General features: G+C 41.1%; 1 protein-coding gene across 4 annotated transcripts; it reads right to left on the bottom strand.

Moving 5' to 3' along the window:
* Window positions 1-23,084: 23,084 nt before the first annotated feature.
* BCAS1 (brain enriched myelin associated protein 1) lies at window positions 23,085-103,938 on the bottom strand. 4 transcript variants are annotated; one of them, XM_073309333.2, is made up of 11 exons: window positions 103,861-103,938; window positions 103,204-103,288; window positions 89,672-90,261; window positions 75,914-76,057; window positions 75,034-75,078; window positions 68,368-68,508; window positions 64,130-64,165; window positions 63,555-63,758; window positions 47,189-47,356; window positions 30,971-31,222; window positions 23,085-24,070 (listed from the first exon to the last, which is right to left on the bottom strand). In XM_073309333.2, the coding sequence occupies exons 1-11, from the start codon at window positions 103,930-103,932 to the stop codon at window positions 23,996-23,998; spliced, it is 1,812 nt and encodes a 603-aa protein (XP_073165434.2). In that variant the 5' UTR covers window positions 103,933-103,938; the 3' UTR covers window positions 23,085-23,995. The 4 variants fall into 4 exon arrangements, with proteins under 4 accessions (XP_073165434.2, XP_073165437.2, XP_073165436.2 ...); XM_073309336.2 differs by lacking the exon at window positions 30,971-31,222; XM_073309335.2 differs by lacking the exon at window positions 47,189-47,356.
* Between the last annotated feature and the right edge of the window lie 40,241 nt (window positions 103,939-144,179).

The raw sequence follows: 144,179 nt of genomic DNA, 5'->3' as shown, positions 1-144,179 counted from the left end.
AATAGCAATAAGATCTTCTAGACTGGAATATTTTGTTAACAGGGGTGAGAGACGGGGGGGGGCTTGAGTCATTTTAAAACCAGACTAGATGAGGAACTGGAGAATATACTATAAGGAGCAAGACCCAGCTACATCAAAGGCTGAATTTCAAGCTATGAACCACTGACAGCTGTGCTGCTCTGGGGAATGTAGATTGCTAAACCCAGGATGAAGTATGTGAGAGCTGGGGACAAAGTGTTCTCGATTTCAGGGATCCAGCTACAAAACAATTTTCCAGAGCAGATCAGACACATTCAGAACTTTCCCGTCTTTAGGAAATGCTGTAAAATTTTCTTCCTCATCGAGAAAGCCTTTCTGCTATAACAGTGGTTCTCAGCTGTGGACCATTGCTTGTTCAGGGAAAGCCCCTGGCAGGCTGGGCCGGTTTGTTTACCTGCCGCGTCCGCAGGTTCGGCCGATCGCTGCTCCCACTAGCCGCGGTTTGCTGCTCCAGGCCAATGGGGGCTGCAGGAAGTGACGCGGGCTGAGGGATGTGCTGGCCGTCTTTCCCGCAGCCCCCATTGGCCTGGAGCGGTGAACCACAGCCAGTGGGAGCCGCGATTGACCGAACCTGCAGATCTGGCAGGTAAACAAACTGACCCGGCGCTCCAGGGGCTTTCCCTGAACAAGTGGTGGACCGCAGTTGAGAACCACTGTACTATAAGAATGACACTCACAATGTTCACAACCCCATCAACCAGAGAAATCCCGCCAATTGAAAACCCTACCCCAAGCAGAGTTTCGATCCCAAAAAAAGAAAGTACCAGAGACTCGCTCAGTGAAGCCCACTTGGGACTTCACTATTGCTACTGATTTTACATGGAAGGTACTCAAATACTATGGTGAAGGGTGACGGTTTAAAACCCTAGAATAGAGGAGGTTAAGCTAAAGCAGAAAAAAAGGCACTCATTTTAAAATAAGAGTGTCCATCTGGGGAGCTATTCCGCAATAGCTGTCTGGTCAATGTACCCTTGTAGACAAGCCCAGATACAATATATGGAACAATCCTACAATAGTAGGGAAATAAGCAATAGCTGATGATCTAATTGATGTTTTCTCTAATTTCTGATTTTTATAAACTCACATTTTAATTGTTAGTTCTAGGGACTTGTCTGTTAGAAAATTTAGTGTAAATTTAATTTACCTGAATTAAGCTAAACTGATTTAAGTGAAGCTTTAACAGGTTTAAGTTGATCGAAATTAGGAGGTTGCACTAGCTTTACCAGATTGATTTAAAAATCAATTTAGTTACCCTAGTGCAACTTTTCTAATGATCTTATTAGTTAAAATTAAGAATGGTTTAGTCATCAGAACGCTTTAAACATGGTCAATACATTTTACATTACCTACCCTGTTTGTTTTAGTGCTTTGGGATGTTTTAAAAACTATACTTTACAGAGTTTTTCTCTGTTTAAATGATGAACTGAATAGAAATAATTACTCAGACCTGAATTCATAAAAACTAAAACTGATTTTGCAACAATGGAAGTCCCCCTTTTTTGCCTAATTTAGCAACATCTGGAACATACCAATTGGTGATTTCACAGGGGTAGAAAGGATATCCTCCCAAAATGAACAACAACTTGGAAATATGTAATATGAATATAAAGTGATCATTCTCATTGTCTTATTAAGTCAAAATCAGATTTTAAGTTTCTCCATGGAAGTCAATGAAGTTACATGAGGGATTAATTTGACCCTTTTAAAAAATATGTACACACATGTATAAAAGCAATTTTTGTACACAATTAAGTTAATTTATGTTGCTTTAGGAATACCTATTTAATCCATTGTGCTTTTCAATAGGTGTTCTTTTGTGGTATTTATTTGAATTGAGCTTCATTAGAAATTTAAAATTAGAAAATATTTCTATTTAAGCAGTGTAGAGGATAGGAATTCTATTTTGCAAAGAATTTTGAGATTAAAAATTTGGCTTTGTTCCAAATCTGAAAATTTTGAAATATCTCCAAAATGTCTCTTATTAGGAGACATATAGCTTGGCGTAGGATAAATGTTTGCTTTTTTTCATCTGATCTTGCGGTATGTCTTTTTCTTTACTGTACATTATTGACACAACTAATATTGAACCATGAAGATGGGACTATAGAAAATTAATCATGCTATAGAAATTAATCCAACAGGATTAAAAACTTTTGTTTTCTTGTTTCACCTCTATGCCACTACAGCTTGAGATGTTTGTTGATTCCTACCAATATTCTCATTTCAGCTGAAAGGTCTGATTTTCATAGCTTAAGCATGCAACTGTATGTGGCACCTACATACCTAATTGCACCTCTAATTTATGTATGCACACAGATATGTCTTAATAGACATTTGGCGTGTAGTTACCCCAGCTGTGCAGGCAATCCTAGGAGCAGAGTCACAGAGAGAAATGAAGAAAGATTAACAACTCACCAGACCTCCAAAAGTGCCCCAATGTTTCCAGAATTTAAAGTTTTGGTTAGGTTCTAAAATGGGCAAAAATTCATACATTAGTGCTGGCCAACACAGTAAAATAGTGTTTTTAACTATACTTGTACAGAGAACACACTGATATTTAACTAGTTTGATATTGACCCCTTTATTTGCTTGTTTGCAACTGAGCCTGTTTTTATACACAACTAGGTTCAGTGAACGCAAAAGTTACATGAATCCTAGTGTAAATAAATATTTTGGTAGAGCATTCACTACCAAAAGTGTTCTTGTGGCCATTCTGAAAATCCATTTTCATTATTTGCCTAATAGCTAATTTGCAGATGGACCCCTCCCCCCAATATCTCATTTGAGTATTCCAATCAGGAAACAGAAATAATATTATATGACCAATCACATGACAAGAAAAATGAATGACAATGAATTCTCTTTTTGGCTAGTTCATGAACAAACCACAGGCTAAAATTTGCTTGCATAAACCATTTGCTGAATTAGTTTTGAATAACGAAACAAGAAACAAAAACAGACTTTAAGAACAGAAGAAAAGGCTAAATTGGATAAATCATTTACTGTGAATCAGTGAAATCTGAAAGTGGTTTAGAATTATTTTATTCTATCAAGTTTTTATTTATCCAACAGATCCACCTATCCCAAATTTTTCCATTTATACAAATGACAGCCTCAGGCACACCCCAGATGTGATGAAGGGAGCAACAATGAATAATTATTTGAATGAGAAAGGGGGTGGGGGAAATCTCAGAACTTTTCAAACCTCTTAGTTCAGATTCAGGTTAGTTCTGATTTTATGCAAACTAGTTTGCCTAAATTTGATTTTCACTTACATTATCTCTGCTGCCCACCTTCCTCCAAAAGATTATAAAACCTTACATGCTAGATTCCGAGTCTTTATTTCCTAGAAGTGAGAACATCAACTTCCCTTTTGTGTAACCATATGTGCTGTTACATACAAATGGTTCATGGCTTTTGGCTGTTTTATCTGTAGCGATGGGCCTAATCCCACAGAAACTGGATCCAGATCCAAACTTCCCTAGCTTTAGCGGCTTCCAGAACAGATTTAATTTGGTTCCATTTCTATTTATCAAGCTTTGCAAAAAGGACTGTTGGACTTGGTGCTTCTTGTTAAAAGGGCTTGACGCTGCGAAGTACTAACAACTCTCAAATTGGATTTACTTCATTTAGAGTTGAGAGTATTTCCTGCAAGGAATCGTTCAGCACTATGCAGGCTGTATCCTTAGTTGTACTCTAGAATAACATGTTTTCCTCTAGCAGAATTGTGTTGACAAATCTAAAATGAGTGCAGAGTTCTCAGAGTCAGGACAGTCTTTTTCTAAGAACACAGGTATCGCTTAAAAAAAAATCTGTACCAACAGGTTCAGAAGCATGGTACATGTGGGAAGTGGTATTTTGCACTCTTCTCAGAATGTTGCATCCATTGTGTGCAATAATAAAACCAGCATTCAGGCCCTGAGAATACACACACTTATTCGGTCTTTAGGCTTTGATACTCTGTTAACAGCTGAGAAATCTTTATTAAAAGCAGAGTAGCACAGTGCATTTTGTTAGGCAGAGGCAGATCTGCAGTGGTGTGTGTGTGTTCCCAGTCTGAGTGAGTTGGACTAGGCAAGCAGACAAGTTTGTCCATATATATTGTGTATCTGAATACAATATAATTATTTACACTCTGCTTCAAGTTTTCATTCATTAAAGCAGGGCTATAGTCAGAGGAGCGATTATTTAAAATGTGCTTAACATTTCTACTCCCTTCTGTACCTCTGACTGATTTTAGGGGCAAAAAGTGGCATCAGGTTTGCCTTCTGATATTACTGGCAGCAGTAGATACATGGGATCTTTGGGGTGACATAAAATAGACTAGAGCTGGTCAGCCAAATTCATCCCTAGGATAGTGCATTCTGTTATGGCAGGGATGAATTTGGCCCTGTCTGAATAAAAAGTGGCCTTACCCTGGCTGTGACTAAAGTATAGACATACTCTGTGAGTCATTGAAACCTCCCGTCACTTTGTCAGCAGGCATGCGTGCAAACACAATCCAGAGGGTCAGTGTCTGCTTGGAAAGTGGATGCTTGAGTTAGTCCCTGACTGTCCTCTACACTCTCTAATTGATCAAGGCGAGGGCTCTCCTTTTTTAGATTGTCTGATGTGGGGGCGGGGGGGAAGGTGTTTAATTCCTGCTTGCAGAGGCTATGTCCACCGTACAGCTTATGTCAACATAATTTATGTCCCTCAGGCGGATGAATAAATCGCCCATCTTAGTGACACTCCTGCTGATGTAGCTACTGCCGCTCACAGGGGCTCGAGTAGTTAAGCCGATGGGAGACTCTCTCCCATCAGCTTAGAGCAGCTACGTTAGAGAGCTGTGCCCTTAGACTTGGTTCAACGCTCCCCATTCTTTGCCACCTCCTCCTTGCGGCGACCATGACCTATGTACACGAACTGCACTGGCAGAAGTGCTCTCGAGTGGAAATGTGACAGGATTGCCCGAGCTGTTTACACTTTATTATCGATTATGAGATGTGATTCCGTTAGGCAGGTAGCTCTGGATACAGCTTTGGAGACCAACCAAACTTCCCAAAGCTTAAAAATGAAATTATAACCACAAAGGCCCAGCATCAGGTTTGCCTTCTTTTTCTATTTCACATAATTACCTGTTCACACCCTGATTACTCCACCCACCCCTACCAGCCGTGTGAGTAAAGATCAAGGGAGTGCTCTCATTGCTCTGGACAACAGGCCTGTATTGATACATCTATCAGTATCACCCTAGAAACCCCAGCATACTGTCTCCTACCAGGTCAGTGCCAGCATCCTGAAATACTCACCAAACCAACAAAACTTTGAACTTGAACAGTGGATCCCACCTGTGGCATTCAGAAATCATTCTGAGCCCAAAACACTCAGAAAAGATCCTTTATTTATTTAGTGGTAACTGCCTCTGCATAATGGAACATGGGCTTCTGCAACATCTGTCTCTGAAGCTAAAGTATGGTTCCCAATCCCACACTGCTCACCCAAGCTTTGGAACTGGATCCAGGACTCTGTTTCTCTCTGTAGTGGCCTAACCAGAAGACTGAATCTGCATACCTGGAATTTTGGAGGGTGACATAAATAGGGGTCCAAACTCTCACAGATAGCTCTAAGACCCATCTTTATTTAAAAGTATAATCACTCAAGTGCTTGGGCTTTTGCTTTTCATGAGTAAGGGTTGACTGAGAAATGTTTGGGTTTATTAAACATAGATAAGCCCCCCCCTTCTCAATTAAGTATTTGCGTTACCACAGTGCCTAGGAGTCTGTCACAGGTTCGTACCCCATGTGCCTAGGTGCTGTCCAAACACAGAATAAAAAGACAGTCCCCATCCCGAACAGCTTACAGTTGAAGTATGAAGATAAATATTTCTTTGACAAAGGGATTGCACTGATAAAAACATTTTCTACACTGGTTGTCCCAGCTGTGTTTTTTAAACCCAAATGTATTTGCAGAATAATACAGAAAACATTGGCATATGGGGCACATTTGGCACTTCTTGCTCGAGCAGGGGCTGAGTATGCTCTGCGAAAGTATGCATGTTAGAGGGGTTAAAACACCTCCTTTTCTGTCAAGATTATTGCTTTCCCTGTTGCTACAACCCAGGGAGCTACATGGATGGTAAATTATGGGTCGTTAGCTTTCCTGGTGTAGACAAGGCCTTCTTTTTACTAGTAATTTTACTAGTAATTGAAGTACTGGCTAAGGTCGATTGTTGTGACATGCAGGCAAACGTACAATTGTATTCCTAATTTACACATGCAATTGCTACAATTGCACCTGGAAATGGGTTAGCCATGCAATGCAAATAGCTAGTTATATCTCACTAGCCATCTACACACTTACCTGATTTACACATGCAATCACAAATAACTGCAAACACAAACTGGTCATGCAGTTGTGTGTACCGTGGACATGTAGTTCTGAAAAATCACACGGTGTAGGTCTTTGCTTAACTGCTTACAATCTTCACAGTCACCGACCCTCTTCCTTTTGCACCCATCATGTATTAATAGCGTCAATTAGTTATAGCTAATAGAATTGCTTTCTCCTTTAGAAGCCATTGGTGGGTAGAAAAGTTTTTTCAGTAACAGATATTTCTCAGGTCTTATACAGAAGAATATGAGTTGTTTTCCAGGAAGGATATGATAAGTGTGTGTCGCAATTTTTCAAAGCAATGTGGTGAAGCACACAGGTAAGTAAGTGAGCTCACTGCAGCTGAGTTTCCTGCTCACTGCAAACAGCAGTCGATCTCTCACCCCATCTCTTGTTTTGAGTGCAACCTTTTCATATTTATTATTATTACAATTTTGTTTATTTAAACGTTACACATACACAAATGGGTCAGCAAGACAAGGGGGGGGAATGTTAAACACAAACCTGTTCCCATGCAGCATAATATAATATCACTAGTTCTTTAGACCCACTTTTTTTGGGGGGGTGGGAGTCTATGTGAGTGCGTAATGCAACAGGAGGAATCTGGGGGTTGAAAAAGCTTAACTGGCTTTTTTGAAGGGGGGGGGAGGGGAGACATTTTCCTTGTTTCATATAGTTCCAGTCATTTCTGTTGTGCTCACTTTAGCTGAAGTCCCTTTTATGCATACACAAACTTTGAAATTAATATTGTAGTAATTTTTGAACGATTTCACAACTACAGATTGTGGAAGTGACGTTTAGAGAATGGGAGGGACAACTGCAGTACTCTTTTGTCCCCTCTGTCGTGTCTTTCCCCTGCCCCTCGTTGTCAATGTCACCATTTACCTGTCCATTCCTCTCCACATTTGTAGGCCCTGATTCAGAAAAGCATTCCGATTCAGGAGAGCACTTGCTTAACTTTAAGTCAATGGGATTTAAGCACATGTTCAGAATTAAGCATGTGCTTAAGGGCTCACCTGAATATGCACGTACTCAAGTGCTTTGCTGAATAGGTATCATTCTGAGGAGAATATATACATATTTATCTAATATAAATACTATCCCCCTTCACCCGAGGGAAGTGGGAACAGGTATCAACAAGTACATGGTGCAGTGATTACCAGAGACGAGAGAGGTTGAACTGTACCTTCTACCAAAGGAAAGCAAATGACAAAGAGAAGGATAAATAGGAGTGGAGCTATGCTACTGCTCCACATCATCCACAGTTCTTAGGGTGTGCCACCATTTTGTTGTGGCTGTGAACGTGTTCTTGTACAGAACCTGTGTGAAATAATACAGGGGATAGTCCTGCTCGTCATGGAAATGTGTGAGGGTCTGAATGGATTTGTGCAGCAGCCCCTCATCCGCCTCTTTCTGTGAGCAGAAGATTTGTATAGAGAAACTAGAAAGCATAGAGTTTACCAAAATGGTGTCTTCCATTGTCTTCTCATGCAGTGATATCACAGACACAGCTGATGCTGAGGGACCTGAAGCCACCTTCTCTCTCTCCTGCTGATCTAGATTTAAATCTTTTATTTATTCACCCACTTTCTGAGCTTGTTTCTACAAGAAAGAACCACCAGGAAAAAGACTGCAGTGCAACTGTCTGAATAGTTTTATTCAGCTCCTAAGAAACTAAATCCAACTGCCCTCTACTGGCCACTGGGGGAAGACATTTGGAATGATAGCGTGGGTGGGGGAAAGGCAGTAAGAACAAGAGGGAAGTGAAATTAAGCAACAGTAGAAGGAAACTGTGTTAATAAAATGGGCATGGCCCAAAGACTGCTCAGATAGCAGGACTAACAACAAAGCCTGCCAACAATGAATAATGTAATGTACGTACATGCTGAGTACTGTATTGCTGGTATGAACCCAATAACAAGCCAGGATGTTGAAACTTCTGTCTAGGGAAAAATAGAATTGAAACCTGTTTTAATAGGTTTCAGAGTAGCAGCCGTGTTAGTCTGTATTCGCAAAAAAAAAACAAAAAAAAAACCCAAACCCTGTTTTAAGTCATTATTTTTCCTGAATCAGAAGAATTTAACACAGGAGCTTTGTGATTTTGTTTTAATTACTTCATTTTGGAAGAGAGAAAGAATTGGGATTGGGATTATTCAGTATTTAATGTCAGTATTTACAGCTAAGAAAAGCAGTTGTGCACAACAGTACCACAGGAAGATAGGCCTGGAAACAATGATATGTGTGCTTTAGAGCAGTGCTTCTCAACCTATCTGATGTGGGGGACAGGCAATTTTTTTCTCCACTGTGCACGCAGATCGGCAGCCGATGGTGCCGGTCCACGGACCACCACTTTGAGTAGCCCTGCTTTAGAGAACTTAATCCATGAGACCCTAGGAACTGTGGGATTGTGTGGATGAGAGTATGCTTACACACATGCACTGACAAAAGCAGTTCATGGAAAATCTTGTTTCAAAAAGACAGGCCTCTCTGGATAGTACAGTTTGCCCTAGCCCTGTTAGAACAGCAAATACCTTTGTGAGGTTTTATTTCTTAAAGTGGTGTCACTGTGCTGATTGTAAATTCCTAACATGGTTTACTAAACTTGGGAGATCATATATAATACTCCGTGATATAAAGGTATAAGAACACACAGAATTTATAGAGTGTAATACCCTGCAGGGTCTTCACAACCTCAGTAAAAGTTAGAAACAAACTGAACTAATACTGCAGAACAACTCCAATAATCTACCGGGGCAAAAAGTAGAAAAAGCGAGACATATCAATGGTGAAAATAATAATTTTTTAAAAACCTTGTTAAAGTTCTATAATAGATGATGTTTTTTCTTCTGCTTCAGTTTCGAGACCATGACTAAGACTTAAGGCATTTATAGGGAGACAAAGATATTGGGAAGTTAGCAGTGAAGTGGGAGAACTGGGCTGCGACTTCAAATCATCATCTAATAATAACTAAGAATGGAGTTCAACTGCAGTATGAGGAAGTTACTCAGGAAAGCTGTAGTCTTGCCTTTGGGGAGGGGGGAGGATACTATGATCTGGTACAACCTTTATGAAGCTGGATGGTATTGCAATTATTCACTTGAAAATAAGCAGACAGACTGTACATCTCTGCAGTCCTCATTTCATCTTTCTGCTTTACCGCTTGTAGTGACTCAGGCACAGAACTGCATTTCTGATACCGGGTTTGGATAATTACTATGTTGTGATTTTGTAGGAGCTGTACGTGAGGCCTGATTCCAATTTCACTTATACCTGTTTTATGCAGCTGTAATGCCATTAATGTCAATTTAACTGAGATCCGAATCAATCCATACTTTCTAAATAACTTTAACATGTGTTTGAAAGAATAGCATCAAAACCTTGTGCAGAGTCAAAGATTCTTGAATTGTATTTTGGCTTGTACTTATTATATTTATTTAGTCATTTATATTGCAGGAGCACTCTAAGGCCTGGATCAAGAAACATGGCCCCACTGTGCCAGGCACCTATACAAAGATGTAGTTAAGAGACCATTCTTGCCCTAAGGAGCTTAAAATTTTGATCTGATTTTTGACTGAAGTGTCTTCACTTATACCCGAAAGAGACTGGCTCTATCTGAATAAAATGTATGTTTCTATCTAGCATCTCCCACTGTCCATTCATAAAAAGGATTGTGGTCTTAATATAAACACACACAATAACATTATTTTCAGTATCAGTGATGCTTTTATCAGCTCCATCTTTAATAATTTACTGTTGGGAGTAGTCAGCCCATATGGCTATGCAGTGGTTTGTTTGCAGTCCATCTCTCTCCATCAGCACCTCCCTTTAACCACACTACCAGCCTTGCCTGAGTTATGAAAGCTCACTTACTGCTGAAATCATTTATACAGAACACAACAGTCCTAGACTTCAAATCATGTTCATTATTTGGCTCATGCATAAGCCTCTCACACGGCGGATATTAAACCATAAACATCTCAAGATTAGTTTTAATATTGAAAAGCTGAATTTCTATAAAATGCAATAGGGGAAAAATTAAGATTGGAAAAAAGCTATTTTGACTCATCTGTGGCTAGCTGGATGCATGTTACCAGAACACCCACTTCATCTGAATAATAACTTGGATGAACCTGAAATATTGTTCCTGGGAGTCCGTTGTTATCGGAACTGTCCTTTGGAAATAGGGCTGGATTACGATATACGCCGAGAGAGTCTGCTTATACATACACAGATGAAACATGTATAGAAATCATTTCATATGTTCCTGGCAGGTCATTCCAAACAGCACCAAAGACTTGATTTGACATGGAACAGTGTTTCACTAAACTAAATGGAGTTGAGAGATCATAGGATTAGGGTGCAAATTATGGACAAGGTCCTCATATCTGCTCTGGCCCCTTTGTGACAGCTAAAGGCCAGTGGAGTAACACAAGAAGTCCTTAAAAACCTAGCACTGGAGAGAGGAAGGATTTCCTGGTGCAGGTACTGTGGAAGACCCCATCACAAGCCGGGGTGTAACGTTTATCAGGGCCATGGCTGCAGCCCATAGGGCAGGCCTGGAAAGCTGTTGTAATTTAGATAGAATCCCAGGACTGCCTAAATTATGCCAGGGACCTCCTGAGCAGCCCAGGGTTAGGAGGGCACAAGGATATCTTAAAGCTGCGTTAGCTGCCCCCTCTAGCTTGGCTGGGGTTTTTGCACTAAGAAGTGCATTATGAAATCTCACCCCATGAATATAAACATGCTACGATCTGACTGGACCACAAATTCCCCTCTTCCAGTGGGTTCCAGAGTGTTTTTTTATAAACCAACCAGCCAACCAACCGACTCCCAAACCCCAGTGTTTTGGCTTCAGTGAAAAGAAACTGAACTACTTCTATCACTTGCTTCAGTTATTTGCACTGAATGGAATAGCATCATATTATCTAAATGGGGAAATCATTTTTGGAAGCAGATATTACCCTACTTTGCCAAATCTGATCTTTCATTGTAGCTCAGTAGAGAATTTTCTTGCTGGCTACACAGTAATACCTGAAGAACTAATTTAGAAGATCTGTAGTGGCCTGGTGTGTATGTTAATAATGAATTAATGCCATTGGTTACAAGAATTAATTTAAGGCTGTACAGTGAGACTTTCAGAATTGTTTAAGAATTGTTTACGTGCCCAATTCCCACTGACTTTTAATGAGAGTTTGGATGCTTAACTTCCTAAGGCACTCGTGAAAAATCCCACTCATTAATATTATGTGCTTATTTCTTCCCCCAAACAAGTGAGCATGATGAGTGTAATGGGAGGAGCAAAACAACTACAATTTTTGGGGTGGAAGGAAGCATTAGGATCAATACACCAGCTCTGATAATATACGGCTAGACTTATTTACACCTGTATACATCTGGAATAACTCCATCAGAGCTATACTAGATTAAAACTTCACTGTAATTACTGCAGTGTAATTAAGATACATATTGGGTCCATAGTGTATTTTTCCAAAACCTATAGGGCCCAATCCTGCATTCTGCTAATCTGGCAAAATGAGTGCTGAGCTGGGATTGGGTCCACAGTGAGTAAAATAGTTGCAAGTGACTATTGCTTTTGGATATCCCAGTTCTTGGATGCTCACTTTAAGGAACTTTAAAGGTGCCTGATTTTCAAAGGGTGGATGCTCAAGATTTTCTGAAAACTGGCTCCCTTTTAAGGTTCCTCAAATTAGGCACACCAAAATTGAGGCACCCAAAATGAGAGTCAGCTCGGAAAATCTTGGTAGATGTGTGCACATAAAGAGACATTGATGAACAAAAAAGCTTAAGGAATATTGTATGCAAAACCTTTAGAACTATTTCTATCCTAGAATAAAAACATTTACAGGTAGTTCTGTCAGTGGTCAGTTGTAATTGTAGTGATGTTCATTTCCAAGCAGTTAAAAGCACTACCCTATGTAATTGACTAGGAATGGTAAATGCCATTGCTTGTCCTGCCTACAATGGTTAAGATTTTTTTTTTTCTAAAGATAGAAAAACAAAGCAGAAATTTGATGGAAATGGAGTAAAATATACACTTCTTCCATTGGTAGCTGAAACAGATCCATAGTCTCTCTAAGATAAAACACCACCCATTGCAGGAGACATGAGGATGAACACTTAATTCAGGCTAAAGTAAAATAAACTCTCTTACCATATGGCACCTTGACAAAAGCATATGCTTTAAATGCTTCAGTGTCCATTTTATATCACATCACTTTGAGTCAGCCATAATGATTGTCACGTCAGTGTCGATAAAAGAATGAAGACTTTTGAATCCATTGAGACTTTCCTTAACCCCTTCTACACCACTCCAAATGACATGCTTCAAACAGATAGGCCCAGCATCTCTTTCTCTGGCCCCTTTTGTCACTCCCTTTAAAGCCATTCGCATTAGAAATGTATGTATCTGATGAAGTGAGCTGTAGCTCACGAAAGCTTATGCTCAAATAAATTTGTAAGTCTCTAAGGTGCCACAAGTACTCCTTTTCTTTATACATTTAAAAGGAAGTGTGCAGCATCTAATGTGTTCATTAAAGGCGAACTGCAGTGCTAATATAAACAATGAGACAAGGCTGGAAATCTGTGCTAAAAGGCACCACTTTAAAAAAAAAAAAGATTGAAGAAAACATTCACCATCGAAAGCTCAACTTCCTCTTTTTAAAAAAAAAAAAAAAAGTTACTCCTTTGGAAATTCTCTGCCACTTGCTGACAAAGACACTCCAGAATTAATCGCTCTAACTTCAAAGATGTCAATATGTCCAGTGCAACCCTGTGTGTTAATGCCGTCAGTGTGATGCCACAGAGTGGTTCTGGAATGTCTTTTGAGCATCAAACACAGGAATTTACAGGGAGGAGCGATATGTGTTTTATGCTCTCGTGTATTTCTGAGTCAAATTACATTTTGGCATTGTTGTTTACCTTTAAATAAATATTGACCGAGATAAAAGTTATTCCAACATAAGAGCCTAAAATTAGGCTCCTAAATCCATATTGGGGCACCTAAATAAAAGTGGCCTGCTTTTCAGAGGCAATGAGAACCTGCCACTTCTTTTGGCTCTAAAGGGACCTGCAGGTGCTCAGCTCTTCCGAAAAATCAGGCCCCCCTTTTTTTAGTGCCTAAATACAGATTTAGGAGAGGCTGAGGCCCGGTGTATAATTGAAAGTTTTACTGGTAACTGTTTCAGTGAGGGATGTGGTTTTTAGTTTAAAAGCTTCTGTGTGTATGTCATTATTACAGCATGAAAGTGCCTTACACTGCTATAGTTATTTCCTATTCCCCTACAAGAATAGTTTACTAATATGAAGCACCTCAATACTGATGTAACTGCATCCACATTAGCTGACGATACAGTTAAAGTGCTATATCTTTCTAGTTTAGATAAGGCCTAATTTTAGGCACCCAACTTTGAGCTATGGATATTGAGCTCAATTTCAAATCAGTCTGTAGAGAAACAGGCATAGTTCTATCTTCATAATGGTGAACCATCTCAGTGAAAGCTGCCATTGTACTGATATTTCACAGCGGGAGATTCTGATGATTTTAAAGCAGGACTTGGAGATTTCAGGTACAATTAAATATAAAAGAAAGAAGGGACTTTCAAAATAGTCCCTGGGTTCTGTTATTTCTGTAAAGTGCTAACATATGAGCACTTGGTTATCTGGTTTTGTTGCATCCTATCCCTCAGCCTTAGATTATATGCTAGGATGTCTGCAAAGAACCTTGCATACCTTTGATATTCAATGTCTTATGTTCCTTCTATGCCTACACAATGCCAATTTAAATTGAAAACTCTTTTAAGTCAGGGACCTTGTATTTTCTGTGTCTATTCAATCTCTAGCATATTTAGGTCAATAAATAAATACATAAAAAGAGTGAGTACATTTCTTCAAAGGCCTAAATTACTCAATTAAGTCACTTTAAATCTTGCTCAGATAGATTTATCTTAGGTGTCTACCCTAGGGATTTGCACTGGTTTGCCTAGATCAGTGTTTCCCAAACTTGGGACACCGCTTATGCAGGGAAAGCCGATGGCGGACCTGGCCGCCATGTTTGTTTGTTTACCTGCTACGTCCGCAGGTTCGGCCCATCGCGGCTCCCACTGGCTGCGGTTTGCTGTGCCCGGCCAATGGGGGCTGTGGGAAGTGGCCCGGGCCGAGGGACATACTGGCCACCGCTTCCCGCAGCCCCCCATTGGCCAGACACAGCAAACTATGGCCAGTGGGAGCCGTGATCGGCCAAATCTGCGGACTCGGAAGGTAAACAAACCGACCTGGCCCGCCAGGGGCTTTCCCTCAACAAGCGGCGACCCAAGTTTGGGAAACACTGGCCTAGATCAATTTAAAACCTAGGTTAGTTAAACCGATGCAACTACCTAGTGTAGACAAGGTCTTTGTTCTGTTGTTTGTACGTGTGTAGTTAAATGTAGCTTAAGTATAGCTAGGTTAGCTGGTGTATCCTGTTAGCTGGTGTATCCTGAGGAAATCATTTTGTTTGACAAGTTGTATTTAATCTAAGCTATCTATTCATTTACTTAGATATTTGCATCTCAGCATAGCATCTGAGCGCCTCATATATTCATAGTTGATTTGGTATCACTTGCTGGGTGGTGGAAGCAGGTGCCTCTCTGCTTATAATCCAATATTCAGAAGCAATATGGTAGAATATACAGAACTCTATGTGCTCACAGGGAAGTGATAGTCTCCTGCAGAAAGCCTGAGTGAAAGGGCTTTGGGAAGGGGAGCAATGTAGGGATAGAGATAGGTTGCAGGACACCTGCACCAATGGGCTGCAGCTGCTAATATGGCTGCTGCACCATAGTAATGATTATAGTCTGCTGCATGCCACGCACTACCTCCCACCCCCATAAACATATCCAGGTGTATGCTGAGGCCAGCAGTCATGCAAACCATTGAGCTGCTGGCAAAATCCCCACCACTCCTCCAGATTGCTCTCAGTACCACTCCTCATGCTCTTGGAGAGAACTCCTGCAATGTCCCACCTACATGGCCACCCCACCACATGGGGTGCAGTAGAACCAGGGCAGGTCTGGTTTGAACTGGGCCTTTCAGAGCCTAGGTGAAATGGGAGGATTTCACCTTCAGTGTGCAGACATGTGTGTTTCTAGCTATCTTCCACACAGAGTTATGTAACTACAGCAGGTGGAGGCAGGTGATGTGTTAACCACACATTTTTCTCAACAACGCAAACAGAAAAATTTGTTTCTGAGACAGGTTTCATTTTACATGCAAATTTTCCTGTTAGCAATTCCTCTTTTCTTCCTTATTAGCCCAAACAAAGTTAACTAGCCAAAACTGCAGAGAGAGAGAGAGAGGGGTTCCTATGAATTCCATGTCCGAACACAGCAGGACAGATGCTGATCCCTTTACTGTGGTGTAAATCTGAAGTAACACAGGTGAAGTCTATGGGGTTTCTCTAGACTTACAGTGGTGTAATAAAGCAGAATTGGGTCCAGTGTGTCAACATTCAGAGAAGACACCGCAGATTTTACTCACTGCTATCTTAAATTCTTACTCACTGTGTAAACTTCTGTAAGGTCAAATGGATACAGCATTATTGATGTGTCCATTGATCTAATCAACTATTTGTAGGAGTCAGGATCATAGGATTTGGCCCCAGAGATATTGCCTGATAGTTAAAAGACTGTCTAGTCCAAACAAGGTTGCAGCATAAGCCTATGGGAAACTATGATTTCTAGTCAGCACAGGTATCCTTATTTTAATTCTTTCTGTTCAGTATGCATTTCCAAAAGGAAGCCTCTGTATACTATTGGTGTGTCCTAGGGACTGTCTGTTGGGGTTTCTTCAGCCAATGGTGTATCCCCACTTGGTTCAGCAGGGTGTTAGGACAAGCCTGCCTCAGTTTCCCCTTTGTTTGCTCAATCTCCATTTAGAACCACGTCTAGTAGTACCTCACTATGACTCCAGCCAGATGTTTAATAGTGTCCCCCCTCCCCCCCCCCGCCTCAGGGCAGTAAAGAGTCTTGTGGGTCAGGAGAACAGTAGTGGAGGGTCAATAGTGTCTGGAATTTTGGGGTTCAGATCCCTTTGTTCATCAGGCTTTACTGCCCTGAGAGGGGAGAGACTAGGGCTGGTACAGGAACCTAGGGTTCCAGGCCAGAGATCCTGTGTGAAGCAGTTGGAATCAGTTTCCTCCATCCATTATTGCTTCCTACTATGTGTCTCTTGTAGGCTGTTTCCCATACTCACATTCAGTGATCCTCTTCTTCTGGAGGTCCAACTATCTGGTGGGTCTTGCACTTATTGGCGGATTTGCTCACCTTGGAGCTTCTCGGCAGCCCTCAGCTTGGCCGTTTTTCTGAACACACAGTCCAGGTTGACAATTTGGGGGGAGCCCAGGGCTGCCCTCTACCCCGGGTTCCAGCCCAGGGCCCCGTGGAATGCAACTGTCTAGAATGCCTCCTGGAACAGCTGTGCGACAGTTACAACTCCCTGGGCTACTTCCCCATGGCCTCCTCCCAACACCTTCTTTATCCTCACCAGACCTTCCTCCCGGTGTCTGATAATGCTTGTACACCTCAGTCCTCCAGCAGGTGTCACACTGGGCAGCTTCCCACTTGTCCAGTGATGAAGACCCCTGCTCTCAGTGGGTTCCTCAGCCTCTTCGGTAGCCATCTGTCCCTTCTGCCCTGCAGTCTATCTCCCCAGCTTTTGCAGGGCTACCAATCAGCCCCAGCTGAGGAGCTGTTAATCCTTTCATGTCTGTGACAGCATGGGCTCTGTGCACCCCATAACACAGATCCAAAGAAGGGCCAATTCATGCAGTAACTTTGCATTGTAAGCAGAACCCATCATGTTAAGTAGCCAGCAGAGCTTTCCTTCTGGCAATCTCAAGGCATAATTGCTCTTTTTTATATCTGTCAGTTGTTTAGATTGGAAATACTATATCATGGATATAGAAAGCATCATTCCATTACACACAGGGATCATCCACAGTTAATATCACTTTAATTATGATTTTCTGTTTGTTCTTCATCCCAAGTTTGGTTCCTGAAGACTGAGACCTATAACTAGAAGGGGCCAGATCATCAGCTGGTATAAACTGATGTGCTTCTGTTGAAGTCAGTGATGTTAACTTACACCAACTGAGGATCTGGCCCTATAGCTGGTTGGAAAAAATTGACAAAAATAAACTTTCTGTGAGGAAAAAATTAAATTAAATTTTGTGAGAATTTTGTAAATTCATCCGCCCACCCTCATTTGTATTCAAGAATTTATTAGGGTTAAAATTCATTTAAAAATTCTCTAGGTGCTTTAACTGGGGTGGATCTACAATGTTCAAATCTAGATCTGAACTTGTCAAAGGTTTGGGGGTTGTTTATGTCAGAGTTCTGCTTCCTGCCCTGCTCTACTAAAGACACATACAGTAAACAGACTGCAATAATCAGAAAGTGCTTTTCTCTCCTTTCAGGAAATTCTGCATGTTAAAAAAAAAAAAAATCCATAGATAAGAGTGAGTAATCTCAAATACCTGCAGTGCTGCATTACTTGTGCACAGTGAGGTGAGAGAAGGAAGAAGTTTGGACTCTGTTCTTTACTGGTTTAAACATAAATGGTTAATGTTTCCTTTCAAGTAGCTTGGATTCTTTTTAATGGTTTACTAGGCAACAAATTTAATAGGAAATGATTATGTAAAACTGAGGAGTCTTGATAAAGGACTTATTCTCCAAGGCTTCTCATTGGTGTGGCTTTTTTAATTTTTTTTTTTAAACAAATAATGCATGCTTTATGCTGAGGGATTTACACACATCATCAGCCTTAGTCAGGGCTGGTGCAGAATTTCCTGTTTTTGTGCTGTCAGAACTGCTAAACTGCTCAAACTGCCAGTAAAGACCTAGGGTGTTTGTCCAGAAGAGGTGGAGTCTGCAGCCATTCCAGGCTCTTCACTGATATTCTCAAGGGCACATACGGAAGTCAGAGCAGTTCCACATGTAACCCCCCAAATGGGGCCAAATCCTTCTGCAGATGCTAGTAGCACTTTCTGCTTATCACTTCACAAAGGAAGGACTGTTTTTGTTGTATTAAACAATGAATTTTGGTGCGTAAGTCAGCTGAAAGGAATCTTGTGAACTCCTATAGGCACAACAGACAGCAGCTTAGCCATAAAAACTGGTGCTCTTACCCACATTGCAATTTGAAATTCATCTGCACACGCTGGCTGGTGCTTTGTTACCCACTTGCAGAACTAGACTGGGATCTCAGATCTGAATCTGGCTCCTAATCTCTCAAAGCAAAGAAGCAATGGCACACAATGGGTAAGATTCTGATCTGATAGGATTCGGATCTGACTCACATAAGGATGCTTTTGATTAAGTGCAATGTAAGGCTATGTCTACACTAGCACTTTTGTTGGTAAAACTTTGGTCAGGCTATGTCTACACTATAGCCGGGATCAACGCTCTGAGATCGATCCACCGGCGGTCGATTTAGCAGGTCTAGTGAAGACCCGCCAAATCGACTGCAGATTGTTCTCCAGTTGACCCCTGTACCCTACCCTGATGAGAAGGGTAAGGTAAGTCAATGGGAGAGTTTCTCCCATCGACCCTCCGCGGTGTAGACCCCGTGGTAACTAGACCTAAGGTAGGTCAACTAGGGTGACCTGATTTCCTGATTTTATAGGGACAGTCCCACTTTTTGGGTCTTTTTCTTGTATAGGCTTCTATTACCCCCACCCCATCCCAATTTTTCACACTTGCTGTCTGGTCACCCTAATGTCGACTCCAGCTACGTTAGTCACGTAGCTGGAGTTGCGTAGCTTAGGTCGACTTACCACGGTAGTGTAGACATAAGGGCTGACCGACATAAGTTTCATTGACAGAAGCGCCATGTGGACAGCGTCATAGCTACCACTGCTCATTGTGGGTGGTTTAATTATGCTGACGGGAGAGCTCTCTCCTGCCGGCAGAGTGGCTACATGGTAGTTCTTACAGCTGTAAGGTCTGTAGTGTAGACATAGCCTAAATGAGACCAGAACCAGGCCCTCTGTGGGCTTGTCTACACTGGCACTTTACAGCGCTGCAACTTTCTCGCTCAGGGGTGTGTTAAAACACCCCCCGAGCTCTGCAAGTTTCAGCGCTGTAAAGTGCCAGGGTAGACCGTGCACCAGCCCTGGGAGCCGTGCTCCCAGCATTGGTAGCTATTCCCCTCGCAGAGGTGGGTTTTTTTATAGCCCTGGGAGAGCTCTGTCCCAGTGCTACACAGCCCTGTTAAAGTGCTGCTGTGGCAATGCTTTAATGTTGCTAGTGAAGACACGGCCTAATATGAAAATGTTAAATCTACAGTGAGGTGTAAATCTTCAGCAGAGCCACCACCTGGATGGGCTCACTTTGCAGCTGCAAACACCAGGAGCAATTCTACTTCTGGATACAGTTCAGTTAGGGGGAAAAAAAGCTTTAATTAACAACCGATAAGATAAGAATGTTTTAGGAATAATATTGATGCCACAATGCTTCCATAATTAATCTACTTTATTCAATCTACGGAATAGTTTTGATTTCTTTTTGATTTCACTTCGGTAGCATCCTGGACAATATGCATTTTTAAAAAAATGTAAGCATCTACAGAACTTTATCTTGATCTCTAGTCACAGATAAGTCTTCCTCTTCTTGACCCACATGTAAGGAAAGCCAGAGGAAAAAAATGTAATACCAGTAGCATTAATAAATCAATCAGAGAAGGATCTTGCGGGAACAGCACTGAACTAGGACCCATTTAAACCAAGTTCAGTTCCCAGCTGCAGATTCCCTGAGTGACCCTAAGCAAGTCACTTAGGGCCAGATTTTCAAAAGGCCTTAGTCTGAATTTTGTTGTGCCTCAGTTTCCCATCCAGAAAAGGGGGATAATCCTTTCCCCCACCCTTTGCCTGTTTAGATTGTATGGCCCAGATCTACAGAAGTATTGATTTTAACGGAAGTTAAGAGCCATTTGTGGATCTGGGCCTAAGCCCTTTGTCAAGGAGCTCTTCTGTGTCCGTACAGTGCTTAGCACAATTGTTGATTTGTATTCCTGTAGCACCTAGGAGCTCCAGTCATGGAACAGGACCCCATTGTGCTAGGTGCTGAACAAACAGAGAGAAAAAAGATGCTTTCTGCTCCAAAGATTTATAGTCGAAGTATAAGGCAAAAGACAACCGTCAGATGCAGCCAGAGAGACGGGGGAAAGAATGGGGCTCTGTTTTTGTACAGGTCTCTAGGCAATACTTAGTACAGAAATAAAACACTAAAATCAAATTCCATATTTTGGCTGTTTTTAAAATTCAGCTTCTATTTCTGCATAAAATCCGCATCAGACTGTTTGACACTGGAAATTACATTGTGTTCCTCAATTTGTGTGTGTATATCTGCTACTGAGTCTGCTCAGGACAGTTCCAGTCTTGAAAATGTCAACTATTGGCCTCTTCTAGTTTAACAAAGTTGGGCACCCGGCCAGTTTCCAAAGAGAGAATTTGTTTGCAGGTTGAAAAACCTGCAGCATGAAACTTCACAAGAATCTAATTGTTTTTTTGCATTTCCAGTGCATAGCCTGGCTGAAAGAAAACTAATCCTGTAACGAGCAGAACACATGGCCATGGAGCGCAAAACAACTTAACTGTTGAATGAGCTCTTTTATGGAGGGCAGTCCATAAATCACTGTCAGTTGGAGGGAGGCATTTCTTATGCGAATGGCAGCTATTTATTTAAACTCATTTCCTAGGACGTTTACTTATTCCTGAGACAGCATTTTTGGTTTTAAAATTTGATTTATTTAAAAATTCTAATTTAAGATCACTGGATATTTTGCAATATTTCTGATGTAATGTGGTTTGCTATTTAAAAGCTTAGGGATAAAGATAGAGCCACTCTGTAAAGTTCTTCATGTGATTTCTTGACAACTGGGGCTCAGTGCAGTATTTTGGTCTGGGAACCAGAAACATTAGCAACCTTTCCCTTTGTCTTTGGCTGTGGCTTTAACAAAGCCCTTCCTCCCGAATAAGCTCTCAATCTTTACTTTATGTGAACACCTACGATCTAAAAAATATCTAAATTTAGTAACATGGCACTGGGATCGAGGAATCTCAACTGAATTCGTCCCCTACAACCTTTTTTTCCTCTTAGGGCTGCATGTCATGCTGCTTTATGAGAAGGCTGACTCTGCTTCTTCAAAGCTTGTAATCTTCCTGTTATCAGAGAGGAATCAAATGAAAGGGGTAGTTCCTGTGTAACTGGGCCCTGCCAACGCTAACCACTATTTCATCAGTATTAGCCGCTCGGTGGCATGAAGTCATCCGCAATCACTCTTGACTTTTTTGACCTGAAAAATTGTTTCAATGTGACTTGTTTCAAAATTTCCTTGAATTTGACTTTAAAAAGGGTGAGATGGAAATAAAATGTTTAGATTTTGTTAAAACAAAAAAGTTCAATTTTTTTTTACATTTTTGGTTTGTTCCCCTCCGTTCCCCCCCCCAAAAGACCTGAAACGATTCCCCCCCCCCCTAAAAAAGCGAGTGAACCAAAAAAATCCATTATTCATACTGCTCTGTGTGGCAGTCACTTCCCTGATTCCATTGTAGAGATAAATTTCTCTTCTAAGGAAGTTCTGGCCTTCACACAGACTTTTTAGCATTATAACAAGTCAGCTTAGGGGAGTGACCTTTTTGTTTTGTTTTTTTGTAACTGACAGAGTTATTCTGGTACAACCTCTACTGTGGATGCAGCTATACTGGTATCAAGATGCCTTACACCAGTATAACTATCGGTATAACTATATAACCAGTATAGCTGGTTTTGTGCCACATTAAACTTTCCTAAGTGGAACAGTGAGAAAATGGGACCTTAACTTCAATCTGATAAAGCTGGATATAATAGGACTGATTCTCCTGTCATTTACACCAGTGTAATGAGAATTAACTCGTTGCAGTCAATGGAATAACATAGGTGTAAAACCAGTGAGCTCTGGATCAGGCCTAAGATGCATATAATGGTTTTGTACAATTACTCTTGATTTATATCACTATATATGACATCAGATTTAAGGCCCATTATGGTTGGGAGAAGAACAGAAAGTGCTGTAATTATTAAAAGACCAATGTAGTTTTCTGACACTGGCACTAGTTTTGGTCATCAGTTGCAAGACTATGGGTTTGAGAGGCCCACTGCAGCATTATTTCCTAGCTACAAAGGGTCCTAATGAGAAGGACAGATCTTTTCACCTCTTCCTTCATAATACTCATCAGGAATGTAGTTCTGCAGATGCTATAGAATCCATCTGCTACAGTGATGATATTTGGAAAGGACTGAAGTTTGAAATCTGATTTTCAGTTTTAATCTATTCTTGCATTGAGGAAGTATGACAGATACTTATTCCACAGCCAAGCATGGTATGGATGTGTAATTTATCCTTGCTTACATATCAATGATCAAAGAACAAGGACAACCTGAGTCCCTGTATAAGGATCTTCAGTTAAGGATTAAAGATGTGAATGATTTATTTTTTTAAAAGGAAATGCATTTGGTTGTATATTGATTTATGTATGATTTAATAATCTATAATTCAGATGCTTCTATCATTAAAATGTCAGTCCCACCGTTCCCTGTTTGAGTTAGTATAAGTGTTTAATAAACCAAAGAAATCTGAAATCATTTGTAAAATTTATTAACCCTGATTATTACAAGAGTTTTTAAAGCAGGTAGAATCCTGACCAGTCTTAGGGTTGCTTTTTATTAGGATTAATTACAGATATGAATGGAGATGAGTAACTGACAAAACAACTAAGTTTTTTTTTTCTTTTCCTAAATCTGAAAAACATTAACAACATAAGATTGTAGATATATCCTCTGAATTAGTAGTATAGTGGAGATGCTAGCGCCCTCTTGTGCTGTATGAATAGTTTAAGTATTTGTATTTGTTATTCTACCTCACCAAGTCAAGGAAGAAACTGTGCTTTAAATCACTTTGAGCCTTTGCATTTTAGCCTTTTAATTTACATTAATAATGTACAGACCAATCTGAAGCATAATCTTAAAACCACTGATTCTATTATACCACAGACCTTGCTAATTACAACATAATGACAAACCACATAAGGTTCGGTTGGTTGGTTGGTATTGACCTTTAAATATAAATTTTATCAAAATATGATTTTTTTTATGACTGCTTTAAAGCTCTGTAGCTGAGAATTCTTTGTCCACTGCTTTGCCACAAAAACTGCAATCCTTTCATCATATTCATTTACTCTGCTATTCATCTTTTTCACTGTCACTTTCTGACCTCACCTATACTTCCTCTCACCCCTATAGACTTAAAAATCATTCCCATGACCTCCCTTTAATTATATTACACATTGTTTCTTAATGACCTTTACAGTTACTTACTAACATCTAATGAACAAATTCTGTAAATGATACACCTCAAATGTACACAAACGTTTGCTTTAGTCTTCAGTGTGGCCCTCTTTTGATGACAGCCATAAAAAGGAAAATAATGAGACATCTTTACTGCAAGGGAGCTCATAAAGAGTGGCTGATTCTTCAGCAGCCAAGCATCTTCATTACTTGGATTTTCCAGCAGGTAGAATAGACACTGGATCTGTTTGAACTTCAGCATCAGATGTCCGTTTCGGCCCCTGAGGAAGAATATACAGAAACATGTAAAAATAGTTGAACCATGTTGAAGAACAATTACATCTGCAATTATGTTTTGGTCCTTTGCAAACAGACATTTCCATTGATGTTACCTCTCTTCTCTCCTCAATTCTTCTCCTTTAATCAGTTTTTAACACTACCGAGAGCTGGAGCCACATCTGCACACTCCCCACAATGGGATTAAAATGGTGCAAGCCACAACTATACCTGAACATGGCTGTTGCTCATTCTCTCTGGTTATTGTTTTGAGAGAACTGCACTAACCAACCATGCTATATTATTGTGGTTCTAGAATAGTTCTCAATAAAATATCATTGTCCAAACTGGTTACTGCACACATACTAGAGCCCTTCAAATGGGTTTAGGAGTTCTGCTCCCAGTATAAAGGAACATTAAATGCCTTTACGTATTTAGGTATTTGAAAATGTCATAATGATATTGCATTTGTAATGCCCTGTCTATACTACAAACCCAACTCTTTTGGCAACAGTTCATGACACTCCTCTGTCCTGATTATAACAAACATGGTTGAGTTGCATCAGCTCTATTCACAACACAGACATGGCTCTGTCTTACGTTGGGTGAAATTTTCCAAGTAGTTAAAGCCATACTGTAAACCCAGTTTTAGGAGATATGGGGTGCCCTGCCCCATTTGTAGTGGTCTTGAAATCAGCACAATAAATAGAAATATGCAAAAATCAGTTGAATAATTCTGAAGGACAGGCTTCTTAAACAGTCTAAATCTAAACCCATGTCTAAACTATACACTAATCCGTTTTAAAATTTAGTTTAGCTGAACCAGATCTAAAACCATTAAAAGATTGCCTGCAGTAGACCAGTACCATGTGTTAGCTATGTTTACGCAGCCATACCTACCATTCTGTCTTACTGTTTATTTAAAAAAAGAACAGGAGTACTTGTGGCACCTTAGAGACTAACAAATTTATTACAGCATGAGCTTTCGTGAGCTACAGCTCAGTTCATCGGATCCGATGAAGTGAGCTGTAGCTCACAAAAGCTTATGCTTTAAAAAATTTGTTAGTCTCTAAGGTGCCACAAGTACTCCTGTTCTTTTTGTGGATACAGACTAACATGGCTGCTACTCTGAAACCTGTGTTTATTTAGTGCATTACTGGGAAATCTGGACAGCTATCATTCATGACTTCAGCAGTGGCTCTATTGCCTGGAGAGGACATGCACACAGGGTGACACCAATAATGCATGGAGCATTGCACTCTGGGACATACAGTTTCACAGAGAAGTGGGAGAAAGGAGGATTAGCTAAACTAGTCTCACAAGCATGGTTAGGGAATCCTCCCCATTGTTTGTGAAGCAACAGCAGATACTTTGACATTAATCCACGTGGCCATGTTAATGACCTGCTGCCTGCTGGCCATTTTATTTTTCTTGTTCTAAAAAATTGCAGCATAACACCTCTCCACCCTTAAAAACCACCACCACCACAGTTGGCCAAAGAGGGCACTGTTTTATCCTGTACAATCTGTGTTGACCCAGATGCAGACTGGTGCGACTCCAGTGATTGTGAGTTGCACCCGCTTACCCCAAAGTTGAATTTGAACCACTGTCTAGAACTAGATTGTTTCTAACTGGTTATGCCCTGCAGACAGCACAAGCTGGCTTTCTAAATGCATCGACATTGGTAGTTGACCATAATTATAAATCAACAACACAAAACAAGCTAGTCATTCCAAATTTAGCCAGTAAAGAGAGTCTGAACATCAATTAAAAGATTTCCCAATGTTAGATAAACTTGAAGTCTGTCAACTGTAACTGTGTCTGTGCAATGCATGAGTACGTTAACTTGAGAAATAAGATACTATTATTTGCTCTATTTCCTGTAAATACTGCAGGCTGGAAGTGAACTCATTTTGACTGACTTAGCACATTTGCCAAATAACATCATTTATTTATGTTCACCTATAGTGCATCCTGATCACTGAGCCCATTTTCAAAGTGGCTTGTTAAATAAAACTGGAAGCTGGAAAGGATGCTGGCCTGTGATTCTTATTACCTAGAATTTTCAAGGCTCTTGAAAGAGTTGATACCTCTGTTTTAACAAGCAAGCTCCAGATCTGCCCTCAGATACATGGGCGGGCATGGTTCCCATTGGTCCAAACTCTGCTCTCAGTTATTCCTGTACAACCCCTTTGAGGGCTAACCTGGAGCACATTTAATTTGGATTGTATCTGTTCTAAGAGCGGGATCAGGAAAGTAGCGATAGAACGGCAGTTCTGATTCAGAGCGCGCTCAACAAAAGCATTGCCTCTCTGCACACTGTACTGAAGATCCCAATTCAGATAGTTCCCAAGAGTGTTTTCATGTGTGGAATACCCACAGTTTTCGTTTATTTCATTTTGCGTCGTCCTACTTCTGAAAATCAAGCCATTACTCCCTAGCTTTAGTAAATGTACATTTTCCTGATTCCCACTCTACCCTAAATTCCTTTGCATTTTATTATGTTGTGAATTCCTCTTCTGCTTATGTAACGGACACAGAATTGTGTAGCTTCTTTCAATGAAATTCAGATAGTCAATGACCCTTGTTCTCTGACAGACCTATGCTATTGGTGCTGTAATTTTGCCTAATAGCATAATCTGCTCCACTAGTAGTTAGGAACAGATGCCTGATCTCGACTTTCTAATCTAGTGCGTCCCTCTACATTCCGCTTCCTTTATACTATGTCCTTTTGCAAAAGAATCAATGGTTTCAGGGCAGAGTGTTTTTTAAAACAGCTGGCCAGAATTCAGGGGACAATCCAGTGGACTTTGCCCATGAAAATGCACAATGGAGTATGGAGACAAGTAAGGTCTAGAGAACCTCCACTTCTGCTAAAATATCTTCTATCCCCATTTTATCAGTCCAGAGCTCAGCACTCTATCAGAGAAGCTCTTACCAGATTTCTGGACTTATACTTTAAATGGAGGATACTATGATTGGTTTATGTATAGTCTAATACTCTAAGAGTTTAACTATTACAACTTGTGGTGTGGACTTTGCCACTTATTTTGGTTTGAACTATTATTGTTTTATTGGAAAGTGTTGGTTTTTGGAAGGATTGGGGATTGACTTCCTTAGACATGGGTAAAAAGTTGAGTCATAAATGTATGAAGGAGTGGTAGTATGCTGTCAAATATTTCAATCTGGGGAACACTTCTGTTTTAAATGCTGAATATTCTTCCTCATTGGAGAGGTGAAAACATCCATCTGCTCTGTGCAGCAAGATCTGGTAGTGGGTTGTCTTTCCCAGTTGAAGAGCTAGCCAACTGGCCAGATAAGCTATAAATCTAAAACCTTTACACTGTATACATAAATAAAAAAAGAGTTATTCTGTTCACGAAAGAGGAAAGATACCTGAGTATTTTAGGGCTCTGTTAATGCAAGAAAAAATGATGCACTGCATGGCCAAATTAATATCAGGCATGAGAAATGCAAAATAGCAAAGAAAAATATCTCAGAGAATCTCTTTCTATTCTCTCTTCACTTTACTTGCTTGTAGCAGTATCCACCTCTCTGTCTCTGCACGCAATCTCACCTCTCTTGGTGCAAGAGCCTTCTCTGCTCTGGCTCTGAGACATCCTTCTGCCTCACTGACTCTCGTACAAAAACATATTCTCTTGTTTGCCTCCTAATCTCTTTGCAATTATTCTAATGCTGTTTCTATTTAAGGCCAGGTCTACGTACACAAGCTTACAGCGGCACAGCAGTACTGATACAGCTATGCTGCTGTTAGAGTGCTCATATAGCCACGTTATGACGATTGGAGAGAGCTCTCCTGTCGACATAATAAAACCATCTCAACGAGCTCCCACCGACATAATACTCTGCATATGAGTGCTTATGCCAGCAAAGTTTACGTCGCTCAGGGAGGTGGGTTTTTTTACATGCATGAGCGACAAAAGTTTTGCTGACATATGCACTAGTGTAGACATGGCCTAACTGTATGAAAAGTTTCTGGATGCAGCTTGTTTGAATGACAGAATACAAAATAAAGAACTATTGTCTATAAATACAGAAGCCCTTTCTCACTCATTGACTTCAGTGAGAATTTTGACTGAGAAAGGACATTGGTATTTGGCCCACACTATTTGATTTCTGCAGAATTCAAACCAAGAAAGCAATTCTCCATTATTTCTAGAAACAATAGAGGTAGTAAATATTTGCCTGGTCAATTTGTAACCCATGTGAGGACTACCTCTACCCAGTTCCCATAAGAGGTTAACAAATCTACTACAGCTGCTAGCTAAATCCTTTGGCTCAAGCAATAGAAGCTCATGGTTTTATACCAGGAGGTCCCAGGTTGAAACCCTCCTGTTGGCCAATCATAGAATATCAGGGTTGGAAGGGACCTCAGGAGGTCATCTAACCCCCTGCTCAAAGCAGGACCAATCCCCAATTTTTGCCCCAGATCCCTAAATGGCCCCCTCAAGGATTGAACTCACAACCCTGGGTTTAGCAGGCCAATGCTCAAACCACTGAGCTATCCCTCCCCCCAAGTGGGATTGTGGGATTGGTTACAAATATACATAATATGAGCCGAGTTTTCCAGACACGTGAGCACACTGTATGCTTGTGAGTCATGTGGTACATACACACACATTTATATACTTGTGCATATTGGGGACTTGCACACACATTGAGTGGGAAAGTAAACACGCACTCAGGAGCACATGTCTAATAACTGTGACCAGTTTGTACAAAATACAAAGAGCGGGTATAAACAAGGTTCTGCTTCTTCCAGAGGATGCTGAGGAACAGGATCTACCTGTGACTTCAGTGGGTACTGCAGACAGTGCTTAATTTGTAATGAAAGGTGCTGGGGCTCAAGCAATTTTTTACTTTCATAACTGATGTGGCAAGCACAGTGGTACTGGGGCTATGAACTGCCAAGCCTAGAGGTGTTGGGGCTCAACCCTTACAAGCCCCAGCACAAATTAAGCACTGGCTGCAGATGAATGGAAGTCAATGGAAATTATTAGTACTTAGCATCTGGGGTGAAATCCTGATTTCAATGGCAAAGTACCCCCAGATTTTAGGGAGGCCAGGATTTCACTCAAGGCCCCTAAATGATACAATTTTTTTTCCTGTTTAACATATATGTAAGTGGCTTCATTATTATTATTAAGAGATCATGCAGAAAGAGTTAAGTTTCCTTCCTTCTCCTTCCCCGGACAATATACAAATTTTTTGTAGTGCAAATAGCACAGTGTAGGATAGATCACAATTCTGTGAAATGAATGTTAATCAAACACTCCTTATGATGTGGAAAAACATCTGCCACAAAATGAGTCATATTGTTCTGAACAACAGCTTAACTTTCTAACGCAATGTTCTAAAACGGCTAGTTTTCAAATCAGTGTCAATTTAAATTCTGTTCTACTTGCTTTTTCCTCTTCTGGGCAGTGGTAGTTGGCTAAGTTTTATTTTATTTTCTAGCCACCCTCTGAGCAGAGCCAGGGGAAAAAAAGTTGTAAATAACCTATCACAACCAGATTCATTACAACTAAGGTGACCTCCTCGTTTTGTATTCTTCCCAGCCCTGGAAGATGTCCACTGGTGATGTCCATTTAGGATGTAAAAAGATGTGGCTAGCCTTGGATGAGGGTCTGAAGTCAGGAGTGATCGCATAACACTTTGTACTCAGTCTGTCTGTTGTGGTAGGGAGAGTGGAACAAGTTGCTTCCTGCCAATTGATTTTATGAATAACTACTAGAAAATCCTTAACTTCTCTGTTCCTGGCACTGTTCCCCCCATCCTTCCCACAGCCCCCATTGGCCTGGAGCGGCGAACCGCGGCCAGTGGGAGCCGCGATCGGCTGAACCTGTGGATGTGGCAGGTAAACAAACCAGTGCGGCCCGCCAGGGGCTTTCCCTGAACAAGTGGTGGACCGGCTTTGAGAACCACTAGTTTAGAGAGAGGGCTTCTTAACAGAGGCAAGTGGCTATCTGTGAACTAGCTTTTGCATTGCTCACCATGAGAGAGACAATGTCGGTGAGGTAATATATTTTATTGGACCAACTTCTACTGCTGAAAGAGACACGTTTTTGAGATACACAGAGCTCTTTTTCAGGTCTGGGAAATGTAATCTGAGTCTCCTAGCTAAATAGAAGGTGGGACAGATTGTTAAGCATAGGGAGTTAACACGTTGCAAGAGCCTATTCACAATGAAGTAGGCAATGACCACCTCTGCAGTCATAGGACAAAGGAGGATTAGTGGATTACTGATTGTTGTAATGAGACATAAAATCAGTGTCTCCATTCATGATTTTTAATGTCTAGCAAAGTTATGAATTTTAGCTCCCATGCTCATCTTTTGAAGGTGTGGTGCAGCTTTTCTTTGAGGATGAGGACTGAGAGGTCGGATATGGAGAGTGGTGGTTTTGTAAAAAGCGTTCACCTGCAGGTGATAGGGTACTTGTGTCTTATTATTTTTTTCTGTGTCAGTTCATTTGAGAGCTTAGTGATTGTCTGTCTGGTTTTACCCACATTGTCGTGCTTTGGGGGACTTAATAAAAGATATTACCTCAGCCATCTTGTCTCTCTCATATCCTGGGACCAACACAACTACAACAAACTTGCTTGCCAAGGGCTCACTAGAACCAAGCATGTGTTCCCAAGACATTTTCCATCTGCTCTAATGTTGATTGGCAGCTTTGTTCCCACTTTTCCCTGCCTCTGGCTGAAAATGTGCTGCCGTAAGGCCCTGATCCTGCAAGCTGCTCCATGTAAGTGGACTCCAGGGCTGCTCCATTGAAGTTAATAGCGTGTACCAGTGCAGGGGTCTGCTCACAAGAGGCAGCTTGCAGGGTTGTCATTTAAATCAGCCGAATCACGATTTAAAAGCAAAAATTAATTTAACCTACTAAGCCCTTAAAAAATCCTCCAAATGACTGTCTCTTCTCTATTTTCTTGAGGGGGGAGTCCTTCGCAGTGTCTCCTCCATTCTGGATTGAGTCGGTGGCTGTGGTTTGCTGTTGTCTGGAGTCTTGCTGATCTTGGGTTTCCTGTTTGCTCAGCTCTGTTGTAGACGTTTTGTCTTTTGAACTCTCCTTGCTCTTTTGGCCCACAAGTTCACTTTCCGTTGGGGCGATTGGCCTCTCTGTGGAGCCTGATGTCTAAAGCAGTTTCAGACAATGGTTATTTTTAGTGGCAAATATAAACATTTTGGCAGGAGGTTCATAAATATAGTAAAAATCAAAGGCCACCTCCAATGTACAGAGCTGGGGCCTGATTCAGCAGCCTTTACTTAGGACAGTAGCCCCAATGAGACTGAGATCACTTATGTGAGTAAAGACTGAGGATCAGGCCCTTTCTGCATAGCCTTTATTTTTATATATTTCTACGGTGAAGCTTCTTTAGCTGGCAGCGGCACGTGATTAAAAAAAGAAAAGACTGTATATTTATAGATATATAGAATTACATGCATGCTCTCACAGCTGCAAAGATATAACCGTCTCTGCATCCCAAGCTGCAAAGTCCCCATACAAGCTTGAAAGTGCAAGGGAAGGAGCGATAAAGACAGGTAGCAGGGCACATAAAGCAGAGGTAAAAATATCCCATCTATAAAATTACAGTACTCCACCAGGTGATTAACAAGCCATGATTTGGCCATGGAAGTCCAGTGCTGCATGGAATTGCCAAAGGAGACACTGTGAATTCCTCAAAACACAAACAACATTACAGAGCAGACAAATACAGTGAAGGTAAGAACTCAAACTGAGAAAACAACTGGATAGGGTCAAAGGTCACAAATCAAGATTCAGATCTGAAGAACAAATAAAATAACATGATGATTCTGTCAGTTTCTGTGGCTGTACATTTGTGCTAAAACATTTGCTTGCAAATGGGAATTTCTTTTTGCATTATATAAGACTTGTCAAAACTATCCTGACTCACTTATTGAGTTAAAAAGAATCATGGTAGTGGAGCCTACAAATTAGACATATTTAGGCCATCTGCAAATTTGGCCCTTGCATCCTGGAGATGCCCCCACGGTTTAACGAATTGCAGTGTTGCCAACTCTTCTGATTTTATTGTGAGTCTCATAGTAGTGGTTGTTTTTCTTGGAGCTCCATCTCCTGGAATCATGTGATTACAGGAGAATATCAGCTTTCATTAAAAACAAAGTAAGTCTTTAGCTATCATGGTTACAGAGAAACTTCAAAGTATAAACTCTAAAGGCTCAAGAACCAGAAGACAAATAAAAAGAACCCAAAATCTACTATTAAAAAAAAAAAAACCTCATGATTTTTAAGCTCATCACTTAATTTTGGGGGCCTGATTTATGATTTTTGAATTCCTGGGGTTGGCAATACTACAACTGGTCTATTTCACATAAGTCCCTCTTTCCTTTTCATCATAGAATCCATAGGGGTCAAAGGGACCACAAGAGTCATCTAGTCTAACTCCTGGCCAAGATTGCAGGATTTGTTGTGCCTAAACTATCCAAGACAGATGGCTATCAAGCTTTCTTTTGAAAACCTCCAGTGAAGGAGCTTCCACAACTCTCCTAGGCAGTCCGTTTCATTGTTCTACCATTCTTATGGTTAGGAAGTTTTTTTCTGAGATTTAATCTAAGGCTATGTCTACACTATCACTTTTGTCAATAAAACTTCTGTCGGTCAGGGATGTGGAAAAAAAGAGCCCCTCCCTTCTCCCAACCAAAATAAGTTTCACTGACAAAAGTGCCTGTATGGACAGTGCTATGTTGGTGGGAGACGCTCTCCCACTGACGTAGCTACAGTTGCTCATTGGGGGTGCTTTAATTAAGCCGACAGGAGAGCTCTCTCCCACCAGCATAGAGCAACTACATGGGAGACCTTACAGCAACACAGCTGCAGTGGTACAACTGTGCCGCTGCACGGCCTGTAGTGTAGACATCGCCTAAATCTGCCATGGTGTAGTTTGAACCCATTGCCTCTTGTCCTGCCCTCTATGGCAAGAGAGGACTTTTCTCCATTTTTTTAAGGCAGGCTTCCAAGTATTTAAAGACGGCTATCATGTTCTCCCTTAATCTCCTCTTTTCCAAACTAAACATACCCAGTTCCGTCAGCCTTTGTTCATATGGCTTGTGTTCCATCTAGGGTGACCAGACAGCAAGTGTGAAAAATTGGGATGGGGGGTGGGGGGTAATAGGAGCCTATATAAGAAAAAGCCCCAAATATCAGGACTGTCCCTATAAACATCTGGTCACTCTAGTTCCATCCCTTTGATCATCTTTGTCACTCGCCTCTGGATCTATTCCAGTTTTTCTACATCCTTGCTATAAATGTACTGCTCACACAAAAATCTTGCAGGTCAGAGAACCTTTGTTTCTATATCCATGCCAGTTCCACTTCTGTTGAAGATTGAACAACTTAATTCCTTGACTAAGGCTATGTCTACACTACAGCCTATGTCAGCATAACTTATGTCACTCAGGGGTGTGAAAAAACCACCCCCCAAGCAACATAAGTTATAAAGACATAAGCGGTCTTGTGCACAGTGCTACGTCACACCACAGCTTCTGCTGCTGGCGGAGGTGGTTTTATGATGCTGACGGGAGAGCTCTTCACCAGATGCGCTGCGGCTACACGGCTGCAGTGCTGTACTTAGAGACACGGCTTCAGTTATAATATTGTCGTTATTTTCAACTCTGAGCCCCTGTTCCTTTTCTTTTGGGTAGGTAGTAGGTCTATGTATTGCTTCCTTGTACATTTATTTCTCCACCTTTCCATAAAATCAAATCTATATCATTTCTCTGGAATTCCCTCATTCTGGTGTGGCACATAAGACGACCCATCAAATTTGGCTCTATAATCGGGTTTATAATGCAGTTTGAGCAACGGCACTATATACCATAGTGAGGCCAGCTTTGAGTCAGAGTTTCAAAGGAAAAGGAACATTCTTAAGGCAAACTCAGATTTATCGACACAGACACTATGCTTTATCTTGTAAATAATTGCATATGGGGTAAAAGAGCTGTTTTTTCTGTGTTCCGTGGGCACCCAAAACTTACAAAGGGGGTTTCTGAGGGTGCAAGGAATACAACGAAAAGTGCTACATAAAACCAAATTTAATTCTGTCTATTCTTATTCTAACTAATTTCAATGTCAAACAAGAAGCACTCATTTGCTCACCTCCTGCTTTGTCTGACAAGATACTTGTCCCTCTTATTTGCCATAGATTGCTTTTTGAAATGTGACTATTTAGTGGATTCACAGACCTGCATGAACAACTAGAAACAATCAAAATACAAAGGTTCTTGCACTACAACAGGCCATGTCCACCCTACAGGTGTATGGTGGTATAATTGCTTCCATCATTGTAGGAATTCCACCTCCCCGAGTGATGGTAGATAGGTTAACAGAAGCATTTTTCCATTGACCCAGCTGCATCTACATCAGGATTCTGCATCTACATCAGGTCAGCATTGCTAGAGCAGTCAATGGTGTGGATTTTTTCACGCACCTGAGGACCACGGCTATGTTGACCTAAGTTTTAAGTGCAGACTAGGCCTAAGTTCCAAGATGTGAGGACAGAGTCTAGCCCTGATTAACACCCTATGAAATCAATGAGATCATACAGGTTGTAAAGTTAGGGCAGAGTCTGCCCTATCATGTTTATTCAATTGTGTGAGTTCCTGATAGTTATTGTAGTTTTTCAGGCCAAATCCAAACTGGCTTCAATGGGACTATTTTGATGAGTGTAGCAAGCAGATTTTGGCCTTTGATGTTACTCAGAAAAAACACTTTAAACAATATCGGTAATATTTTTTTCAAACAAAGCAGAAAAAAAATCAGATAATCTCTTTGAGGTGTTTCATATTAATCTTGAAAGGCAGGAAATTGACACATTTAATATTGATGAGAGTGACACCAGGAAATACAAAACTGAAACCTATGAATAATGAACCATGTTAATGTTTCTCATTTTAAAGGTTGATCAGCATCTGACAAACTGCATTACCTCTTTTGGAGTTAATTTACTCCCACGGAAAAAAGTAATAAAAAAGATTAACAGGATAGTATTTTTCCTGTCATGTTCAACTTAGGCTTGATCCAAAGATTTTGAAGTCAGTGGAAAGATTCCTGCTGACTTCATAGAGCTCTGGATCAGTCCCCTAGTGCAGTTATTTCACATACAACATGTAAGTAATGAAGAGAGAAATGGAATCAGAGCATTCCAAGAAAAACTACAAAAGATAAATTAAGGCAGTTGTTTGATACAATAGCATAACCAGTTAAAAACAGGCAAAAAAATTAAAATAAAGTGAAGAATGGATTGATTCTCCTTAGTGCAAGTGAGAAGAGAATTAGGCCCAATACATACATGTTTTTTCTAGAAATATGGTAGGTAATTGGTAGCAACTGACAATTAAAAAAAAAAAAAGAAAAAGAAAAAAAAAAGAGAAAAAAGTACACAATATGAGCCCAGGACGGTAACCTTTAGTCATCTGAGAAGCCTCACTGTAAGTAAAGACTTGTTAGCTTATAAGAGTAAAGGTTTCAGAATCAGACCTTGTATCTTCTGTGATCTCTACAAGAGAATAATCAGCTAAGATTAGCTTAAACTATCAGCAGATGTTACACAACAGAAAAACACTTTCCTGATGATAAAAATGAGAATGAAGAAAGAAGGTCTGATAGGTCAATTTCCATCACCGCTTTAATTTTGCTACAGTTACAGAAAATCATAGCATTCCATACATGGCCAGATTCTTAGCTAGTGTCAGTTGATTTAGCTCGAGTGACATAAAGGGAGGTCTGCTGATTTACCCCAGCTGAGGATCTGGCTTACAGTAAAGTTCACAGCTTTTGAATTTCTACTAGAAAAGTCAGTGATTTTATAAAGAAATCTTGGCACAATAAGGAATATAAAGGGACATGATCAGGTAGTTTTGGCTCATGCTTTAGGTTTTGTTTAAAGAAAAACAAAACAAAGAAATATTTTCCTGATTTTCGTTAAATTTCAGTGAAGGTTTTTACTTTAAATTTAACTCTTCTTCCACAGTGTCTGTCGGCAAATAATTATCTCTCCAATAGTGCATGTGAAGCACAAGAAAATAACTGACTCAAAAGATATCTGGTTAATTTCACCGTCGAAGGTGATTGAAGTGCAAAAGTAAACAAATAGCATAAAGGCTGTAAAGGAAAATAGATTATAAAAATTGGTTCATTTTACTAATTATTTTATTATGAAAATGAAAAACATTTAGAATTTTTTTTTTAACCTTCATCCATCCTTATTAAGCAACATTGAATGGAAAAAAGATTCCATGGACATGATACCATCTTTTTACAATCAGCGATTTTTGTACTAAAAAGCCAATCAGATACATAAGTGGGAAATAAGCTACAGTGAAACCCATCACCAAGAGATGAATAAATCCAAACACTTACTTGGTGACTGGGGTCTAGCCCATTTATCTCTTCTGAACTGGTAGCCCCTCCATCACTTTTTACTGACTAAAATAACAAAGTAATATAGGTCTTCCAAGCTTTAAGCATAGATTCAATATTAAGTCAAAAGTCTAAAGGCTTAATTTAAGCACATCATTCCTAACAGTGTAAACGCAAAACAAAACTATCACATCTCAAACTATCTGCAAACACTATTGAAATGGGTCCCCTTCCATGGCTGTATCTCCAAGGTAAATTTTTGCATATGTATTTCAATGCAGCACTGTAGTCTTTTGGAAGGGAATTTTCCTGTTGAAGGCTGTACAATATGAACAGTGTCTCAGTACATAGATGATTGTGATGTATGATAAGTGGCATGAATGGTGCTATCATCCCTGCCATCAAAGTTAACTAGGGACGTGATTCTAGCTTACAGCTTTGACAACTCGCCTTTATAGGATTATCCTCTTGAGAAGTTGTACTTGTACTTTATTTCTACATATATGCTTAAAGCTGCGGTTGACAATTAAAAACTGTTGAGATTTGCACATTTTCACCATTACTCTCCATTTCCCACCCCAATGTATTCTATTTTATGCCTTAAATCTCCAAGGAGTGTGTGCATATAGGCAACAGCTTGGCCTCAGCTCTTCTTGGCCAGAATAATCAAAGTAGACTCTGAGGCTATAGCACAGGCAACGTGTTCAAAGTAAACCTTGACTCTGAATTACATTTTAAAAGAATGATCTGATATACCCATATTTTTATATGATATATAATTAGTTTTATGGGTGGATATGACAAAAGGACTCATTAAAATTTGGGTTAGCTTTTAGATTGGAATTAATAATTAAAAAAATTACTAGAACAGTGTAAAAGTAGTCAAAGTGTCTGACTGGGTTCTGTTTCCAATAATATAACATGTTATTCTGTTGCGCATTGCTTAGCCATGGAGTATTAAAGCATAAAGTGAACCCCAGTATTTCAAAGTTCCCGAGCTTGAATGTCATTTTTCATTGCATAAGTGCAGTGAAAACAATGAAAGGATGTGACTTTTGCTCTAAAGATAGACCAAGCGGATTTGTGGTTTTCTGCAGCTTGTAGATTTATCACTTACAACAACAATATTATCAGCTCAATCCTGAGTGCAATCTCGTAGCAAAGATCTCTTTTTGGTGTATGATTCTTTTCTTTTCTCTCTAGCTGTTGAAAATCAATACTAAATAGGAGTTTGTTCAAAAGCTAAAGATTTTAAAGGGGTTTATTATGGGTAACCAAATGTGGGGAAAACATTATTCTCTTAGGAACATGTCTTGGCTTGGTTGATCAATTACCTAGTTATATTAATGATGGTTGCTATCTGTGAGAAAGGTTGAAGAAATTTGGGAGAGGAAGCACAGTGTGATCTTTGTTACATTACAGGTTAGTACTCTAGTCCATGGTGTATGATGACTGTATAGCGATAAGATCGAGTTTGCGTTTCTTTTTCAGTGACTCTTCTTCATATATGTTTAAGATTAATTTTAACAAGTAAGTTTACCAAAATAGGAGCCACTCTACTGCCTTTTATAGGAAGGAAAGAAGAATAACTTTAACAAACCTTCAGTAATCTCTCATCATTCAAACTACGAATTATCATCAGTGGAGCATAATTAACTATGGGCTAAAACAGTGGTGGGCAACCGGTGGCCCGTGGGCGACACGCAGCCCGTCAGGGTAATGTGCTGGCAGGCCGCGACACCTTTGATTTACACTGGCCATCCACAGGTACAGCTGCCACAGCTTCCAGTGGCTGCAGTTTGCCAATCCTGGCCAATGGGAGCTGTGGGAAGCTGCGTGGGCTGCAGGGACATGCTGGCTGCCACTTCCCACAGCTCCCATTGGCCGGAAATGGCGAACTGCAGCCACTGTTGCAGATGGTCAATGTAAACAAACTGTCTCAGTGGCCCGCCAGCAGATTACCCTGATGGGCTGCGGGCTGGCCGCAGGTTGCCCATCACTGGGCTAAATCCTACAATCCTTACCCAGGGAAAATTCCCATTTGTTTCAATGGAAGTTTTACCTGAAGACTTCACCCTAAAGAACTGCTCTGTTCTTGTGTCTCACTTTAACCAATTTAGGGCTGCTATTGATGGGCCCCTGAAGTATTTCCATGACAAGAAGGGTGGGTCAACATGACAAGATAGCACACAGGGTGGGAACAGGGAATAACCTTGCTAAATACAGGCTACATTTTTGTGAGTAATGGCTGTCAGTTAGAATTGGGACAGTGTAAAATACCTATATCTATATTTAAGAGGAAGTTGTTACTAAGGACTTGTCTATACTGGGAAATTGACGAGCATAGTTATTCCGGAATAACTCCCCACATGAGCACTCCATTCTGAAACAAAATGTGACTTTATTCCCGAATAATTACTCTGCTTCTGAAGCAGATTGATTCTGGAATAAAATCACTTTTTTATTTCCAAATAGTGTCCACATGGGGGAGTTATTCCAGAATATCTAAATTATACCAGACTAGCTATAGCAGAATAGTTTTTCTGGAATAGGTAAGAACATAAGAACAGCCATACTGAGTCAGACCAAAGGTCCACCTAGCCCAGGATCCTGTCTTCCAACACTGGTCAATGCCAGGTGCCTCAGAGAGAGTGAACAGAACAGGTAATCATCAAGTGATCCATCCCTGTCACCCATTCCCAGCTTCTAGCAAACAGAGGCTAGGGACACCATCCCTGCCCATCCTGGCTAATAGCCATTGAGGTATGCCAGTCAGTTTCCCCCACATAAACAAGAACTCAATCCCAGCTTTTCCACTGACCTCAGGTTTATAGCTCCACTCACTGTGGTCAGAGAAAGGAGAGAAATTTTATACTGTTCGAAAGTTTCCTCATAATATCTGCAGATATTCATGGCATATGATACATACTTGTTTTGATCAATTAAGCCTGAGTGGCAGGAGAGGACTTTGCATCTATGCTTGATCACAGATGTGGCCTATAGTTCAAGCAAAATAATACTGACATTCCTTTATGTTTAATATTGTTATAAGGGGTTGGAGTGAGTCAGTACTTGGTGGTGCATCCAGCCAGCCCTTCCCTCATGATTCCAGTAGGTGTTGTAATATTTATTCTACATAACAAGGTTTTAGGATTATCTCTCTGTGAGTCACTCTGAAGCTTAAAATGTATGAGTCAGTGTGGAATGATGGAAGCAGCTACAAGCATGGCTGAGAAGCTCTTTTTGTTCAGAATATCACCAGATTGAATCATAACCAGGTATCATGGTCTGTTACTATCCAATGTTTAGGTCTCAGACATTTATATTTCATGAATTACACCTGTGTGGTATACAGGTATGGTGTAGAGCTACGCCATGCTAAGAGTCCAAGGCCATTATGATATCAGAGGTAACTCAACCAAACACCACCCTTTCTCTATAGCTAATTTGCATGCAACAATTTCATTGATTGTATGAGGGACACTCTACAGCTGAGGTCCCGATTGCCACTCACACAAACCAACATAAATCTGCCAGCACAACCCCTCTGGGTCACACACCATCACAACCAACACAATAACCCCAAACACATATAGTCCCTCATGGCAGCACACACCTCTCATCCACCACCCACACAAATCCACACACCTCCCAGCACAATACAACACAATCAGCACACACAACCGCAAACATCACTCTGAAGGCTAGAATGTCTGTTGAGTCAGTGTGAAGCAACAAACATGGCTGAGAGCGCTTTTTGTTCAGAATATCATTAGGTGCAATCATCACTGCAGTCTTCTACTGTCCAGTTTTTAAGTTGCCAGTGTTTTCAGATTTTTTATTACATATGACATTATGAATTACTCCAAGCAACAGTATTTCATTAAAAAAACAAACACATATTACTAGCCCTTACAATTCTAAATGTCAAGAAAGTTAGCCATACTGATGCTCATAATTTTAGTAGAAAAGCCCAACTACTATGGACTTGTAAGTGAGGGTTATGCTCTTGGCAAAGTTTGAGCAGAGTAGCACCACTCAGGCCTTGGTTAGCCTTGATCAACCTCTGCCATCACTATATTGGACAAACCTCTTCTCTCCTTGCTCAACGGAGGAGCTGTAAGAATATTTCCACTGCCGAATATCCTGTGAACCATAGATGACAAAACATGCATTTCTCAATAGGCACACAGGCAATAATAACTTGTTCCATTTCCTCTGTGGAAATCTAATCTATGAGTTATGAAAAAATAGGGACCTCCTTCCTTCACTGGTAATCAAAGATAAACTATATAAATCTTCATCAAACAACCTGAGGCTCTAACTTGTCTTTTGTGTTCCGCTAAGGAGAGAGCTCTTCTGCTCAACCAAAATGGTAGAAGCAACACTAAAACTGCTGTAGGCTCATAACATCTCCAAACCAGAGTTTTGCCTCCAATGAAAAAAGGACAAATTCTACCATTCTGGCATATAACTAGTTCACTTTGAATAATCTTTGGATGGCCATTGGTTTTTGTCCTCAAGCTGCCGAATTGCTCCAGGCTCAGGACCCCCATTTATGAAAAGTCCACCGGGGAGGTTATTGTTATGGGAAGTGACTGCTACCTTCACTCTGATGGGGAGGCCCACACTGCCCAAAAGTGGATTGCAGAAACTGGAAAGGGGTCTTGCCCATGAAGGCATGGCACGTCCTGATTCCTTGCAGTAGCTTCTCCCAAGAGGTTTCATATAATCCTAGAAGTCTATGGTGACAATACTGACTGCCCCCTCCATTGCTAAGAATCCTTCTCTGAGTGCAGGGGATTAGCTGGCACTTGGCTGAAACCAGGATCTTTGATTTTTCTTTTAAAAGTAATAATTCTCCACAACTGCTCCCTTTTAATGGAGGAAGAGGAACTGGTAAACTGCTTCTCCATCTGGAACATACTTTACCGACAGAGGAAAGCGTTAGAATCTCTGTAAAGATTCCAATTATGGAATAACCCATCATAGACTAGTGCTTGGTTGGCTTGTATCCATCTAGGCTCATATAGAGCCCCTGTCACCATAATATCTGAACGCCTTACAAACAATCCTTTCAGCACCCACCAGTTGTGGATAATATCTCCCTATTTCACAGATAGGGAATCATGGCACAGAGAGATTGTGACTTCTCTAAAGTCACAAAGGAAATCTGTGGCAGAGCCAGAAATGAACCTAGATATCCTGAATCCTAGTCTAGAGCCTTAAATAAAAGACCATCCTTCTCTAAAGCTTCAAGATTGATATCTCTTTTTGGTTTTTGTGTGTAATATAATTGTGGATGTTCTCATTATCCATATAAAATATGCTCTGGTTTTGAATCATGCTGAATGCTTGGCCCTGATGATATCTTGTAGCAGAGAGTTCTACTGGTAAATTATTCATTCATTTATATAATTTATATATATCGAGAGAGAGAGAGATTTCCTTTTGAATAATTCTTAATATTGCTGCTTTTCATTTTTATTGAATTCTCCCTTGTTCACCTACCTCAGGAAATAGAGGTGAAGGATCCCATTACTTTTCTGACTCATCAGGTTAACCTGAAGGTGTCAAATGAAACACAGCATAGACAAAATCTCTTATATTTGTAGCAATTGGGAAAGTGAGAGCCTTTTGGATCCCCTTCCACAAGCAAAGCGGAAAAAGTAGAAACCCAGATAATCAATTTAAAATTAAGACAGTTCCTACTTCAACAATGTCAATAGCTGTAATGATATGTCCATTACCTAAAGGAATATAACAACAACAACTAAGCTAGAGATAAATCATTACCCAACCAAGAAGCTTGTGGCCATGCAAACACGAGGCCCTGCAACATTCCATTCCAGATACAAACTCCCCTTGTAATAATCATTTAAGTATCAGAGGCCTTGAATAAATATTTGTTAAGATACTATCTTTTAAGGATTTATTGCCTGTTCCACTCTTGACAAGGGAACACCTAAGGAAGTGTCAGATGAGTTGGTGGCCTGTATCAAGTGTGTGGTACATCTTGTACAGCCGAGGGTATTTCTTTTAGTCATTTTTCACAACTCCAATAGCCTCCTTGCCACAGTGTCCTATGTTATGACTCTTTAGGTGTAGTATCAGAAAGCACATTTTGGCACTGGTTGGGTTTTCTCCTGTTTTGTAGGCGAGAGTTTTATGAAACAGATCTAAACCCGTAAGTCATTGCTTAGCTTTAGGTCGTTGGTGTTAAAGATTAAACTTGTCACCCACATGTAGGCTGCGGTGAAAAGTTGAAAGGTACAATCCAAGCACAGTGGGCCTGATTGTTCAGTCCGACACCCCATGGTGTCCCTCCTAGAGAGACATACAGATGACATCAAATAGCCTTTGAGTGGAAATTACACCTACTAGGTCCCCACAGTACCCAGCTGTTCTGTGCAAAGAGATTCCCCACCACACACATCTCTGCACAGTACCACGCGCCCAACTGGAGCACAGGCACTTCTCCCTCCAGGTGACCCCCAGGAGTGGACGATCATGTCAGGGAACAGGATGAGGTGGGGAGATATGAAGTTATAATTACCCAGCTCTAGACAACAGCTGGGGAATCCTAAACACTTCCTGCACATTTCAGCATGTGGTTATTTGTCGAAAAATGTTAGGAAAGGTTGTTGTTCATCATTTGTTACCCTTCTGCTTTTAAAAACTTTCATCCAGTTAGGGAGCAGAAATAACACCATGCAACTTAGGTGACCAATCACACATCAAATAATATACCTACTCAATGTCTAGTATTCTAGGCAACCAGATGGATAGTATCCAATAAAGTGAAAATCATTCAGTGAAATTATTTGGCACATACTTCAAGAACAACAAAGGAAATCAGGGTCTGTTTGGGAATGATTGGATAAACCAAAATGGGCTAAATCAACAATAAACAGTTCAAAATGCCGTAGGTTCAGTTATGCAATTAGTACAAATCTGTTTTCAGCATGGAGGGGATATTTGTCATAGTCTTAGTTCCTTGTTTTTATTCCTTAACAATGAGGATAATATATCAGCGTCTTCCTCTTTTAAAGAAGCAGAAAACAGAGAAGCTGAGCCAAGACCAACTCCTTGCTCTGATTAGAGCAGTGTTACATTTAGTGCTTTTTAACAGAGTCTTGTTTGTTTTGTCATGGCGACGTAAGATAGGCATGGAAAAGATCTTTATATTTAACCAGTGCTACTTTTTAAATTTTTCAGGGTGGGGGTGGGGGTGTCATGGTCATCTCAGAATTGAAGCCTGATGTACATAGCTGCTGATTCATATGGCCTGCTTTTGTAACAAGTTAGGCATGCATTTGTTTACAAGCTTACATGATCAATTGGGTGACAAATTTTTATGTAAAAAGAAAAGGAGTACTTGTGGCACCTTAGAGACTAACCAATTTATTTGAGCATAAGCTTTTGTGAGCTACAGCTCACTTCATCGGATGCATACTGTGGAAACTGCAGAAGACCTGCCTTATTGCATCCGATGAAGTGAGCTGTAGCTCACGAAAGCTTATGCTCAAATAAATTGGTTAGTCTCTAAGGTGCCACAAGTACTCCTTTTCTTTTTGCAAATACAGACTAACACGGCTGTTACTCTGAAATTTTTACGTGCAATTACCAAATGTCCATATGCAAACAAAGATTTGGGGCTGGAACTGGGATTTAAGAAAAAAAAAAAAGCCCCAGTGAGTTAAGTGCCCAGTTCCCTTTGAAATTAAATGGTTGTTGGGTGCCTGACTCCTTTAGATACTTTAGAATATCGGAAACTAGATCCTAATTGTATTACTAATCTGCATGGTGAGCTGGATGCCTTCCATTCAGTCTACATGGGGAAGCAATTAAATCCCTCTTTGTTCAGTGAATGATAGTGGAAACAGGGAGTTTGATTGGATTGCAGTATTGAATGTGTCTGTGTGTCAGAAAAGAAGCAGAAAGCTAGCACAAAAGCCAGGAGACAGCCAGAAAAGTACTTTTAGGATGGCCTTCCTTCGGAAGAAGCAGAGAGAGAAAGCGCAAGAGCACTTTGGGGCAGAGTGCTCACTGGAAAGAGGCTTGGAAGTGCAAGCCTGCTGTGTTCAGGGAAACAGGACTTCGTGTACATTCTTTGTACATAAACAAGACTGCACTCAAGAAATACCTGACTCCATCATCAATTTCTCCTCCTAATGGAAACAACCCGCAAAGCCCCAAGCATCGATTAACCACTCAGACCTGAGGGACAACAGTATGACAACTTGTTCTCTTTACAGTCCTTCATCTCCACGCCTCTCCATTTGTTTGTCTCAGCCACGTGTTTCATCATGTCACAGCCAAAATGGTGAGTTCTTTGGGGCTAGGACTGTTTTTTTTTTAATTGCATGTCTGCACAGGTCCTAGCACGATTGAGCTCTGATCCTGTACTGGTACTTGTAGCTGCTACAATAAACAATTCTCCCCAATCTTCAGATCTACCATTCTGGAAGCTGGGGATCTCAGAAGTATAAGGATGCACAAACCATCCTCTTTCTTCTAGGAATACCCACTGCACAGAGGTCTAGGACCAGGAGATTGTGCAGAGTTGCTCTGTCAGCACTATGCCCCCTGGATATCCCTTATAAATCTTCAGGGAATTGGTTAAATCAGCTTTCTACCTGCTTTCAGCAACTGGAGCAGACCCGAGAATCCACATGTGTGCTGAAAAAATATGAGAATTTACTTGTGGCAATGGTATTTTCAAATTAGAGTGCAGTGGTCCAGCCAAATGCATACCTAACTTGTTAAAAGAATGTAGGGTGATCCAGATAATGGCTCTGTCATAAATATAAAGGGAAGGGTAAACACCTTTAAATGCCTCCTGGCCAGAGGAAAAACCCTTTCACCTGTAAAGGATTAAGAAGCTAAGATAACCTCGTTGGCACCTGACCAAAATGACCAATGAGGAGACAAGATACTTTCAAAGCTGGGGGGGACGACGGGAGGTTTTCGGGGGGAACGGATGACAAAGGGTCCTCTCTGTCTGTGTGGTTTTTTTGCCAGGACCAGAGCAGGAATGCAGGTCAGAACTCCTGTAAAGAGTCAGTAAGCAATCTAGTTAGATATGCATTAAATTCTGTTTTGTTTAAATGGCTGATAAAATAAGTTGTGCTGAATGGAATGTATATTCCTGTTTTTGTGTCTTTTTGTAACTTAAGGTTTTGCCTAGAGGGATTCTCTATGTTTTGAATCTGATTACCCGGTAAGGTATTTACCATCCTGATTTTACAGAGGTGATTCTTTTACTTTTTCTTTAATTAAAATTCTTCTTTTAAGAACCTGATTGCTTTTTCATTGTTCTTAAGATCCAAGGGTTTGGATCTGTGTTCACCTATGCAAATTGGTGAGGATGTTTATCAAGCCTTCCCCAGGAAAGAGGGTGTGGTGCTTGGGGGGATATTTTTTGGGGGAGACGTTTCCAAGTGGGCACTTCCCCTGATTTTTGTGTAACACTTTGGTGGTGGCAGCTTTTAACCTAAGCTGGTAAGAATAAGCTTAGGGGGGTCTTTCATGCAGGTCCCCACATCTGTACCCTAGAGTTCAGAGTGGGGAAGGAACCTTGACAGGCTCCGATTTCAAAAACTCTGCATCCACCTAATTTCTGCATACAGTTTCCACAATTGTGCATACACATATTTGAAAACATGCCATGACATGCTGGGCCATTATATGGTGTCAGATAAAAGCTAAATTCTATACAGCTATGACTCCATATCAGGTAACTACCTAACCAGTAAAGCAGCATCTGAACCACCTAGCCAAAACAGATAAAATGCTTTTAAAAGTCCCAGACCTGATAGTGTTTTAATCAGAGCAGCAGGTTAGTTCTATACCAGGACTGTTTTCTTTTCTGCTTCTTTAGGATCATTTGAAGAAGTGACCTCAACTGCAGTGAATGAGTGTACAATTGCCGGTTAGATTACTACACTGTCATTTGCATGTGCGTTTACCATAATAGTGGTTCGTGTCCATGGAAATAACAAGATACATGCCACTTATTACCTTGATCAGTTCCTTGTATGTTGTTTCCATTTCCACCCCACTTTGTCAGCAGTTGAGGGTTATATTTTCATTTTGTCTTTTTAGATTGTAAGATTGGTGAAGTAAGGGGCTGTATCTAGGTAGCTAGCCCCACTTGGGCTGACAATGGGGTTTGAACCTGAGACCTTCAGCATGCTAAGCATAACCCTCTGTCTCTGACCTAAAGAACCAGCTGCCTGATTCAAAGCCCACCAAAATTAATTAAAAGACTCCCATTGATTTCAATGGGCTTTGGATCAGGCTCTATCTCTGCTACTTAGGAGCCGTTAGCTCTAGCAGACCCATAAACGCTTGTGGAGCAGCCACTAGAGGGAGCTATGTAACAAAATAAACAGTGGGTGACACTTTTACAGCACCTAGCACATTTTGGGCTCTACAGAAATATAAATAACAATATTTTATGTGTAGTAATAGTAATTACACATGCAAAGTAGCCACACAAATGTTTTCATACTATTACAAGAGCATTTACGTGCCTCTGGTCAGTTATAAAGATTGTCTCCATTATTTACATATGTAGCTTTCATTGCTGTATGCAAGCAGAATTGTAAACTCATTATGAGAATTGCTTAAAAAGTTACCACCCACAAGTTTTGAACAAGGCTCCCTCAGATCCTCTTGTTCAAAGATTCTGCTTACCAGTTTAAAAAACTTCCTCAGGTTTGTTTTGGGGTTTTTATTTTCTTCTCTTCTAGGTTTTACTTCTGCAGTTTCTGGGCTTTTAGTCTCATCTTTGTCAGGAGCCACTGCTTCTAAGGATGCCTCCACTTTCTCATTGATTACAACCTCTGTGTCTTCTGGTGCAGTCTAGGGTTATTTTTGACAAATATTAAGAAGGCAGAAAATCATTCATCTGTCATACTTTTTAAATCAGTACTTTTTTGTAGTGCTGTTATAATGTAACAATGATGTCTTGAGTTAGAAATGCAGGAATTCTATACAGAAAGAATGAACATCAGGTACAATTATTCTATGAATTGCATTACATCCTTTAGGGCCCCCAGTCAGGAAAGCACTGAAGCATGTGCTTAAGTCCATCCCTATTTAAGAAAATGCTTAAATCAGTGTGATTTAAGCGCAAGCTTTGTTAGACACATGTTTGAGAACTTTCCTGAAAAAAAGTGCTTTCTTGAATTGGGGCTTTAGTTCCCAAGTACAATATTCACCTTTACTCAAAATTTAAAACAAAAATGTAATCAACATAGAATGTGAACACTTACAGTGGTATAAATCGGGAGTAATTTCATTAAAGTCAGTTATACTTCTCTAAAATGGGCATGAGTGAGAGGAGGATCAGGCCCAGGGGTTTGTAAACAGAAATGGGAATAAGATTAAATAACTTGTGAAAACAATAGTGGGTCTAATTCTTCACTGGCTTTCACCGGGATTAGTCACTCTCACCAGTGCAAAGGAAATCTGGGGTGGATGAAAGACATCAGACTCAGAATTCTCAACTCAGTCATATCAGTAGTGCTCTCCCATCCCCCTCCCCCCACTTTGCACAGGTGTAAAGAACTACATGAGCTGCAAGGTAATGGAGAATCAGATCCATTATCTTACCAAGATCCTGATCCTATAGGGTCTAGAACACCTCCTGCGTGTGCTCAACTTCCACTGGAATTCATGAAAGTTAATACGTGCTCAGCAATTTGCAAGAGGTGCTCTGCATTTAGCAGGACTGGGGTCCAAATGAGCTCTAAAGTATTAATGAAAAATTGTGTCTATGAATGCCTCATTCCACAGTCTACTTAGGGCCACACCTCTGAGAGCTTATCGTGTTCAAGCAAACTTCACAATACAGAGAACACAACCAGGAGGAACATAGGTGCCTCATTGATGTATGGATGCTTCAGATCCCACCTGGGTATGGGCTAAACGTGCATTTCCTTGGCTGACTGCTCTCTCTTTTATAACTGCGCAGGTACTTAGGTGCTGGAACTAGGTGTGCTCCTGCACTCCCTGGCTTGAAGTGGTTTCCATCATATACGGGGTTTACAGTTTGATCAGTGGCTCTCAGCACCCCCACTATACAAATTGTTATAACGCTCCTGCCCAGGTAGACACCTCCCCCCCAAAAGGACTTTCTCCTGTGCACTAAAGAAATGTTAATTAATTCGGAACTCACAGTCACCATATAGAGAAGCATCTTCCTTTCTGTCTTAGAGACCAAGCTATTCTCATGGAAATAACCTGAATAATTTGATCTGAACCCAGCCTTTGCAGCATTTTACAGCCAATTGCAGAATGATGCATAACATCATAAACACATCTTACTTTGCATTCAGCCCCTTAAACACTGAACTAAAACGAAAGTAGTTACACTAGACGTTGACATTTAGACATGACCTGTTGTTTACATTGCCAACAAAGTGAATATAATTTAAAATATTGTACAAAGCAACTGCTGCAAATGTGTCACATCGATTTATAGACATTCATGCAATATTTATGTACATTGTATAGAGTTACTTTTAATGTACGAGCCTATATGGTGACCTCCTCTTGGTTTACACACTGGGGATTGAATTGGGGACCTAAAAAGCATGAGCTGCTACAGTTTGAACTAAAGAACCACGGCTCTATTGCTATAGGCTGGAACAACTGCTATCCTCCGTGTCCTGGGCACAGAGGGGAACGGTAACATGCACACGCGGGTGCCCATGGTATAAAGCACATCATCTGGATTTTTGAAAACGGGGTTGGCGAAGTGCATGAATAATCTGCAGTAAATAATCCTGATTGTCTGGATATAATGCAACTTTTGTGGGTGAAATGCATGGAGACTGGTGCGGGAGGGTTACAGGGGAAGATATCTATTTCACCCCCCCACCCCATCTCAAAGGCTCTACAGCACAACCCCCACTTCCCCATGACTGTTCCTTCAGCTGGTGAATGACAAGTGGCTGTAGGCTCTCTGCACCATGCATGTGAAGGGCCCACAGGAGCTCTATAATTGTTCATCCCTACTGCCAACGCTGCCCTTTCTTACTATTTTGTTTTGATCATTTGGACCCATTAAGGGTTCAACTGCAGCTTTCTACAAGCCCCGAGGGCATAGTCACACTGCCTCAGGACCAGGCATAGTCAGTCTGGTTACAGGTTCTCCCCAAGCTCCAGGAGAAAGGTAATTTGAGCCAGCCCTGTACCTACAGATAAGTTCCCCTGCCGCTCCAGCTCCACTGCTCCAGAGAGCACACTTGAGGGGCAGAACCAAGGCTCTTCTAATCCTGCTCTTGCCCACCCATTCCCTGCCAACCTGCATGGAAGTGGGAGTAGCGACCCAGTGCAAGTTGTCTCTCCCCACCCCATGCTGCCATTGGTAATGTGTGTATTGACCTCCTTACTCCCCTGCTCAGGTACATAGCCATGGTCACAACTGTGCCCTACGTATCTACAGGCAAAATTTTGCCATCCTGATTCACACTGCATAGCACCTTCCCACACAAGTAATCCCATTAATTGCAATAATACCCCTAACAGCACCCGCCAATGTAAGTATGACAGGATTGGACCGTATATTAGTTCAGAGAAATTAGCCTCAGATTTCCTAGCATGCATTGAAACAGATTGTAATATATTGCTAAACACGGGTTTGTCTGATCTATTTTTTTTTCCTGGGCATTTTTTTCCTTTTTCAATGGGATGAACGGTATTTTGATAGGAATCAAGATTAGATGTTCACAATCGTAACTTTTTCCAGCATTACATTTAATTGCAATGTTCCTCTTCTAGAAATTCCTGTGTGCATCTAAAATGTGTTTAAAAATTACTCTATGAACAGAATTTAAATGTATGAAAGTTAAACAGTTAATTGATAGTAATAATTTTAATCTGTATTTCTATTTCATCTGCATTATGAATACACACAATCAATTCACCATTTCTTTGCTAGAAGGAAACGGATCATTGCATGAGCTGGAAGAGTGGCTGTAAGGCAATGACTTAGCTTCAAGGAGCTCATCTTTCAAAGATTAGCATTTGGAATCCTATTACAGCTACTGCTGTTACAGCTGCAGCCCGAATGAGTTTTCTCTCAAGCGCTTTCTGTGCAGGGGGTTTAGTTTCTCTAGCGATAACAATTGCATCCTGGGAAGAAATGCCAAATACTGGAGGGAGGGAAGGAAGGAAGGAAGAAGTGCTGCTGTCTGTTAGAAAATATTAAGAGATAATCAGCCATTCAGAGGGATTAATTTGTTGAATATTCCATGCTTTACAACATTATACTTACAGTAGTGAGGTACTTTTATTCATTGGTCACTGGACTGTACAATTTAAGAGTAGGTAATTTAGAGTCAGAAAAATTTAGGAAAGTTAAATAAAACTTCCAATTTAAAAATAATATCAAACCTATTTTATAAACGCAATTACAGAGCCAGATTTTTTTAAAATAGGCATGTACAAAATGCACATCTAATTTGCAGTGATGACAACTGCATATGAAATCTCTCATTTTACCTGAGCAATGTTGCTAATACACATTTTAATTAGGCATCCCACAGTGTTCCTGAAGAAATTATAAGGTACCTTGTCTGGAGTTCTTAGCCTGCTATTAGGAATGATATTTTTATAATAATTTGGTTATAATTATTACGAGGAAGGAATCCTGTACAATTGCATATGTGTGTGCACATACCCTAGAACCCCCTTTTATAATTTTCAAAGTTTTTAAAGTATTTCCATTAACTTGACCTGGAGATGGAACTTTGTATACAGTTATCACATCAGGATTTCTTTATACTTACAAATATACATCAAATCTAATTGTTTTTAAATGCTAGATATGTGCTGGCTTTGGAACTCAGGTCAGATCTGTGAATTATTTTTCAAATGTAGATGTTATTATATAATTATCTCTTATTACCGCATTCACACTTTGCATTACATACACGTTGATCCACTATTCTCAGTCAGAACTTTGTGTGCACTTTATAGGTTGTACATTTGTGTGCCTAATTTGCACAACCCAGTACTGCAATTGTCAGAGCTTCTGTGTTAATTGATCATCACAGGTGAAATTCTTACCCTCCTGAAATCAATGAGAGTGTTCTCATTGCCTTTAACCGGGTCAGGATTTCACCCCATGCTTCTAACCAGTGACTGATAGATGAAATCCCTATAGCCATTTTGAGTGCTGTTACTAGATGTGTGTGTACATATTGGATGCACAATTGCATGTGCTTTTGTCATATTATACCTATTTTCTAAAACCCCTCAGCCTGAGTCACAGGGTTTGTGTATGCTACCGAGATCCATATCGGAATAGCTATGCCAGCATAGCTCTGTATTGTAGATGCAGAAGAGGTTTTTCTGTTGGTGTAGGAACATCACCTCCCTGAATGATGATAGCTACATTGACAGAGAGAAAAGGAGGACTTGTGGCACCTTAGAGACTAACCAATTTATTAGAGCATAAGCTTTCGTGAGCTACAGCTCACTTCTTCAGATGCATATCGTGGAATTCTTTTTGCGAATACAGACTAACACGGCTGTTACTCTGAAACCTACATTGACAGAAGCTCTCTTCCATCAACATAACTGTGTCTATGCTGTGGGTTATGGCTGCACAGCCTCATCGGTCAGGGGTATTTTTTTTTTCACATCCTGACTGACATAGCTATGCTGATATAACTTTCAAGTGTAGACCAAACTACACTCTCTCTCTCTATTTCCTATAGCATTGTATACTGTAGATATGCCGCTATAGCTTCTGAATTACAGGCCTGGCCTGTTGTTTCAGCATGATGAATGAGACAGGAAAATGACTACCCTCATCCTGTCAAGATCTATTTTGTGTATTATACTTACAAAAATGCATTTGAGAGTTACTTATTTTCCTTCAGCCCTGTAAGGTTCAGACCTTTCATATTATGCTTTACATGCTATAATGATGATTTAACTTTCAGATCTTATTTTAAAATACTTCACTCCAGAAAATGAAACTCCTTCTGACTGTGCTTTGTAAATAAAAGCTGAAAGAGAACACTGGAGCTGCTGTACAAACTGCAAAATCCACTCCACTGCTGCCATGACATCATAAAGGAAATGTCACTCCTATAACTACAAAGATAGTTTCCAAACTGCTGCTGTGATTCTGTTAACTTACAGTTTTATTTCACGTCTTGGTTGACATACCGATGCTTGGCTGTATTTAGTTTTTCCGTGCAGGATGTTTCAATGGAATGCAAAAGCTTTTAAACTTACACACAAAGCAATAAAGGGTCAAATTCTTACTTTCATTGCAAAGTATGAACAATTGGGCTCTGTAGTAGGGACTCCATGCATAGGTTGGGGGAGGGCACTGGACATAGAAAACCGAAATCTTTTATAGAAGACTTCTCTTCTCGAAACCCTGTTAACTCATAAGGGGTTAATACCCAATAACATATTCAATATTTAAACAGTTATATTCTTCATACCATTAAACTTCAAGAGGAAGTATGGGCCACTGGTTACTTGCTTGGGATTCTGGAGATTCATAGATACTAAGGTCATAAGGGACCATTATGATCATCTAATCTGACCTCCTGCACAACGCAGGCCACAGAATTTCACCCACCCACTCCTGCGAAAAACCTCTCACCTATGTCTGAGCTATTGAAGTCCTCAAATCGTGGTTTAAAGACTTCAAGGAGCAGAGAATCCTTCAGCAAGTGACCCATGCCCCATGCTACAGAGGAAGGCAAAAAACCTCCAGGGCCTCTTCCAATCTGCCCTGGAGGAAGATTCCTTCCCGACCCCAAATATGGTGATCAGCTAAACTGTGAGCATATGGGCAAGATTCACCAGCCAGATACTACAGAAAATTCTTTCCTGGGTAACTTAGATCCTTCCCTACTCTGCCACAGACCTCCTGTATGACCTTGGGCAAGTCACTTAGGCGCAGGAGGGATTCATTGCTCAGACAGTAATTTACACAAACCTCTCACCATTTTACCTAAATTTTCTATTGAAAAAGGAACAGGGAACAATAGGAAGTTGGACTGCAATGGGAGTTAGGCACCTACGTATCTTTTGAGGATTTGAGTCTTAGGGCTTGTTGAAATGATGCATTAGTCCAGGGGTTCTTTCTGAGGTCCCCCCCAACCTGCTATAAAAACTCCATGACCCACCTGTGCCACAATGTTTTTCTGCATGTAAAAGGCAGGGCCAGCATTAGGGGGTAGCAAGCATGCATTTGCCTGGGGCCCGACGCCACAAGGGGCCCTGTGAAGCTAAGTCGCTCAGGCTTTGGCTTCAGCCCTGGGTGGCGGGGCTTGGAACCCCAGGCTTCAACCCCATGTGGTCAGACTTTGGCTTGCTGTGGCCCAGGACAGAAAGTCTAATACCGTCCCTGCTTGGCAGATCCCCATGAAACCTGCTTGGGGGCTCCCCAGTGGGCCCCAGACCCCTGGTTGAGAACCACTGCATTAGTCCACACCAGCCAGGCTGTAAATTCTAGTGCACACTAGAGTGTGGTGCACTAACTGTCTGTGTGAACCCTGCTGGCTCACACTTAAAGCTCCCCAGTGCATGTTGCTGTACTGGGACTACATCAAAGCTCACCAGGGAACTTTAAGTGTGAGCCAGCAGGGTTCACGCAGACAGTTAGTGCACCACACACTGGTGTACAATGGAATTTGCACCTCCAGTAGTGCAGACTAACACACCATGTAGACAAGCCTCATGTCTCTGTTTCCCATCTGTAATATGGGAATATTAGTACTTCCCTACTTCCCTGGGGTATTGAGAGTCATTCAGACACAATAATAATGGGGGCCATGTAGGTACCTAAGATTAAGACAGAAAGGACATTGGTCTATGATCCCTGACTTTGGATATCCCAAATGGTTTCTTTTTATAGTTTCTCGGCAGGTTGTAGAAAAAGGCTCTGAAATGTTGACTTGGATTGTAAGTAGGATTTAGAGTCCGTTCACAGGGTGGTATTTCATCCCACATTAACTTTTATAATACAGTGCCGAGAAAGGTCAAAGTAGATTCCTTTTAGTAATGGATGAACCTGTTGGGATTATTGTTCAGTTTGGAGCTGCAAAGCAGCAATCCCACAAAACACAGTAAGAACATCCCCAGAAATCAGGAGTTATAAATGATTTGATTTTTCTTTTGTGAGAACTGCCAATGCTATTAATATAGTATATATTATACACTTATTAATATAGTATATAGTAGTTATTAAATGAGAGTATTGGGAAGTCATGCTACATTGTATTCTACTTACTTTACTTATGCTAAAGTATACATCCCACAATACCTTTTAACAGTATAATTCAGCATTTGGCATAGGCAGACAGGAAACCTGTCAATGTCAAGATACATAAATGTTCTGCCCTGGTACAGGCTTGGGGTGTGCCTCAACGCCCATTGGCACCAGGGATGTACTGTCCAAAACAAAAGACAATGAAAGGACAGAATTGGTTATGGATGGTCAATAAACTTTGAATGATTTTACATTAAGTTACATTCTCCTCTAGGGATTGGGCCTGTCTTCCTCTGTACTCAACAAAGCAATAATAAAAATTAAAAATGACACTATGTTCTGTGATTAGTTTTAAAAGGCGGACTCTACAATTTGTATAATAATAAATTATAGGGAGAACAATTTTATCAACTTTATTTGTCTTGAATACACGGTGATATTCCTATAGCCATAAATTACATTGACTGAGCTTTCTGGATTTATAAGTCGAAATTCTGCTGTCAGTTACACTGGGGTAAATTGGAATTTGAGTGTGATTTTGATCTCTACTGCTTAAGAGGCACATGGCAGAACTCAATAGCCCAGTGGGAGAAGTAGAATGGCTTTAAGCCACTTTTGTGCCCTTCTGATTTTGGGTGGCCCCTGTGTAACTTAGAAAGGTTCTGTTTAAGTTATTGCAGCCTGTCCCTGCCGGCTTGTGGGAAGTGGCACTGTCCAGAACCTCTATAGTGCTATATGCTATGGCCCAGCTTTTGATACACCTCCCAACCCTAGCCCCACCCGAGCATGCCTGCTACATTAGGACTTTCAAGGGGCTCCTCAGAAATCAGCTGTGCCTGTTTTTCCTAGTTACTATACAAGGGATCTTTCCTTTTAAAGCCCCTTTATGTTGCTTTGGCCCCTTGAGGCAGGATAAAAAGACCAGAGTTCAGTGATATCCTGACCCTCGACTCCCATGCAACTTTGCCAGTAGTACATTCTGTAGTGGAGGTTGACAAAGCGCTTCAGGGACTCGATAAGGCCTGGGCAATACATTATAACCACCTTCTCCACCCAAATATTCATTTTCCTTCTTTATGGCACACACCCTTCAGGTACTGTTTGCTCTGCAAATTCCATGCTAATGACTCAGTGCTGAAGGTTGCTGTTTAGTACATGCTTATCATACCTGCTGGACAGCTTGCTGGCTATACTGTCAATAGATGAAGCCTCCCATCTCAGTAACAGAGGCAGGTCTTTTGCTGATACATCTATGACCTCAAAACTGTAACTACTTCAAATTGTGATTTTCCCCTCCAGAATGTATCCATTATTTGAGATAATTTACTGACTAATTTCCCTGAATTCTTCTTAGCCTGCAGCTTGTTTGTAATCATTCTATATTCAAAATGGCCATGTGGTATATTTCTATGCCTAGATACGTTCCAGTCCTGGAATCAGGTTTCCAGTGCAAATACTTGTAATTACAAATGCAAAATTTGCTTTTCCATTAATATTCACCATTTGCTTAAAAAATAGAAAGGCTACGTTGGCAAACATTCCAGCCATTTGTGAGAATATTCCTGGAAAGTGATCACAAAATAGGGCCAAACGCAGCAGAAGTGAATTAATTTGGAGAGTTAAACAAGCATTCACAGATATTATTTTGCACTGTTTACTGAGCTCTAATTAAAGCATTAGCACTGCAGTCTGTTGACAGTCATTTCATTAGTTATATTTTGAAGTGAAAGCTCCTTTAAGAGACAAGCATTTTAGATTCCAGGGAGTCCTGCTGGAAAGGGAGAAGTAACTGGATCTGTTTGTTGATTGTTTCTGTTTGTTAGTTGAAAAGAAGCACTACACATTGGTGTGAATTACACACACTTATTTTGAACTGCTACTAGCTTCTGCTCTCTAACAACTAAGGAAAGAGAGCAATACGTTAAGTATGCAAAAGGAATTGATAAAGTAAAAATAAAAACCAACAAGCAATATCTCCAAAACAACTTGAGTTTCAGGCTAACCTATGAGGGGGGAAATCATTTTGTGCCTTTATGCACTCCTTTGGCCTCAGCTGATTAGGTCACCAAGATTCCTGGTTAAAGGAAATATAATATATTCCTCTATCAAGAAAACCTAAGGAAGTGACACAAATCTTTTGCTGGTAAGGGATAATCATTCAAACCAAACAGGTAATTTTATTTTTTTAAAAACATCTAAATATAAAATATAAATATAAATATTCTGTTCTCAGCGACACCCATTTATATCTCTAGTAACTCCATTGAATTCAGTTCTCCCTGGTCAAATCAATGGAGTTATTATGGAGTTTGCACCAATGTAAGGTTCAGATTTGACCTACAGTACCCATTTCTCAAACAGAGAGAAGAGTGAGATTTTCAAAAGACAAAGGGCCTAATTTCCCACTGGTTTATACCTACGTAAACAAGATACACTTCAATGACTGTAAAACAGTGTATGTGGGAGAAGAACTGGGTCCAAAGATTATTTTAAATTAACAGAATATAGCATCAGAAGCTCAGGTGGTGTAATTTAGCATCATTTCACTGGAATCAATGAAGAATTAATTCACACCAGCTGAGAACCTAGTTCATATTTTTAATTAGCCTAATTTTGACCATGCCTGCCACATATGAGATAAGATAAAATAATTCTTCCATGACAATCAACCTTCCTTTGACAACAACTAGTTCATTAATGGAGACAAAAGATACATTTTCATGTATTTTTAAATCAGCTACATTACAATGAGAGAGAGCGAGGGAACATGAATGAACATGAACACCCGACAGGGAGTTGTAGACTGGTGCAATGCATTATTTCAATCATTAAAGCCAAGCCAGGGATTTTATTATGAAACAATTACAATATGTCTTGTTTCCTACCGAGAAAACAAAACATTTGAAAATAACACCTGTTTAGTGAAAAATGCAAATATTTTTCAACTTGTCTGAGAAAAATCAAGCAACTTCTAAAGCTAGACAAACACTGCTTTGGATTAAATAAAAAGCAAGACAGGGCTTTCAGACAAAATTCAAAACAATTTTTTTCCTGAGCTTTGTAAAACTTGGGCAATTTCTCCAATTTCTCTTATTTTTCATGAATATGAACAAGAGGCTGCTCGGCAGCTCTCCAACACGAGTTTCTACAAGCCATTACCCTCTGATCCCACTGAGAGTTACCAAAAGCAACTACAGCATTTGCTCAAGAAACTTCCTGAAAAAGCACAAGATCAAATCTGCACAGACACACCCCTGGAACCCCGACCTGGGATATTCTATCTACTACCCAAGATCCATAAACCTGGAAATCCTGGGTGCCCCATCATCTCAGGCATTGGCACCCTGACAGCAGGATTGTCTGGCTATGTAGACTCCCTCCTCAGGCCCTACGCTACCAGCACTCCCAGCTACCTTCGAGACACCACTGACTTCCTGAGGAAACTTCAATCCATCGGTGATCTTCCTGATAACACCATCCTGGCCACTATGGATGTAGAAGCCCTCTACACCAACATTCCACACAAAGATGGACTACAAGCCGTCAAGAGCACTATCCCCGATAATGTCACGGCTAACCTGGTGGCTGAACTTTGTGACTTTGTCCTTACCCATAACTACTTCACATTTGGGGACAATGTATACCTTCAGATCAGCGGCACTGCTATGGGTACCCGCATGGCCCCACAGTATGCCAACATTTTTATGGCTGATTTAGAACAACGCTTCTTCAGCTCTCGTCCCCTAAAGCCCCTACTCTACTTGCGCTATATTGATGACATCTTCATCATCTGGACCCATGGAAAAGAAGCCCTTGAGGAATTCCACCATGATTTCAACAATTTCCATCCCACCACCAACCTCAGCCTGGTCCAGTCCACACAAGAGATCCACTTCCTGGACACTACAGTGCTAATAAACAATGGTCACATAAACACCACCCTATACCGGAAACCTACTGACCGCTATTCCTACCTGCATGCCTCCAGCTTTCACCCTGACCACACCACACGATCCATCATCTACAGCCAAGCTCTGCGATACAACCGCATTTGCTCCAACCCCTCAGACAGAGACAAACACCTACAAGATCTCTGTCAAGCTTTCTTACAACTACAATACCCACCTGCAGAAGTAAAGAAACAGATTGATAGAGCCAGAAGAGTTCCCAGAAGTTACCTACTACAGGACAGGCCTAACAAAGAAAATAACAGAATGCCACTAGCCATCACCTTCAGCCCCCAACTAAAACCCCTCCAACGCATTATTAAGGATCTACAACCTATCCTAAAGGATGACCCAACACTCTCACAAATCTTGGGAGACAGGCCAGTCCTTGCCTACAGACAGCCCCGCGACCTGAAGCAAATACTCACCAACAACCACATACCACACAACAGAACCACTAACCCAGGAACTTATCCTTGCAACAAAGCCCGTTGCCAATTGTGCCCACATATCTATTCAGGGGACACCATCACAGGGCCTAATAACATCAGCCACACTATCAGAGGCTCGTTCACCTGCACATCCACCAATGTGATATATGCCATCATGTGCCAGCAATGCCCCTCTGCCATGTACATTGGTCAAACTGGACAGTCTCTACGTAAAAGAATAAATGGACACAAATCAGATGTCAAGAATTATAACATTCATAAACCAGTCGGAGAACACTTCAATCTCTCTGGTCACGCGATCACAGACATGAAGGTCGCTATCTTAAAACAAAAAAACTTCAAATCCAGACTCCAGCGAGAAACTGCTGAATTGGAATTCATTTGCAAATTGGATACTATTAATTTAGGCTTAAATAGAGACTTGGAGTGACTAAGTCATTATGCAAGGTAGCCTGTTTCCTCTTGTTTTTTCCTACCCCCCTCCCCCCCCAGATGTTCTATTTTAACTTGAAGAGTGGTCAGTTTGGATGAGCTATTACCAGCAGGAGAGTGAGTTTGTGTGTGTATGGGGGTGGGGGGGATGTGAGAAAACCTGGATTTGTGCAGGAAATAGCCCAACTTGATTGTCATGCACATTGTGTAAAGAGTTGTCACTTTGGATGGGCTATCACCAGCAGGAGCGTGAATTTGTGTGAGGGGGTGGAGGGTGAGAAAACCTGGATTTGTGCTGGAAATGGCCCACCTGATGATCACTTTAGATAAGCTATTACCAGCAGGACAGTGGGGTGGGAATAGGTATTGTTTCATATTCTCTGTGTATATATAAAGCCTGCTGCAGTTTCCACGATATGCATCTGAGGAAGTGAGCTGTAGCTCACGAAAGCTTATGCTCTAATAAATTGGTTAGTCTCTAAGGTGCCACAAGTACTCCTTTTCTTATTTTTCATTGTCCCTTTATTTGGTTTCAGTTAGCTCATGATATTTCTATCCCAGCTGGAAGCAGGCAAGACCAGAAATCTCACAACAAATCTTGTTCTCATAAGACTTCCAGCCAAAGTTTGCAGAATCAGGAAGTCTGGATAGTTCAAAATTAGGCAAAGATGGGCCCATGCAGCAAAATTTGGGTCCAGGTTTCAAAGACCTCAAAAGTTCAGGGGTCTTTAGAGTCATGCATTTGGTGAAGGCCCAACTATACTCAGAAATTTCTCAGGGTCACCCATATCTGCTGCAGCCTATGTTAGGTCTGCACAGAGATATGCAGAGCTCTCTATAGTCCCTGTCCACCACTGGGGCAAATTTCCACTCTGATCAACCAACACCATTTGGATGGTGAGGAACACAATACACCCAAGGCTGGAGTGGGGCTGGTGCCAGAGCACGTGTGGGACTCTTGTCTTGCAGTAGTTTATTTTTGTTCCAAATTTTGAGGGCCACAAGAAACATTAGGTAGGATGGTCAAGCCCTTTTTGCAGGCTCAAGGAGGTCCCACATGCCAGGAAGGACCTTGACATGTCCTCATACCCCTTCAGTCTCCCTTCAGATTGACAGAGGTTAAAAAAAAAGAGAAGAAACAAATGGAGGGAGTTGCCTGGGCCTGTCATATTTGGACGGGGTTGTGGTGTGTGAGGGCAGCTGATATTTATACTGGATGGAACTCACCACAGTGCAGAAAGCCTCTGCACTACTTGAGTCCAATTGAATCCCTCAGGAGAAGACTTTAGTGAGACTCCCCTAGTGCAGAGGCTTTGTGCTGGCCATCTGTAGAAGGCAGAATCTCACTTATTAGTCCGAATGGAATTTTGGCCCATAAATCTTCAATGAGAGTTAATGTTCAGGAACAGATCTACATTTCCCTTCTTTCCTCTTACACAGTAGACTAGGTTACTTATTTATTAAAAAATTGACAACTTGGCTTAAAGTGAATTTCTGGTACAACTCCCACTGACGTCAGTGAATTTACAACTTAATGGATTTGTCTCTTTGATTCAGCTGTTTCTCTTCTTATCCCATCTTGAGGCTCAGTATGCATCTTGCTCTGCATCTCCATTGAGCCAGACATATTCAGAAAGTGGATATGGTTTCTGTAACAATATGAAACCTCTCAGATATCTCTTTCCCCACTTTACAGGCTTCCTTTTATTACAAATACCTGATTCATCCAATGCCATAGGAAAATAATAAACCCAGACAACTGCTTTAAACTGTCTTGGATATGAAGTGAAACAAGCAAATCATGCTTGCTTCATCTGTGAAGTAGTAAGCACCACAAATGTTCAATGTTAGTGGCATACAGAAACTATGTCTCCAATTCTTCTGCCCAGCAGAGAAATCATAGACAAAGAAGCTCATGGGCTTCATTTAATCAGTATCTACTTATTTGGAAGCATTTCATTTTTGGCATCTAAATTTGAACCGTAGCCCGGGGGGGGGGGGCAGTTATTCACGATACAATGATTCAGTGTAGTTCCTCTGGTAAATAAAACTAGATAGGGCCCCGCCTTTTTGTATGTACCACAAAGAACCATAGAAACTGCAGCTTCATTTTCATAATTCTTGCTAGTTTCTATCAAATATATTGCTTTACCTAAGGGCTGCCAACCCTTAGGTTGTCTGTCAAGTAAGTTCATTCTTGTTTGAAACCCATTAGAAGAAACAGACCAAGGGAGGGACAGAGTTTCAGAGCGTCAGCATGAGTAAAACAAATAAATCAGGGGACTCCAAAAAAAGAAACAGACTCTGTGACATTGCGTGTAAATATGATGTAACTGGAATATGCTTTGTGCAAAAGGTCTCTTGTGAGGTATCTTTACCAAGCTTATAATCTACTGAGTGTGGTCATCCTATTTGTATGAATGTATCATTCTTGTATCTGAAACTAGGAATATGTAACATAACTCTGAGGTCCTACTGTAATTATGCAAAGTGTGGGCCATTAGTGGTGGTTAAGAATCTTGATGGCTCCCATTGACTAGAACAATTGATTGTAGATGGCTCTGTTTACTTGTAAGCCTTCCTGTATACATGGGTGTCAGCTAGTGGGTAATGAAGTTTTACAGTGACATGTGATCGTGTCACCTGAACTGCAATCCATCTTTAACCTGGTGCTTTTCCATTTAGAAGGAGGGATGGGAATCCAGAGAGAGACAAAGGATTCCCGCCTTGTGCCAAAGATATATTAGGGAGTGGAACAGAACAAAGGGGCCCTGTCATGTGGAATCTTCTGTTTTTCACCTAAGATGCCTGCTGGAACTAACAAGGATTGTACCATGGAAAGGATTGGGCCCAGACTAGGAAGGAGTCTAGTTGTGAAAGAAGCTTATTGGAACATCTCTAAGGGTGAGATTTACCTGTATTCAGTTTCTTAGTGTATTAGGCTTAGACTTGCATGTTTTGTTTTATTTTTCTTGGTACCTTATTTTATTCTGCCTGTTATTACTTGAAACCACTTAAATCCTACTTTTTATACTTAATGAAATCACTTTTGTTTATTAATTAACCCAAAATAACCCAAAGAAAGCTTATGCTCAAATAAATTGGTTAGTCTCTAAGGTGCCACAAGTATTCCTTTTCTTTTTGCAAGTACAGACTAACACGGCTGTTACTCTGAAACCAAAGTAAGTGATTAATACCTGGGGGAACAAACAGCTGTGCATATCAGCTCTATATCAGTGTTATAGAGGGTGAACAATTTATTTATACATAAACTTTATACAGAGTAAAACTGATTTATTTGAGGTTTGAAACTGGGTGTCTGGGTGCTGGAGATAGGCAACTTGCTAAGCAGTTTTTGGTTAAAGTCTGCAGCTTTGGGGGCGTAAACCAGACCTGGGTCTGTGTTTGCAGCAAACTAGCATGTCTGGCTCAAAAAAGCAGGTGTTCTGGAGTTCCAAGCTGGCAGGGAAAATGGGCTCAGAGGCAATTCCAGCTTGTCAGGTGACAGTAACCAAGGGGAGGTCTCTGTGACCGAACCCATCACAGACTACTATGGAAATTACTCTAAAAACCTATAGAATTTATTAAAGAATAATATAATCTCTAAAGGATTTTTAAACCAACCTATATAATTTAATAGAGATTTATATCACCTATTCATAGGGTTAGCTCAAAAATTCTATAGGAAGTTATTACTCTTTATTAAGTCATATAGGCCTTTTCCAGAAGGGTCATAATTACACACTAGTAAAGGAAATACATGTGCAAATAACCATCAATAGCCATTTGCACAGGCAACTGCACAAAGCACATGAACAGTGGTGGTAACTGCATAGACATTCACACTTACCTATGTTGTCTAAAAATGTGACTCTGCTTAACTTTTTGGCTTTGGTTCCTTCATCAGGAATCCAGTTACATTATCTCCCCAAACTGCGGAGATGGGGAGCAGAGGAAACCATTCCGAAATCTAGACATACCTTTTTCCAGAAGAGTTTGCTCAATGGTGTGGAAGTAGGTGCAGATCTCTCCTTAGCCATATCTTTGGGAGCTTCAGTAGTTGCTGCTGCTGCCTGCTTCTGAGCTGCGGGTTCAGGGGCTTTTGCAGTCTGCGATTCCTGAGAGGGAGGGGCATTTTTTTCAGATTTTACATTGACAGAGGTGACCGGCAGCTGTTCAGCACCCTAGAGACATACACAAAAATCGTTACAGCATCATTAAAACTTTGTAAAGGAAAACGGACTCAAAACACACTCAAGCATCACTCATGACAAGAGCGATGACGCAATAAACCACGCTCACCCAAGAAATATGACACAGTAGAGCACAACTTGTACAGCATCACTCATACAAATTGCATTGCCATACACTTCAGAGGTAAGTAATGCAGTGAACTCATGGCAAGGAAGATGTAAACTAAGTAGAAATCCATCCATTGCAAAGACTGTTAACTGTTACATTCATACATTGTGTCAGACTGGATGTGGCAGTGACATTAGTTAAAAAAATGACTATATACAAGTCATTTGGATGACTTATAAGTAATCCTACTCACTTGGGCATTAGTTGGCTCCTGGGCCTCTTTTGTGGACTAAAGGGAAACAAAGCACAACGGTAAGTTTATTTTGAACAATACCATTCTTCTCAGTTACACAGTGTAGGAATTGGTTGTATCGCTAATCATTTTCTTTTCAGTGAATACTTGTGTGTGTCAAAGTCCAGACTCCTGCTGCCATGTAAATTGAATTGGACTGCCCTGCTTCTACCAACTCTTTTTTAAGAAACAAGGCAGCTGTAGTTTGAGCAGCTCCAGCAATAAACCTTTTGCTTGACCTAGAGGAATTGCCCTTTAATGATACACACTACATCAGCTCTACCTTACTGGAGTAGAGCTGGCTTCTAAAAGGTCTTGGGCTTTCATGCTTACTTTATGGAAATCACCAAACTCAAACTCATCCACTAGTACACCAGTCACCTTTATTTGGTGCATTTTGTGTCCTTTTCCCAACAATTTATTTATATCTTTAGAAACACCGGAGTTTCATGTCAGGTGCTTCGTGGCCAGTTCTCATGCATTTATTTTCACAGACTTGTACTTTCAAGAAAAAAAAAATCTCCAACTCATTTCCTAGTATAAGGCATAACAAATTAAAAACAACAACAACTAGACATAGCTTTTCAAAGGCACACATTTGTGTGTGTGTGCCTGTGTGCACGCATATGCACATACAACCCTCAATACATGTGTACAAACCTTGGCTTATGTTTGTAGATGGGAACTGTTTGCAAAATGGTGTCTTTGAAAATCTGGGCCTAATTTCTGTGATAAGAAATGTTGAGTGATAAATGCTATACTGCGGCCTATATTTTGTAGCAAAACGCAAGTAAGATATTGCAGATAGTGCTGCAATAATTGCTTAATCAGGCCTTTAAATGTAGGTGGATCTGATTATATTAGGTGCAGCTGACGTAGAGAATTGTCTAGGATGGATTTGGGGCTATATAGGGCCATGTAATGTTTGTTTTTAATTTCTGTTTTGAGGCCTGGTTAATATTTGAGCTATGCCCATTACAAATAACCATGCAAGTACATTTTTGTTGTTGTTATGATTGTTCGAGCATCAGGTCTTATTGCAGAGTTTTGCAAAGCACTGTATGCCCTACTTCAATACTGAAGATAAAGGTTCTGTACCCTTGAGACCTTTTGGGAGTAACATTTACCCAAGCTCAGAAGGTCTGCACACACCCTTTAAAGCAGCTGCGTTTTGCAGTAAGGCTGTTCAGGAGGAGAGGGAGACGGCAAAGAGAGAAGCCATGGGGCATCTCTGCACTCTAAAGGCCATGGAGTGTGCCTAGAATATATCATCTCTGATTATCATCAACAGAGCAGACCACTGGGGCAGCCTAGGGAAGAAACCATGAGGTCCACACTTATGTGGATCAAGGGAGCTAGGAATTTCCAGTCTATAAACTGGTGTTGTAGCTACAGAGGGGCGGCACCAGTGGTTGGAGGTTGATTCCATTGCCCCCACCCCGCCTCCCTGCAGAGATCCCTACCCAAGACCTGTTAACTCAGGGCGAATTTATATTTATATGTAAAAAATCAGTTAAAACTCAGTGGTCTTAGTTGGGATTTGCTTTTCGATTTGGGAGTTTGTTCACATGAAAAGTGTGATCTTTGGATTTATTGCAACACTGGTAGCCTTGCAGCACACAGTTTATGCAACCAGATCCAAACTTCACTGAACCAGTTATCATGACTCTTGAGCTGCTCACTCCAAATAATAGGGCAGCTTAGATTAGGAAAGGAGTAGCTGAATTCTGTAAAAGGAAGAGAAGCAATAAATTAGAATATAGGGCAAATGTTCTTCCTGCTTCTCTAATTCTAGGCACCTTGCCATGCAGTTGGAGATTTCTTGAAAGAACAGGTGTGAGTGTTCTGCTGGAGACATGAATTTCCCCTTTTTGTGGTTAACTCCAATGATCCAGAGTAATTTACAGAACTCCAGGGTGAAAGCCAGAAACTGACTTCAGCTATAGTGCCTGAAAGTTAATTAATAATTTCTCTCCTCCCCAGATGGAATTTCATAAATTAATAAAGTTATATTTAAAAACTAGATCTGAGCATAAAGCGACATACACTCAGGATCTGAATAGCGAGATGCACAGGGATTCAGCTGGGAGAATCCCATCAAAGCTAACAAAATCCCAGGGTACCAGGCTTAATATGTTTCCAGTTATTAGGGTCCATGTTACTGCTCAGAAGCAACATTTGAAACTTGGTTTTTAGTATGCTTATTTTGACTAGAAGTTAGTATTTTATATAAGTGACAGCACTGAAAAACAATGGATTTTTTAATCATTGCTATCCTCCTTCAATTAGGATGAATACTTCAGGATTATTACTGAAGCTAACAAGGCTATTAAATAGAAAAAACTCCAAGTAACCAAGGGTTCTCAAAATGAAGTGTTCACAGTTAAATTTTATTAAAACAATTAACTATAATTTTAAATACATTAGTTCTTTATCTAATTGCCTAAGATGTCTCATGTTTAAATTACAGTTTGTCATGTCACAGGACCAGAAATTAAGACACGAGGAACTCCACTGTTAAGTTACTAATGTCAGATTTTGAAGCAAACCAAGACAAAGGACTGACCTTCCTGTGTTGGCACAAAAGGTAGTGCCCTGATTTGAAACCTCTGCCACAACTAACGGGGTAGTGTTTTAGCCACAACTTTGAACTTTCTACCTTTTTCATTGGAGAGTGTCACAATTTGTAGTTCCAATATTACTTACACTTGTTTTATAGTGTGGTAATTTCTTACATATTTAAACACAAAACACCCACGCACTCTGAAAAACACAATTAAAAAATCCCCACAGAAGGAGGAATGAGTCAACATAAAAAGTATGCATTTTTAAATAGCTTTTAAAAACATATTAGCTAGTAATGTTTGACACTAGTGCAGGGTCTAGGGGGTAGGCTGTGACCAGCTAACTTATTTTAAATGCATTAAATATTCTACACTATTTAAAAATGTGTTAGTCAAAACATGTTAGCTGTCATGTTTTCAAAACATGACCTATTTTCCTCGTCTAGACAGTGCCCAATAGTTTTAACTACAGCGGAAAGACTGTCGTACCTTCCATGAGATTTAATGAGACGGAACATTTCTGGACTAGAAAAAAAATGAAGGAACATGGAACTTTTAGTGAACAGTGGAGAATAAAATGTTCTTGTCAGTTTTAAAGAGGTGCCTCCCCACCGCTAACCCTAACATAGCTACTTATTATAAAAGCCCCCTACTCCCAAAACATTCCAAGTGGGTGTCTGAGTGGAATTTTTGCATGCAATTAATATTATTTTCCTCCCTCAGCTAAAGGGTCTCTGACTCTACATTCTTTGGGATATAATGCTGCTGTTCTTTGTCTCCCAGCCACAGTGCATCACAACATAAATCTTGATCGTCCTTGTTAAGACAAAAGCTTTGATTAAGATCTAACCCACTGAATACTAGGACTGGGTTCAAAATTCTCGGTCAACACTTCTTTTTCCTATGGAAAACTGGATTTTCAGCTACATCAAAATTTTCATGGACAGTGTCTGCTTTCCTCAAGTTTTCACGAGGAAAAACAAAAAAGATTTTCAACCAAGAACAAAATTCAGTTTTCAGCCAAAAATGTTTCAGTTTTACAATGAAAATTCAAGCATTTCAATGGAAAAATATCTCATTTTTCAACCACCTCTACTGAATACATGTTTGGGGTTATAGGCTCCAGTTCAGCAAGGTATTTAAGCACATGCCTGACTTTAAGCATGTGAATAGTCCAATTAAGTCAATGGGAATCTTTTCATTGTCTTCTTTAGAAGTTGGATTGGGCCCTTAGAGCTAGCATCCCATTGAAGGAGACCTTTTTTTGTTTCATAATTCACTGTTTGTCAGTGCAAATCTTCTATGTATTCGGGTTATGGCCATTGTATGTTTGGTTAGCGTTAATGACTTATTACAATAATAAAAGAATGTAGGTTTTAGCAGATTAGAGGAATTCTTTCAGAATCCTGAATTCACAGATGGTATATGAGGGAAGTATTTCCATGTTGCAAAACACTTTTTCCCCACAGGTTTTAGGTATATGCTCATGTAATTATTTTTCAAATTATTTAAGGGTTGACCAGATTCCGATTTCAGTTGCACCATATGAAATCCCATCATTTTAATACTTCACCCTGCGACAAGAGCCATCTGTTACTTCTCAGGGTTCCACTTTTGCTAGAATCATATACAGACCTTATGCCTAAAGAATTTGCTAAATGTTTTGTGTCCTAACTTGGGACTCTCTGACTTCTTTTTCTTGGCTCCTTTAGCTTGGGATTCTACTGGTGTCTTCTGAGCAGGATGCCCACCATGGCCCTTCTCCACTTTGGATTCCTTTTGTGCAACAGCATTCATAGTCTATTACATACTCCATTTCCTTTAATGCATTATTAATTATACATAATTAAGTATTAATTAATACATAATACAACACTTACAGGTGGTGTATTAAAGTCAAACATTTCATTTCATCCACCTGGACAATAACATGCCAAAATAATGTTATATTTTTTGTTTAATAGTTATCTCTCAGTTCCCATGGACTTTGTTTTAGATGAACAGTAGCAAAAATTTGACAGTCATCACTTGGCAAACCTCCTCTTTCTGTTACTTCAGTGGAATTCAGATGATTTGATCAGAGTTACAAATGAGAGAAGAATTTGTATGTGAATGTTTAATCTGAGTCCAGTGGGCCAAAGTCTGAATTAATTTACACCAATTAAATCCAAAATTAACTTCATTCCAGATTAAACTGGTATAAATGAGATCAGAATTTGGCCCCAAATTCATCATTATGCTAAGGCAGCAATTCTACAAAGATTAAAGCATGTACTTAATTTTGAGCACATGAATAGTTCCTTTGAGTTCAGATGGATTATTCATGTGCTTAAAATTAAGTGGGTGTGTAAATCTTTGCAGGGTCTGGGTTTATCTTTATTATTTAGGGTTTTTCTAATGCTGTACTGCTGATTATATAAAAAAGGTTTCTGAATAATATGTATAAATAATAAAAATGTATTAATCTTCCATTAATACATTAATCTAAAATGCATGTTCAAAACATTCTGAGATATATGGAAATGTGTAAAACGCTTATGCAATGTCTACCAGTCATGTTGAAAAAATCAGAGAAATATTAGGAAGTGGGCAGGTACTAACATTCTTAAATCAGGAAGTAAATGTTTCAAAGTCACTCCATTGTATATTCCCTTAAAAGGACACTGCTTCTGAGAATGATCTTCCAATCTGAGCATGAATCAGGAGTATCCTACTCTCTGATACCAGATCTAGAGGTATAGTCTGGTTCAGGAATAGAATAGCCAATTCTATTTCTGAACCAGACTAACCCCATTACTGTAATAATATTAATGCCAATACTCTATAGAGTTCACAGGTAACACCAGTTAAGATTTCTCCTTTATCCACCTCTTAGAAAACTTCAGCCCTTTTTATAAACGTATGAAAGTAAAATGGTGTTCAATAAAAACATTCAGAGTTGACTGACTTATAGAAACCACAAGAACACTGAGTGATCCAAGTCCCAAAGCAATAAATATTGTTTGGTCTACAGTGCCATCAATTAAATTAAAGACACTATTGTTCACTCAATCGTGCAGGATAATATGAAGTATTTTGCAGGAAGCTCTGAAGCTGACATAGCATTAGATGTCATCCTGACACCTAGATCTTCCCTTGACACGTAGTTGCCCCTAACTCTGTCGCGTACTATCTCTTGGATTTTTTATTATGTGATAATTCAGTTAGCTATTAAGATTAGCAATGGCCAATTCTTCTTTACCCTCTTCTGTTCTGCAGTGCTCTTGATATACCCATGGCTCTGCTGAAGGGTTGAACATAGTGGGACAAAGTCAGGAGTACTGTGAAGGGTTGAATATATGGTTCAGTTGAGGGCAGATTTGTTCCAGTCAAGTGGATAACTTTGTCCAATAACAACTTATAAAAAAAAACCCAGCTAATCCTATGACAGTGTGATTCAACAGAAGAGAAGAAATACAGATTTATCGTATTGGCCAAATTCTGCTTCTATTAACATGGGTGAAACTCCAATGACATCAATAAGGTTGCACCCATGTTTGGAGAGCATCTCTCTCTCTCTCAAAAATAGATTAAGTCCATAGGTATGTTGGTTAACAACATGTTGGTGTGCTTTAAGACGCCAAATTCAACCCTAAAGTAGTTTGTTCTTTGTAGGCATGAAGGTGAGGATCTTCCTAACATTCTTTGGACAGATCTAAGGGTGTGTTTTCATTGTAGAGCTAACCCAGGTCATCAGCCACATTGAAAAGGCTTATCTGTGACTGCAGAGCCATTGGCCATTATCTTTGAAAACTCAGGGTAATTGGGGGATGTCCCAGATGATTGGAAAAAGGCCAATATAGTGCCCATCTTTAAAAAAGAGAAGAAGAAGAATCTGGGGAACTACAGCCTCACCTCAGTCCCCGGAAAAATCATGGAGCAGGTCCTCAAGGAATCCATTTTGAAGCACTTGGGGGAGAGGAAGGTGAGCAGGAACAGTCAATATGGATTCACCAAGGGCAAGTCATGCCTGACCAACCTGATTGCCTTCTATGATGAGATAACTGACTCTGTGGATATGGACAAAGGGATCGACGTGATATACCTTGACTTTAGCAAAGCTTTTGATACAATTTCCCACAGTATTCTTGCCAGCAAGTTAAAAAAGTATGGATTGGATGAATGGAGGTGGATAGAAAGCTGGCTAGATCGTCAGGCTCAACAGGTAGTGATCAATGGCTCAATGTCTAGTTGGCAGTCAGCTGGCTGGGAGTGTCCCAGGGGTTGGTCCTGGGATCAGTTTTGTTCAACATCTTCATTAATGATCTGGATGATGGGATGGATTGCAGCCTCAGCAAGTTTGCGGATGACACTAATCTGGGGGGAGAGGTAGATATGCTGGAGGGTAGGGATACGGTCCAGAGTGACCTAGACAAATTGGAGGATTGGCAAATCTGATGAGGTTCAACAAGGACAAGTGCAGAGTCCTGCACTTAGGACGGAAGAATCCTATGCACTGCTATAGGCTGGGGACTGACTGGCTAAGCGGCAGTTCTGCAGAAAAGGACCTGGGGAACAGTGGACGAGAAGCTGGATATGAGTCAACAGTGTGCCCTTGTTGCCAAGAAGGCTAAAGGCATATTGGGCTGCATTAGTAGGAACATTGCCAGCAGACTGAGGGAAGTGATTATTCCCCTCTATTCGGCATTGGTGAGACCACATCTGGAGTACTGCGTCCAGTTTTGGGCCCCCCCACTACAGAAGGGATGTGGACAAATTGGAGAGAGTCTAGCAGAGAGCAACAAAAATGATTAGGGGGCTGTGGCACATGACTTATGAGGAGACGCTGAGGGAACTGGGCTTATTTAGTCTGCAGCAGAGAAGAGTGAGGGGGGATTTGATAGCAGCCTTCAACTGTCTGAAAGGGGGTTCCAAAGAGGATGGAGCTAGGCTGTTCTCAGTGGTGGCAGATGACAGAACAAGGAGCAATGGCCTCAAGTTGCAGTGTGGGAGGTCTAGGTTGGATATTAGAAAAAAACTATTTCACTAGGAGGGTGGTGAAGCACTGGAATGGGTTACCTAGGGCAGTGGTGGAATCTCCATCCTTAGAGGTTTTTAAGGCCCGGCTTGACATCCCTGGCTGGGATGATTTAGTTGGGGTTGGCCCTGCTTTGAGCAGGGGGTTGGACTAGATGACCTGAGGTCTCTTCCAACTCTAATCTTCTATGATTCTATGAGCCAACTTACTGCGTCACCACTGTGCTGCACACAGCTGTGTGTCACTAAGACTTTTGGGGGCATATACCATAGTTCTTGTGCTGCAGTAAGAAAAGATGCTCTATGATTCCTTCCCAGTGAATTCTGGGAGAATCTGTCTGTCCTGGGGGCAACTGTGGGAAGACCCTGGAGGACTATCAGAATTCAAATGTGTCCTCACTGCAAAGTGGGTGGGTTACCAGTTCGAGATGAAGTGGAACCTGGACTCTAACCCATAGCAGCAGCTGTGCCAGCTAGTTTGGGTTGGAAGCACAACCAAAGTTGGGTGAGGACATGAGTGGGCATTACGTAGGTAAGAGTATGGGCTAACTCTGCAATGAAGACACATACTCAGAGAGAACTTATTCTGTGGACAAAGTGGTTGCACTATAAAAACTGTTCCCTGTTGTATTCATGAAGAAAAGCCTGCTTCTGCTCCCACTGAAGTTGATGGTAAAACTCCTATTGATTTCACTAAGGGGAGGACCAAGTCCTAACTGGAATTAGGGTCAAATTTTAGTACTCCTGTTTGCTGACAGGGCTTTAATATGGTGAAAGTGGCAAAATTCCTGTTTTGAGGAAAAGCATTGTTTATGAATTCCTCTCGATCAGAAATTCATTATTTGTTCCTCACTCTTTTCCTACCAAACTGATGTTGAAATGGGAAGGGAGGGGCGGGGAATAAAATTTAGTGCTAAACAAAACAAACACACAAAATGTTACTTTCTTTTTTTTTTATTTTTGTTGAATTGAGTGAAAATGTGATTTCTCACCAGGAGTGAAGATTTATTTGTCTTGCCAATCTAAATACTTAGTCATGGTGTTAATTCTGGAAAAAAGATTATTGGAAATAAAAGTGTGTTCTTCACAGAAAGCACTCCCAGCAATCTCTGTGTATTGTGCACAAAGGCTGATTGGCATATCCTGCTGGAGGCACCAGGACATGTTTACTTTTACAGGTGTGTTAGCAAACCAAACCCAAACAGTGTATTTGTTTCCAAACTACAGTGTGCCTACATCCACAGTTATATGTTGCAGAAATATCAGGCTGGTTTTCACAAAGTCAGGCCTGCAACTGTCTATGTAGGCTGGGATTTTCAGAGGCTCCTGAGACAGCTGGGTGTCCAAATCTCATTGACATTCAATTGGATTTGGGTGCCTTACTCCTGTTGGCTCCTTTGAAAATTTCATCCCTGATAGTTAGGGGCAGTTGACAGAGTTGCGTGGACAAGTTAGGTAATTGTGTGCATGACCTATTACATGTCCAAACTGTCAACATTTGGCTGGTTGTTAAGAATTCAGAATGAAAGGGTCATAAAGAATAGTAGGAAATTGGTATAAAAGAAGAAATACATTAACAGTTATTTTTTATTACCGAATATACAGAATTCTGATGCTACTTTTTAAACCGTTTTATTCTCTTTAAGCTATTTCTCTGAATGCACTTGATAAAATCTAATTAATAAAAATAATGTAGGAGGTTATTTAGTTATAGTCATATAAACTGATTACCAGGTTCACCGGGAATTCCTGTAGGCTACTGTAACATTGCGTTATTAAGCTACATTATATTTTCTGATGGTCCAATTCTGCTGCTGCTGATGCCATTATGATTTTTGACACTGACTTCAAAATGGGATCAAGAGCAGTCCTTAAAGGCATACTTGTTTCTCTTAGAATGATTTGTGCTTTTAAAAACAGTTTCCAGAACATATACAACCTTCACAAATTAGATGTATACACTTTGGACAATGCCAGGTTTCAGATATGCACAATAATAAGACTCCTACTATCATAATGCTTCACAGAGCTACAATAATGATGATTCCTGGAGCTCACACATTTGATGGGCCAATTTTTGCTCTGTTACACCAGTGTAAATCCAGAATAACTCTTCTACCTTCAGCAGCAAGACTCTAGATGTAACAGCATGTAGAAATTGGCACAATGGGCCATATCTTCAGCTAGTATAAAGGAGTGTAGTTCCAATGAAGTCTGTGCCTATGAAGGTTATGCTGATTTTCACGAGCTGCTAGGGGTGGGGAGGCAATGCCACTGTAGGAGAGACTGCACGCTGCATTACATTAGAAGAATCTGGACATTCTTTCTACTCCATTTTAAAATCATCATGGAGAAACTGACTCTCACCTCCCCGTGTCCTCTAAAGCCTGAATAAATGAGAGAATTATACAGAGGTGGAGGGGGACTGAATTTACCTCACAAACCAGGATCAGGGTGCAGGTTTCAGCTACTTAGCAGGAATAGTACAGCCCCTCCAACTACAGCATGCTCCTAGTGTGACCGCTAGAGACACACAATGAAGGTGTCAGGTCTGGTCCCACTGAAATCACTGAAAGTCTTCCCATTGATTAAAATGGGAGTTAGATCAGACCCCTGGTGGGCACGTTCCCACCAATGGCATCTGGTTTGGACCTCAGCTCCAACAAGAGCAGAATGTGTTGTCATCTTCCTATGGACCTGTTCCACACCCTGCACAGAATAGCTACAGTTCTGCATGTGCTGAAAGACTTCTGTGACCCTATGTACAAAGAGGTGAGAATGTCGCCCTGTATGCAAGGCCTCAAGAAAAAAGATCTATATTCACATTTAAATAATAGGAAGTGAAAACTGGCAGCTTTGCATAGCTGTATAAGCAAAATCATGAAGAAATCCTGACCCTATAGTAGTTAATGGGAATTTTGCAATTAAATTCAGTGGGCCCAGAATTTCATCCAGAAACCCCAAACTGATCTAGTTTGAGAATCTAAATAACTTCCAATATAACAATATTACTATTTCAGCTTCAAACTTCTAATATGGGAAGTGAATTAAGTAGTACATTCAGCACATTATTTGAAACTGAATGGAAAAAATAGACTAGTCTATGGTCATCTTTCTTCTTTTGTATTTTATTTCTGAAAGGTTACTGTTTGTTTTATTACAACAAACAGTAACCTCATGTACAGATGAAGGGAAGGCACAGGAGAAGAAAGGATAGCATTGAAGCCAATCTGAGCACACTGTAATGGTAATGACACAGAGAAAAACATCAAGCAAACTGCCTACCTTGTCCTCAGAGTCACTTTTGGCTTCTGATTTGCTTGGTGAAACCTTAAATATTTGAGAAAACAAAATACTGTAATAGTTGATGAAATATGTCCAAATTCAGTTTCTTTCAATAGGAAGGATCTGGAATTTCATCAGTTAGTTAGAACCTAGCAGGCTTATCTATGACATAAGGGAAAGAATACACATGCAACCTACAATATCAAACTCTATTTTGCTTTCCAAATGGGAAAGACTTATTGCATATTAATATGAGATGAATTCATTTCCTGAATGTAATTTTGAGACGGTGTCCGGAAAGATAAAAATCAAGATAAAATATATATTAGACAAACCTACAGGTTCTATTATTCCCTAAAGGTGAACCCAATCATGAATTCTGATGCTCCTGGATTATAACCTATGGCATTTGCTGTCCTTTTGCATGGCTAATTTAGTATTTTCATTACCCTGCTTCCTCTCTCATTAACAACTATTGTTCTTCTTTGTACTTAATGGTTTTCCTGTCTCTTCCTTGACTTACATTTGTGCTGCCAGTAACTGATGATTGTTTTGTTTGTACATTTAGACATTTTCAAAGCAAGTTTTAACTCACAGAAAATATTTTTAACAGAACTGAATGACATGGGTTCTAAAATAGTCTATAAGAATAGAGGAAGTTTTCCTAATCAATACCATTAAGTAACTATTGCACAGTCTCTCTCTCTACCTATCAATCTAAGCATTCTCTAAGGCATCAGTTTAGTTTTACAACATTAATCTTTGGTACCTGAGATGATGAGCATATTCGACATTCATAGATGCATATAGATTGGAATTTAATACACACTCTTTGTTTTTAGGTGTTCCCTATACAGCAAAACTGTAGGCAAAGACTTACCAGAGTTTTAAAGAAACTCATGACAGAATTATTGGAGTCTGTTGTGGCAGATGCCTTGGGGTTCTCTTGTTTTACTGCTGCCTCGTCAGTATTGACACCTGCTGAGCCTTGCTGCACGGCTTTTTGGTTGCAGTCATCTATGTCCTAAAAAAGAAGCACAGTTTCTTCAGACCCAGCTTGTTTAATTTCCAGTGGAATGTAAAAGTAACACTTGTGATTTGCATCCTGTTGCTCTCAGAGTCATAACCCCAATTCCAGCCATACTTATCCAGCCTACATATTCAGAACAATCGAGCATTTATACAAATCTTTTTGTCCCTCTCTTCTAATGTAGTAAGCATTTGCAGCTGGCAAGAGGAACACTGTTCTGAGCTACAGAGTATAACACACATAGCAAATAAAGTTGCATGCAGCAAAACAACCCCCCTTTTCTACCAACATGGCTTAGCACTTGTGAACAGGAACAAATGGCTGAGATTTTGGCCTTTGAAGCCGCAGTGTCTGATTACAACATACAAAGAAAGCTTCTGCTCCTCAATATTCTGCAATTTCCAGAAATAATTTTTATTTAGAAAACGCAAACAATATTAAAAAAACCTCTCAAACCACCACCAAATATCAACAACAACTTTAGCTTTTTAAGCCACACACAGCTGTCTGTCAGCGGGGCCAGATTTTCCAAACAGTACAATCAGGACAGTTCTTCCTATGCTCACACTCAGAATTGGGAATCTATTTTCAAAGAAGCTCACTTCCCATATAGGCAGTAAATAAGGGCCAGATTTTCAGAAGTGCTTAGTAGCTGCCGTTAGTACATTTACAGCCTGATTTTCAAGAGAGTACAATATCCATCCTGTTGAGCTTTTCTCAAAACCTGGAACTCTTAGAAAATGTGGCCCTTAGACTGTCTTCATTATTTACAATCTTGACACCCTGATGACTCAGAAACTACCTAAAGAGCTGTGCAAAAAATTCACCTCCCCCTTCCCAAATATCTTTTACATGAATACATAAAAGAAATAACATAAAAGTGTGAGCCCTCACACATCTTTAGATCTTGATCTTGCAAATTCCTAAGTGCCTCTTGAGAGGTACTGACCCTCCCCATCTTCACTGAAGTCTGTGGATGTTGGGGCACTGAACACCTTGTAGAATCGGGCTCTGGGCTTTAAGGGCTCAGGTAGCAGACTATTCAAATGCAGTGGATCTCATTGTAACTAACAAATAACAGTGCGATTAGCAAAGTGCAAGCAGACCAGTTAGGGATCTCTGTTCCTAGCAGATAACTTTGTAACTCTAAAGAGGCTAATAGATCAGTTAACCACCACTGTATGGATTTATACACATGAACATGAGTGAATTCAATTTCAGTTTACAGTGTTTTACGTATCTTTGAACAATGATTGGGCATATTCTTCTTTCCCCCCTTTATTAACACTCAGGTTCCCTTTCTCCATTAATCTATTTTTGGGGCTTGCGCCTGCAAATCCTACTTATGTGAGCAGTCACACATGAACATGAGTGAATTCAATTTCAGTTTACAGTGTTTTACGTATCTTTGAACAATGATTGGGCATATTCTTCTTTCCCCCCTTTATTAACACTCAGGTTCCCTTTCTCCATTAATCTATTTTTGGGGCTTGCGCCTGCAAATCCTACTTATGTGAGCAGTCCTGTTGCAGTAAGTAGGACAGATCACATGAGTAAAGTTTTTCAGAGTTAGAGTTTGTGACCCAACAAACAATAAGCCAGGTTCTTTCCCCTGTTCTGGCCTTTCCATATTGCTGTGATGGCATAGGGGGACCAGAATCTGGCCATAACCGGTCAGCTGAAAATGCCTGGATTGGGGGAGTGCTCAGCTTGTATTTCTCTGCCCAGAACAATAACAACTGATGATTCAAACTGCACTCTATCCTGAGAGGGGAAGGCATCACAGAGACGGGCTGTTTCCTCAACTTCTCCCCTTTTGGTCTGCCTATATCCACCTATCTTGAGGGAGCTGAGCTTCTTCCAGATAGATAAGAAGCAACTTCACAGTGGGTGCATAATTCTCTCTCACTTTCCTGGGGCCTCCCCACACCTACTCCATGTGTTTAGGGCAATTCTGCACCTTTCCATGCTGCAGAAGGGGAGACGAGAAGATGGCCCAATTGTCTTCATTTCAAAAGCCTACATGAAGAGCAGCAGGACGCAGAAGATCTATGAAGAGCCCGAAAAAGAGCTCTGTGTAAGTTCAACAGCTTGTCTCTCTCACCAACAGAAGTTGGTTCAATAAAAGATATTACCTCACCTGCCTTGTATCTCTAACAGAAGATCACTATGAGATAGCAAAAGTCCTACCAGCTAGGTATGCAGGTGCATGGATGGGACTGCTGGATGGGCTATGCAAAAGAAGTGTTCATACAAGATGAGGTTCGGTTGAGGTTCCACTGAAAATTGGGCCCCCTATAATTTTAATCCAGATAGTTTTCTGTAATTTTCTTGTATCAAATGTCTCTGATTAAGGACTGAGAAATGCTCCTTCTTTCTAAATAGATAATAAGTATATAGTGGAATTCAATGCAGCCATGCTTATTTACACTAGATAAATATCTGGCCTTTGAACCCTCAGGTAATTAAGTTAATCATCCCTTGAACTTATTAATTTTTTTAAAACCACTTAACTATATAGCTTGTTTTGTCCTTTTTCTTTAATATGTCGCCCATTTTAGTCTTTATATGTAGACGCTAGGATCCTCACTCACCCCCAATGTGTAAATTACCACGTTGCATTAACCATTCATTTGCACAGTGGCATTTGCAAAGTAGGCATTTACTTCTATGCGTTTTGGCACATGCACAGTTTGGAAAATGTGGGTCCTAAGTTGTCCCTGTCTTAATGGCTGGTACTTGGATCTAGTGATACCAGTCTCTACTTTAATGTTTTCAATAGCTTTGCCCTACTGGAGATATTAATACATCAAAGACTGGGGCAAATTGGGAAAAAAATGGTTTCAATGAGATGTGTTAGTTATGGTAAAATAGCAGGAATTAATGAAAACTGCACTCAGCTACACAGCACCATCCATCCATTTACTAAGCCACTAAGTTTTAGTCTCAAGACTATTCACTGATCAGTATGTATGAACTGAACCACATAACTTACATTTTATGAGGCAGAAGGTGCAAAACAAGTGTCCCTCTTTCACCATTCAGGCAGAATTTCAAAAAGTGAACATTGCAATTAATATTTAAGTATTCTCCATGCACCCACTTTTCTCGGGGAAAACGAATTTTGAAATGTCAAAATTTCCTATGGGATAGCAATTCCATTTTCCAATCAGCTCTGGTGGTCCTGGACATGAAATTATTCTCGTACCTTCGGCTTCTTGTTGTTCTAAGGTCTTGCTTGATGCTGATAGAGAGCAGAAATGAGATTTACATAGGACGTTTGATCCTGCACAATTAAAGTCAATGGCAGCATTACCATCAACTTCAATGGATATAGGATCGAGTCTTTGCTGAGATGCACACACTGCTTTTCTGCATGGGGGATTGGCATAATGGGGAGACCATGGTGCTGAGCTGTTATCCACATTATAGAAACGAGATGCTCAGTAGCCATTCATTTGGAAATGGGTATTTCTGCTGGGAGCAAGCATGCAGCCCAGGCTGCACGATACCCTCCCAGGATGAGTAGCCTCCTCACCAAACTGAATAGCTGTCTTGCCTACTGGTGACTCTGTTAATGCACCACTCTTCACCTTCAGGCGGGCTATAGTCCTTTTTTCTTAAGTTCTAATTTACTGTTTGCAGTCCTTTGCTGTAAGGATGCCACCAGGCAGTTGTTCCCATTGTCAGTTTGCTTTCTTGTAGTGCCATCAAACACACTAGTTTGTGATGCGAAGAAAGAGATTTTGCAGTTCTTAAAAAAAAAATAATAATAAGTTTTGCCTTGAAAATACCAATGCAGTACACTAGAAAGACCAGCAGCCAGGTCGGGGTCCAACGTACAGCTCAGAGACCTGTTATGAACCCTGCAATTTCTTCTTGCTCCTCCTTTTTCATGGCATACAGCACACCCCAATTACTTTAAATGACTCCAGTCTGTCATGCTTGAAGGAATAACGACACATGCAAAGTCTGTTCATAGATCAGATAACCAATATGGAACCTGGAGCCTTTAAAAGCTTGTGGGTTGTTTTCTGTTAAATGGGTTTGTGGGGTTTTCTTTAATTTTTGCTTACATCTCAGAAACAAAGCTTCATTATTAAACATAATAACAAAAAATTAGAAACTTTTTAAAAAAAATTCAATTTTTTTTTTGGAAATGTCAAACTTACAATTTTTTGATCATCCATAAGATTTTTTGTAAAAATAATTGGAAAAAAAATCAAAAACTTTTTACAAATTTTGAACATTCAAAATTTCTCTACCAGCTCTAAATCTAATCTACTAAACCGTGGCAAGAAAACAGATTTCATGCTAGAATGATGTATGCAGTATTGTACTGTAAGTGTAGTCCATTCCTGTATTCAGTGCAGAGATGTTCTGATTCAGTACTGTTTCAATGCATTATTGACTTGGGGCCTAAGATCTTATCAGTTACTAGTTTTTTACCTTCTATTCCACACCCACCAGGGGTGCAGATATTACAACAAAAAAAGGAAAAAAACAGCAGAAAGATAAATATTTCTGTACCCTTTAGTGACGTATTCACTAATGAGCTAAATAAACTAAAATGGAAGTGCATTTTTAAATGCACTAGGGACATACTGCCCTTTTCATTCCCTCAACAAAGTTTACCTCCTCTCCAGGAGGTAAATATTGGCATTTTGAGAAGGTACTTTATTGTCTAGGTAACTATAGTGATGAGTGCAGTACAGTGCAGACAAATGCATCTGAGTTTATATTGATTCGTTTATTTATAGTTAGATCAAGCTGCCTGTCCCAGGGCGAGCACAGGAACTCCCTAGCCGTAGGTGGAACTGCTCTCTCCTATGCTCCAATCCTGTTTGATGGGCTGGTACAGGGAGCGTTGGGGGCCCAGCCCCACCACCTCCCTGCCACTCCCCTGGGTAGCAAGCACCTCCCCAGTGAATAGGGAGGAAGGAGTTTTTGCACTCAGAGAGCACAGGGACTGAATTCAGCCTGGTCTCTAGATGTACTACACAAGCTGGGGCATAAGGAGGGTATGGAAGGAAGGTTCCTTGTACCCTTGTACCTCCACTGCTCATGGAGCAGGCCGCTGTTATTTTCTCAGGGGGGAGGATGTTTAGCACGAAGACTGCTATACAGAGCTGTGCTTGAGTTCTAAAAAAAAAAAAAAAGCCTTGATGACATCACTGTGAGTCGACTTACTCACTGGCAGCAAAAAAGGGGTGGTGGTGGGGGGGGCTCTATACTCCTGCCAGGACCCTTCAGCCTGTGCAGTGGTACAGGGCTCTCTGGGGGGAAGAAGAGGGTGCCCACAGCACTGGCCATAGGGAAGGCAGGGACAGGGCACAATGAAGGAGTGCCCAAGCCTCCCCCTTGGCCGGCTCTGAGTGTAGACCCAGCAGCTTCTACCTCCCTTCTTGGCCATGCCTTGGCCTCTCCTCCAGCCCACAGTGCCAGAACGCCAGCAGGGGCTCCCCATTGGGTGAGGATGCAGGCAACTGACCCCTACTGCAGAGTCGCCCCACATTGCTGGCTTGGGCATGCCCGTGAGGAGAAGCCGTGGCTTCTGGGTTGCTGCTCAGAGCTAGCTGTGGGAGGAGGGCATGGCTCCCCTATCTCTCTCTTTTGTGCCTCCTGACCCCCTCCATTGTGCTCCCCTCTTCATTGCACCCCATCAGAAATACCAGAACGCCATCTGGAACATTCCAGCACAGCTCAAGTGCTGATACAGGGGCTGTCTATATGCCTTGCAGAGCACTGAGGGACAAGATGAGAAAGGGACACTCATGCAAATCCAATCACCAGAAATCTCCGAGTAGTAAGATAGGCTCTAGACTTGGGAGATCAGGGTTGGTTTCTCAGCTCTGCTATAGGCTTCCTGTATAATCCTGGCAAATCACACAGGACCAGATTTACAAAGGTATTTAGGCACCTAAAAATGCAGGTAGGTGCCTAGCTGTAGATACAAAAGCACCTGTGGAGATTAGGCACCTAACTCCCATTGGAAGTCATTAGGAGTTAGTCACCTATCTGCATCTTTAGGTACCTAAATACCTTTGTTAATCTCGGCTTTAATCTCTCTGAGCATAATTCCTCGTCTGTAAAGTGGGGATGACATTAATACTACATTTCTCCAACCCTTTTTCTGCCTTGTCTATTTAGACGGAGCTCTTCAGAGCAGGGGCTGTCTGTCTGTACACAGAGACAGACAGACATGCATGCACGCACGCACACATATAATGCTCAATAATTACAGGGCCCGGCACAAGGGGGCCCTGATCTTGGTAGTGGCCTCTAAGTGTTATTTCAATACTAATAACAACTTATAATCATACAGTATATTTTCTTGAAACTGCAGTATGGATTTACCAGGGGCAGAGAAACCGGTGACACTAGTAGTAGTAATAGCCGTTAGGAGATGACGTTCCCACTTTCTTTGAGGGACAAAATTGAAAAAAAAAGTTGCAAGGTATCTTCAATAGGTGGTAGCTTTGAAATACCTTGAGAGAAAGGACTCGCTGGCGTTAGAAAGGCGAACAGGAGGTTTCTATCAACCTGCCATTAGGCATTTTTATCAATCTCCACTTTTTCAAAGAAATATTGCTTTGGGTCATGTTTCTGAGATTTTCTTCTTCTGTATCACAGAATTTTAAAAGAACTATTTACATATGATTTACAAAGGAGCATATATTTGTATGGGCAAGTGGTGGGCTGGGGGAGGAGGGAAGAGGAATTCTGAGCATGTGAAATCATGAATGCAATTAAAAAACTTTACTAGAGGGTTTCTTTGGTGTTGTGAAATGTGCACAGAGTGGGGTACATTCTTAGACCTGTAGGCAAGGAGTTAAGTACACTGGTTTCATTAGCAATAACAGGATTTTACCTGCTTAAATCTCCAAGCCACCATTTTGCAAGTCTACCACAGAAAGATATGCATCACAATGGCTCAGAATGGTTTAACAGGCTATTTAGAAATTTCTTGCAAGGACCTGACACAATTGTTTGTACAGCTGGCAATTACAGGCCAAAGCCTTTCCAAGAACAGTATGTTCCCTGTAAAACACATGCAGTCTGTGCCAGTTTCAGTGGCCATTCTTCCAAGGATGCCATGTATAGTGGTACTGGACATGTGATAAAAGCTAGCTCTGCTTCAGATGGGAAAGGGACAGTTAAGTGTGAGGCAACAGACCAAAAAAACAGGACACAGAATATACATTGCTAAGCAAAACTAGCCTCAACAGAGTGCTTGAAACTGGTGACATCAGCAAAAGAACTTCAGTGAGAATTGTTTAGTGACGTTAACCTGAGTTTCTCTCTCTCTATTTCTCACACACATACTCTCAAATAGAAATGAAAGACACACACACACAAAACAAACACAGGACTGTCTTGCGGCCATCATTGGTCAAGTAGGAGTAGGTTCTTTATGTTCATACAACCGTTCCAACGCATCTCATTGCTGACCTGAAACACTCTCCTACGAGAGCCAGGCTACACAGTGTGCAGAGAGGTGGAGGATTTAAAGAGCCTGAGGCACCATGCTACCAGAGCCAACTCAAAGCCCAACATGCCACAAAGCACAACTAAATCCTCAGTGACCCTTTCTTTCCCCTCAATAGACCCCCCCCACACATGTTGCACAGCTCATATTCTCATATGCAAGCAACCAAACTGCATCAGCAAAATGGGTGCACAGAGGAGCAAACAAGCAAATTGCACTCACGAGATACATACACCTTTTCCTCTGGACAGTGGGCAGTTTCACACACAGTTACCTTTTTGCCCTATAATCACCCGTTTTGTACAAGGAGCTTCCCTAAACTGTTAGCCTCCATCAACATTCAAGCTGCAAATTCAGACCCAAACCTGTGTCGTGATATGGGGCTTTAATTGTGGCCCAGCACTACTTTCAACAGGAATTTTCTGAAGTAAGGAATGCAGCATCAGTCCCTTACAGTGTAAGTCAGGAGGAGGTAATAAATATGGAACCTCACAATCTAGAGCTGTATTTAAATATCCACAAAATGCTCTGCATCAGCACATTCCACAATGACAAATGCTAATAAAAAAACCTCTGGAAATAACATAGGAGGAAAGACAGCATTAGGAGCTAAATGTTCCTGGGTAAATGCATTTCTATAAGGAGCCAAGTTTTTGAGTAATTAAGGGTTTATACTAGAATCTTAGTTCAGTCATTAGAAAAACGTATCAAAAGAATGTAATCCTGCCAACACTTTTGTTTGTATGAATCCTGGCTCAGTGAAACATTTCAGGCAAATAATTTATCTTTTCTTTGGCTTAAATAGTAAATTCTTCATCAATTCATGAATCCTGTCCTTGTTTTGATTATGCTGTGATGTGAATGTAGTTTTGTAGACCACGAAAATAAAGACTGGTTTGTCAAACACTGAATGCTTGTGCAACTCCTAAATTAAAACTGTGGAGTCTATCCTTCACTTACCAGCAGTGTAACTGGTTATTTGTTAAAAGAAAAGGAGTACTTGTGGCACCTTAGAGACCAACCAATTTATTTGAGCATAAGCTTTTGTGAGTTACAGCTCACTTCATCGGATGCATACTGTGGAAAGTGCAGAAGATCTTTTATACACACAAAGCATGAAAAAATACCTCCCCCCACCCCACTCTCCTGCTGGCAATAGCTTATCTAAAGTGATCACTCTCCTTACAATGTGAATGATAATCAAGGTGGGCCATTTCCAGCACAAATCCAGGGTTTAACAAGAACGTCTGAGGAGGGTCACATAAACACCACCCTATACTGGAAACCTACTGGCCGCTATTCCTACCTACATGCCTCCAGCTTTCACCCTGACCACACCATACGATCCATCGTCTACAGCCAAGCTCTGCGATACAACCGCATTTGCTCCAACTCCTCAGACAGAGACAAACACCTACAAGATCTCTATCAAGCATTCTTACAACTACAATACCCACCTGCGGAACTGAAGAAACAGATTGATAGAGCCAGAAGAGTTCCCAGAAGTCACCTACTACAGGACAGGCCTAACAAAGAAAATAACAGAACGCCACTAGCCGTCCCCTTCAGCCCCCAACTAAAACCCCTCCAATTCATTATTAAGGATCTACAACCTATCCTGAAGGATGACCCAACACTCTCACAAATCCTGGGAGACAGGCCAGTCCTTGCCTACAGACAGCCCCCCAACCTGAAGCAAATACTCACCAGCAACCACATACCACACAACAGAACCACTAACCCAGGAACCTATCCTTGCAACAAAGCCCGTTGCCAACTGTGCCCACATATCTATTCAGGGGACACCATCACAGGGCCTAATAACATCAGCCACACTATCAGAGGCTCGTTCACCTGCACATCCACCAATGTGATATATGCCATCATGTGCCAGCAATGCCCCTCTGCCATGTACATTGGTCAAACTGGACAGTCTCTATGTAAAAGAATAAATGGACACAAATCAGATGTCAAGAATTATAACATTCATAAACCAGTCAGAGAACACTTCAATCTCTCTGGTCATGCGATTACAGACATGAAAGTGGCAATTCTTCAACAAAAAAACTTCAAATCCAGACTCCAGCGAGAAACTGTTGAATTGGAATTCATTTGCATATTGGATACAATTCACTTAGGCTTGAATAGAGACTGGGAGTGGCTAAGTAATTATGCAAGGTAACCTATTTCCCCTTGTTTTTTCCTAACCCCTCCCCCCCTCAGACGTTCTTGTTAAACCCTGGATTTGTGCTGGAAATGGCCCACCTTGATTATCATACACATTGTAAGGAGAGTGGTCACTTTAGATAAGCTATTACCAGCAGGAGAGTGGGTTTGTGTGTGGGGGTGGGGGTGGGGTGAGAAAACCTGGATTTTGGCTGGAAATGGTCCAACTTGATTATCATTCACATTGTAAGGAGAGTGATCACTTTAGATAAGCTATTGCCAGCAGGAGAGTGGGGTGGGGGGAGGTATTTTTTCATGCTTTGTGTGTATAAAAGATCTTCTACACTTTCCACAGTATGCATCCGATGAAGTGAGCTGTAGCTCACGAAAGCTTATGCTCAAATAAATTGGTTAGTCTCTGAGATGCCACAAGCACTCCTTTTCTTTTTGCCAATACAGACTAACACGGCTGTTACTCTGAAACGTGGTTATTTGTTGGTTCTCAACCTCAGTGATGTTTTGACTTGAACAGGCTCTTATAAAGGCTACAAATCACAATCCACCAAAACCGATAATGTGCCAACAGCAATAACTTGAGTTTCTTTTTAATTGTGTAACATTGTGCAGACACAATCAAGTTAAATTAGCAACTGTTTGGGGGATTTGGGGTATAATTTTAAATCTTAATCCTTCTGCCATCATACATGCAAAGTAACTAGTTTTACAGGAAACATAGTATGCGTGTATTTGAAGACAGAGGCCAGGCCTTAGTTTAATCAGATGGAATTAAAGCAAAGCTCAGCAACTCAAGAATAATTATAAATTTGACAGCATTTTTATCACCTCGTTTAATCTGGCTATACAATGTTCATTCCTGGCTCATCATGAAAGGTCTCAGGCTCCCACACCCCCTGCCTTTTTGTGTTCTGTCCCTCAAATATACAAAGAAATGCCACAAAAGTCAAGGCTAAGGCTGAAGTTTCACTCTCACATTGAGTACCAATTGAGGCCCTTACCCTACAAGCACCTATGTACATTTGTGACTTCACTGGGACCATTTGCATGCTGAAAGTTAAGAGTATTTACAGAATCAGGGAGTTAGTCCATAAGTAGTTCCACTGAATTCCAAAGGCCTTATATGCAAACTAAGGCCCCAATCCTGCAAATACTTATGCATGTGCTTAACTTTACTACTCCAAGTAGTCCCATTGATTTCATATGTATAGGTCTTTACAGGATTGAGGTTGAAGGTAGTATTCAACATGAGTAACAGTAGCAGATGTCCAAGTATCCAAGCTAGAGCTGTGGAATAGCAGAAACATTTCTAACGTGTAATTGTCTGAGTTGGAAAAGTTTACTTTGATTTGATCATGTTTATGATGCATTGATGTTCACTTTTAACAAACGCTCGCATGCTTGAGGTTTACAGAGTGAGAATTTGTTCACAACAAGCAAATGTTTAACTCAAATTCCTAGTGAAAAGCTACTTTTGATTATGTATTGCAGTGTACAATGTATGCTTCATGTTTCACTGCTTGCACCAACCAACAGCATGAACTGTACACTGCCCATTTTATAATCAAATATGTAATTTGAAATGTTTGCTTTGTGCTTGCTTAACGTAAAAAAAGAGAATCATAGGCCATCTAGAAGTGTTTGCCAGTCAGCGAGGGGTGTGATTCTCTATAACATTTTTATACCAGCAAAAATCCCTACTGTAGATGCAGTTATAGCAATGTCGGTTTGCTGATATAGCTTATTTTGTTTGGGGAACAGGCATAAGACATAGCTCTAAAAACATTCTTTATTTCTGGTATAAGTTGTGTCTCCTCTCAGGGGTTTACCTGTGAGCAAACCATTCCTAGTAAAGTAAAATGGCATAGGTCAAGTCTAAAGAAATTAACAAACAAAGCATGAATTGTGAATTTTATATTTAACTGTAAAGGTAACAATTCTAATCAGCTATAGGCCAAGACTTAATCCTGAAGAAATTTGTAAATATTTTTTAATACTGGCAGAATATCAGTCTTTCCCTGGATAATTTGCAAACTGAAAGAAAAGGTAATACGTACTGAATACATTATTCATTGTGGATTATTTATTCAGCTCTGCTTTAAACAGTGGATGATTTTAGATTCCATGAGTCCAAGTCAAAACACAAATACACAAGTGTGCATAGGCACTATATCCCATATGTTAGAAATTAGCTGTCTGAAATACCCAGTGATTGTGCACCATTTTTGAAGGACAGGCACAAAAACACATTTGTTATCAGTAAACTTCTATTCTTTCAAACTCTTATCTTAAAAGAAACTGGCAAGCCTTAAAAAAAGAATTGATAAATAGATTTATTCTGGGGCTGAGATCCTCCAGAACTGAGATACCAAACCTCGGGGGGGGGGGGGGGGGATGGAGGGGGGATGAATTTCAGAGTAGAAAAAGAGAGACTTATTTTAGAAACATTACTGCAATAATATATTCAGAAGGCAAACAGATCTCGTTCAGAGACATTGTCAACAGTGCTCAAGGCAGCAGTTAGTGATATTCCACCATTAATGTAATTAGAAGACTTATACTAGAGCCATCAAAATAATAATTGCTCTTAAAATTGCCTTTTCCTCCATAGATTCTGGTAAACAGCCAGTTTTTACAATGTATTTTTTCCCCAGAGATCATAAAAATATTTGAGCTAGATCCTCAGCTGATGCAAATTAGCACATTGAAGCAAACAGTAGAGTTACACCACTTTACACCTGGTGAGGGGCTGGCCCTTTGAGCAACATAGCCATCCTTGAAGTGCCATGATATGCAAAATCAATCTCTAGTAATTTTGATGGTATAAAAATTTACAGATGAAGCCTGAAGTCATCCCTTAGAAAAAATTTGGACTGGATGCTCAGCTGTTGTAAAGTAGCGTTACTGTGTTGAAGTCAGTGAAGCTATGTTGATTTGCCCCATTAAGTTTAAGAACCTATTAATAATCATTTAAAAACAGAAAGAACTCTGATTACATTTCCTCCTACATTCCACTAGTTCTACTTCAGAGTGCTAACAGCCCTTCATAAATAAAAAATAAAATTAAATTAATAATAAACCACTGCACATTTACTTCTTGCTACTACCCGCTATTCACAGGAAGAGTAAAAAGAGCCATCACATTTGAGACAAGTATAAAGCAACTCAAAAGTAGCATCAGAACAATTGCTATAGATACAGAACAATTGCTTATCTCAAATGCTGAGATCTTTTCTATAAAGCACACAAGAGAGTCAAGGTTTATTTCCAGCTCTGCTACTGACTAGCATATGACCTTGGGCAAGTCACTTAACTTCTTAATGCTTCATTTTCCCTGTCTCTAAAATTCATTCCTATCCATTCTAAAGAATTATCATTCTTTGGATGAAGAGCACTACACATACAAAGTGCGAAGAGTTACTATGGTATTCTAGTCTTCACTAAAGGTTGTGACCTAATATGTATGATATTCAGAGGTAGCTAGTGCATAAAATGAGTAAGTTAGTATTTTATAAGCTTCATGTGAAATATGCCTAAAGAATTTCCTAAAACCATTCAATATCAGACACTGAGCTCCTAAAGCATGAAAGTCACTTGTGCTCCAAGTACATTTTTTACACTTGCAGCCAGCTGGTGTTCATCATCTAGACTAATGAAGCATGAATATAGCTATCTTGCCCAAGTCTTTGGTAAAAATATAAATGAACTTAAGCTGTACGTCAGACATCACCAATTTTGTCATGAAACAGATGCCACAGCTTTTTTTCGTCTTCCAGAGATTGTTAGATACCCCTGATAAGTGGGGGAGTCACACTACAAAACAAAGATATTTGCTGCCTGATTCATACAACCATCAGAACATGATGCTGTCCTGCACCATTAATATTCCTAAGAGATTTCATTAAGGAAGAAATTGATATTCCCATTCAAACACTTGCCTTCCCCTGTGGGACATTGTTTGGTGTGCTCTGTAATCCAGCAGCCTCTTCCTCTGCGATACCTGCGTCAGGAATTTCCGTAGTCTGGCTTTCCTCTTGGGTTTCAACTTGTGTCTTACTCTTTTCTTTCTCCTTCCCCTTTTCCAGGTTGAAGAGTCTGTCAAAGAAAGTTACTTGTTTTGTCTTTGATAAGGCTTTGTCCTCTGTCTCAGGTGATGCTAATGCTATTAGCTCAGTGTCACTAAATTCTGCTGTAGAAGGGGCCTGGCTTAGGTTTTTATCGGACCCTTCCTCCAGCACAGCTGTTGCAGGACTATCTGCTATCTCACTTGATGCTTTGTTCACTTCAGGCATCTCTGAACTGACATCAAGCTTAGATGATCCAACTGATGAGTCTGTAGCTTGCTCTTCAGTACGTCCTGGTACAGGCCGTGAAAAAGCAAAGAGAAAACGAAATTTTGCAGCTGGCATGGGTTTCTTGGCCTCAGTCCCAGGATTTTTTCCATTTGCATCAGAAGTGGAGCTTATCTCTATTGTCTTCTCGGAAGAAACGGCCACATTATTCTGTTCAACACTTGTCCTTGCATCCACTGCAAATAGAAACATAAAACAGCAATTATCCAACAAAGCGGGGAAGTTATCCTATTAATCATGGTGGTCTAGAGCTTTAATAAACTCATTCTAAAATGCAATGCCTGTGTGAAGACAATATATACTGCAATGTGTTAAGTAAATGTGGTGTTCTGTGGTACAAAATGTGAGCTTCTGCTTAGCTTTGAGGCCCGATTCTCTGAGTTTCTGATGTTCTTTGTTCTCACTGAAGTCAGTGAGAGTTGTGGTGCTCAGCACCAGCCTAGGATCAAGCCCATTATTTCTTTTCTCAGACTTCTACCCTAACTAGAAAAAGACTAACAAGGGGAGGGGCAGAAAGTATTCCCAACTCCATTTTACAGATGGGAAACTGAGGTACAGTGAGATGGAAGAGGAAGGATGGCCCAGTGATTAGGGAACTAGCCTAGAACTTGGAAGACCCAACTTCAGCCCTATTCTGCCACAGACTTCCCATGTGATCCCTTGGGAAAGTCACTTAGCCTCTCTATGCCAGTTGGGTACCCTCTACAGTTTGCTTTATTTTGTCATCTAATATTTATATCGTGGCAGCACCCAAAGATCCCACTCAGAACAGGATCCCATTGTGCTAGGCGCTATGTAAACACATCCATGCTTTTCTGTAAAACTTGCTAAAATGCCCATTTTAACAGAGAAACATTGAAATTGGACTTTCAACATTTGAATTTTTTTTAAACTTCATATTTTAAAATTTTTTACTTAAATGGGCCAATTTTTGCATTGAAATGGGCTCATTCTTGGGGAAAGCACCCATTTTTTTTAGCCAAAACTCCAAGCAAAATGATCAGTTTTTCAGTAAAACAGACTGTTGTCTAGTTGGCAATGAACTGTGAAAAAAATTCCTCAAATTTCACCTTGTTTAGCATTTTGCCTTTAAGTTTTCGTACACTTCAAATTAAATGCTTGAAAGGCAACAGTACTAGCGGGTATCACCTAAGAAGCAGCGGCATAAAGAAGCAGTTCATGTTCAGTAACATGGCTAAGACAATGGCTTAGTTCAGCAGATGACAATTTGAACATCACAGCAATGCTGCCTAGAATATTTCATTTTGATCCTTTCCCATTGCGCAGTAAGGACATCATAGTCCTTGACGATCAACAGTATGACTCTGCTGAGATTTTTCTTGATAGAGCACAAGAGAAATCCGACTTACAGCAGCATGCACAGTGTAGCTAAGATGAATATATTATTATTTATATTGTGGTAGTGCTTAGGAGCTCAGTCATGAATCGATACCCCATTGTGCTAGGTGATGTACAGACAAAGAATAAAGAGAGAACAATGAGGAGTCCTTGTGGCACCTTAGAGACTAACAAATTTATTTGGGCATAAGCTTTCGTGGGCTAAAACCCACTTCATCAGATGCACATGGAGTGGAAAATACAGTAGCATATACATTTATATGTAGTACATGAAAAGATGGGAGTTGCCTTACCAGGTGGGGGGTCAGTCTAACGAGACAATTTAATTATCAGTAGAATACCAAGGGAGGAAAAATCACTTTTGTAGTAGTAATGTGGGTGGCCCATTTCAAAGAGTTGACAAGAAGAGGGTTCCTAGGTCCATACACAACAAGTAAATCAAATTTACACTCTTGTCATAAAGTTAACTCTTTGAGTAATTAGTTTAGACTCCAGACACTGCTGTCTCCATTCTACTACTGCCTACCAACCAGCAGGTAGGAACCTTCTATAAACTGGAGTGACAAGAGAAAGACAGAGCTTTAGGAGTCAGCTGATATGCCAGCGTGAATGTAAATAGGATTTGTTGAAAGGCTTGCCAGCAGGGAAGGAAACAACTGATGAAAACTGAGGGCTGTGACAATGAGATTCATCACCAAGGTGAGGTTCTTACCAGATGCCAAAAGGGCCGGTTCATTTAGTTTCTCTACTTTTACCACTTTCAATCTGGTATTTTCCTCCTCCTTCCTCATGTGTGTGTGGGGGGGTTTCATTAACTTGTGTTTGTCAATAAACAGATTTTTTTCCTTTTCCAGCTCTGTACTTTAAAAGGTTATCTCACATTTTATGCCTTCCCTGTTACTGCTTATGTAAGAAAATAACTTATTCTGGCAACAATTTTGTTATCCTTTAATAAAACAATATTATCTAATTGCTTCTGCAATATTCAGTGTGCATTTGTTTGAGCATCTGTGCATGCAAAGAGAAGTTTGCATACAATTATTAAATAGCTACTCCCCTATCAATTTAAGGTCTACTAACTATTGATATCTCTCTCTAAGCACACAGGGCCAGATTGTTAAAGGTTAAAGGGATCTGAGTTACCCAGGAAAGAATTTTCTGTAGTATCTGGCTGATGAATCTTGCCCATATACTCAGGGTTTAGCTGATCACCATATTTGGGGTCGGGAAGGAATTTTCCTCCAAGGCAGATTGGAAGAGGCCCTGGAGGTTTTTCACCTTTCTCTGTAGCATGGGACACGGGTCACTTGCTGGAGGATGCTCTGCTCCTTGAAGTCTTTAAACCACGATTTGAGGACTTCAATAGCACAGACATAGGTGAGATGTTTTTTGCAGGAGTGGTGGGTGAAATTCTGTGGCCTGTGTTGTGCAGGAGGTCAGACTGGATAATCATAGTGGTCCCTTCTGACCTAAATATCTATGAATCTATGAATCTACTTAGGTGCCTAAAGATGCAGATCGGCACCGGCTGAGATTTTTAAAGGTGTCTCGTGTAGTTCCTGAACTTCCTCAGGAGTTTTGCCGGAGAAGGGACTGCAGTATCTGGCCTTCACTTAGTAATTTAGAGAAAGAAAACTTGAGAAGGAATTTCAGGAATTCAGATAGGGATGTGGAAGACAACCCAGAAAAAAAGAACAAAAAGGTAAATGGACATTTTTTTTCCAGTTAATAACAAGGACAAGAAAAGTCCACTGGAAATAAAGATGCTTATATCATAAAAGATGCTGTGTTTTTTAGAGAGAGAATCTTGTTAAATTCTCATTTTTTAAAACATAGCTTGTGAAGCCAAGAAAGTACTTATGTCTCTAATTATCACCAAAAAGAAGAGCAGCTGCACTGCGTGAGCTTAGAGTTTTTCATGTCTTGAATGGAAGGTTGAGAATAACCATCCAATCAACATTAAAAGTCTAGTTTCAATCCATAAATACAAAGACATTCCGAACTGAGTCTTCTACTCTTTAATAGCCCCTGGTCACTTGGATCATCCAGGACTAGACTAACAGATGATCACAAATGAGTTTTATTTGACAAGTGACTATGAATTTGTAGTAGTTAATTTTGATAATTAATAACAATTAAATTAATTGCCAACTAAAGCAAGTACATGACTAGCACTGGTTAAATTTTTGACAGAATAGTTTCCATCACAAATTGCAGTTTTGTTGAAATCAAGATTGTTTGGGGGAATCTGTTGATTTCAACAAAATATTCACAATGAAACGTCTAACAGTTGAATTTCAACTTTCTTGTTTAGTTTCAATAATGTCAAAATGTTTCATTTTTACTTTATCATTTTGATTAGTTTTGTTAACTTGTATATTATATTAAAATATTAAATATATCATATTTTTAAAATAATGTTTTAATATCAAAGTCTAAATGAGATGACTAAATGTTATCAAAATGAAATATTGCAATGACAGATGACTCCATGCATCTGAAGAAGTGGGTTTTTTACGCACGAAGGCTTAAGCCCAAATAAATCTGTTAGTCTTAAAGGTGCCACCGAACTCCTAGTTAACTAACAGTTACCACTCTGATTCATTGTTTCAGATATTGCAACTTTCTTACAATTCAAAAACATCTTTATGTTCTTAAACTAAAATTTGCATGTCAGCCTAAAACCCTTTTAAAAGTCCATCAGTGTTGTCTAGCACGATGGACTGTAATAGCCTTGAATGAGCCACCGCAGTGCTTCTGGTGAGTAATACACATTTTAAAGGATTCTAAATATGTAGTCATACAAGAAGGATTTTTTTTATTTTAAATTTTCACCTTTTCATTTAATTTTCAGTATATCTAATTAGTATGTGACTTTCTTTTCCCAGATATTTAAAATGTCATTGTTATTGTATTGTTAAAATTGCTGTACATTTAGGAGTTCCCCCCTGCTGTATGTATATTACCTCACCCACTTTGTATGTATTTACATGGCACACCCCAATGGTTTGCTAAGAGAAGTTTTGATCTGACTAAAAGATCATCTATTTTCAAAGGTATTAGAGCCTCACTTATGAGCATAGTAAATTTGTTTTCTCCCTTTTCAAGCTAATATTCTTCATAGAATGAAATTCTCATTCAGAAATCTATGTTATAGGGCAAAGTTTCAAACTGGTGGTGGCTGGATGACTTTGCTCCATCCCTCTCAAAACGCAGTGCTCTTTACAGATTATCTGCAAGCAGCACTCTTGATATGTAACCATTTTTGGGTTGCAATATTGTAACTATCTGACAACTCAGCAGCAGCGTTTTACTGGACAAGCAGAGAAGAATGCCATTTGTTATAGTTACCAAATTAATTGCACTTCTGACCCTCTCCTGGTCTCTTTGAATGTATCCCCTCAGGTGTCGGGCCTTGAGCTGTTACTTCTGGGTCAGGGAAGGGTAGGGTGACCAGAAAGCAAGTGAGAAAAATCGGGGCAGGGTGAGGGATAATAGGTGCCTATATAAGGAAATCAGGACTGTCCCTATAAAATTGGGACATCTGGTTACCCTACAGAAGGGAGGGAAGAATTGTATGTTTCTCCTAATCTCAGATCAGTCCTTGGGTGGCACTGGTCTGCATATCAACTATGGTTACCTCAGCAGATCTGAATTAGGTTCAGCACATGCAGTTCTGTTCTCTCCAGTAGCAATGACAGTCACTAGGCAGCCTTCTTAAAACAAAGTATTTAGAACAAAAGCATTTCAAAAATTTTAAAACACTGAACCAACCATCTTCCACAGGGGGATCCTGGTAAGTCTAAGCCTCCCATAGACCGCCCCTGCCCCCCCCCCCCAGACTGCTTGGGTCTGGGTTGCATAATCTGTTCCTTTAAATCACTAAGCAGTTCACTCAGTCTGCACAAGGGAGAGTGTCTTTAAAGCTGCTCAGCCTTTTGATCACCCCACCCAGGAGTCAGATCACTTAATTGTTTAGGGTTGCTTTGCTCTCTAGGCTCCTAGACTTGGAAAACAGCTGTGTAACTTTGGGCTGAAGCCTGGATGTAGGCCACTGACCTGAAATTTTTCCTGAAATGTTTGTTGGGAGGTTGCTTATTGAGCGCCATTGTGTTACTTTCCTTTTTTTTCCCCCTCAACAGTCCCCTGTTAAACTGGATCAATATGTTCATGCAGAAAAGCTTTACAATCCAACAGAACTGTACTCTAACTTTACCTTTGCCTCCAGCTCCAGAGCAATGCACCTAGGGAGGCAGCCACCGATCCACCCACACTGATGAGTAGCAGATGGCAATGGAGCCTTCCAAACAATGTTATTCCTTTTAGTTGTATCAGAGGAGTAATTTAACTCGCTGGATTACTTTTGTTATCTTAGCAGATGGGTGTGTGAAATCCACCTATTTACCAAATATACCATTAAATACAAACAACTCTCACATGGTAAGGGCGTTGTTGGAAAGCACAGTAAGAAATTAACAAGATAAAGATTTGGATCTGATAGAGATGATGCATAACTGTTGGCAGGGGCACAATTGAAAACTTCTGGTGGTATGCAGCGGGGTTAATAGGCTATTTAAGATTTATTACAACTAAACAGTATGGAATTGAGGCTTTGCACCATAATGCAGCTGAACATTCTTTTACTGTTCCAGAAAAATGTTCAAAGGCTAGATATTTCTACTGGCTGTAGCATACTGGTAGTTTTCACTTAATAATAAAGTTCTAGATAAGACTGGAAACAATATTTAGTAGCTGATATGTGTAAGCAGCGAGAAATGGAAAATGTCCCAGGCAGGAGAAATACTAGTAACATTCACTCCGCTGTATCTGTAGAAATGTGAATTGAAACAATAAGGCTACCAACCAGTGTTTTCTCAGCACGTAGCAGGATGCTTTAACAAGGCTGCAAAAATAACAGGTGGGAAGAGAAATTAAATAGTTTCCAAAAGGAAAGCAAAGAGACATTTAAAAGATGTGGTTGGCAGCATGGAACAACCATGCCTGAGCACTTGCGGCCAAATGTTCAAAACAGTCCAGGGCCAAATTTTCAAGCGTTCTGCACCCGGAACTGGGACCAAATTTTCAAACAAGGTCAGTTCTCATTTAGGCATCTAAATAAGGGCTAGCTTATGACACTCATAGGGTGCCATTGTGATATTTACAGATAGATTTTCAAAAGAACGCAGCATCCAGCACACACCACCAACATGCTGAGCTCTTTTGAAAATCTGTCCCCTCGTGTTGGTGCTGAGCACTCTTGAAAACTGTGGCCTTTCTCATCTTTATTGGGATTCTTTAGGAGTCAAAAGGTCTGATCCTTCACCTGTTGAAACTGATGGAAAGCTCTCATTCCCTTGAGTGAAACTGACCCTAAATGGCTTCTCTTTGAGAAAATGCACCTCACCACCACCCACGCATCACTGGGTTCTTTTCAGCTGATATTTGCAAAGCTGCCTAAGGATTCTGGATGTGCAGTTCCGGTTAGAATTAATGGGAACTGGATATCCGGATCATCAAGGCAGCTCTGAAAAACCCCAGCCTTGAATCACACCATACTTCCAATTTTTCTAATGCATCAGACATTTAGGTTACTGCCTTGCAATGGTCTCTAGATAGATTCCTGACATCAGTGGGACTCTGTGTCAGTTCAGGGGTCCATCTACATGGGATTCATTGCAGGATTTGAGTCTTCAGAGACAATTAGGTGTATACAATCACAATTTTGTTTCTCATTTGTTTTTTCTGTCTAAAGATGTATCAGAGACACCCGATGAAATGCAAAACTACTTGCACATAAAGATTTACGTATTTCCTCAGGTAATTGATTCTGTGGAGCGAAAATGGGGCAGTTTCTCAAGTAAAATCAGGCTTGTTTCTAAGTGAAAATGGGTCCTTTTCTTTGAGTGATTAATCTGAAAATTAAAACTAAACAATATAGACAGGTCAGGGGGCTGGGTTACATGATGTTTGTCTTCAGTTAAATAAGTCTTGATCTTGCAGTATAGATGGGATTGAGCATGCATGTAACCATATTCCTAAATTGAAAATCTAAGAAAAAGCATATTTTTGGTACTAATATACCCATTTTGTTGAAATTGCAAGTTTAATGAAATTTTGGTGAGAGGAGGGATGTAAAACTGACATGAAACCTCAATAAGACTCATAGCAAAAGGTTTATATTATGTTATTTAAAAAAGTCACAAAGTTTGGAGTCACATTATGTCCGTTCATATATTAACTCACCAAGAATCAAAAAGAAAAAAAATAGGGGAAATCATGAAATTCAGAATCATGCAGCATTCTTCCCTTGCTCTGGAAAAAATAACCTCTGATTGTAAGTACAATTCCCTGCTTCATAAATTTCACCAGGCCTTTGGCTGATACCTTAATTAACTGCCTGCTAGCTCACCACATGGACATATTTGGAGAAAAGCTGTATGTTGGTAACAATGGTAGGTGTGTGCATGTAAGAGAGAGATCCATAAATGAAGTCGATACATATTTATATCAGAGGGGATCTAGCTTTCTTAGCAAAAGAAAAACAGTCCATGTATGTAGCAGTAACTAATCAAAACTCCATTCTTCCCTCTATGGCAATAACTCACATAAGGGAGGGGAATCCAGTCATGTTTCCAGGATTCTTGCACTGGGGATTTGAACTGCTGTGGAGTAAGGTAGGAGTTCCACTGACTTAATCTGCAGGCTTCAGGGAACATGTAGGAGACAAGGTCATTCAGGCAGATGGCTCTTTGCATTTGCTCTACTGTTGAGCCCCATGGACAAGAGTCTCTGTGGACCAGTCATGAAGGTATATGGATAGCATACACTGACCAGTGGGTTTTCCTCCGACAGTATAGTTTGGAAAACAGGAAGGAAAAGGCAGCTATATGTGAGCTGAACCAAGTCAAATAGTGTTAATCATTCAAGTATTGAGCTAACACCCACAATTTATACATGATATTGACATATGTTTTATGTACAAAAAGACAAGGCTCCACCTATGTACTGTAGTTATACACAAAATAGTAAACTAATGTCCAGGGCAGACTATTACAGTCACACAGGTCAGGGGGCTGAATTACATTATGATAGTCCCTAAACACAGATAAAACAGGCTTTGGTCTTGCAGTGTAGATGTGACTGAATCCTTGGTTAACCATATTTCCAAACCACGCTACAGTCCTGATGGTCACATATGCAGTTATGCTCTGTTGTTGTAACTGTGTTAGTCCCAGGATATTAGAGAAACAAGGTGGGTGAGGTAATATCTTTTATTGGACCAACTCAACATATATTGCCTCCCCACACCTGGTCTCTCACTTATACGTAGCTATGTAAATTATGATTTCTCTTCTGTGTACTGTACCTTTAAATTTCTAGACATCTAATGAAAGGAGCTGCCATTTTATGTTGTGTTCAGGAGCAGCCTGTTACAGAGGAAAGACACAAACTGTGTTCTCCTGGAGAATTTACTTTCTTTAATAACTAAGTGTATGGGTGATCTCTGTAAATAAAAAACACTGTTAAAGTGCCAGTCAGTGGCACAATTCAGGATCATAGTTAGGTGACCTCTACATGAAAAAAAATGGATCCATGTCTTAATCAGGTCTGGGGGACAGTCATGTTATTACTACTTTCCCCGAGACATTCTGTGTCTGTACTGTAGATCGCATCAAAAACAATCAATTTACTAATTTATTGGCCTTTTACCCACTAACATCTCCTCTGTTAAGGGAGTTAGGACTTGTAAACATCTTGTCTCAACTTATTGCTTGTACTATATACAAATGTAAAAGAAAGGAGGTTCTAATAGTTTTTTCTTAGTCAAAACAATATCCCAAGAGTAGCCAAGAACATCATCAGGAATCAGAAAATGAGTCATGAATGTTTAGTACAGAGGTGGGCAAACTATGGCCCACGGGACCATCCTGCCCAGCCCCTGAGCTCCCAGCCAGGGAGGCTAGCCCCCCTGCCCCTCCCCTGCTGTCCCTCCTCCTCCGCAGCCTCAGTGCACCGCGCCGCCGGTGCTCTAGCTCGCCGCTGCTGCTGGGCAGGGCGGCGACATGGCTGAGATCTTCTGCTGCTCTAAGCAGTGTGGTAAGGGGGCGGGGAGAGGTTGGATAAGGGGCAGGGGTCCCAGGGGGCAGTCAAGGGACAGGAAGCAGGGGGGTTGGATAGAGGGTGGGGTCCCATGGGGCGGTTAGGGGCAGGGGTGTGGATAGGGATCGGGGCAGTCAGGGGACAGGGAGCAGGGGGAGTTGGATAGGGGGTGGGGTCCCGGGAGGCAGTCAGGATGGGGTCAGGGCAGTCGGGGTCTGGGAGCAGGAGGGTTGGATAGGGGGTGGGGTCCTAGGGGGTGGTTGGGGCAGGGGTCCCGGGAGGGGGTGGTCTGGCGTGGTCAGGGGACAAGGAGCGGGGGGGGAGGGCGGTGTTGGATGGGTCGGGGGTTCTGAGGGGGGCAGTCAGGGGGCAGGAAGCGGGAGGGGGCGGATAGGGGGTTGGGTCCAGGCTGTTTGGGGAGGCACAGCCTTCCCTACCTGGCCCTCCATAAAGTTTCGCAACTCCGATGTGGCTCTCGAACCAAAAAGTTTGCCCACTCCTGGTTTATGAACATATGTAACATTCTTACCAGGACACTTACTAAAATTGTTATAGATCAAGCCAGAGACATAGATTAATAAAAATGCATATTGGATATGTTTTCTGTCTGCAACACAAAAGTCAGGGCTCCAGAAGCTCACCTCCAAGCCTGAGTTTGCACATTCCCACCCCCTGTATTTTAGAGTCAGCAAAGTGATTTTTTTGCAATCAGTGTACTGATTTTTCTCCAGTTAAGTATAACTTGTATTAGCTTCTGGAGCCCTGACTTCTGTGTTCCAGACCAAAAACTCATCCGACGTGTAAGATTGGACTTGATTTTAGCCAAAAGTTGAGAGGAGAGGATAAAAGTGAATGTTTACATGTTTATTACTGAAATCCCTAAGAAATATTCATTTGGTTTCTAAACCTTCCTCTCATTTAACACCACTTTATTTTGGGACATAAATTATTTATATATACTAGTAACCTCATTTATTTGGTAGCTGTGCAATACCATGCACCTTGCCCTCCTTTACATCCCAATCTTGTTAGCAATCTAGAAATATGGCTTAAATCCTGAAACTCTTAACAATTTGTGTGGATGTCGGAAGACCAGAATATAGTCACGCTGAGCAGATTAAGGTCCAGATCACTGGAGCTAGGTTAATTTATACTAGCTGAAGATCTGGCATAAAATGCCCCTCTCCCCACCCCCCAATCTGATTTCTTTGCCCTGATCTTACATACACACTTACTGAAGATCAAAATAATCAACCTGTGTAACTCATTAGCAAGCAAGTCAATATTGTCACAGGGCTGCAATATTTTTTCAGCTCATTTCACTGGCCTCCATCCTCTGTCAGTATCAGGTGCATCCTAACTTTCAAGGTTTTGTATGATTCTGCCACACCTATGTTGACCCTACCACTGGAGTTCATCTGGCAATTTCAAAATAAACTTTTAAATTCAGGGCATTTTATTGGCATAGTTTTTATTTATAAAAAAGAATTGGCTCATCATACATTTACAGTTGTCGTAACACAGATATAATACATCTAAACATGTATTATATCTGTGTTATGACGACTGTAAATGTATGATGATCCAATTGTTGAGCAGCCCTGAGCACCCTCAACCTCCATTGAAGAATACTTTTGGCAGAGCGGCACAGGGACACAGATTAGGTAAACATTTTATTTCCTGTAGGTCTGATTCTGTTAGAAATGGTGGGATAGGAGCACTTAAAATACCCTAACATGTTTCTAACCCATGCAATCCCCATTCTTCCAACACAGCTGGGGTGGGGTGTCTACCCCACACAAGGCCTGAGTAGGAAAAAGGGCCAATTAACCCCATGACAGGCTGCATCTGGAGGAAAGTCAGGACTGATGAGGCCTAATTGCTGATGAAGCTGAGCTGGGCTAAGTAGAAAGAGAGGAAGTATGTAGTAGGAGGAGGTTGTATGGGAGGAACTCCGGAGAGAAGGGGAGTTGGAAAGGGAAGAGGAGGAGTCCTAGGGGATGTAAGCCCTGGCATCCTGCCTGCAAATGCAGACTCTCTAGCAAGAACCTGATAGGGGGTGGACTAGCCACAGGGAGTAGAGAAAGCTCCAGTAGTAGCCTGGGGTGAGGGGCTAAAGAAAGATAGGATGGAGCCCAGAGAAAGAGCAATAGGGTTTGAGATTGCATACACTGTGGTTGCTAGACATAGGGTCACTGTGCTGGAACCTGGAGTAAAGAATAGGACCAGTTCCCCTATTAGCCACTGGGGAAGTGGTCTGGACTAGGCAGTAGAGCAGAAGACTGCTGGTTGTCCAGTGGGACATTGAGACCTTGGAAGGGGAGAACTGTAGTGACCTGGTAGGAGGGCCAAGCCATGAAGTAGGAGCAATCTAGTCTGGAAAGAGAGAGAGAGAGAGAGACACAACATGGCAAGCAACTGAAGGAGAGGGCATCAGACTTGTCAAGAGCTAGTCCCCAGATGAGTCCCTAGGAGACACTCCAGCAATGAATAGTAAACCTCCCGACACTATCTACCATCTATTCTCCTGCCTCCCCTTTCTAATGATCAGTGTCTATGTCAGTGACCAGTGCATTCTCCACTTGGCACAAGAGCACAATGAAATCACTTGGTAACTCTACACTGGGTATCACTGGTGCTGCTGCTGACTGTTGCTCGCAGGGAGCTTTTGCTCCCATCAACACGTTATACGTTCTCCTCCGTTCCACTTGGTGACACACCTTCCCACCATGTACCCACAATCTCAGAGCATCTCTAAGAGGCGGATTCAGCCCTTCACTGGCATGGGTGCAAGCACTGGGACAGAGAAAAGGCAGTTTGGACCTCTCTTCCAGGACTTCCAAGGGTTGGTGGAGCCTTCAGGGCTGCCCTCACTTGTGCCCCTTGCTGCAATGGCTCTTCTGGGGCTATGCAGTGGCACAAAATACTTGGGAAGTAAGATGTCCCAGCCACACTGCTTCCCACCCTTAAATCATTCCCTTCCTTGTTTGGCCCACCTACAACAACTCCAGTCCATCCTCAGGTTTCAGAGTAGCAGCCGTGTTAGTCTGTATTCGCAAAAAGAAAAGGAGTACTTGTGGCACCTTAGCGACTAACCAATTTATTTGAGCTCCACAGTATGCATCCGATGAAGTGAGCTGTAGCTCATGAAAGCTTATGCTCAAATAAATTGGTTAGTCTCTAAGGTGCCACAAGTACTCCTTTTCTTTTAGTCCATCCTCAGTCCACCCCAGAACACCCCCGCATCTTGGGCTCAGGGAGAGGCATAAAGCGTCCCTGTGCCAGGTTTTCACCTGTACTTAACCCCTTTGTGCCAGCCTGGGCTAATGATTTATCCGGTCCTAAATATTCAGTCTACTTTCAGTCTAAAGTATAACTCTTTATAGTTCAGGTGCAATTTGCAGCAGTAAACACCTAATCTGATTAAACAGCTTAATGAGAGTATTTGTATTAGCTGCTCTCTTTGCTATCTTATCTTCTTGAAAGGCCTGAGCTTTGAAAACCACAAGCCCCTATTCACAAGTCTGAGCAGACGCATGAGCTAATCTCTTCATCTGACACTAAACATTGCTTCTTATTGCTTCAGCTTTAACCTTGTATCTTCCTAGCTGCTAGCAAAAGCAGAGTGGATGTGACAGTCTTCCCTTTCCAGTACATACCTTTATCGTTTACAGAAGAAACAGTCTGTACAACCTGAATTGTGACAGGTCCATTTTTAGCACTGGCTGGTGGTTCAGACACAACCTGAAACATCAAATAATATATCGTTCAGCTGCATGCCTTAGAATAAACATTTGCATGAATTTGCACACACCAGTGTAGCAGAAGATACCTGGTAAAGATTTTTAAAGCGTTTAAGTGACTTTGAAGCTTAAGTCCCATTTTCAAATTGACTTAGAACCTTAGAAACTGAGTGGAGCAATGCTTAAATATCTTTAGAAATCTGGGTTTTCGTGCCTGAGGCCCAGATATTAAGGCATTTAGGCACCTAAATCAATGGAATTTATTGCTTTGTTGATCCCATCAAAGGGGAAAGGAGTGAAATTCTGGCCCTAGTGAAGTCAATAGGGGTTTCCCCATTGACACCAATGAGGACAAGATTGCACCTCAAGATTATGGTGTCCATGCATCCTTTCCTCCCACACTATACACATGGGAATAGCGAATCCAGAATCCAGGCCTTAATATAGGAAGGTTGTATACAATAAGGGTGGGATTTTCAAAAGCAGAAAAGGGAGTTAGGCACCCAGATTCTTGTCCATTCTTATTAATGTAACAGTAGCCAAGGAACATTAGAATGAATATTTCTCCGTTACCTGATAATTCTCTGTTATGCACACATTTTCTTGGTCTTCAGGTTCTTCTTGAACAGTCAAATTATTTCCCATATTTGCTGTGCTATGAAAAAAAAAACAGTTTATTGATACAAAGTTGATGCATGCCTATGAAGGAATCTATCAAATTAAGAGAAGGCAACTGACTACAGGTTTTCACAGGCACCTTAGAATTCCCGGAAAGTCCCATCTGCTTTGCAGAAAGTTGCTTCTTTATTACATCACTGTCTCTTTGATGCTACAGGCCTCATTACTTGGATACAGCCTCCTCTACTGACAACTGCTCACCAAAAAAGGGGCAGATTCACAAACATTTCTGGCTTCTTCACAAAGTTTAGTTGCAGCCAAAACATGGATTGTTTGTTAAGACTTTGTGAACTGTTAAGATATGTGAAACAAGAGCACAGAGCCTGTGTCTGCTAGCTGGAAAGAAGGCATAGGGCATGCAGGGAATTGTTCACTATTAAGACTAAAGGCAAAAACACCACGCACGTACTGAAACAAGCAGGGGTCGGGAGAAATTATCCCAACAGCTTTCACACACAGGGCAATTAAAAGGGGGAAAAAGCATGCATCTAGGCATTTTGAAAATCTGGCTCTTGTCAGAGGAATGGTGTGTGCAGTATGGCAAATCCTACAGGAGATGTTATTCCCCCATTCCTCCCTGACAGCCTCACATGCCTTGCCAATGGCATACAGAGGGTATAAAGGTCACAGATGGTGTCAGGGAGATAATTCCCCCGGCACAAAACAATGTAGACCCACTTGCAGCTCCAAATGTGGGGGTCATGTCCAGGTGGGGTATTTTAGTTAGGTAATAAGTTTAATTCATTAAGGACCTGATCCAACACCTATAGAAGTCAATGACTTCACTGGGCTTTAGTTCAGGCCTTAGTTGACTGGTTTAGGCATAGGCAATATATTTGAGTTAATCAGCAAGGTCTCTCTTTGACTGCCTTATATCATCTGAACTCTCCAGGTCTTTAGACTGTAAGCTCTTCATGGCAAGGAACTGCAGCTTGCTTAGCACAATGGGCCCAATACAAAGCCCAGGTTCCTATTGCCTTTCATGGGCTTGGGGTCAGGGCCTATATGCTGTTCAAGCTAAATAAACAAAAAGAAAAGAGCCTGGACCAGACCTTAAAACAGGAAATTCTCAAGTATTTTGGGACTGTTCAGTTCTACGGTCATTGGCCAACTTAGTAGTTCATTCCACTTCATCCCACTAGGTCTATTAAATGATGGTATCTGAGTGCCGCAGAGAAATAAACAAAGCTATCTTAGGCCCAAATTGTCAAACAGGGCAGGCAGTTCCATGTTTCCCTCTTTGAAAATGTGGGATCCAGTTTATTTTTTAGTTAGGCAGGAAGTACCAAATTTAGCTCTCACTTACCCCCACATGACCCTAGTCATGTTGCACAGATATATCTCAAAGGAGAGTTTTTTCTAGGTATTTGAATTAGACCATTATTAAATATTCAAGAAGGAGGAAATCCAGGGGTTGTTAAACTTTATTGGTCAGACTTTGGTTCTGCAAAACTTGTTCAGAAAAAGGTCTCCCTGTAGCTGAAGCCACTACGGTTGGAGGTTCAAATAACTGATTACAGTTAGGTCCTAAATTCTGCTTAGAGGGGCCTAAACCAGGGGTAGTTTTGCTAAACCTCATCAAGTAGGGTTTTTTCCCCAGGGACAGTTCAGAACTGGTTTCTTTTGTATGCAAACTCCCAAATTTGGTGAGATTATGGCTGAGCCTCTCTCACATCCTTGGTCCCTGTGATTTGTTAAAGGCCTGACACTGGACTGAAGTGAACATTGAAATAATCCCATTGATTTCAGTACATAAACACAGCTGATATATTGACTTCAATAAGAGTACCTGTGTGAGTACAGATTGTAGCAGGGAGCCCTGACTTCAGACTGCAGAGAAGTTTTACAAGAGGTTTATCTTTTCAGATGATATTTCATCTATACATCAGAACTTTTGGCTTATTGTGGAAAACAGCCAACATTTCCCCATGGATGTATAATGGCCCCTTGTCCTTGTTGGGTAGTTCTGTTGCCTAGCAACAAAGTAGCATGCTATCTAGAGGGAAAAAAAGGGTTCAAATCCCACTGCTTAATCTCAGTGGGGAAATTCAGGGTCTAGTTGAATCTGAAGAATTTACTTCTATTTTCCATGCAAAATGTTACCAGGCTTACCTGCTCAACAAGCAGACTATACCATTTACACAGTGTAAGCAATACTTGCAAACTATGTGTTTCACTTCCCGTGTATGCCTTAGATGTAACATCCGTGCGTTTGAAAGAAAAAGAACCCAGTATCTGGTTATTTTCACAAGAGTCTGGGGTCTGACTGTAATCTCACTTGCAGCAGTTTGATATCAGTACAACTCTAATGATTTCAATTGCATCTCAGTGGTACATTACTGAGATCAGAAACTGGGCTCAGAACTTTACGTTCCTACATATAATTAAATTTATAAATGTGACTGAAAAAAATATAATTCCAGATGAAATAAAACATCTATTGTTATTAATCATGTATATTACTGTAGTGCCTCAGGGCAAGCCCAAAATGAGGCCCCGTTGTGACAGGCACCATACAGAGTAGCAGGCAATCAAAATAACATTCACACTGAAATTCAAGAAATCCTCAGAGCTGCCTATCTCGTGGAAACCCAAAAGAGGTAAAAGCTCATTTGAAAGCTGCTTTTGATAAAAGGCTGGGGTTAACTCATTACTTCATTGGCTTGGATGATGTTGAAATTTCACAAAAAGCCAGAGAAAATTCCATCATGTGAGTGTTTGTGATATTATCCATTCAGACTTATCTCAGGTCACAGCAATTGGTCATTATTATGCATTACCAATGGCTGCTCTACAATCTAAGTGGAAATGTGGTTACTGAGAAAAAATAAGTATCAAGTCTCTTGCAATTACTATCTGGGTACAAAATGACATGGCCTGGAGTCAAGTCATGACTCTGATTCTCTAATATTGCTTTAAAAATACCCCAACAAAACATACATGTTGCTGATATTCAAGAAAAAGCAATATTCAAGCGAAAGGTCACTGCCACCTCTAGACAAAGCTAAGCATCAGTAGAAATGATTATATTAACAACACATATGCAGATAACTATGCTAAACCAGCATCACTTACATTTGCCACAACAGTCTGGTACAGACTTGTGGTTGCCTCTCTCCTGTAATCCTGCCATTATGTTTAGATATCACTGTAGCAAAGATTGGTATGACAGATTTTCAGCACCTGCATTTGGAGCCAGATTTTCAAGAAAGCTTAGCTCCTATTTGACACCTAAATTAAATGGCCAAGATTTTTTTTTTTTTTTTTTTCAGAAGCACTCATCATCCAGCAGCTCCCATTGTGCTGGGGACTTTTGCTCATCATAGCAAACCTACTTCTCCAGCTTCGAAGCCTTTGCAAGCATACATACTGCCCACTGACTTTGCTCTAGATTGCCAAACAGCAGGATACAATGAGGCTGCCGGCCGCAGAAGATGCTACAGCCCCAAGATGCATGCTGTAAAACTCAAGGTTTCACAAAGAGCGGCTGTATTTTTTCAAATATCCAAATATTTCCCTAGCACAGTAGGTTGCCTGCAGGAGGTTGGTTAGGTCTATTATTGAAATAGTTAAGTCAGCTCTGCAATTCAAATCAAAGCTGAATTTTTCCAAGTGCAGGGCTACTAGAATCAGGGCCCCATTTAGGGACCATTTCTATTCTCCTAAATTATTTCCCAAGGAAAGTGCTCGTTCAGCAGGATCTTTTTGCACACATCTAGTCAGAATGGATAACATCTTCCCAGTAGGCTATTCCAGCTCAGATGACAAAAAGCAGAACTCAGTTTAAGGCAGACCCTCTCGTTTTTAAGGCTGGTTAGCAAAAGAGCGGAAGCCCAGCTCCATTAACAAAATGTGAGTGCATAATGTGCGCAATAGTAATTGGTGCAAACTGTGACTGCCTGCCAACTTGGCTGGTTAGAGGTCCAAGCGACCATTTGTGTATGCAAATCAGTTATTTGCACATGCAATTTCAGTAAATGCACAAGTTAGGCATGAAAATGCACACACTACTTTAAATGTGCCTATGAGGGAAAACCTCACAATGGCAATGAGGAGCATTATGAATTCCTAGTTCCCTCTAGTCTGACAGGCTGAGCCTGTCAGCTGAGCACCATGTAATAGGCAGTTGGGCCAGTCTGCCTTTGCAGTACATTACCTAAAATCACAGTACAATCCCATATAAAGACATTAAGGTGGAACCCCCTCTTTCTCCAGGCCAGCAGTGTGGTGATTGGATGGGTTGCTGGATCGAGGATGTGTGCACAGCTGCATTCTCTCCTATATTTGTTCTCCGGACTTTACTCTCCAAGGCTGTCATGCCAGCTCCTTTCAGCACCAGCAAACTTACTTAGACCAGCGTTTTTGAATTTGGGTTGCATAAAGTTAGGCTCCACAATCCATTTAGACACTGACATAAAAAGGTCATCTAAATGCATGACTTTCAAAGGTGCTGAGCAGCTGCAATTCACATTTATTTAAGTGAACTGAAAGTGCTCAGTACCATTCAGAGACGTTAAGCAGAGTGTAGGTGATGCTTTGGTGCTGAATTAACTGAATGCCTGAACCCTTAGATGTACTTTAAATTCCATGATCACCTGTAAGTTCTCTTTTAAGCAGAATCTGATCTTGTCAGTCGCTATCTGAGAGCCGTTCTCTAACTATGGACACTTTTTCTCTCAGAGCTCCCCGTTGGGTTCTCCTCATGTATTCAATCAGATTTCCCATTTTACAGGTGTGTCACTTTGTTATTTCTACTGTGGCAGCACCTAAACCCCCCCAGTCATGGACCAGAACCACACTGTGCTAGGCGCTGTACAAATACAGAACAAAAAATGGTCCATGCCTCAAAGAGCTCACACCTTTCAGATACAGGCATGTAGGCAAAGCATGATTCCACATGAGATTTGCTAGCAAATCTCTCCCAGACCTAGCTTGCTGTGGGGGTGAGTATTGATATTTTTATAGAGACACACACCATTGTGGGAATTAAGTTGGAGAATAAAGTCCTTGCCATGGTGTGGATGGAGTATAAAAGTAATTTTGCCATCAGCCTGGAGGTTTCTTTTAAGAGGATACAGATTTTTATATCAAGTTGCAACTGTAACCTTGCAGGAGGATCAATCAAACCTGGGGGATAGGAATGTAGTCTAACTGGATTTAAAAGGAAAGCATGCGATTAAGTCAGACACAACTCATGAACTGTTTTTCACCTCTTCTACTGGGAATAGGGAAAAGAAACCCCAAAAGAAATATGTTGGTTTTTTTGAACCATAGCATTTTCCACAAGGGAGAAATTCAGTCCGTTTTTGGCTCTCTATGTAAGGGTGAATGTCATCCCCCCTTCCCCCACCATCCAAAAATTATAGGTTTGGTTCTGCTGTGTGTATACCTGGTTTTACAGAGTAAAGACTGAGAAAGTAATAAATAAAAAGTGATCTCTTGCCCGGTGAAACCCGTCTGAAACTGACCCTTTAAATGCCATTTATTGACCAATCTAAGATTATTACAGCAAGCTGTGTCATATAACATTCAGTTAATTCAGCACTGACACAGCCCATATGCTTTGCTTAAAATCCCTTTACAATCAATCAGGCTTAGTTCTCTTTTTTCACTATGTTCTGTGCCTAAGGAACAGCGAGTTTTGCTACTGATTTCAGGGGGAGTAGGACTGCATCCTAAACCCGTAAGTACATCATATTGGATCTGCTCGTATGCTGCTGCAGTGAGAAAAATAAAATAAATGCAGAACAAAGGAGTACGAGGACCTGTCACTAAGTAAATATCCAGCTGAATAAAGAAACTTTTGATCTGAGCCATATGCAACCAAGGAAGAAATAGGGCAGGGGCAGGGCCTTCAGAAAATCCCCTTCCTACCTTTATAGAAGTCATCCAGCTCTCAGATACCCTTTGTAGAAGATAGCTGGGATGGGTTTGGGGCTCTGAAGCTGAGGGGGAAGGGGACACAGGACTCGTGAACTCTTAAAGGAGAGTTTATACACCTTACACGGAAGGGACACAAGGGAGGAGTGAAATTGCTCACTCTGAGCAAACAAGAACCACCCTAGAACAATTCAAACTGCAACAAAGCTGTGGCCACCCATTCAGAAAGTGCAAAATTAAAGTCCTTATGGTTTCACATTCAATCTTTGCAAGACAGGAGTGGATTTCAAGACATGCATTAATCAAAAGGGAAGGGTAAACTAGCTAATGTTTTTTTTCCCACTGAACGCCTCCGATGAAGTGAGCTGTAGCTCACGAAATCTTATGCTCAAATAAATTTGTTAGTCTCTAAGGTGCCACAAGTACTCCTGTTCTTCTAGCTAAGACTGACATTTATAGTCACACCTCAGGGTCTCATGGGAAATCTTACCAGGAAATGACAATTCAACCAGTCCCAAGAAAGCTTTAATAGTCCTGTGCAATTTGGTAAGAATCTCTCTTGGAACATCTGTTTCCTTTTTTGTCTTTCTGTCTTTTTGCACTAAGCATCAGGTAGAAAATGCTGATGCACAGCAAAAAACAACATGCACCAGCCACACTGAAGAATAAACAAACCAACACACAGCTTTGCAGCTGCGTACTTGGCAGAAGTTAACATGAGAACAGATAGATCTAGGTTGAATCGTGGGGCAGTAATGGTACGCAATGGAAACAACAGCACAGCCCAAGATACAGGAGAAATCATGACAGTGTCAGTTACCTTGTACAGGTTCTTGCCAAAGAGTTCCACGACCACTGAGACAACCTGGAGCTGTTCAGGTGGAAGTGCTGCAGTCCCTTAGCAAACAGCTGCCAGCGGTGGTTTGTTGTGCCTTTAGTAATCTGCTATCAGAATGCTCACTAACACTAGGTGCAAATATACAGAGGGGTGGAGTGCTCTACTCCACCAGCCCTGTCAAACTATTTTCTGTTCCTGGATGTTAGGGACACTCAAACCTGTTCAGTTACATCCATTTGCTTCATTTCCCCCCCTGCTGAGTTCTTACACTGGGCTATCCCAGCAGCAATAAATTCTCTCTCCTCCTGGGAATAACAACTGTTTGCTGAACACTGTTTAAAAAAAGCACAATTCTCCCTCACATTGGCAAAATACGCCAAGTGAAAATTATTCCCTGCTTTTCTGTTCAGTGTTGATGAGATGGATCTTAAATTTCCTTCTGGAAAGTGCAATCATATTTAGCAATTTAGAGCATTGTGAAATATTAACTATTTAATCCTTATGATGCTCTTAATAGGTATTACTATTTCACATATAGACTTTGGGACAGGGACTGTCTTTTTGTTCTGTGTTTGCACAGGGCTGAGCATAATGGGGTACGGAAGCATGACTGAGGGGCTCTATGGTGCTCCTACAATACAAAATAAGAATTTCCTGTTTTACAGATGGGGAAAATGGAACACCCAGGAGTGAAAAGATTCACACAAGGACACAGAGCAAGACAGTTTCAGATCTGGGATTAAGACTCAGAAGTTTCCATTTCTTGGCCCCATACGCAGAGTATTAGACCATGTCACTTCACTTACATGCTTCTTCAAGCCGTAGCGGTGTGACATACAATGTGAAAATTATCTTAAGTTATTACTGGAGTGTCATGTGGCACACTTCCTCTGCAGCCCTGTTAGGGTGGCACAGATAACCTATCAATTTCAAGTGTTCAACTCTATTAATCTGCTTGCTTCTAGCCCTGCATTTCTGTGCAATACCTGATCTCAGAACTCAGCTAAATTAGAAAGCTAATGCATTCCATCCATTTCTTTCCACATCCCATCTTGCTCATTTCCCTTTTATTATTATTCTTGAAACAGGAAGAGACCCCTGGTTTAACTGCTATGGTATCCTGTCCCCAAGAGTTTCAGTGCCAGAGGCTTCATCCACCAGAAAACCACACAAGTAAAAATCCTGCATAACTGTGTAATTAATATACCATTGGCCCAGGTCTATGGGTGTGGATAGGAAACCATCCTGATCAACCCATACCATGAAGCATGCAGATTGTCACCCCAGCTAATGTCACTTCAGGTGCTGTTTTTGTTAAAACAACAACAACAACTATTATTAGCTTTTTATAACCTATTAAGCTATTTGCCCAAGTAACACCATACATCCTGGGCTTACCCCACAGAGAGCAAAATTTGATTGTAGTGGCCACAACCAGCTGTCAAAAGTGAGGTTTTCACTGATCAGCAATTTGGAAACTGCTTATGCAGTAGTGAATGGCAAATTGAATACAGAGTTCCAATATAAACCAACTGCCAAATTCTAGTTACATCCATTAGAACCTGGCAGTCTCTGTTTGCTTCACTTGGTCTTCTTTGGTTACTGTGGGATGACCACTCGCCCCAGGAACCTGGCTACTTATGAAACCTAGTTGGGAAGCTTGAACCAGTAGGAAGCAATTGAAAATTTTCATTTAGCATGTGGTGTATGGCTCTCTGTACTTGCCCTATGTTATCAAAGAGCCACTAGGTATAACTTAACATTTTTTAAGTTGGGAAGGAAGTGGATTTTCCATTCTGTGGGAAATTCCACAAGTTGGAGTTGTTTTCCCTGTTCTGAAACAGAATGAAGACAAACATTTTGAAATTTCCCATAAAACAATTCTGGAAAAAAAACAAATATTTTCTTCCAATAAAATTAAAATGCCTTGCTCCACTTGGATCATTTTTATAATATAAAATTTTTAAAGAAAAAGCTGTTTTGAAATGAAAAACAACACTTCTGTTCCAAAAATGTTGAAACTGAATGTTTTGACATTAAAACACTTCATGTTTTTTTTCTAAAACGGGGAGAAACACACATCAAAACTGACATTTCCACAAAGTATTTTGCTTTTGACAAATTGGCAGTGTGATGGAAAAATGTTGTCAGAAAATTTCTGGGCAGCAGTAACATTTATCCCCTGATTTCAAATCTAGGATCAGACCTTGCAATCATTTGCTTAGTTTTTAAATCTACTTCTTACTCTACTTTGACTCAGGCAAGTCTCAGTTGATAGATTGTCTGAGTCAGCACTGAGGTGAAGCAGAGCAAGGACCCTGGATTTCCACACCACTGTCGTTTTCAGAATTCACTATACGTTATCCAAAACATAATGTTGACTGCCATCTGCATCATCATGTAGAGAACACTGAAACAAAACCAGTCCCTGTCTCTCTGTCAATGAGCAGGACATTCTTCTATTCAGCCTCTAACCCATGGTATTTACACTACAGGCTGTTTGCTTTCTTTTATTTACCAAAGGATTTTCTTTTCACCATTACTTACCCGGGCATTTTTCCTCACTGTGTCACTGGATTTGGTTTGATCTGGGTGGAACTCATTTAACATTTTAATCTAAATGCTTGTTTGCATTCTGCTTCTCTGCAGACATCAGTGGCATGAGACAGCGGTTAAATCTGCTTCCCTTATCAAACAATCCCAATTCCTCCTACCTTGGAAGTCAAAGACGGAGTTTGGATCTTTCTCAGTTCCCAGCATGTTCACAAACAGGCTGATCCTACAAGGTGCTGAGGGCTCTGAACTCCCATGGGACTCAACAGATGTCTGAAGTCAAAGCCCCACACTCCCTTTATAACTCATTTTCTCTTACCTGATTTGGTAAGAAGTATTTGTGACAGCAAAAAATAACCCGTTATAGTCCTATATACACTGAAGTAAATGAAGTTACACCAGGGATGAATCTGCCTTGGTGAGGGCCCAGATTCACTTCTTGTAAATTCCAGGCAACCTTAATGAAGTTAGTGGAATTCCCACTGGCATAGCTGAGAGCAAAACCTAGTTTTATTTCTGTTAAGAGGATTTTATTTTTCACAGACATCTCTTAATGTACAATTACCCACTGCCAGATCATAGCTGCTTCTGAGAAATATTTCAGTACCGCTTTTATTGTCCCTTTTATATCCAATTCAAAGATATTCTAAATATTCATAGACTGAAAGAGATAGGAGCTGACATCCAGTACAGACCAATGGCCCATCTAGTCTAGTATCCTGGTTTTGATAGTGGTTCCTGCAGAATGCTCCTAATTATGCAGTTATTTATGCTCAATAGAGGTTCTGGGGGAGAGAGAGTCGGGTGCCAGAGAGAATTCCTCCTCAAGGAAAGGAAACTCTATGCTGCCCTGGTGGCACAATGGCTTCAATTATCTCCCAGCAATCAAAAATACTGCATTTTCTATCAGGAATTTTTAATGAGACTGTCACTATTGAAATCTTGTCTAGGAGGTGCTTCCCAGAGCAGCTCAAACTTGTGCATCTGACAGTTTCATAAACCTTCCTGTTAAATTATACAGGGGCACTGGACCATTAATCAACTAGCTAGTCATTTTCTTTTATTCATGTCCAAAATTTATGCCAGCACAAATCAAATGTTTACAACTGAAGAGAGGTTTGAAAAGTTAGTCCATTTGTGCACCCATTTTGTTCCCTGCATTATCTGTGATCCTGTAACAGGGCTGGCCCATTGATTTGGTATGGGGGTCGGGATTGTTAACAGGCTATTATATTTAAAGCTGATTGAATGGAACAGGAGTAAATAGGTAACAATACATACATATCAACACTAGAGGGAGCTAAGTAAGGAATCCAGGGGAGAATGGTGGAGAAAAACAAGGTGGAGCTGTGATTCAATTTAATCCTATTGAATAATTGCTTATTTCAACCAAAGTGCAACACAGGCTATAAATTGTCCTTCCCCCTTCAATCCAATTGGCAGAGGGATAGGCTGGGGTCATGAGTGTCTCACCTCCTCCCCTTCTGTCAGTAGGGCTAAGATTGAGTTAACCCTTTTGTTTTCCAACCTGCACAGAGACTCCAAAGGAGAGGATCCTGTGGTGCCGAAAGCCTTCCATCTTTTCTAAGCAGTCACTGACCTTGAAGTGAGAGAAGAATCAACATTCATTGGTCCCTTGATAGGTCTTTAAGTTTATTGTGGCATGACTCATAAGTTCAGCTGTGAAGTCTGAGTCAGCTCCTACTGATGCTTGTTTAATTCACAATTACTAATGGACATTACAAAATAAAAGGATTTCCACAATGAAAAATTCCAGGTTCACTGAGTCCAAGTGCATTATCACCCAAGATGCCGGAATAGGGTAATCTGTAGGCATTTCTGACACCGTTAGGTGCATCTCAAGAAAACCAGTTAAAATTCACAGAACTCCTCAAAAGTAACTTAACTGGAATGAATCTGATATGGTTACAACAAATAGTCTGGCAAGAAAACAATAATTCTGTTTCACAAAAAGTTGAGGTTACAAAATTTGTTCTCTTTCCGATTGGAATGAAACCAAACCCCTTTGGAATTTTTCCACAAGAAGATATGAAAGAGACAACCCCAGAATAATTAACAGCCCTGTGGTTAGAGCACTCAACTTGAATCTGGATCCCCATCCCAAGTCAGTGCCCTAGCCACAGGGATATGGAGCAAGTCGCTCTGGACTAATAAATATTGAATTATTTATACAGAGAATGTCTCTCTAATCCAGTGATTAGAGCACATACCTCGGATGTGGGAGAGCCGGGTTTAAGTTGAATGTCCTAGTCACTGGGCTATTGCCTATTCTAGGGATGGGTCACTCTCTTAGACTAAAACAACTAGGAGTCCTTGTGGCACCTTAGAGACTAAGCCCTGGTCTACACTAGGACTTTAGGTAGAATTTAGCAGCATTAAATCAATGTAAACCTACACCCGTCCACACGATGAAGCCCTTTATTTTGACTTAAAGGGCTCTTAAAATCGATTTCCTTACTCCACCCCTGACAAGTGGATTAGCGCTTAAATCGGCTTTGCCGGCTCGAATTTGGGGTACTGTGGACACAATTCAACGGTATTGGCCTCCGGGAGCTATCCCAGAGTGCTCCATTGTGACCTCTCAACTCAGATGCACGATTGTTTGCCGTTGCTCTGACGCAGGGAGGGGCGACTGAGGACACGGCTTACAGGGTTGGCTTCAGGGAGCTAAAATCAATAAAGGGGGTGGCTTTACATCAAGGAGTATTTCAGGCAGGACTTCACGGAGGGTTCCAATAAGAAATGGTGCACCTAAGTTATTGTTCTTATTGGAACAAGGAGGTTAGCCTGGCTTCTGATTGATACATGGCTAGATTTACCTCGCTGCACCTTCTCTGTGAGTGACTGCATTGTGACCTAGAGGAATGAGTCCCCTAGACAGGGGACGGGGGGAAGCAAATGAGTACAAAACAAATCTGGTCTATTTCTTGTTTTGATCCACTCCATCTATCTTTTACATCTTTGGCTGGCAGCAGACGGTGCAGAAGGACTGCATGCCATCCACATCTCATGGCTGCTCGGCAGAAGATGGTACAGTACGACTGCTAGCCATCCTCATCTCTTGCCTGCCTGGCAGAAGATGGTACAGTACGACTGCTAGCAATCCGTATTGCCTGCCTGCTCACCATAAGACGGTTCAATAGGACTGACTGCAGGACTAAAGAGAATGACCTGGTCAAGTCACTCCAAATTTAGTCCCTGCACCCATGTCTGCCCAGGCGCTCCCAGCCGACGTGGCCAGGAGCACCTCGGACACGACGAGGACGGCTACCAGTCGTATTGCACCATCTGCTGCCAGAAGGCAATGGGTTGCTGCTACTGTGTAGCAATGCTGTACTGCGTCTGCCAGCACCCAGGAGACATACGGTGACGGTTACCTGAGCGGGCTCCATGCTTGCCGTGGTATGGCGTCTGCACAGGTAACTCAGGAAAAAAGGCGCAAAACGATTGTTTGCCCTTGCTTTCACGGAGGGAGGGGGGGGGGCCTGACGATATGTACCCAGAACCACCCGCGACAATGTTTTAGCCCCATCAGGCATTGGGATCTCAACCCAGAATTCCAATGGGCAGCAGAGACTGTGGGAACTGTGGGATAGCGACCCACAGTGCAACGCTCCGGAAGTCGACTCTAGCCTCGGTACTGTGGAAGCACTCCGCCGAGTTAATGCATTTAATGCACTTAGAGCATTTTCTGTGGGGACACACACACTCGAATATATAAAACCGATTTCTAAAAAACTGACTTCTATAAATTCGACCTTATTCCATAGTGTAGACATACCCTAACAAAACATGATACAGTTCTACAATGACCTAGAATAAATTTCTTAGTCTCCAAGGTGCCACAAGGACTCCTCGTTGTTTTTGCTGATACAGACTAACATGACTACCTCTCTTAGACTACGAATTCTCTCCTGGACGTGAGAAACTTTCCCCCTGAAAGTTTATTCAAACATATATTCCCAAGAAAAGTTTTGGTCTTTCAATTAAAAAAAATCAAAAAATTCCTGAGCAGCTTTAGTTACATATTAGGTAATTCCAGTGTCACCATCTACAAGTATTTGAAGGGAGTATAGGGCTAAAGGAAAGCACAGGGTGAATAAGGAGGTGTCACTAGTGATAATGGGCTAAAGCTCGTGGAACTCACTCAACAACGTCCCCACTGACTTCTATGTAATCTTTCTACATCACATTTAACACCAAGGTATTTGAATGTCTCTGTGAGACTTTTCCCTACTAAAGGCATTAGAATTTGGCCCCATAGGATTAAGAAAGCTAGGAAATTTTATACTGAATATCAGGGAAAAAAACCAAAACACATTCACCTTGAGGGCTGTTGCCTGATCTTGCAATAAAGGTGGCAAAGGCTCTATCCTTGCTAACATTTACATCTAGGCTTGATAAAGCCCTACAAATTATACTGTAAAAAATAATGGCCTGTCTTTTTTCCCAGCTGTAACATTGTTTCTAGGAGAGTGAGACTGGGAACTCCCAGGGTCAGACAATTTTGTCAGTTGAACATAAGTCCCTTACTTAGTACTTAACCCACCCTGGGATAGTTTTCTAGATACCCAAATGAAATGCAATGGATAAAGTTGCTATAGCTTTTATGCTTAGTGATTCCTGGTGACAACCGGAGGAATTTCAGCTTTCAGCAACCAGTTGATTATTTTAATAGACACAATACCCACCTGCTGAAGTGAAGAAACAGAATGACAGAGCCAGAAGAGTACCCAGAAGTCACCTACTACAGGACAGGCCCAACAAAGAAAATAACAGAACGCCACTAGCCATCACCTTCAGCCCCCAACTAAAACCTCTCCAATGCATCATCAAGGATCTACAACCTATCCTGAAGGACGACCCATCACTCTCACAGATCTTGGGAGTCCTTGCTTACAGACAGCCCCCCAACCTGAAGCAAATACTCACCAGCAACCACACACCACACGACAAAAACACTAACCCAGGAACCTATTCTTGCAACAAAGCCCGTTGCCAACTGTGTCCACATATCTATTCAGGGGACACCATCATAGGGCCTAATCACATCAGCCACACTATCAGAGGCTTGTTCATCTGCACATCTACCAATGTGATATATGCCATCATGTGCCAGCAATGCCCCTCTGCCATGTACATTGGCCAAACTGGACAGTCTCTATGTAAAAGAATAAATGGACCCAAATCAGACATCAAGAATTATAACATTCAAAAACCAGTCAGAGAACACTTCACTGTCTTTGGTCACTCGATTACAGACCTAAAAGTGGCAATTCTTCAACAAAAAAACTTCAAAAACAGACTCCAACGAGACTGCTGAATTGGAATTAATTTGCAAACTGAATACAATTAACTTAGGCTTGAATAAAGACTGGGAGTGGATGTGTCATTACACAAAGTAAAAGTTGTGGCACCTTAGAGACTAACCAATTTATTTGAGCATAAGCTTTCGTGAGCTACAGCTCACTTCATTGGATGCATCACGAAAAGCTCATGAAAAGCTTATGCTCAAATAAATTGGTTAGTCTCTAAGGTGCCACGAGTACTCCTTTTCTTTTTGCGAATACAGACTAACATGGCTGTTACTCTGAAACAAAGTAAAACTATTTCCCCATGTTTATCCCCACCCCCCCACTGTTCCTCACACATTCTTGTCAACTGCTGGAAATGGCCCACATTGATTATCACTAGAAAAGTTTCCCCCCCCGCCCCGGCTCTCCTGCTGGTAATAGCTCACATTACCTGATCACTGTTGTTACAGTGTGTATGGTAACACCCATTGTTTCATGTTCTCTGTGTATCTCAATCTCCCCACTGTATTTTCCACTGCATGCATCCGATGAAGTGAGCTGTAGCTCACGAAAGCTTATGCTCAAATAAACTGGTTAGTCTCTAAGGTGCCACAAGTCCTCCTTTTCTTTTTGCGGATACAGACTAACACGGCTGCTACTCTGAAACCATCATAATTGTTAACGATGTATTTTATTTAGACACTGCCATTTAAAGAGGCTATGAAAAACAGAGAATAATTGCTTCAGCACAGGAAGCTGTAGGAAAGCTGAATCATCAGTAATTATTGCCATACCACCACTATTTCTCTGTGGGAACTGAGAGCCACACTCTGTTTAGATGTCACTAATCTAAGTAACTTCACTTACCTCAAGGAAGTCTTTTCAAGTTTACTTTGAGGTAAGAGCAGAATTTGGCCTAGATATTTCAGTTGAAACATGGCTGAAAATAAAAAGCATTTGCTAATGTTCTTTAACAGATGGTTTGGAGTGTGATGTTACAATTTCAATCATAATTCATAGTCTATGCTGTAAAATGGGAAATTTTGTGGGAAAGGTTGTTTTCCTCTTCCTCTTCAGCAGAAAAAAGGTTTTTTCTGTCTTTAAAAGAGCGTTACAAAATATAAACCGGCTATTTCTTCATGTGGGAGCTTCCAGAACAGATGAAAGGTTACTGTGTCAGAACCAAAACAAGGAGTTATTGTATGTACAGTTGCTTAGTGGGTGGAACAGGCATTTGTAACCACAATCATTCTCCTGTATGAGCATTTTATGTTCCCACCAAATATGCACTGACGATAACAGTACTATGTTAAATATTTCACTTCATTAATACAGCTTCTCCAAAGCCCAAATAATTATTTTCACCAGCTGTTAGTGCTTTTGAAGCTTCATGACTACAGCCTTCTCTTTGATATCTTCCATCATCCCCCTCAGAATGACACATGAAAGACCCAATTTCCGAAAAAATGGCTTACTCATGTCTAGGCTGCAGTATATCAATCTGCACTTTGCTGAGAAACTAGCTTTTTGGCAAATAGTTCCTACTGAGCAATTCAGCAGCAATATTAACAAGAGGGTAATTATAAAGATCATGACTGTGTTGCTGTGCATGGATCATAGGCACACAAGCTAAAGAAACACTGAGAAAAGACCAGGTCTGTGAAGTTTATGGGATGCACACGAATATAGGAGTATGGTGTCACTGGAGCAGCATTACTTTCTCAAATCCTCAACTTGCGTCTTCTCCCTACAAGCACATCACACCTAAGAGAGTTCTGTGCATACAGGCACCACAAGACTACCGGCATCAAGGTTCTGACTTCTAACCTGGGCTTTTCTACCAACTCCTTGCATGGCTTTCAGCAAGTTAATCTGTTTCCCCTTCTGTAAAATTACACAAAGGGATAATACTTACCTGCCTCTGAGAGATCTAGTGATGAATGGTTCATGCTTACAAAAGTCTTTGAAAATCTCCAGGAAAGCAGTGTGCACAAAATATCACAGAATACTTTGCAGAGTGAGCTAATACAGTCAAATGATACTATAGTTATTGAATGTATGGGTCTCTCTTCTACTAGCGTGGAGAACTAAGTCACTGAAGACCAAGGCTGCTGGAACCATTTTTCCCTTCAAATATTGGTGTAGTAAGTTAAAGATAATGAAAAATACAAGACAGTATACTCAAAAAAGACAACGATAGCTGTAGTGCACTGGCCAGATGAAAGCTTTATTACTAATTACTTGAATATTTTTTCAGTTAATGGATACAAAGTGCTTTATAAGCACAAAGGTAATTTTGCTACTATTGTTAGGATTTTGTTTTGTCTATTTCTACACCCCTTTGAAGTCAATGAACTATGCTGAATTGTTCCAGCTGAGAATTTGGCCCAACATTTAGATATAATCATAAATACTGAGTTGGGAGGAGTTACAGCTGGGACGAGAAAGTTTTCTGCTAAAGTCTTCCCAATTCCAGAAATGGTTGCTTTCACATCTCAAGGGACATGACACAAGTACTGTATAAAATCCAGGATATATGGAGCTGACTGGGCTTACTCTATGCTTTTGCAGTTTTAAATGCATCATAGATATATTTGTATTTAGCTTTTTTCCCCCTCTGACATTTTCTAATTTTAAAAAAATCAGTTAAAAGGGGGAAAAAAAAACTTTCCAATGTACAAAAGTGACATAAAAAGGAACCATAATATACTCACATCACATTAATCCAAGATTATATTGCAATTAATGAGCAAAAGGGCATGCCTGATGGCTATAGCTCACTAGAAATTCACCAATATTTGACATAAATGTCATTTTTGTAGGGGATACAATTGCTTCTTAATATACATTTTATGAATGAGTTTAGTATTTAAGGCTCTGAGGTAATAGCACTGGCTACTGTTACCTCTACCTGCCAGTAGAGACAGTATTGCCACAGACTTCACACATACAGCTTTGACACCTACAGTTTCGCTCTAACCTACCAGTGCACCATTTCTGCTGTGCCCTAAGTATGCAGAGCTGTGCTAAATGGTGCACTGGTAATTTCGCAATGTGAGCCAATTTCCAGTAGGGGCAGAGATGAAAAAAGCTACCAAGCTGATTTTCATTTGTGACCTAAACTGACAGTTAAACTTCGCAAAACTAGCAGAAACAAAAACAGTCTCCTGGCCTACAAATTTAGCTTTTAAATGAAATTCAGTGAAATGACTGTTTGCACTGAGGTGATGAATCAAGTGTTGTGCTTTGAAGCTGAATCTTTTCATGTATGATATTGAAGCCTGAGTGAAACAGCATTACCTTGTTGGATTTCATATGCTTGGGCCTGTTTCTTGTGGTGATTGTGTTGAAACAGCAACCCTGAAGGTAAGAAAGCTTCACAACCCAAGAGGCTCCTTAGAGCCCACCTACCACCCTCTACTATTATATCCTGGATCCTTATACCTAAACTAGCACAGGAAGAGCCTCCAATCACATTTCCTAGCAGGATAGATATCATTAAGGGTGGTAACTTCTCACCTGAAAAGCCTTTTCTTTATTGACTCCACAGACAGCAAATCTACCTGTCCACTCCCACAAAACCAACTGGGTACACCCGTGAGTCAGAGCTGAAGTAAAGAGAAATTTTGATCAAGCCCCACCCATGGGCTAGTGATATGCCTCAGAGATTCAAGCCTAAATCCCCAAAGGTATTTAGGTGCCTAGCTGTCTCTCTGGGCCCTTATGTCCACCATTTAGGCACCACTAACATTTTCAGAACTAGCACTCAGGTGCCATGTAACCTGGTAGGCACCCAAGTCCCTTAAGTGCCCACATTTCTGCTTATAGGTATGTGCACAGCCGCCTAAGCCTTGACACCTCCCTCAGCTAACAAGCAACTCAGAGCTCTAGCTCACACCAAAGTGTGGGAGGCTCTCTAGTGAAATTCTCAACCCAGATGGGGGAAAGCTCCCCTACCAGCTGAGCGTGATCCAGTGGGCATGTTTACCGGATACTTGTCAGACCCCACTGCGGGAGGGCTGGATGCAGGCCACAGCACCTGCACAAAAGATAGCCCAGGGCACAGAGAAACATAGCAAGGGTGAGAGAGTACTGACCGTGGAGACAGGGTATGTGTATGTAGCAGCTAGGCCAGTGCCTGCCAGCACAGGTAGACAGACATGCACTAGGTCTGCTTGAGCTCGCGCCCTCAAAGTAGCAGTGTAGCCGTGGCAACGTGGGTGGCAGCTCAGGTAGCCATCTAAGTACAAACCCTCCCAACCCACAGGGCACATATTCGGGTGGTTAGTGTGAGCCACTATGGCCACAATACTTTCGGGAATGGGCACCTGAACAGCTAACCTAGATTTAGGTGACTATTTCGGGGGGGAGCTGCAGCTAAAGGAGCCTCAGTTAAACGGGGGTGCCTATATCTAGCCTGTCAGTCAGCTTCTTAGGCACCTAAGCCCTTCTCCTCAGCTTTTCACTCCTGGCTAGCTTAGGTGGTTTCCCACTCAGGTTGCTGCCATCTAAGGATCTCTTTCTTATGCACCTAGTTTCCCCATGCACTCTATGGGGAGCCTGGGGATCTAGCTTAGGGCTGAGGATTCCACTAGGAGGCAGACAACACTGAGCAGAGCAACACCAAACTATCTTTGAGGATCTGGGCCCCAGTCATTTTTTCTCCTCACCATCTACCCCAATAACATGCTGCCCATACTGTAACATGGGCCTCCTGCAACACCGCCCTCCACTGAAGACATGGATGCTGGAGAGTGAGTTTTCCCATTTCAACAAAGCCATTTGTATGACAGTGGCACCTTCAGAAATTGTTCAGTACTCCCCCCCTTGTGCAAGGCACTGTACATGCATATAGTAAGAGACTGACTGCAAAGAACAATATAAATAGAGAAAGGTGGGAGAAAGGAGCACTGTTATCTACTACAGAGGAAATGAGAGCCAGATTTTTAAAGCTATGTAGGCACCTAAAGATGCAGATAAACATCGAGTGGGACAGCTAAATACCTTTAAAAATCTAACTGAGAGTTTAAGAGCAAATTCTCTCCTATCCCAGAGCTTTGCTTGTTGCTGTATAACTCCCAGACCCTGAAGCTCAGCCCCAACACTGACATGCATCCCAATGCTGTATATTTCCCCAGGAGTTCAACTCTGGATACATACAGCAAAAGCAGTCCAGCTGATTGTGACTGCTTAGCCAGAGCCAAGGAGAGGTGCTGTCAGTGAAACTTGGATCCCAAACCAGCTTGGTAATCAACACCTTGAATAGCACATAGAAGCAAATGTGGATTGGGTAAAGAGCAGAAAACATGGGAGTTATGGGCTCACATTAGCCTTCTTAGGTACACTCTGTCTTCAGGAATGCCCCCAAACTGAGTGCATTATAGACACACAGCCTGGAGGTAGAAAAGGACATTATACAGCTGACCTCAATCATGGCTTGGATTGAGAGCGTTCTGTAGATGGCCCCAAATATTTTAGTACTGAGTGAATTTAAACCCCAGCAATTAAATTAGGTGTAACTGAAGCACTGACAGATCCCAAATTATAGCAAAATACTTTTGTAATATAGTCACAGCTGCTTCCTTCTAGACACACATTGGCTGCATTGGGCTGAAAATGAGATGCATTATTACAGTCACTTAACGGTTACAAGCATGAAACAGGGTTTTAAATTTTGTAATGCAATCCACACAAATCCAGGCTCCTTGGCAATAGACACTCTCAATAATAGGAAGTGGCTTGAATACCTGGGCCAGCAAACACCATTTATTTCAGAAAAAGCTAATGAATCAGCAAGTTTATGCTTAGGAGAACACATCCCTTTACCCACTCGTGAGTATATATATCAATCTGAGCTTAAATGCTTGTATCAGCAAATTGAGGACAGGCAAAGATTTAACTGCTTAGAAATAATAATACTGTTTACTAGCATTTTCAAAAGGAAAAAAGTTTCTTTGTATCTTTATAACTACTTGCTAAGTGGAAGGTAAGTTTTCTCAATTACCATTTTCTGAATGTAATTAGGCACATTTTGCACCCCCATTATTAGATTAAACTTCTCACCCCAAAAATTCACTGCTCGGGTAAAATCCGAGGGTTTCAACGGAACCAGGATTTTACCCCTAGTTTATGGGATGGCCTCAGTGATATAGTGGTACTCCAGCAAACTTCAATACAAGATTAGTGATGGACATTCTAAAATACCAGACACATTTCGGTGCATGGTCTGGAGGAAAACTGAGGACAATGGCCCCAAAGGTCCAAAACTTATGCCTGTGTTTTAACATTAGAGAGTATTCCGATTGAAGTCAACGAGACTACTCCCATGCATAAATGTGTGTTGGGTTGGGACCAACGTTGGAAATGAGGAGTTTGAATTCTAGCCTACCTCTGCCACCGACTTTCTGTGTGGCCTTGAAAATGCCATCTAACTTCTCTACCTCAGTAGAGAAGTGAATCACACCTAAGTATTATAACATGGTGTGGTTTAATCTTATTACCGCTATTCACATCTTCCCTCCTATTGTTTGATACACTCAGAGTCCTGTTATAAGCTCTTTGGGGCAGGAAATGCCTCTTTTCATGTGTGTCTACAGCACCCAGCACAGTGGATCATCATTGCTATGGGGACCTCTGGTAGTAATGCTACCTGATTTACCCATTCTAGACTTAAATGTCCCAGTAATGGGGCTTCCATCACTTCACCCAAAGTTTACGCTAACACAGTGGTTTTCAACCTGTGACCCACAGACTCCTGGGTGATCTGCAGACTTTCTAAGATTTCCAAAGGGGTCTGCACCTCCATCGAAAAATGTTAGGGGTCCACAAATGAAAAAAGGTTGAAAACCACTGCCTGAACAAATAGGCAAGACAAAATACATTCTCTACTGCTAGAAAGATTCTAGCTTCTAGAAAAGAAGACATTAGCTACCAAACTCCCAGGAACACCTACCTCATTAAGGTATTAGGTAGCTCAGTTAAGCTGGACCCAACTCCATTTCACTAAATACTCTGTACACTAGCAATGCCTCCATTTAGGGCCAGCAACGATGCAAATGTTATCTTTCTCTCTGCCAACCACACTAACGTATCCTGTCACACCTAGGTGTGTCATTTTTTATATTGACAGAACGTCTGTGGTCACATTGTTTCTTTGTGCTCCCTTGTCTGTCACATCCACCTGTCTTTTGTTTTATACTTACATTGTAAACTCTTTGGAGCAAAGACAGTGTTTTAGTTCTGTTTGTACAGTGAATAGCACAATGGGTCCTGTCTAGTTAGGTACTAGTTCATTACAAATAATAAACAGCATTTTAAAAAGAGATTTGAGGAGCACTTTTGTTATTAAATGGTGAAAATATACAAATTAGTTTTCAAGAAGTAAAGCCATTGTTGGGCCTGTAGACAAAGGTTAGCTAACTCTACAGGTTTTATTTGGAAGGCCTATAATCAAAAATTATATCTGGGTCTTGCCAGGCTGCACCTTTGTAGTATTTTAAGTAAGTTCCAAATGAATAAGACCCTGAAAGAAATGAGTCAGTTAAACAAGACTTTTAAGCCTTACCACTTAAGAAGTGAAAATGGGGACTGAACACCCCTAATGGAAATGCTCTTCTTTAATATGACTGCAAGAGAAGGGAGATGGGGAGGCAAAGGAGATTCTGGCAAGCAGATTATTGTTGTGTGTCATACCTTGTGTGAACCATGAGAGCGTTCAGAATTATTGTCACCATGCAACTAGTCAGTAGATGGCAGTGCTGAATCATTAATCTTATGTGCACTGGTGGCCTAGTAAGAATTTCTGAACCAAAAATAGTGTTGTAGAGACAGGCCTGAACTAAAATTCTGGATTTGAACACCTTGACACTTGGGAAGGCTGGTGTCTGAACTCAGATTCAGATTTGAATTTCAGTGCTGCCCCTGATCTGTATAATGGGCTGTATTTAATCCACTGATCCAGAACACCCCTGAACTTTTGGGGTTCAGAATTCAAACTGCCTGATATGTGTCTGAATTTGGGAGCTCAGGCCCCTCTCTACTTCTTTGGAAAGTCAGATATATCCCCTAGATCTAGAATATGCACAACATGCCCTCAGGCAGTGGGCATGCCCTCAGATCTAGTGAATAGGGTATTGGAATGGGAGACTGTCAAGAACCCTGGATTCTTTTCACAACTCTGCCAGACCTTGGGCAACACTCAGCATCTCAGTTTCCCCATCTATGAATAGAGACAATCTTTGCACATGCATTCAGGCAAGGTACTCTCCATTTTTGAAAATTTCACCCCAAACTAGGTTAATGATTGTGTGTGCATACCTCCCACTCTCTCCCCCGAGCCTCAGGCACACAAGCTCAGGACAGAGTGCTGTTTGGACAGAATCCTATGACACCTACACTCCGTGTGTATACACATATAATCTTGGTGTATTCTACTCATACTTGTGGCTGGATCCAGGCCCTACAACACAGATGCTAAACAAACATTTTGAGGGAGGAAGGGACACCCTGTATATTACTACAAAGGCTGTTCTGCCAGAAGTACCATTTTTGCAATAACAGTTTCCCATATCTCTTGCATCGGTTTGTACTTACAGTAAATGTACTAATAAATCAACAGAGGCCTTTAATTTGCCAGCCCCTTTATTAACTGTCGCTTATGAGGATTCTGCAAATGGAACTGGGAAACTGTGTGCCTCATTAGCTGCAAAATAAATGGGTCAGATGGATGGAAGGAGAAAGCTTTCTCTTAGCTTTAACTAAGTATCATAGATACAGACGCAGGAGGAGTCCCTCTGGGCTAACTGCAGTTCTTAACTACAGTATGACACTTCCTATATTTGTTTTTGTAAACATAAAGATGAAGGCAAGTCAGAGGGCATGGAGGAGCTGTTGAAAAGCAGTGTATTCTTCAAAAGAGCAAGTTATGCCCGACTCCCTTTAACAATGATTTTAAGGAGATGGGTGTGTCTAGTGGTGAGAGGAACAGAACTAGGAATCTAGATTTCATGGTATTATTCCTTCCTCTAGCACTGACTCAGTGTATGACTCTGGCCAAGACAATTATTATACTTTCTGCTCCTAGCCTCCATAGGTAACTGGCTATAGTAATGTGTGAGGCTTCATCGCTAATGTTTGTGAAGTGCTTTGAGCTCTTGGATTAAAGAAGTTAAGAGCTGTGCTTTAGGTGTATGTTGCTATCAGTTTGTTTTCTCAGCACCGCACCATTAAATTTGTGAGGAGTCTGCCAATCTGCAGGGCAGCTGCTATTTTCTGAGGCAGGGCTGAAGTGGCGTGTTTACAAAGCAGATGCACGTACCATGCTCTCACTCAGACTACTCCCCCCTTTATTTTGTTGTTTTCCTTAATGCACAAACAAACAAACAAAGTATTTTGGACTGAAAATATTTGCCCTTTGTTTATGGGAAAGCATAGCAAGTCCAAAGTAGTAATATTGTTAAGGAAACTGAGCTTTGTGGCACAGACACAAAGAAGAGTCCTGTTCTAAGTTTTGACAAAGTATATGTCTTCATCGCAATCCAAGGTGATTGCAGCTTAGGTAGACATGCCCATGCTGGCCGCTAAAAATAGAGGTGTAGATAGGGGGCTTCAGATTTCAGCACGAGCTAGCAATACTAGTACCTACCCAGGGTCCCCAATAGGTTTGTACAGCGCACACCAAAGCCCACACTGCTGCCATCTACAGTGCTATTTTTAGCCATGCTAACATGGATACAGATAGTGCACATATGTCCACCTGAACTGCAATCACACCTTAGATTGCAGGGTAGACATACCCTAAAGCAAGTGTAACCCACTGGCCACGGGGTGCCCAATCCACTGATGTTATCAGTCTGTTAGGGCCCCAGCTAAGTTGTTTTATCTCATACTGTGCTTTTAGTTCTGGAGGCTCCCTGGTTCAAAGCCCAGTCGGCCAAGATGGCACCCATCACACAAACATAGTCTGAACCACGATTCCATTGAGCCAATAATTTAGCAATATTCCAAAAAACATCGGACATCTTTTTGGATAACCAACTATTATAACTCTGGATATTCTCGTTATCCAATTTTGGAATGGATATTAAACCTCATGCTTCGGGGTTTAAAACAATTTTCAGGTAAGGATTAGGAGGAGACAATGTGAGGAACACATTATCTCACATCTGCCTAGTGCAAGGTTTCTTGAACCTTACTCTGAAGAATCTGTTACTGACCATCATTGGAAACAGGACACTGGACTCGATGAACCACAGGCCTGACCCAGTACGCAATTCTTATGTTCCCATGTTTTGGTTGTTCTGAGAATTCAGACTGAGCCCTTGATAACTGAGCTGTAAGAACATTCTATATATTGACAGGCAAAGGAACACATTAATATTCTACCTTTGCTTCCATAGTATTTCCATCAAAGGTATAGCATAATATCCTGAGAAAATGGTATTCTGTCACTTTTGAATCTGTGGGGTTTTGTTTTGTTTTTTGTTTACTATTCACTCAGTTCTAGTAACTATAACGCTGTTAAACTGTGAAAAGTGGAGTAAACTGACTTTATTCTGTGCAAATGGAGTTTCCACCTATGTTTGGCCCATGCTTCTGACTCTACAGGAAAGGCTTTTGAATAGAGCCATCAAAAACATGTTTAGTTTCATTTGCAGTTCACTATGTTGACCTTTGTGTAATTTTTTTGGAGCGTTAGTTTATGTAATTCAGATTAGAAAGAACTCAAAACCTCAAGTGAAATTCAGCCAAAAGTACTGAGTTTTTCCTGGAATCAGTCCAAAACCATAGTTTTGCAGAGTTTTTCACCCGAAGCTATCAGTCAGCTACAGGCTAACTTCAGACTTTGCCCTTGGTTGCCTGAAACTCAGCCCCAGGATTATTAGGAATGCAATCCAGGGCATCTGGAAAATTGGTTTATGTATGTTACCTTGAAGCTTGGCCTATGTACACTTGACATCTGGCCTACACTTACCTGAAACTCATCTAACCTGGCCTTAATTAAGGTTTGTAATGAATCCTAGAAGCAGGCAAGGGTTTGAGTCTCAGGATAAATGTTATACAACTCTTCTCATAATATTCCTGTCCTGCCACTATTACCAGATACCAAGCAAGCCTCTGCCCTACTACAAAAATATTTGTGCCTTTTCTCACCTGTGGCAGCATGCAGTAAGTAAAGGGCCTTATTTTTTTGGTTTCTGGGTATTTTGTTGTAATTGGAAATGGGATACTCTGCCTTTCTATTCTCTGTAGCTGGCTGCTGAATTTGTTTTCAGACTAGTCCAGGGATCTCCCCAGCCCTCTTGGGAAAGAGTTTTCTGTCCCCTCAGTTGGTTTCAACTAGAAACAACTGTGCTAAGCTGCAAAACCATGTGTGTGTGTATATAGGGGATGGGGAGAGAGACAGAGATAGTAGAATGTGATACAAATAGAAATATTTAACTGAAAGTGGCATTTTTGTTATTTAATTGTCTTCAGACTATGGAGAAATAGTCACCTTATTACATAATTTATTTTTTTTTTAGTCTGAAAGCAGCTTCATGTCAGCTTCTAGTTCTAGCATGTGCATTATTATTAACTGTTTAACATAAAACAGAGGAGTTAGGGAATAGAAGCCAGAGTTGGCTAGTCTCACCTTGCCAGTTAAACAAACCCTATGATCCCCTTGCACCAGCCAAGCAGCACAACGTAATCATCATGCACTAGAGAATCTGGACTGTAAATTTTTACTGCAGATATAGAGCCAGATCCTGACCTGGTGTAAAGTGGTGCTACTCCACTCACTTCACTAGAACGACATCAATGCACACAAGATCACAAGCTGAACCTTCTTATATCGTTGTTGTTTTAGTAAAGATTTGGTTTGTGCACCAGAAAATTACTCTTTTAACAAGTCTCATTCTATGATAAGCTGCCTTCAAAAAAAAAAAAAAAAAAAGAGAAAAAAAGTTTATTGCTGTTAAAACTTGTTTTCTAGGAGTTCCAGCTATGGGGTCATAAGGTGCATGTTGGAGTTTTCAGCTGAGGTTAATTATTTAATGCGATTCATATGTCAGTGTTAACTCACCACAATGTCATAGCAGATTGGACAGATGACTCACACAGCCTTTTTATCACTGCATTAGAATGGTGTGCTCAGAGTGCAAAAAAGGGTCTAAAAGGGAAGCAGTATGTTTTTCATGGTATCTTTTCCAATTGTTTTGAGTGGTATTGTTGCCCGTTGTATAAAATGATTAGCTATCGCTTGTCAGAAAAATACTGTACTGTTTCTATATACTCTAGCATGTGGCCTGGGTTTAAAGAGGACAGAGTAGTTACTGTATTTATAGTTAAAGTGTGACTTCAATCAGAGGGAGAGTGTGTGTAATGAGTGATAAGAAAATAGGTCTGTGCACGAGGGGACAAGTGTCCAAAAGATGGAATCATTTCAGGCCTGATCCTAGCTCCTTTGAAGTCAATGGAAAGCGTCCCATTGACTTCAGTGAGCTCTGGAAAAAAAGGCCTCTATTGTGCAAGTAGAAGTGTAGCCATTTTAAATAAGAACACCATCGAACTACACACACAGTTTGCGTGTGAAGAAGCCTGCCTAATACCTAAAATCAGACCAGGGTGGCAGAGAGAGACAGACAGTACAACAGTTCCACAGGAGTCATTTGTATTTTATAGAATGCCTTAAATAATATTTTCCTTTCTTGTTTTTGTAATTAAGGTCATAGACTAGAGTCCTCAGATGGTGTGGTGTTAGTACCTTGCCTGGCTACTACAACAGATGGACAGAAGCCACTGAATGTTGCCGGTAGATATGTAACACTTTTTTTAAAAAAATTTTCTTGCTATTAAAACAGCTAAATTGTTTGAGAAACCCCCAAATAACTGTAATCCTGAATTCACATTGTGTACAGGTGATGGTGGATACTCTCTCACACAGAACTCTATCCCTGCTAACTTGTCAGTGTGAGTGACAGCTGGGTTTTTGGTCTATACAGAAAAGTGAGGTTGCAGTACTGAGTAATAAGAGCTACCACACAAGGATAGGCAATGTGTGGGCATGGATGCTCCAATGACCTGGAGGTAATTATTTACATCTCAGGGAGACTTCCTTTAGACTATTATTAACGTTTTCTAAGGTAGTCAAATACAAATGCAATTCCTTGTTATAGTAGAGAATTACATTCTATTATAATATATTAGATATTAATATATAATATTATAATTATATTAGAGTAATTAATTGGGCAACACTTTCGCTGGTGGCTGAATGTTTCCAATCAAGCGTAGGCTGGAAATACAGACAGCTCCTTTAGTAAACAGGCATTAGTGGGTTTGGCTATTGTACAGTAATACATTCTGGAATATTGGTCTTGTATTTGCCTGACTGTCCTTTCAAGAGTTATTTATAGCTGTCTCCTTCCTAGGAAACAAACACCAGTGCAAAGCAAATACACGCACCACTTGTTTGTGCAGTACGTAAAGCAGGTGACAATGTAATGAAATTTTGGGGCAGTCATTATGCGACACTTCAGTTTTCTGTTTGGACAATGTGGTTTTTTTTTTTTAGCTGAGAATTTAACCTGGAAGTTTGTTAGTCACAGTTTGGGGCCAGTTTGCAAATAATTCTAGTAAGTGGTCTCCCACAAATGTTACTACAGAAATAAATAAAAGGAGAAAAAGAGTGTGTGTGTGTGTGTGTGTATAAAAAGATAATTTAGCTGTCTACTAGGATTATATTGCAGTTAGCAGGAGGGGGAAGCCCAGGTTTATGTGTAAAGAATAGGGATGGTGAAAATTTTTGCCAAAACTATTTTTCAGTAGAAAATTGGAGCTTTGATAAAATAAAGTTGTTCATGAAAAGTGTGCTTCCTGAGGAAAATTTCTATTTTTCATCAAAAAAATTAACACCCATAAATTGAAGTATTTTGCCCCAAACTCAAAATATTTCCATTTGTAAATACTGCAGCTGTGACTCTTGGGAGTTGTTCACCTACCTCTTGTCCCCATTCTCCTCTATAAGGTGGACTCCCCGCCAGACTTCATCTCCCATGTGGGCTGCTGCTCTAAACTGCATGTGGCTCCCTATAGCTCAAAGGTGTCATTCCACCAGCCAGGACGTTGTGATCATATCTTCTTTCCCTCTGCCATGTCCCCTACATAAGAGTGCTCCACAGAGGGTGGAGTAGAGGTACAAAGCAAGCTCTGTGTTGGTGCATGGTGCAAGCTCTGCATGGTGAAAGAATCCTCAGGTAACTATCTCAGCCAACGGTAGGTGAATTTTATAAAGAAACTGAACATGCAAATACAGAAGGGTTCAAATTTATTTGGGCAGAAGCTTTCATGCCCTAGTACTTCAATCTCCCTGGACGCTCAACAACAGACTTAAAAGTGGCCATTCTTCAACAAAAAAAACTTCAAAAACAGACTTCAGTGAGAAATTGCAGAATTGGAATTAATTTGTAAACGTGACACCATCAAATTAGGCCTGAATAAAGACTGGGAGTGGCTGGGTCACTACAAAAAATAATTTTCCCTCTGTTGATACTTACACCTTCTTGTTAACTGTTGGGAATGGGCCTCGTTAGCACTGACCCCCCACACACACACTTGGTAAGGCAACTCCCATCTTTTCATGTGCTGTATATTTATACCTGCCTACTTTTTTTTTCACTCTATGCCTCTGATGAAGTGGGTTCTAGCCCACAAAAGCTTATGCCCAAATAAATTTGTTAGTCTCCAAGGTGCCACAAGGAATCCTCATTGTTTTTGCTGATACAAACTAACACGGCTACCCCTCTGAAACCAGCACCCAGCTAGATTCCTGTTTTTACACACAACAAATGAGTAACTTAAACATATTAGTATACTAACAACCAGATTCTCTGATCTGAGCCAACTAAAGCTCTAGCAGGACTGGAGGAGAAGGGGATGGTTGGGAGCAAAGGGGCTTTTGGCCACTTCTACAGCTTTCTGATCCTCAGCTGGCTCAGTCTCCCACTGTTGATTAGAACAGTCTGAGGGCTGCTCTGACCTATACTGGTGCAGCTGGGGTAGTTGGGGTGAGGGAGGGGACATGTGGCTCTAAACCACCTTTGTGGATTTGCCTTGACTCACAATTTAAGATGTGGAGTTAGCTAACATGTTCAAGCATTGGGCTTTACCTCAACCATCTTAGTAAATGGTACTAAAGTTTGAGACCACATTAGCTAACACATTCTAACACTCCTCCACATCCTAGTTAAGAGAACCAGTTGACCAGCTGCCATACCCCCAAGAGCATGTTATGTCAGCTACGACAGTTGGAGTATGGTCCTTTCCCCCAAGCTACGTGGAGGACTGCAAGGGGGTTGTGTAGACTGGCTCACTGGGGAAATTCTCACTGTAGTGGGAACAAATATTGGCCTATATTTTCCTAATAATGAGAAAAGGTGTTTAATTTGTTAGAGCAGGGAATGCCTTTCCCACATTTAGCTATTATATGTGTCTTTTATGACCTGTGTCTCACTCCAGTTCGGAAAAGCTTTCACAGATATGATTCTGTCCCATATCAGCATAATTCAGGAATAACTCCATTCACATGAAAGCCAGTGTGAGTGAGAGCAAAAGCACTGCATAGGTGTAGAAAAACTGTTCTACAAATCATTTATTTAAAGTAGAATGACCTGACATAATTCAGCACATCTGAACTTTGCCTTTGGAAATAGATCACGAGGCAAATCCTCACTTTGTTTTCTCACTTCACTTTTGAAGTAAACATGTCAGTCAAACTTGCAGCGTTCTGAAATCATATACATATTTTCCTGTTCTCTTATCCCAGTTTTTCCCCACTGCCTTGTCCCACATAGAGCTACTATTCAGCTCATTTCTTAAGGTTTAGAATGGCTGACATATGCTGTTTATCCAGACAGCGATTATGCCCACTGTTGGTTACTTGTATGGTGAATGGCAGCATTCTTGTCTGCAACACTAACAATGTCATCATTGTGCAACATTAAAAAATAACAGAAGGATCTAGGCCATGCTGTTTTAAAATTACTGGCATCTTATTTATTGCTTTCTTATTGAATCACTGTCCTTCCATACTTCCCAGATGCACTGGGCACCAAAGACCCAAATAAAACACCTCCTGTTTGCAGGAAAGCACAGAACTAGATCCCAGCTAGGCAGTTTGGGCCTATTTCTATTTTTTTAAAATAGATCTATGTTGGATTATTAATATCGCTATAATGTCTGTGTAGCATTCTGGGCCAGATTGTGACTGAAACCCAGGTAGCCTGCTCAAGGGAGTAATGGGTCACCTATGACCCCCTTGCCCTGCAAGCTGGAGACAAAAAGCCTGAAGCTGAATGCAGGTTGTGTTGAACAAGTAGAACTTTATTCAACCCTGTGGGTAACTCTGTTCATGTGGCTGAGTCGCTCCTAGCTTTAACTTTCCCTGTTCCATTGGTGTCCCCTCAATATCAGTCCCTCCAGGGAACATTGGCTGCCTGACTCCAGTTTCACTGATCATGATGTATCTTCCCTATTTTACAAATCTGAGCAGATGACTACACCTGGGATGACCTCTCTCCCCCTTCTTTCTCTCTCTCCCGGTCCCATCTCCTAGTCTAGCAAACTCTCTGTGTCAGATCTCCTCCCTCCCTGTTGGGTTGGCCTCTGGACGGTTCTCTTCCTCTCTCTGTTCTCTGATCTCAAGCTCTTTCTGGGTGTTGTCTGCTGGCTCATAAGTGCCACCTGTTCCCATGGGCAGCAGGTATCATAGGCTGGGGGAGACTGTGCCAGTGGTGGGTGGGCTGGAGGGACACTAGCCTGGGGCAAGGGCTGGCAGCAGCGGAGGCGGGTCTCGGGGCTCTGATGGGGGGTGGTGGAGGGGGCGGGTCCTTGGGCAGAAGGGGCAGGGCTGGGGGTCAGTCTTCCCTAGCTGGCAGTTCACGTGCCACCCATGCCTGTTCCTTTGGGTCATTTGTCCCTCTTGAGTTGTCACCTGATATGAACTGGGTGCCACTGAACCTCACACAACTCTTTTAGCCCACTCCTCCTTTTGGTGTCTCTCTAATGACTGGATCCTCACAGGAGTGCCTGTACCCAAAGCTAGTAGGTACCTGACTGACCTCTCATATCCTAGTGCCTGCTTTCTCTGATTGTTGACCATCTCCTCTCAGCAGTGACTCCATCACTCTGGCTGCAACAGAAGTCCCCTCATGGGTAGCAGGGTTTTGGTCCTCAGTCCACCACAGGCACTGATGGAACAATTTTGGCACCCCCTGCGATGGAGTGTTCCTGTATTCCCAAAATGCTAACAAGAGTTCTGAACCAGAAGAAACAGCCTTGTGTAACAGTCTCTTAGCTTTTTTCACAGCTGATTCCACCTTATATTTACTCTGTGGGGATACTAGAGAAGTGGTGTGGTGGTTAAACTCCTATTTGCATGCAAATTCCTTGAATTCTTCCTAAGCAAACTGAGTCTGTTGTCCGTGAATACAGTACCTTGAATGTTATATCTTGCAATACGTGGGCCTTCAGTTTGCCAATCACTGACTTGCTTTTTGACTCAGGTAGGGCTTCGATCTCTCCAACTTTGAATAGTAGTTCAATGTAATCAAGTACTGTATTTCTTTGAAAATAAATAAGCCCGTTCCCACCTTTTGCCATGGTCAGGTTGGCAACTATTGTAGTAACAGGGTTTTTTCTGCTGGTGGTTATCGCATGACCTTCTCTCAAGGAGCAGAGTTGTGTATTCATTCTGGCCTGTAAACACAGTCTTCAGCCCATCTAAGGCAGCTGTCAATGTCACATGCCAGCTGTGAGGCATGTATCTTTTCTGGGTTACCTAAGGTTGGCCTGAAGCAGGGTCGGCAGTTCTCTGTCATCAAAATATGATTCCTTCCTATATACTCAGCTCATCTTTAATTTGAAGATCCAGTTCTGATCCTAGTAGTACCTGGCTTGCCGGATGCTTAAAAGACTACTAGCATCACTTTTGTGTTGTGGTTGGATGTCCTTTTCCATTGCCTCTTTGATTTCCATCAGCTTTGCTGTTGAAGCTGGGAGATGGTGTTAATAGATTCAGTGTCCTGACCCTTTCCCCCAACTCACTGATGCTGGGTATATATGTCCAGCTCAGGGTGTCAGTTAACACCAATAATTGCCCTGGATAATATTTCAATGCTACCTGGTAACACTGGAGGTACATCAATGTGTGCAGCAGACTCTGGAGCACAAAGAAGGGGCTTTACCATGGCTGTCTCCAGGGGATGAGGGCTGATCGCACTACTGCTAGGTGGCTATAGCTGTACTGATGGAATTGAAACACTACAAATACCAGAGTCAGAAGCTCTTCTTCTATTTGGGCATATACCTGTTCAGTCTCTGGCAGGGCTCTGCTGGCATAAGCGCTACACCCAATCTTTCCATCGATTCATCAGGCTAGAGGGTCAGTTTCTCTCCTAGCTGATAGTACTTCAGGACAGGGGTGTCTGTTGTTTGTTTCAGCATGTCAAATGCTTACTGTTGGGGACCTGCCCAGTCCCACTCAACATCCTACCTTGTGAACTGATATATGGATTCTGCTAATGCATCCTAAGATTGTGTTGCTCTTTGTAATGGATGTGCAAAAGTCCAGTTCCCCCCAAAGAATCATACTGCCAGAGGCCCTGTTAGCCAGCAGAACTTGCACAGGATGTTTTCCCAGTTAACGTATGCTGAGATTGGTATTGTCCCTTCTTGCTTTCCTGTCCCGAGAGCCTGAACCTGATATCAGACTCAAGGAGAGAGTCAAGATGTCATCACTGCTGTTGATGTGCCCTCTTCCTCTTGTATATGTCTGACTGAATCTTTCTGAGACCTCCCTCTGCTCTTGCATACACTCCTAAAATAGTTCAACTTGCCACATTCCTTGCAATGCTGTCTTAGTGTAGGGCACTTCGTTATCCACTCATGCTGTCTCCCACAGTAAGTGCATCTCACTATGGGTAGAGGACCTTGGCCGCCTGCTTTTTGCTGTTGTCTCATGGGTTGTACTTTCGGGGGTGCTGTGTCTCCTAAGACGTTCTTTCTCTTGAGGCTTCCACTGCACACTCCATGTCTGAGCATCTGTCTAACATGAGGTTGCCTTCCCAGAGGTAATGCTCCCAAGTGCTGGAGATTATCCTTGTTCTGAATCAGGGAGTCTTGACAAGAACCCAAAATTACATGAAGCAGGCAAAGTGCATAAGGCAGTAACATAGGGAGCCGTTCCCTTTGCTTCAGATTGGTCTCTAGTGTGTTGCTCCACCGTTTTGTTCTGCTTTGGGGAGCAACAGTTCCCCAGGGCTCCTAGGACAGCTGTGAGGCAGTGGTGAGCTTCAAAGTGGTCCATATCTCCCTGCCTTGTACCCTGCTAAGTTTTACTTTCCTGGTGTTGTCATTTTTCTGCATGACCAGGTCATTGTACAGCTTGAACTCCTCCCTCTACCATCCCTGGGCTAGGTTTGTGCCTGCAAAATTCAGGGCTCGTGGGTGGGGTGGGACTTCAGTCCAAGGTCCATGGCTTATGGTGCTAACTGCTGCACTGCAGAGAACTCACAGCTCTGTCACTGCCACCATGTTTCATTCACACAGTACAAAGCCAAACGCAGTTTAAGTTGAACAAGTGAAACTTCATTAAACCCTGTGCATTGCTGTCCATGTGGTTGAGTTGCTTCCAGCCTAAACTCCCCATATTTCCTGTTCCATGGGGATTGACTCAGTAAGAGTCGCTCCAGTGGCCCACTAATTCCAGTTCCATTGATCATGACACAATCTGGATCACAGGAAACAGTGTAGGGACAACAGTAGCTTCCACAAGGCTGCTACATTCCACCCCTTCCTTTCACATAAGCAGATGGGATGGGGCAGGGAATAGGCAGAGCTTGGGATGTGCACACTGCAATGTGCAGGGTATGGTAGCTAACACAACAAGGAAAGTAAGCTACCCCAGTTATAAGCCTAGAAAAGTGTACTTCCCCCACAGAGCAAAGGGAAACCAGGTAGCACACCGTGTCTCAGAGTCACAGTCTGCCTTCTTGTTAACTCTGGGGTAGTGCAGCCACCTACAGCTTTGTACTGAAGGATCGAAGCGGAACAGTCTATTTTAAAAAAACTAGGTACCAAGTAATAAAGTTCACGAAAAGATGTTGTGAAGAAATGTGTTTGTTTATCGTGCACTGATCCCAGTTGCTCATTAAAGACTTTTTTTCTATTAATAGTATAGCACCATGAGACTGTCAGGGGTGCAAGTTCACCTGGTGCCATTTGCTATAAAAGTGAGCCAAAAATAGAATTGCAAAAGTCCAATCCAAGTAGAATTTTAATTTCTGAGTTAATAATATGTACTATACTAACTATATAACTTTGTCATGCTAAAAAGCTTTGCTCAAGAGCATTCACACTTCAGCTCCCTTTTAAACTGCTGAATAAATTATGATTTTTGGTGCATAGTCTGTTCTGTTTTTAGCCTCTCTTTTGGTATTATTCCCCAGATCAAAAATAGCTCAACACGTGGTTTGTTTACCACAGTTCTTCTACTGTGAAATTTTAGTATTTTTGCCAGTAGGCTGAAATGTGGCTCAAGGACAGGGTCAGAAGGTTTTGATATATAAGTAGTTAATATTTCACTGCAACTGACTTTCCATTTAGTCAAAACTAGGCTAAAAATGTTCATTAAGGCAGATCCTGATCTCTGTTGCAGCTGTGTTAATTCAGGGGTGTCAATGGATGTCCTACAGAGATACACCAGAGCAGCTGAGATCAAAATTCAGCCCAATATATTTTCTGCTGTAGTTAGAAATTGCCCATTTAGGACCTAGAGATGCATTCTTGCACACTCCAGACTCCCAGTGAAATTGGTGAGTGTTTTGGGTATGCAGGATTGAGCTCTTAAGTATACAAATCCTATGTGCAACAGCAACATCTTCTCCAAGTCTGGAAAACTGATAGCCAGAGATGCAGAGAAGAGTGACATCAGCCTTGAATGCATTGTAGGAGTCAAATGCATAGACCTAGTGGAAAAGAATAAGATGGAAGGATGGTGAAATCATGGAATCTCTGTCTCTATGTGGAACACAGGGCAACTGCCCATAAAGTTATGGTGATGGGTGTTCCACAAATACAATTGCTTCCTTGCAGTTTTCTTTTAGGGTTGACTTCAATGGGCATTGAAACAATTTCAGGAAAACTCTGCAGGTGACACTTTAGGTAGGATACATCTAGGTTATACCCACTCAATTACTTTTTACAAAGTCAAAGCAGATTGAAGAAACAGTCAGATGTGTCTGTAACGTTACCTCCCTCATGTGCTCCAGGGACTACTTGTGGAGAAGGGGATGTAGGTCATCCCATCCCACCCTATGTTATTAACCAGCCTGTCATCCCACCAAACCTTCCTGGGTGTCAGAAAGAGAGATCTCTTGCATTTATAACCAGCACTAAAAGCAGAATAAGGCTGAAATTAAAATAAGGTTGATAACACAGTGTAAAGCCTCATAGTTCCTGTGCAGCTGAGATGAAGAGGTCATAAACTAGCTTTCCTACTGTCAGTGCTTATCTCTTCTGAATAAAGATTATGATAGTTAAGGAGGCTTTGACCCATCTATTTAATCTCACCATAGCACTTTTGTGTTTATTTAATCCGAGGCCATCCAAAATATTTTCTCAGTGCTCAGATACACGTGCAGTCTCTGGGTGCATTCTAATATAAGCCAAGCTGTTTATCTATAGCTATGATAAAGAGTAGTCACAAGTAATTTGTGCCATGACAATATACCACGACTCTTTTTTAGTTCTTTTCATTCTTATCTGGAACTGCAGTGCTTAACGCAGTAAAGAAACCAGAGCTTCTGTCTCCGGGCCCGTGCTGAACTAGATGTACTCCGGTTCCTTCACAAGCATCACATCTAAGAACTGATCCAGATACTTCAGGATGGACGTTTGGCTAACTCCTTCTCATAATCTTCTGGAGAAAAAGCAAGGATAAATAAATGGAGAACAGAGGCATGGTGGCTATATCCCACCTTTTCCCCTACTAGCTGCTGCAGCAAGAAGTTGCACGGGTCATGAATCATCATTTTGTCTAGACATGCACAGCATACTGCTTGCTCGTCAGCTCCTTGAGGAAGATTCAAGACATTTGGCATGTTTCCTCCTGTATCAGTCCTAACATATTGTGCACTGAGGGTAACAGGTTCATGTACATCCCCCACCTTCCTGCACATTGGGCTGCTAGGGCAGTACACCTCTGAACAAACATAGGCATTACAGTCACAATGTGACAATTCAGTGGTGTGTATGCAGTGTTTGTCCTCATCTTGATTACTCTCCCCAGTTTTGCTTACCTCACATCATGAAAGTTATGGCAAAGACTGAAAAGATCTAGAGAATGATGGCAAACATGGGTAGGGCTATGTCCGGACTGGCACGTGCTGTCTGAAAGCCTGGCAAAAACTGGGATTATTTGGATGGAAAGGGGAAGAGCTAGAAGGAACTTGATTGACTGAGAAAACTAGGAATCGTAGTGAGAAGTGATTAATCCTTGATTTTCACCTGGTCACAACAAGGAGACACCATGAAATGAAAGGGCAATACATTCAGAGCTTATAAAAGAAAATGCTTCCTTTTGCAACATAGGGTCAAATGCTGTTGTTGGATATTTAAAATATCCCCTCTTTAATGACTTAATATTTGTTGCTTCTATGCAAGTTAAGGATATAATAAAACTGGCTATCAACATACTCATACATCAGGTTCCAAACGAAACATAACTCAGGAAGGCAGATTTCCCCCCATGATCCTGCAAACCTGCACAAGTACTCCACCACTCACATGAATAAGGATTGCAGTCCCTTGGTTACATGCTGTGTGTGTAAGAGAAAGAGGGTGTCATTGCCCGCCCCTGAGGTTTCAGATGTGTCAACAGATAGACAACAAGATATAACACTGGATAGAAGTCTAGTCTTGGTCTGGCCTGAAGTCATTGAGGGCTTTGTATGGTCTTCAGTAGGTTTAGGATCAGGATCATGTATATGAGAAGTGTGCCTAATATTTTAAATGTCTTTTTGTAACGAATTTAGGATTTACAATCAGAAAAAGCTATAAAAATGGCTGCTTCCATGATCAAGTCTGTACTTAATAAGGTTCTAATTCACAGCTAAATTACACTGACAAAATAGTCTTGCTGGGCAAGAAAGCTAATTAGGTGAATCAAAAGTTTGCTGCAGGAGACATTAAATAGATCAAGGAGGTTTCTGTGTTTAGATGTGTAAGTCACTAGGGCTTTCAAACAGAGAAATGTTATTACTATCTTGTAACCAAGCTTCTGTAAGATTTAGATGCCTCTTGTGCTTTCAGTGATCATTAATGAAGAAGGAGAGAACCAGTGTATTAAAAGTTTTAATCTTGAAGGGAGAGTTTTAAAGGAGGAATCAACAGTTTTCCTAAACAGTTACCACACTCAGAACAGCTTTGTGTTGTTGCTGAATTGTGCCCGATAAGGATGACGTGATACTGAGGCTGTAGGGGAGACCTTAAAGACAGAGGCTTTAGCACTTCTTGCACAGTGACTGGACCAGCGATTATCCTGATCAGAGAAAGAAGTCCTGTGGGAATAGGCAACTTCCTGGTAAATCTGAATTCTTCTACCCATATTATTATTACTATTATTCATGTCTTCAAAGCCCTGTACAAACACTAACATATTTATTATTTACAATGGGCACAGTGCAAAACATATACTTCATCCACAACATATAAAGGCAAAACAGATGATTTAAATAGAAAATATACAGTGGGGTGGAGAAACAAAAAGCAAGAGATAAGCAGCACATCAGGTGTTTCTGTATGTTTATTCTGTAGGGTAGGGACATAGTTTTCTTTAGTGTTTTCACTGTTTAGCTCACACTTATTTGATGGGAAGTCTAGGGTTCATAGGCCACATGGAGGAACTTGAAGGATGGGATAATGGCGGCATTAACGACCCGGAAAGGAAGGCCCAGGTGTAAGGGGCCACAGAAAGTAAGGTTAGTCAAATGGGTTGTGTGGCAGAAAGGGGAGAGGGAGGTCAGTCTTGGCTTTCAAGCCCATGTCCCTTCCCTTTGTCTTCTCCCTCCCATTCTCTCTTCTCTCACTTGCTACCTCCAGAATCTTTACCCACCCATATGTGCTCCTGACACCACCCTCTGGCTGTAGATGTGTGAAGCTTTCACACTTTCTGCTTTTTGCAATCTTCACCACCATCCATCTTTGCTCCTGAAGACAAAGTATCATCTAGGTATTTGGGTTGCTTGCCCTTTAAAAGTATACCTGGGATTTCATTATCAAATAGTACAATATTCCCTTCCCTGAATAAATTACTGTCAGTGTGTCAGAGAAGATTAATATGTTTCTATGTTGCTACCAATCAGTTAACAAGTGCTTCCACAGTCAATTATAAGCATTGGCAGCTGGTGAGCCAGCCTTTGGGGGCAGCTAGTCCTATCCCTTCCCCTTTTGGCCCAAGGCCCTGCCTTTCCCCATCTGTTCCCCCTCCCAAACAGGAAACCAAAGGCTACTATGAGGCTTTTAAAGAACTGTGAGACTCTTGCATGAAAAGTTGTTGTAATCCGTTTGTTAGTTCATAAACTGGATGATATTGTAGGGGGATGCCTGCCCTGTAGCACCTCCTGCTAGTCAAACATATCTTTTCAGGCAATCCCTGCCTCAGTTTCCCTCACATAGCTTTTGTGTCTCCCAGAGGGTCACATAATTCAGCCCTCCAGCTGGGTCACTCTCAAAGTTCAATCCCCTTCCAGGGGAACAAGATTCCAAACAAACCAGAAGTACTTTTATCCAACTTGAGCTCCTCTTCAACCCATCCTCCAAACTCAGTTCCCACTTCTTTCTGGGTTACTTTTCAGTCTTCCTACAGGATAAAGCACTGACTCCTAAGATACTTCCCTAGAGCCAAACAGAACCTACTTCAGAACTTTTTACAGAAACCCAACATGCTCCCTAAAACTCATCTCCTAATGTATGCTTTCTCAGCCCTTTTATGAGGCCCAGTTGTACCTGACCCCAATTAGTCCAGTGCTCTCATGCTGAGAAGCAGCTAATTAATTATGCCACAGATGCGGCTGGCTACAATGTCCCTTTAAAGGGGCCAGTCACTATGTGGCAGTTGGGTCTAATTTTTGGTTTGTTTTGTACTGAGCTGGTAGAAATCCAGGTTACCTGGCATTCTGAGGGTTCCCCTTGTGTAAGAAGAATCTCCAGGTAGTGAAGTATGGGTGTAGCAGCTCCTAAGTCACTCCTCTTCTAACTCCCAGCATGTTGGGGTTATTCCTACAAAAAAAGTGGCTTTGGGGTAAGGCCAGAGTATCCCTCCAAGCTGGCCACCTGTTTGAACAGCTGTTTTGGGTTGTGGATAATCAAGTGTAAATTAGAGCTGCCTTTAGTTATTGCAGGGTCCAGCCCTCACTCACCTGTGGGTTGGTCCTGGGATTGGAGAAAAGTAAAGCTGGCTGATAGTTGCCCCTTTTTCCTCAGCTGTTATGAATGCACTTTGGCTGAGCATCTAGCATTCTGTGTCTAAGTGGGTTTGTTGATACTAATACACAGCATCACCTCTTGTCCTTATCGTAACAATACTAGGA

Source organism: Lepidochelys kempii, chromosome 13 (genome assembly GCF_965140285.1).
Source record: "Lepidochelys kempii isolate rLepKem1 chromosome 13, rLepKem1.hap1, whole genome shotgun sequence".
Taxonomy (NCBI): domain Eukaryota; kingdom Metazoa; phylum Chordata; order Testudines; family Cheloniidae; genus Lepidochelys; species Lepidochelys kempii.
This window is presented reverse-complemented; position numbering and strand designations above follow the sequence as displayed.

Coding starts and splice junctions, on each gene's coding strand:
- BCAS1 (XM_073309333.2), bottom strand. CDS start 103,932: ATGGGAAATAATTTGACTGTTCAAGAAGAACCTGAAGACCAAGAAAAT. Junction 63,759..64,129: donor AGGAGCCAACTAATGCCCAA/GTGAGTAGGATT, acceptor GTATGTCTCTAG/GGTGCTGAACAGCTGCCGGT. Junction 24,071..30,970: donor GAGGATTTTTTAAGGGCTTA/GTAGGTTAAATT, acceptor ATTCTTCCTCAG/GGGCCGAAACGGACATCTGA.